The sequence below is a fragment of the Caretta caretta genome, chromosome 2 (genome assembly GCF_965140235.1).
Source record: "Caretta caretta isolate rCarCar2 chromosome 2, rCarCar1.hap1, whole genome shotgun sequence".
In the NCBI taxonomy this organism is placed as follows: domain Eukaryota; kingdom Metazoa; phylum Chordata; order Testudines; family Cheloniidae; genus Caretta; species Caretta caretta.
This window is the reverse complement of record NC_134207.1, coordinates 205,918,688-206,035,344: the sequence shown is the minus strand read 5'-3', so window position 1 is coordinate 206,035,344 and position 116,657 is coordinate 205,918,688. Positions and strand designations below refer to the sequence as shown.

The following is a 116,657-nucleotide window of genomic DNA, read 5'->3' as shown; positions in this document are numbered from 1 at the left end:
AGTATCTTGTCTCCTCATTGGTCATTTTGGTCAGGTGCCAGCGAGGTTACCTTTAGCTTCTTAACCCTTTACAGGTGAGAGGAGCTTTCCCCTGGCCAGGAGGGATTTCAAAGGGATTTACCCTTCCCTTTATATTTATGACAACTGTTGTATCAGGAGTTCCTCACGTACTTTAAGTTAAGCTTGTGTTAAAGTATAAAGTAATCAGGGCTTCTAAGCACTGCCCACTGCTGTGATGAGTACTTTGCTGGTCATGAACAACAAGATCAACTGCTTATTTCTAACAAAGTGATAGTACTATACTTAACTGAAAAATCTGCAAGAAAAGGCACTCTGCTGAATTGTCATATGCTGGATCTAGAAAGACTCTTCTGAATGAAGCATAATTTATTTCTGAAAATTGTCACCATTTCTTCCTGTGTACACTTTATAATACAGTATATGTAAAATTAAAGACTATAGTTTTAAAGGACCAGGACACATTATAAAATCACCTGTCTGTCTTAATCATTGGATAGTCCATAATGTTTTAAGTAAATTGACTTACAAACCTGTGCACATTTGTGGTGGTGGACTTAAACATCTTCTGTCTCTTATTACTGTGGACAGTAAGGGTTTCAAGGTAGGGAGATATTTTTTTCAAAATCCTGTAATGGAAATAGTTCTGTTCAGCCAATTCATTTATAGAAGTTCTCTGATAAAAAATGTTTGCAGACTTCTTCAAAACATTAGGTAATTGAAGCCAAAGGGCCTGGAAAATTAAATGAAAGCAGCATCATTATGCTCCTTGCATTCTTTATTTCTTTATAAATATTTGTACTTTGATTATACTGTACTACTTAGTACCACATGATGAAATGTGGTATTGGATCAAAGCTGCTGGCCACACTATAGGAGAGCTTTGTTAAAAGGCTGATCTTAACATTAATGGTATTCCAGTATGTTTAAGGTTATTACACCATAAATGACCTCAGAAGGATGTTTCAATAAGCTAAAAATCTAGAAGCAAGTCTTCCCATCCATTTCCTCAAACTAAAGTGAAACACCATTGTTGCCTCCTTTTAAAAACAAACAAACAAACAAACAAAAAAACAGTTGTACCCAGCCTTGTAGAGATGGTAACCAAAAAACCCACAAAACCCCACATTAAGAATACTAAGGTTGCAAAATCAAGAACTCAAAAAGTTAAGAAATTCCAGTATTTAGGTTGCCTGTGAAACTTAATTCAGCCTCTTTTTGTGTATCCATTATGATTGTCTAATTACATAGTCATAGAATTTTTCGATAGTATCCTCACCTCATTCAGTGCACTGCATGGACCATGCTCACCAAAGGGGCAGCTGTTGGTGTTCTTTTTATTGTCCTCATTCAGTGTGTGGCCTAACGCCTTATTACTGCTCACTGTCTAAACCCACTACTGAATACTGTTTTCTTGTCTGCATTTCTGTGGGACTCGTCATTGTAATATCGGAGTGCTTCACGAACATTAATTTATTTTAACACCCTAGTGAGATAGGAAGGCATTGTCCCCATATTACAGATGGGGAACTGAGGCAGAGAGAGATTAAGGCCAAAATTATCAAATGTCCAGCAATTTTGGGTGCCCATCTTGAGAAGCCTACCACCTGATATCTAGGAGAATAGCACTCTATTCAATGTACAGCTCTCATTAACTTCACTTGCAGCCGTGAGTGCTCAGGACTAATTTCTTAGCACAAAGCAATCCTATCCAATCTGAAAATATGGAGATTGTGCTTAAATAAAAGTTGTGTTCAGCTTGCATCTCTTTAAAAAGTCAAATACTTATGTCAATTTCCAAACATGAATGTCTTCTTGAGGAAAAAGATTGCTACTCTCTCTCTAGTAAGCATAAAATGCTCTCCTGCTTTGATTTTTTTGTTACCTCACTCCACTCTCTCATCTGGTATAAATCAGTGTAGCCCTATTGCTTCTGATAGTTATGCAGATTTATATCAGTTGAGGAGTTGGTCTAGTGACACACAGAGGTTTCCAATCACTCTCTACTTTTAACATTGTCAAAGTTTCCACAATCTATGGAGATTGATTCTTGTACATTGCAATAGGTATAAGCTCAAAGAATAATCAAATGAAAATGAAGATTATGTTCAACAAAATAAATACAGTTTTGTCAGTAACAGCAGCTTTGCTATAGATCGCTCACATTGGACAAGAATAAGCAAGATAAACAGTGTATGTTGAAAGTGAGAGGGTCAGTTTTCTATATGCTGTTAAACTAGCATCTGTGCACTGACTTCATTGGGTGTCAGTCTGGCTTTCCATGAATCTGAGCACACAGTATAGCAGCATTTAAGCTCTTGTGATTGTTAGAATGATTAAACATGAGTGATATTATCCAATAATTTAACTTTATTTTAAAAAAAGGAATATAGTTTATCTTTGTATCTGCTCCCCTAACTATTCACTTAGTGTGTCCCCCCTTCAGCTTTGCACTTTTCTTCAAAACTGCCCCTTATATTTAGAACAGCTTTGCCCTTCCTGTGTGCCAAGTGCTCTCTTCCTCTTTAAAACATACTTCTTTCGGAAAACCTTAATCTGTACAGCGATCGCTGTATAGTCTACATTAGTGACTGTGATATCTTCAGAAGAGGGTCCTTGTCTTTACCTGCTTGTAAAGAACTATGCATTTTATGGAATTAAATAATAATGCCATAATTAAAATGTGGACACAATATACAGAGAAAAGAGGCACGTTATTGACTGACTAACTCAAATATCAGTCCCTGAGGGACAAGTCAGAGTTATAGCAAAGAAGAAAAATATCTGAAATAGAAGTTATGGAAGATTTTTTATGGTTGTTGTCATATACCATGTGTGCATAATTGTAGGCTGCAGGAATTGAAAAAGATTTAGAAACTTTGGAACTTGTCTATTTCAGTGGAGGAAATCTTCAGGCTGGATGAGGCTATCAAGTCTAAATAGGATAATGGCAGAGTTCTGCCAAAAGTTTAGAAAGAGAAATCCCCATTCTATTCCCTTTTCTTGGAAGCTGAAGTAAGGAACACTGCAGTCTACTAGACTTGGACTTCAATCTCTCGATCACCGAAAATGACAGAGGCCTTCAGTTCTTGCATCATTTTAATTATAGAGTTTTTTAAAAATCACACTTTTCACAAAATTAATTGAGATTATACTCCACCCTTTGGTAGGTAGTATGTTAAAATTAAAAAATACACATCAGCAAACTTGAGAGCTGTATTTAAATTTAAGAGTGAGATTAAGTACCCTGTAATTGAGATGCCTCTGACTACAGAAAAGATACTTGACAGACGAGAATAGGATAAGTTTCTTTTAAATGAAATTCTGAACCTATATATACATTTTGGATTCAAATTCTAGTGCAGCATTGGGAGCTACATGTATCCAGTGGTCACTGCTGTGGTCACTGCAATGGAAGAGCCGCAGTTGTATTCAGGGAACATGATAAACGTGTCTTGTCACCTCTTGTTTATCTTAGTGACAGCACATGTAAAATTATCAGATCTAGCCAAACAACAGACTTAGATGGAGTGAGAAGAATTGTTTTAAATATGCAGAATTTACTCAATTGGAAAATTCCAAACTAGAGCTGAGAATGGTGAGTTAGTTTTGAAATGGTAAAAAATTGGGAGGATAAGATAGTGTGACGCTACCTGTTCTATTTAACTATACTTTTTGTCACAATTGCATTTTAAGTGGCTAAACAAAAGGACATAAAATATTTTAAGGATTTTACTTGAATTAGGGGTTGTAAAAGCCCTCCAGTCTGGAGCCTTTCACGTCTAAGGCCTGCTGGTCAAAGCACTCAAACGGTGGTGGCAACAGCATATGAAGAGAGAGGTGGTTTCTTAGATAGCCAGTTCCCAAACCAAATAAACTTTTATAAAATAATGTCAACAGCTTTCATGATACCTGGACGTAGAAAACAATCCGGTATGTCTCACGTCAAGGTAAGAAATGGCTGATGCCCAAAGGAAGGTGCAAGAAACACTGCTTTAGGCAATGCGATAAGCTTCCCTTCACAGTCTAATAAAGGCCTCATCATACTCTCTAAACCTTGTATTTTAAGTGTGAAGTACAAAGTTTTATATTCCTATCAAAATTTTTTAGCATGAACTGTAACTCTGGATATTCTTGTTCACATAGATATCCAATCCCTCTGAGTCGTGCTAATTATTTCATTTGAATTTAAACTCTGGATCATGCCATCCCTCCTCCTGTAAAGATCTGGTGAGGGTATGACTCCAGGGATGAATAGTACTCAGTCTTTCTGGCTACTAGACATTTGCCATTGGATTTTCACAACTGTTGCGTTTTACCCAAATATTTCCCTGTGGTAAAAATTGCTACTTTCTAGAAATTTAAATTGTTCCTAAGGCAAAGAAAAATCAGAAAGCTTTCTGCATCACCACTAGCAGTTTACTATAAAACTGCTCTTGTTCAGCCTGCTTAGGTATTTCTATTGGCACACAACAGTGCTGGAGTTTTGCCCAGAGTAGCACAATCTTCTTATCCACTGGAGACAGAGTTAGCCACTACCTCAGCAATCAGATACTCTGCCTTCTACTAGACTTGAACATATTTTTCACTATTTTAACTACTGCAACACCTCTGAAGCTTTGTGATGTTCACACTTTATCATTTAATTTCTCTTGCCAGCACTTGTTTCCTCTGAGTTCATGGTTTTCACATGATCCTAGTGTTCTCTTCCAACTCTTTCTTTCAGTTGCTGCCTGCATTGACTACTTGCTTATGTTGTCATGCCAACTCCCAAGCTTAGAATCTCAACTTGAGTGGATGCCTTTTTTCAAGCATACACTTCAGTTACCAAGGTGCGTGAACAGAATACATGAGTGTGGGCAAACAGCTAAACCAGTATGGGTTTGGCACGAATTTCCAAGTATCCATTTCTGTTTCAGGAGTGCTCTTTGTCATTTTTGCCCTACTCCCCGGCATTCACGCCCATGCCACTGAAAATACGTAGATTAGAAGGGGACCAAATGGGAAAAAAAACCATACACCTTAGTGTAATGACAGGTTTCAGAGTAACAGCCGTGTTAGTCTGTCTTCGCAAAAAGAAAAGGCGTACTTGTGGCACCTTAGAGATTAACCAATTTATTTGAGCATGAGCTTTCGTGAGCTACAGCTCACTTCATCGGATGCATACCATGGAAACTGTAGAAGACATTATATACACACAGAGACCATGAAACAATATCTCCTCCCACCCCACTGTCCTGCTGGTAATAGCTTATCTAAAGTGATCATCAAGTTGGGCCATTTCCAGCACAAATCCAGGATTTCTCCTCCCCCCCCCCCCACACACAAATTCACTCTCCTGCTGGTAATAGCCCATCCAAAGTGACCACTCTCTTCACAATGTGTATGATAATCAAGGTGGGCCATTTCCAGCACAAATCCAGGTTCTCTCACTCCCTCACTTTGGATGGGCTATTACCAGCAGGAGAGTGAGTTTGGGGGGGGGGGGGGGGCGGAGGGTGAGAAAACCTGGATTTGTGCTGGAAATGGCCCAACTTGATGATCACTTTAGATAAGCTATTATCAGCAGGACAGTGGGGTGGGAGGAGGTATTGTTTCATCGTCTCTGTGTGTATATAATGTCTTCTGCAGTTTCCACAGTATGCATCCGATGAAGTGAGCTGTAGCTCACGAAAGCTCATGCTCAAATAAATTGGTTAGTCTCTAAGGTGCCACAAGTACTCCTTTTCTTTATACACCTTAGTGGTTAGCCATCTTTTTATTTTCCTCATTTAAGCAAAACTACTAACTTATCAAGTGACCTAGATAGAACTAACAAGAAATCCATAAGTGACTAGTTTATTTAGTCTCTCTGAAAGTCAGATCTTATTGAATTTGATTTACATTTCACGCTGAGTCATTTCAGGATATCTGTGTATCAATTTTCCAAATACCCAAGTAAAAAATTCAAGAAAAGTACAGGAAATTAAAAATGTGGACTTTACCTTTTTTTTATACCCAAGTCACATGTAACAATTGTGCTTTGTTCCTTTTACTGTACTTAACAAAATGGTATGTACTGTAGGTACATACAAAAGCAGTGAAACAGCCAGTGTCCAAGATAAACAATATTTTAGAATAGCTTTAATATAACTGACAGCCACATTCACAGATTAGTTCCGTAATGGATTTAACCAATTTTCTATAAATGGTAATAACTGTTAAGTAGAAGAAACATGGAAATTTCATCTCAGACTCTCTGTAGTTCATTGGCGATTTCTATAGGCCAGCATGCACTGGATTTCAGAGGATCAACCTGTATTAAAGAAATGCAACTGTACTGAACTTTAATATTTCATGCACGGATCTTTTGAGATGTCAATTCACTTTCATCACAGCATATTTCATGCAAGAAGTTTTAAAAGCAACGCATTACAGTTCAAGTTTGAGACAGTGCTTAATAGGGTGACTTATTCTTTTGAGAAAAATACATTAGAGAATAAAGTAAGCTGATTCAGCCTTTTCATAGTGGGCTATTAGGAGCTTCGTTTTTCTCTAGTACATCAGACTAGTAGTCCTAGAATCATAGAAGATTAGGGTTGGAAGAGACCTTAGGAGGTCATCTAATCCAACCCACTGCTCAAAGCAGGACCAACACCAACTAAATCATCCCAGCCAGGGCTTTGTCAAGCCAGGCCTTAAAAACCTCTAAGGATAGAGATTCCACCACCTCCCTAGTTAACCCATTCCAGTGCTTCACCACCCTCTTAGTGAAATCATGTTTCCTAATATCCAACCGAGACCTTCCCAACTGCAACTCCTTGTTCTGTTATCTGTCATCACTGAGAACAGCTAAGCTCCATCCTCTTTGGAACCCCCCTTCAGGAAGTTGAAGGCTGCTATCAATTCCCTCCTCACTCTTCTCTTCTGCAGACTAAACAAGCCCAGTTCCCTCAGCCTCTCCTCGTAAGTCATGTGCCCCAGCCCCCTAATAATTTTTGTTGCCCTCCACTGGACTCTCCCCAATTTGTCCACATCCTTTCTGTAGTGAGGGGCCCAAAACTGGATGCAATACTCCAGATGTGGCCTCACCAGTGCCGAATAGAGGGGAATAATCACTTCCCTCAATCAGCTGGCAATTCTTCTACTAATGCAGCCCAATATGGGCCTTCTTGGCAACAAGGGCACACTGCTGACTGATATCCAGTGTCTCATCCACTGAAATCCCCAGGTCCTTTTCTGCAGAACTGCTGCTTAGCCAGTTGGTCCCCAGCCTGTAGCGGTGTATGGGATTCTTCTGTCCTAAGTGCAGGACTCTGTATTTGTCCTTGTTGAACCTCATCAGATTTCTTTTGGCCCAATCCTCCAATTTGTCTATGTCACTCTGGACCCTATCCCTCCCCTCCCCTCCAGCATATCTACCTCTCCCCCCAGCTTAGTGTCATTTCTGAATTTGCTGAGGGTGCAATCCATCCCATCATCCAGATCATTAATACAGATGTTTAACAAAACTGGCCCCAGGACTGACCCCTGGGGTACTCTGCTGCCATCTAGACACCGAGCCGTTGATCACTACCTGTTGAGCCCAGCCATCTAGCCAGCTTCTAGCCACCTTATATTCCATTCATCCAATCCATACTTTTTTAACTTGCTGGCAAGAATACTGTGGGAGACCATATCAAAAGCTTGATTTTAACAAAGCTTTTGACTAGTAGTCCTGTTTTAAAATAACCTGCTCTAAAATACAAGGCTTGAACTTGAAGTCAGCTTAAGTTGGTTTTCATTTCAGATTCAAAAAGGCTGAAAATGGCTGGAGGAAAGTTTGATCCAATGGATAGCTGTTGTGCATTACAGCTCTAGGACACTCATCCTCACAAGCTTGCCTGTGAACCACTTCCTATTAAGCCAGTGTGCTCTTACCTCAGTAGTGGAGCACCTCACTTTTCAACACAGTGAAACTTCCAGCTAATTGGAGCAAACGCTAGGACTCTGTGTTCAGAGACCTTGAACACCTAAACAAAAAAACTCTTGTACTACCAGGTTGGAGGGGTAGAAAATACACACACACACAGGAGGAGAGAAACAAACTGCAAAATGACCAGCAGAGATTCCCTGCATCCTACATCCAACAAATAGTAGTAAACTGATACAAAAGACAGAGAGAAACATAACCAGCCATATCCTTCATATAAAAGCAAGGATATTTTCATCTTGTCTGCTTCTTATTGTCCTGATATTGCTTTTCATGTAACTTGCACACTATTTGCTGCAGGAAAGGTATTGGACTGGGAGGGGATGTCTTAGAGGGGCCATCATCTTAAAAAAAAGATATTGAGACCATGGCTCCGTGAGCCTGCCTTGTTAATGCTGTTCAATCAAATGAATTTTAGTTAGAAAAGGAAATCTTATTTAATTTGGCCCTGGAGCCTCTGGATCATCTGAGCAGAGATAACTAAGAGCCAGGGAATTTAAACTGGACAAAGAATATCTGCAAATGATGTTTTGTTAAAAGATGTTATCCCAAGAAGCTTCAGTGATGATCTAAACTTCAGTCTAGGCTGCACGTGCTGCATCCTTAGGGCTCATTTAGAAATCCACTGCTTTTGTTTTCACAAGCAGCAAGGTATAGAGCTTGCTTCTTGTTGGTCTGAGGTAAGGACTTCAGCTGTTCAGCAGTACATATCAGAGTGGTTGTATGGAAACCCTTACTGAACTGATTTCAAACGGCTGATTTAGAAGCTTGGTCAGGCCTTGTCTGGCTGCATGTTGTCCCAATTTCTGTATGTTCAGGTGCGTGACTCCAGCATTTGGGGAGACTGGGCGTGAGCACTGGAAACTCCCTAGAAGTATGTGGGTGGGGCGGCATTGGTGCCCGGACCGGCATTGGCACCCTCTTCTCTGTCTCAAGGCCGGCCACCGCTCAGCCTCCTCTCCCTGAGGCCTTGCCCATGCTCCACCTCCACTCTGCCACAGGCCCTGCTCCTACTCAGCCCCATCTCCCACCTGCACCTCTCTGCCACCTCCCCCAACGCCTCCCCCACCCACGCCTTTCCCCCCCTCTTCCCCGAGGCCTCCCGCACCTGCTGCTCATGCCTCTTTGCCCCCTCTCCAAGCCCACCCTCGTGCCTCTTCTCCCTCCCTCCCCCCGGCCTCTAGTAGAATACATTAAAAATCTGATTATTTCACTAGTCGATGGATTAAGTGGCTAACATTTTTCCAAATTCTAAGGATTTTCCTGGGGTGGGGGGAGGGGAAGCTTAGGTGACTTCAGAAAGTTAGATCCATGTTGTTTTCTCACAGCATTTTACCAATGGAAAATTTTCAATAAGACAAACCAGCAACAAGGAACATTTATATCCATTTTATTACACTCATCCTCAATTTCATGATTTTTCCATATGGCAATATACTATAGTACATTCAAAACATTTCTGAAGCATTTGGCAAGGTAGTACATTTACACTGCATTTTAAGTTTTAATTTTGGAATCATTTGTCTTCCATCCTTCTCCAGAGATAAATCTGTCAATCATGTCCAATGATCTTTCAGGTTGGTCATAAGGTAAAATATGTCCTCCACCTCGAACAATTACCTTCAGGGTGCAAAGGAAGAACAGATTAGTAGTAAATCCTGAGCAACAAAAGTCAATTTTGCCAGCAGAAATTAATTAAAACTGGGTTCTCTCATGTACAGAGATCTTAGAGTGCATGCTGAGTCAGAAGGATGACTCTTTCACTCTAGTCAGTAAAATATAAACCAACATATCCAAAGTCATGTGATCTTAGACCAGTTAATAATAGGATCAAATAACTAACTATCAAGCCTAATTGGTAATCTTTGATATTTAGACAGGCCTAACATGGATACCATTTGCATCATACTTTGATTTAGATGCTCTGAGTCTCCACAGGGAAACTAGCAGCAGCATCACCATCATATTGTCTGTGATTTATATTGCCTAGTCAAATATTCATCCTGTTGGCAAATGTTGAAAAGAACAGCACAAGTCTATATTGTATGATCTAATTTTGGAAACTGAATTTATTAGGAAACTTCAGGTCTTAAAATAGGGGCAATATTAGAATAATTCATTTTATCCAAACAGATGATAGATTATTTTCACGTTAGTTTATAGTCCTCTACTTTTTGATCTCATTAGACATCTTTCCCCTCTTGTGTATTCCAATTTTTGCTGAAATTCAGAAGGGAGCGTTAGCTAAATTAACTACTTTACTCTGAATTGAATTATTCTCATATAATTGAAGTGTGAAACTGTTTATATGATTCTGTTTTTCAAAAGCATCTTGTGTTATAGTGCATTCCCAATTTTCCTGTGTTCAAATTTTAAGACATTCCTTTTTCAGTGTATGAAGCTTGTTCCAGTTCATGGAGTATTTCCTCTCTCCCTCAGCCCCTTCCTTATGACATGCTAAAAGTAAACAACTGTTTGACAACATCTTGAAGTCATTCCAAAGAAGATCTTTTACTGGCACCCACAATCTCAGTCTGTAGTAGTCAAACAGAAAGTAGTAATCAGGGTTCCGTCTTGGCCGTTATCTGACAAAACGACTTCTGTGCAGACATACAGCTGGACCGAGGACACCTAAATGAGTTATCTGTATGAGAAAATACAACCGTTGAGTTTAAAACATGTTTGGCAACTGGCAGCTGTTTTCTGGACTACATCTCAACAAAATATATAGCAGCTAAAGGTCACGGTCTCATATACGTTCCATTGTGCCCTTGCTGCCTCCACTGCACCACTAGTATGGCTAGAGTAAAAAGAACTGTCAGTATATCTATTAAGTCCTTCTCTTTCAAGTTCATCATCCTTTAGGTACAGAAATTTGCAGCATGGCTTCATAGAACCAGCACATATGGTTTGAATAAATATGCATATTAAATGTTGATTAACAATTACATTCATATTCCTTTTATCTCCAAAGGACCTCAGTGCACTTTAGAAGCCAGTTTATCATCAACTACACAGGGATCCGCCACTTAAATACAGCAACAGCTTAATAGCACTTTGCAACCCTAAAGATTAGCTCAACAAGAAGTGAAGAATACCACCCCTCCCCATTTGACAAAAATACCTTTGTAGTTTCAGACGTAAGCAGAAGGTAATGATCCAAATACAATTTTGGCCCATACAGGCCCCTCCTTTCAGGATAAGAGTCACGTGCACTTTACAGACCACAAGTGGTCTTAAGACCTGTTTCACATTTCATTGGGAAGACTGCATCTCCAGTAGTTCAGGATCTCCCAACATCCTGCAGAAGCACTGTTCAGTACTAATGAGAGGGCAGAATACTGTTGAATCAATAGGTGGCACTTCTTGCAGCACCTGGCTATGCCTGATATTTATTAAAGAACCAACAGGCCCAGTCCCTGCTTAATTTGAAAGATCTGACTGGAGCAAAAGCACAAGATGGCCTGGCTTGAAGCTTCTGAATTTTAGCGATTTGCCCATAGTGATTTCTGAAGCAGCCACTATGAGTAAAATTTTCAAAAACTGCCTAGTGACTTAGGCTGCTAAGTACCTAAACTACTTTTGAAGACAGGATTAAGGGGCTTTTGAAAGTTTTACATTTACCTCAGACATGTACTACCCATTCATTTTTTTCAATTTTTACAAATTAAACCATAACAGCCCCCATACAATTTCATAATATACATTAACCACAACAGCTAGCAAAGGCACAGCAACAATTATGGAACATTAAGTAAGGTTAGCTCAGTGCAAGACTGCACACAGTTGCAGCATAATTAAATGCATCGCTAAGTACCAAATGGGGACTGAAAGATTCCGCCGCTTTCTACAAAGCGGTGAGGAAAGTTGTCTTTATAATCAGTTACTTTTACTGTTGCACTCTGCAAGAAAAGCAGAACCCACTAGGTTAAAAACAGTATCAAATGTCTCACTTACAGCCTGGAACGATAGCTCATCTTTAACCCACCCTATTGTGCTGCAGTCTCAGAACTCTGACACACTTCGTTCGATACCATATGCGCTGCAATTCTTCAGCGCACAATGGGAATTAAAAGCCTCTATCAATCTAGATTTTCAGCTTTAACTCTTAATAGTTTGGCTTTTTAAAAAACAATATTAATCTGTTTGGTCTATTCAGTTAAGCTAGTACAATTATTTCTTTGTATCTGATTTTTTTAGGCCAGGATTCTACTTTATATAGGAACAGATTTAGTTTTGCATTTATTTATTTTTAAGAGAAGAAGAAGTGGTATAAGTACTGGAAAACTTCCAGTTTCTAGGAATTCTGACATTCACACCAGACAAGAAGAAAGGCAGGAATATAAATTTAAGCATATTATTCTGTCACTGCTCCTCAAGCCTGACCAGGAAAGACCAGCCTTCCACAGGGTCATGAGAGAGAGTTCAGTCTTCATGCTAAACCAGTCCTGGGTCTTACCCAAGTAGGGACTGCCAGCTATGCCAAATTATTTAGGACATACATTACAAGACAATGTTAACTGAACAAAACCACAGCCAGTCAACCACCACATTCGTTTTACTTTGGCTTTTGGGTAGTTTAAATGCCAAGAGCTGCCAATGCTCTATCCCAGATAGCCTTCCGTTCCCTAATCCAATCACTACCATGACCAGAAGCTGCTAGTGTCATGGAGGCCTGCAATGCTGTTCCAGATTTCTGTCTTAAACAAAGAACTGCAAAATCTTAAATCTCAAAACAAGAGCTGGTTCAGTAAAATGAATAAACAGCTGCATCTCCCCTCCCCCCTACTCTGCTTCAAAGAGATAAACACTGTTGGGGAAAGTAAACCAGCAGAGTTCACAGACTTCAGCTCTGACACTCTTTCAAGGAACAAAAGTAACAGTAGGATGCAGGGTCTCTGCTTACATTTACTGTGACCCAAACTTCCTTTTTGACCTCATTGTTATTAGTAAGGAGGACCGTGGCTGTAGGATGTCACTACACTGTCTGGATGCGGATGTTCAGGAATTCCAGTGAGGCTGACTTCTCAAGCATGAAGAAAGTTACTCTTCAAGTCAGGCTGGACTTGCATGCGTACTAGTAATATGGTTAAACAAACTCAATTTGTTCTGTTTATGTTTGTTAGAAGTAGTGATTTTTTTTAAAAAAAATCCTCACTCAATTGTAGTTTTATTCCTCTATTGTATTTGGGTGACTCAATTAACAGATAACCTGAATCATGACATTTTACATCTATACTGTTATCATGGGGTATAACTGCAGCTTGAGTAGACATACCCGAGCTAGCGTGAATCAATCTAGCTTGGATATTGGAGCAGCAAAGCTGAGCAGCACATACTTACTCATGGAGCTAGCCCATGCTGAATTACCCAGGGCTCTGGGTGGGTTTGTATAGTCCATGCTGATGTGTGTCCTGCTTTGGCTTCATTACTCACTGCTAGCTTAAAACTAGCCTCAGATACATCTAGTCGAGCTGCAATCACACTTTGTGATTGTGGATAGAGATTCCTTGAGTGGAGAGTGCAATATAGACGCAAACAGTTGCCACCTCCAGTACATATACACCCATCTTAGCACATAAAGTACAAGCACTGGTCGTCAAATTGTTCAGATTCTCTTTAAATCCAGCTACAACATGTGACCGACAACCTGCCATACTGAATTCCAAAGGCTGACTCCCTGCTGCGTAAACTGGTGTTCCTTGGTCCTTTATATTTACTTTCCATTAAAAGTGACCCCCCCCTTTTTTTTTTTATAAATGGGACAACATAAAACGAGAGACTGATCTTCTTCCTATCTACTCCTGACTCCAATACCTTGGTGAAGTCCCCTCTGATTAAGCTTTCAGATGCTCCATATCAGCACCCCACCAGATCTGACAATCTTAGTTACTCTTCTCTGGCTGGACCTTTTCAGTACCTACAGCAAAACCTTGTTCTAGTAATGGTTGGTGCATTTGATTTGTTGGGGGGTTACAAAGCAGACCTCATGGGAGGGACAAGCAGTTGAAGGCTCAGGGAAGGAGCCAACTAGTATACTTTGCTCAGCTAAGGAATGGGTACCTCATCACAGTTCCTTGGGTTAGTGATATGCTGCCAAGAAGGCTTAATCAAGCCTCCTTAGTACTCATGAGGTTCTGCTGGCGAGTGCAGGTGTCCTCTTTCTCCCCTACCATACCTGTGCAACACAGAGTCAGATTTACCTTATATGTTCAAGGTGGGCAACCAAAATTCAGAGAGTAAGACTGAACGCTTCTGAAATATGGGTCTCCACAGAGCTCTGTTATTCTCACTAGCCTAATTTTTAAAATGGAGAAACACATTGTTTAGTGCACGTGCACATTTAGGGCAGTTTTTAGTAGGCTTATTTGATATATTTATTCTGTTTCCCAGAAAAATATTTTAAAGAATTAAACTCATTGGTTTTCAATAGGGTAGTAAGTGTGCCCTGGGCTTCCAGAAGTCATGGAATCACTGGCTGAGCCTTGTAACTTGTTTGGGGATGGGGAAGAGGGAGAAGCCATTTCCAAAGTCCTCCTTACAGTCACCACTGGAAGTAATTCCAGGGCTCAGGAAGAGTGAAGACGGCAGACTTGTTTTGAAAGAAATTAAAAGGAAATGAGTTACCCTTTGATTTATTTCCCAGATTTTACCAACATCTGTAGTGACAAAATTAGTATCCTGGTTATCACTGTGATACAGAAATAAAAACTCTGTCCTCCAGAGACTCCCGTGTTAAAATGTCTTAATTGTTTTTGCTCCATTTTATTCTTTGCTACTTTCTTTGTTGGCTAGTAGCTAGTTAAATTTAGACAAGTGGTTCTTTGTGGCTTAGTCTAGGATATCAATAAGCATGTACAATTAAGCCAGTGAGGGAAGTACTGCAAAACAGATGTGAACAGCCCTAGACATAATGGGGTGGGTAATCTGCAGGAAGCACCAAGCAAAGAAAGCCAAATCTTTTCTTGCTTTTAGATCTCTGGCAAGGCAGCACAGCTGGCTAATAGTTGGTTTTTCAAGAAGCCCTGTGGCTTTTTGGTAATGCTCTGCAGTGTCATGCAGGAGACCAGCTGAATTCCTTATGTGGATTTATTTTTCCCTGGCTGGGTTGTACTGCAGAAGCAGCATGCTCTGTGTTATCTGTATCTCAGACAGAACCTATATTGCAGGTGTGGCCAAACTGCACCTCTTTTACAGTTAAAAAGTCATGGAGCCCCCCCATGCCTCCCCATTCTCTGCCTACCAGACTGGGGGCAGGGAGGGAGAAGAGCTCAGGGCTACTGCCCTGCAGTGGGGCGGTAGGGCTAGGGGCTTCTCCCCTGCAGGGAAAGGGATCTTGGGGCTTTAGACACAGTGCTCCCTCCCCACAGGGCAGAAGCTCCCAGCCCTACCACAGGGCAGAAGCTATAAGCTTCCCCTACACCCACCAGTCTGGTAGGCAGATAAGGGACAATGTGGGAGGATTTGGGGGGCTCCAGGAAATATTTCAAGAGAATTTAAGCCCTGGTGAACCCGACAGTGTGAGAATGAGACTCTAAAAAGAGAAGGTCGCACATGTGCATTTCATCAGGAAACTGCATCATTTTGTATTCAGCCATTGTGCTGTGCAGACCTCATGAGTTCACGATTTTCCTGCATTCTGCAGAATACAAGCTGTGTTTACTGTTCGCAAGTCACATTTGACTAGTTTTAGATTTAAAGTGGTAATCCTACGTTAATTTCGTTGGATGACAATGACATCTTCAAATTGTAAGGAATGCAAATATAAAGAAGAAAACCAAAGTTTTAAGCCAGAACGGGAGGAAGATTTTGCATTCATTGCTAAAGGTAGCAAACCCTTGTGCCTTATCCACAATGCGCTGCTCACTCACTACAATACGAGCAACTTGAAACATCAATATGAAACGAATTACAATAATTTTGTCTAATTACTCTCCTGAATCAGAATTAAGGAAAAACAAGTTAACTGCACTAAAGTTATGCCTAAACAGTAAAACAGACACTACTTTCAACGTTCAGTAAGGAAGTTGACACAACAACTGAAGCTAGTTATGTTGTGTCATGGAATATCGCTTGTGCTAAATGTTCATACTGTGATGGAGAATTTGTTAAGAAGAAATTTGCAGAAGTGGTTGCAATTTTAGATCCAAGTAACACAAAACTTCAATGACTAATAAAGAAAATTGCTATTTCACTCCACACTATGGAGAGGTGTATTTCCCAGATCAGAGCTGATGTTGCAAGCAAGAATTCTCTAGCATTCAGCCTAGCTGTCAACGAATCCACAGATATACAAGATAAACCACAAATAGCGACGTTTGCTATGTTTCTGTGGATGTAATTGTGAAAGAAGAAATGTTGGACTTAGTGGCACTAAAAGAAACAACCTGCAGTGTTGACGTAAAGAATGTACTTGACAAAGCATCAACAAATGCCAATGTACCACTGGATAAACTTGTCAGTGTTATAACAGCTGGAGCACCTACAATGGTGCGAAAAAAAACTACTGAAAAGTGATCCGAAATTTCCAGAGTTTCTCCCTGTTCATTGCATTACCCATCGTGAACATCTTGCAGGCAGACATTTCAAATACGACAACATTATGAAAACGGTCCTAGAAATTGTCAATTTCATCCGTTCGAATGGGAAAACTCGTAGACAGTTCAAAACTTTTATCGAAGAGCTGGATCTTGAAGACAAACTTAATGATGTCTCTTTCTACTGTGAGGTGGTTATCAACCAGCAATATCTTAAATAGGTTTGTGGGACTGTTGGAACCTATCAATGCTTTCTTTAAAGAAAAGAAAAAAAGTCCTATCCACAATTGGAAGATGAACAATGGATGCAGGATCTGATGGTTTTTCATTGATACTATGCATCATCTGTAAACTCTCAACTTGGCGCTCCAAGGAAAGGATAAAATTATTTCTGACCTTACTCAGACAGTCTTTGGCTTCCAGAACAAGTTAAAGCTTCTGCAAAAAGATATAGTGTCAAGAGACTTCAACCACTTTCCTCATCTCAAGAGTAAGGTAAACACATTCCCTGAAATCGAAGTAGAAGATCACAAACTTGAGGAATAAAGAGAAATTACGAGGACTGCTTGATGACTTTCAGGCCAGGTTCGAAGATTTGCAGAAGTTGAGATCCTGCTTTGCCTTTCTTGTAAACCCATTTGTTAGGATATAGATATTCAGGCCTGTCTGTAAAGGCCTATACTCTAAGAATTTAGGTGTATTCTTATCACTTGGCTAGTGATAGAGGTATAAAAGAAAGAATCAAAATCACTGTCTGCTGGTGTAAGGGCCTTCTCTTACTGTGACAGTCTGAGGCCCTGTTCTTAGGCTAAGGCCTTTGGCTAAGCAGCAGAGGCAGCCATAAGCTGGGAAGGAAACAGTCACATCCTCACATTCCAAACTATTCACACTGAAATAAGGTGCTATTCGGCTGTTAGGAATACAATCCTGTCCTGATAGTTCCTATCACCTCCAGAGAAAGGGAAGTGCCTAGAAAATGTAAAAGGAAACTTAGTTTGATAGCATCCTGTCTGGCAAGAACTCACTTATCAATAGCTGGGATGTGAAATCCTCACTTCTGTATTGTCTTGTCATTATAGTTCCCACTTTGCTGTTGTTTGTCTGTATAATCTCTGTCTGGTTCTGTGATTGTTCCTGTCTGCTGTATAATTAATTTTGCTGGGTGTAAACTAATTAAGGTGGTGGGATATAATTGGTTACATAATCATGTTACAATATGTTAGGATTGATTAGTTAAATTTCAGGAAAATGATTGGTTAAGGTATAGCTAAGCAGAACTCAAGTTTTACTATATAATCTGTAGTCAATGAGGAAGTGACTGGGTGTGGGTGGGGGTGGGCATGTGGGTGTGTGAGATGGGAACAGGGAATGGGGGTAAGAAAATTGGAATCATGTTTTGCTAAAGGGGGAAATGGGAATGGGAGTAAGGAAGTTGGAATCATGTTTGGCTAAGGGTAGGAATGGGAACAGGGACACAGTGTAAGGCTCTGTGGTGTCAGAGCTGGGAAGGAGGATACTAAGGAAGGAAACTGGAATCATGCTTGCTGGAAGTTCACCCCAATAAACATCGAATTGTTTGCACCTTTGGACTTCGGGTATTGTTGCTCTCTGTTCATGTGAGAAGGACCAGGGAAGTAAGTGGGTGAAGGAATAAGCCCTCTAACACCATTCATAGTTGATGTGATCAAGAACAGCTGTCCAATTCCCCAAACTGTGGATACAGAACCATCTACTGTAGAAATGGAACTACTGGAACTCCAGGAGGACCAGGCTCTAAAGATGATGCAGAAATCAGAGTCTACAATCGAATTCTGGAAGCAAGTGCCAGGAACAAAGTATCTTCAACTCAAGTAGACTAGCCTGAGACTCATTTCAATTTTCGGCACAACATACTGCTGTGCATCTCTGCACTCTGTGGAGAAGTTCATAATAATCAAAGCATTGTGCAATCCTTACAAATTGACATCTGACCAAGCTCCTCTGTACTGCCTTGACAACATATCTACTGGATTTCCAAAGACTTATGACTAGGATGTAGGCCCACAAGTCCTCTAAGTCTAGCAGTAATTAACCATCATACATTAAGTCAGAGGTTAATATTTTAAAAAATGCATGGGTAAAGGTTGTCCCTGTCTTGCGGCTCTCGAACTTCTGAAGATTATCGCATGCGGCTCGGAGGGTCAATAAGTTTGGCCACCACTGCTATAGTGCTTACTATGGATTGGCAAAGCTAGGCTTTGAAAAGAGACTTCTTCAGTCCTCAAACAGAAGGCTGGTAAACACATGGAAAATGAAGGCATTAACATCGGGGGAAACAAGAACACCAAGAGTAAAAGGACGGGTGAGTAAAAACAGTACTACAAGGGAAGAGAATTTGCAAGTTTTGATTCCGGACCAATAAGGAAAGGTGAGGGGTGAGAAGAGCATCTCAGCTCAGGTTCTCATGCCTGACATCCAGCTGCCACAAAAAAACCCAACAAGTAAAAATATAAAATATTAGTGAATAATCCTATACTCCAAGATCCTTATTTATTGTCAGCTGGCCACTAACTCAATGAAAGATTAATATTTTAGCTAAGACTGTAAAACATTCCAGGTAGCATATTTTAGTTTGCTTTGATTCAAAATTCAAAGTCTACAGCGCCTTTTATTAACTCTTTGTTCTGTCACTCACCTCAAAATGCCATGGATCTTCCACACACTCAGTTAGCTAAAACAAGAACGTTTTCACAGCTATAGAAAAAAAAAGTATCATGTTCTAATTTAAACGGCCACATCTCAGCCTGTACCTAATAGGAAAAGATGGAGTAATAGATCCAAGCACAGACACTGTGGGTATGTCTGCACTGTGGGGGGGAAAAAAAAAAAAAGGACCTGCAGCAGAAAATCTCAGAGCCTGGGTCAACTGACTCAGGCTTGCAGGGCTCATGCTATTGGCTAAAAATTGCAGTGTAGATGTTCAGGCTCGAGCTGGAAAGACCACCCACATCGCCAGGTTCTCTCTCTCTCTCAAAAAAAGAGTAGATTTATAGAAATAAAGGAACGGAAAGGAAATAAAGGAAAGGAAATAAGGGATGACAGATAATCAAAGTCACCATACCTCAAGGTCAATGGTATCAAAAGCAGCGTCTATTCTATGGCAACATTAATGGACACTCGCTATTGATATAAATACCATTTATATTTGAATCTTGCTGCTATTTTCAGCTGTGAAAAAAATAAAAAAGTTTAGCTGCTCTCTCTCTCACACACACACAAACACAGTCTTCTTAGCTAATTTTAGAACAAGGGAATTCATGGCCGGCCAGTTTGACCCTTCCTCCCAGTAGGGGTCACTGCAGCAGTTCTCCACCCTACAAGTACTAAGTGCATACTATACATGTTATTACATAAGCTATTTGTTGTGGCTACACTTGTATTTTATAGATTAGTCATCAGCTGCATTGCTTGCATTCCAGTACAACCGACATCCCAGGAGCAGAATATTTCCTGATTATTGAGCCTATGATCATGGGAATCTGGAGTTTCTAAGGCTATGTCTACACTAGCACTTTTGTCAGTAAAACATATGTCGCTCACCCACCCTGACAGACATAAGTTACACCGAGAGACACGCTGGTGTGGACAGTGCTGTGTCAGCGGGAGATGCTCTCCCACCAACATAGCTACTGCCACTCATTGGGGGTAGTTTAATTACGCCAAGGGGAGAGCTTTGGAGATACTGGAGACCTTACAGCGGAGCAGTTGCAGCAGTACAACTGTGCTGCTGTAAGGTCTCTAGTGTAGACATGGCCTAAATAAATTGAGGGTTACCAAAAATTGTATTTGTGATTTAAATCCATCCATATTATACAGCAAACAAAAATCCTGTGTAGGCTTAATCTACTCATATGACAGTCTATCAATGAATTATAGTTGGGTAAATAATATATTTTACACAAATACTGGTTGACTTCTAAAATTAATTCATTTCACCCATGATCATACCCACTTTATCATCAAAAATATTTATGAGACAATAGTGCCTAGATGCTCCAATCAAGATTGAGGCCTCATTGTGCTAAGAGCTCTACAAACATAAGATGACGTGGTTCTTGCTTGCAGCCTAAGGTAGTCGTTAGGTTGAGAGGGGGATACTTTGAAATATTTATTAAAAATGTGCACACTTTTTTGCATTAATTCCATGAACATTTCAGTGATCCTGCCAACCAGCAGAGTTATCTGTGAAAGTAGATTTCGATGCTAATTTTAGTATTTGCTTGCATGCTCACCCAACACAGAAACTGCAAAACTGTGAAACTGCAGCTAAGAAACAGCTAAAATAGAATATTCAGAATCAGTGAAAACTGAAATGAAAACTTTGGAAAATAAAAGAGTAAAAGACATTGCAACTTGCTTATACAGATTCCACAGATAGAAAGACTCAATTAATTAGTAAAACATGTTCACTGTGAATTATTCATTCAGCACTAATACTGTTGCACTTCATAGGGTGTTAAGAACAATGCACAATGTTGTGACACTCAATTTTAGGATAGCCCAAGAAGCCTCAACTATTGTCGTCTTTGGTGACAGCACAATAGATAACAAAAAGGCAAGTTTCTACCCAGCAACATCTGTGCAATCTCTCAGAAATCAGTGGGCTTGCAGGTGGATAAGCAGAATTTAACCCAACAGAAGCGTACTGGATTTTGATTGGATTTATTTTTATTGATTAGATGTTTTTCTAAAAATATGCTCTAGTTCAAACAGGAATTAATTCAGGGAAGTCCCATAGTAGAAAGTCAAACTAGATGATCACAACCCTCTATGCTAGTCTTAAAAATCTGTGACTCTACAGATAAAGCTACAAATCATTTGTCACATTTGATTTTTACATTAAGAGGACAAATACTGTTTTGTTTTGGTCATATGGGAGTCACTTCTTCTGTGAAATAGATTTCACAGACTGGAACAGGTCACTAGTGATATTTTAAAATTTAGTTCAAAAAGGGGGAGGATTAAGCTCACTGGTTTCTTATTTTAGGAAAGATATTTCTAGAATGGCTGATTCAATGTATATTGTATTACCTGAACAAAGAATTACATTGCTCAATTAGGGCCAGTCTAATTGCACTGCTTAGTACAGATAACAGAGTTTCTTATTAGTGGATTCATAAAATAAATGTATGCTGTACATTCGAGTTGAAAGAAAAAGTTACCTAAAACTAGAGTCTAATCAGTACCAAACAAACATGTATACATCAATGTACCATGTATGTGCACGGGCACAGATTTAAGAATAATCTATACCAAATATTCAAAGGGAATGCACAACGCAGATATTAAATCCAATCTGTCTGCAGTTTTTTTGCATGAAGAGTTGTCTCTGTGCCTGACATCAGGGACACAGATATACTAGTAACAGATATTATGGTTCACTGCCAATTAAAAAAAAAAATCAATACATCAATTTTGGGTTGAACAAATCAGTTTGTTTCAATTTCAAGCTTAACATTTTTGAACATTTTAAAAATAAAACTGAAGGAAATTTCTAAATGAAAAAAGTCATATGGAACAGTAAATTGAAATATTTCATTTCAAAAAAGTTGAAAGAAAGCATTTTGACTTTTTAGAATTTTGCTTTCTTCCACCGCTCCCAACATGAACAATTAGGCAAAGCAGACATGAATTTGCAACACATTTCAGTGTTGCTGAACCTCCATTTTCTTCCTCAAAAAGAGTTTTGTCCAAAAAAATTTCACCTAGCTCTAATCAGGAACCTAGTTCAGTTGCTCTTCATGGCAGGAGCCAAGTGTTGTCTGCAGTTTAACAATTACCATAACAAAGCCAAGTTTTTCTTCCTGAGAACTAGCTGTTCTTAATTATCCCAAATCTACTTAGTAGTTTCTTTCTTCCATCAAAAACAACCTCCCTTTCTTTGCATGTTTACTGATACTGCTTACCGCAAAACAGCTACAGCAATCTATAAAATCCTCACAAGGACCCCCAGATTCAGTAACATGCTTAAGCAAAAGTTGATCGAGTACAATGGGTCATAAGACTTAAGTACTTTGCTGAATTGAGGCCAAATACTTTTAAGTCATATCAAACAGTCTGTTCCGTTAGTAGAACTCTTGCATTTGTAATTATTCTGATTAAATAATTTTTCCTGCAGGACTTGGATAAAACCGAGGGTACTGGCTCGGATTTTATCCAAGTTCTGACCAACAGACATTTTAATCTCGAGGGGAAAATTATTGGCAAATACACTAAGGACTTGTGAAGTTTTGCCTAGACAATGGAGATACAGGGCAGGAAGTTGGGATGTAAATTGTCCATCTGGATAATGATGTTCCCTCTGAAATGGTTACAAATGGTTACACTAGGACTCTTAATTTTTTTTTTAAATGATTGAACAGAGTCAACTATACATTTTCCAGGTATAGTTGTACAATTCCCACAGACTGAAAAAGGGCCTTAGCATGGGTGTTGCTTCTGTGGTAAGCTATTAAAATTTAGATTTAGATTAAAAGCATTGTTACCATTTTATTTTTACATTTATCTACATCTAGAAACACATCATCAGGAGATAAAATTGCAACTATTCCCAATCTCCGCTGTGTCCTCGATTGGGATTGCCATGAGATTCCTGTAGTCGGTCTTTAAAATGCTATAAAAAAGTAGACCCTGAAGAGGTGTGCAGATTCATCAAATGTGATCAGATCCATATTCTTACATATATATCAGTGGGTTCCAGCACCCAATATGAATGTTAAGGGAAGTTATTTGTTCTGCCCCAAACACCACACCACAATGTGCTGATCTCACGTCTTCATTGACTTAAAGCTTTGGTGTTTGCTGAAACCTACATAAGTTTTCTCTGAGAGAACTACAAGAGGGAAGCTAATTTATGAAGTCTCTTGTTCTTAGATCTTCATCCCCTCCTTTTCCTTGTCCAGGACCATACTAAAAAAAAAAAAATGCACCAGTTTAACTAGATTTAGTTAATCTATTTTAAAATCTAGTTAAACTGGTGTAAACACCTAGACGTATACACATTTAAATAAATTGATAAATTGATTAAGCAACTAGTTTAAATTGGTAAGTCTTAAAATTAGTCTCTTTAAATTAAGGGATTCCATTAGTTTAAATCAGATACATTTTAAAAAATATAGTTAGTTAAACTGGTGTGTTTTCCTCCCTTCTAATTAATAGAAAGGATTTACACTGGAGTCTAACATACTGTAGTTTAAGTTAAGAATCAGAGAGCTTGGCAGAAAATAAGGTTTCATTTTTGGCACAGACACATGCTTCTGTTTTATGCGACTAATACCAAAGAGAAGGTCCATCACGATTATAGTCAATTTTTTCCATTACCACACACTTGATATGTAGAGTCTACAGATCCAAGTTCCACAGAGAATGCTTTTGTTACTGCAGAACAATTCTATTTTATAGTTCAGCAGTAAGAGTAGAGGATCTCTGCCAAAGTTTTAAAATCACCTAAATAAAATGCAAAGACCTGGATACAGAGTTTAAACACCTCTTACTTATCACAAACACATGTGATTCTCATTTCTTTCACTGCATATTATGCAATGTTAGAATATCTTTTAATCCTAGATTTATTTGATATTCCTGGGAAGAGCAAATCATGTGCTGAAGTTTGCCAAAGGCCTTTGATTTTGGCAATAAGCTACCTTTAAGTGCCCCTTTCTCCTTTAATTATGGTCTAAATTAGAAGAGACTTTCAGCACATTGGCCTTTCCGAAAAAATACTTTACATCAGGGAGCCTGGCAAAACACTCAAGACAGGGTCAGACACACACACACACACACAAAAGAGTACAGAAAGGAGAACAGAAGGCATTCTAAGGCCTAATCTACAGAAGTGTATTGTGTCAAATACCATTTGTTCCAGCTAAAACACATCCACACACAAAAGCAATTCCCAGATAGTTTAAAAATGTGTTAGATGCCATTTGGGGTAGACTAAACTTCAGCAGAACTAAATACCATTTCATCCTGAAGTATTTCAGTGCTAGCGTGCATGCACACTGGCTGAACAGTTCATCTAGTCCTCCTACTGCTGTTCCACATCTGTGGCCTTTCAAAATCTCCCACAATGCCACTAGTGTTACTTGTGGAACAGTGCTAGCATGAACATAGGGCAAACCTACAAGTCTCCTTAACACAATTCAGCATGCGTAAGAGTGTGCCACTCTGGAGTGCCCCCTGCTGGCTATAGGTAGCTCTGCAGTGTCTTGCGTTAGCTTCCCCTTCTGCTTAGGGTCCATTAAAAAGCCCACACCATCCAGATATTCAAAACAAACCCCATTTCTGGCAATCAATTTATTAAATCCTGCACAAAGTCTTTCAAAAGCTCCAGTCTTCCCACAATTTCAAAATGGGCACTGTCTTCCTGCTTTCCTAGCGTTTCTTGCCTGGAGTTTGACATTCTCTGCATTCTCCACAGATCTCCTTCCTGCTGGTGTCTTTACCCTTCTGACTCAGGGCCCTGGAGGAGCCTTCTTACTCCCTTCAATGTCTGAGTGCATCTGCCGTCCCACCTGCAACACCTTCTCTCTCCAGGAATGTCTACACTTCAATAAAACATCCACGGTTGGCCCATACCTGCAGACTTGGTCTTGCAAGGTCATAAAATTTCAGGACAGACATCCAGGCTCAGGCTGAAGCCCAGGCATTAAGATCCTCACCCCCTAACAGGGTCCCAGAGCCTGAGCCCGGACATCTACCTAGGTGGGTATTGTAGTTTTAAGAATGCTTGATAAAAAGATCTCGTAGGTGTTTGTCTCTGTCTGAGGGATTGAAACAAATATGGTTGTATCTTAGGGCTTGGCTGTAGACAATGGATCGTGTGGTGTGTCCTGGATGGAAGTTAGAGGTATGTAGGTAAGGATAACGGATCAGTAGGTTTCCAGTGTAGGATGGTGTTTATGTGACCATCACTTATTTGCACTGTAGTATCCAAGAACTGGATCTCTTGTGTGGACTGGTCCAGACTGAGGTTGATGGTGGGGTGGAAACTGTTGAAATCCAGGTGGAATTCTTCAAGGGCCTCCTTCCTGTGGGTCCATATAATGAAGATCTGGATATGAGAGCCGATGGATTCCTTCACCAAGTAGTTGATGAACTGACATGAGGGGATGCCATTTTAGATTTGGTTTTGGTGAGCAGTGAGGACCTCATAGAAGAAATGATTATAGGGGACAACCTTGGTTCGAGTGATCATGAGCTAATTCAGTTCAAACTAAATGGAAGTATAAACAAAAATAGATCTGTGACTAGGGTTTTTGATTTCAAAAAGGCTAACTTTAAAAAATTAAGGAAATTAGTTAGGGAAGTGGATTGGACCGAAAAACTTGTGGATCTAAAGGTGGAGGAGGCCTGGAATTACTTCAAGTCAAAGCTGCAGAAACTATCAGAAGCCTGAATCCCAAGAAAGGGGAAAAAATTCATAGGCAGGAGTTGTAGACCAAGCTGGATGAGCAAGCATCTCAGAGAGGTGATTAAGAAAAAGCAGAAAGCCTACAAGGGAGGGATTAGCAAGGAAAGCTACCTTACTGAGGTCAGAACATGTACGGATTAAGTGAGAAAGGCCAAAAGCCATGTAGAGTTGGACCTTGCAAAGGGAATGAAAAGCAATAGTAAAAGGTTCTATAGCCATATAAATAAGAAAACAAAGAAAGAAGAAGTGGGACTGCTTAACACTGAGGATGGAGTGGAGGTTAAGGATACCTAGGCATGGCCCAATATCTAAACAAATACTTTGCCTCAGTCTTTAATGAGGCTAATGAGGAGCTTAGGTATAATGGTAGGATGACAAATGGGAGGTAGATATTATCACATCTGAGGTAGCCAAACTCGAACAGCTTAATGGGACTAAAACGGGGGGCCCAGATAATCTTCATCCAAGAATATTAAAGGAACTGGCACATGAAATTGCAAGCCTGTTAGCAAGAATTTTTAACCAATCTGTAAACTCAGGGGTTGTACCGTATGACTGGAGAATTGCTAACATAGTTCCTATTTTTAAGAAAGGTAAAAAAAGCGATTCAGGTAACTACAGGCCTGTTAGTTTGACATCTGTAGTATGCAAGGTCTTGGAAAAATATTTGAAGGAGAAAGTAGTTAAGGACATTGAGATCAATGGTAATTGGGACAAAATACAACATGGCTTTACAAAAGGTAGACCGTGTCAAACCAACCTGATCTCCTTCTTTGAGAAGGTAACAGATTGTTTAGACAAAGGGAATGCGGTAGATCTAATTTACCTCGATTTCAGTAAGGCATTTGATACGGTTCCACGTGCAGAATTATTAGCTAAATTGGAAAAGATGGGTCAAATATGAAAATTGAAAGGTGGATAAGGAACTGGTTAAAGGGGAGACTACAGCGGGTCACACTGAAAGGTGACCTGTCAGACTGGAAGGAGGTTACCAGTGGAGTTCCTCAAGGATCAGTTTTGGGACCAATCTTTTTATATTACTGACCTTGGCACAAAAAGCAGGAATGTGCTAATAAAGTTTGCGGATGACACAAAGCTGGGAGGTATTGCCAATACAGAGAAGGACCGGGATATCATACAGGAAGATCTGGATGACCTTGTAAACTGGAGTAATAGTAATAAGATGAAATTTAATAGTGAAAAGTGCAAGGTCATGCATTTAGGGATTAACAACAAGAATTTCTGTTATAAACTGGGGACACATTACTTGGAAGTAACAGAGGAGGAGAAGGTCCTCGGAGTACTGGTTGATCACAGGATGACTGTGAGCTGCCAATGTAAAATGGCTGTGAAAAAAGCTAATGCGGTCTTGGGATCAGGCAAGGTAATTCCAGGAGAGATAAGGAGGTGTTGGTACCATTATACAAGGCACTGGTGAGACCTTATCTGGAATACTGTGTGCAGTTCTGGTCTCCCATGTTTAAGAAGGATGAATTCAAACTGGAACAGGTACAGAGAAGGGCTACTAGGATGATCCGAAGAATGGAAAACCTGTTTTATGAAAGGAGACTCAATGAGCTTGGCTTGTTTAGGCTAACTAAAAGAAGGCTGAGAGGAGATATGATTGCTATTTATGAATATATCAGAGGGATAAATACCATGGAGGGAGAAGAATTATTTAAGCTCAGTACCAATGTGGACACAAGAACAAATGGATATAAACTGGCCATCAGGAAGTTTAGACTTGAAATTAGATGAAGGTTTCTAACCATCAGAGGAGTGAAGTTCTGGAACAGCCTTCCAAGGGAAGCAGTGTGGGCAAACGACATGTCTGGCTTCAAGACAAAGCTTGATTAAGTTTATGGAGGAGATGATATGATGGGATAGCCTAATTTTGACAATTAATTGATCTTCGACTACTAGTGGTAGATATGCCCAATGGCCTGTGATGGGAAATTAGATGGGGGTGGGATCTGAGTTACGACAGAGAATTATTTCCTGGGTGTCTGGCTGGTGAGTCTTGCCAACATGCTCAGGGTTTCGCTGATCACCATATTTGGGGTTGGGAAGGAATTTTCCCCCAGGGCAGATTGGCAGGGGCCCTGGGGTTTTTTCACCTTCCTCTGCAGCGTGGGGCAGGGGTCACTTGCTGGAGGATTCTCTGCACCTTGAAGTCTTTAAACCACGATTTGAGGACTTCAATAGCTCAGACATAAGTTAGGGGTTTGTTACAGGAGTTGGTGGATGAGATTCTGTGGCCTGCGTCGTGCAGGAGGTCAGCCTAGACTATCATAATGGTCCCTTCTGACCTTAAAGTCTATGATTCTAGGATTCTGTGAATGTACATCAAGTAGAGGAGGGGCACTAGGGGATGAGAGCTGAGGAAGCGTTGTTCTAAGTCGGCCATAAAAATGTTGGCATATTGTGGGTATTGACACTGCCTCGTCAGTTATTGGGAGTGGACCATATCCACCCTGACTGAATTGACCTCATCAACACTGGTTCTCCACTTGTAAGGTAACTTCCTTCTCTTCATGTGCCAGTATATTTATGCGTGTATCTGTAATTTTCACTCCGTGCATCTGAAGAAGTGGGTTTTTTAACCTACGAAAGCTTATGCCCAAATAAATGTTAGTCTTTAAGGTGCCATTGGACTCCTCATTGTTTTTATGGAAACACTGATCAGCTGTTCTCTGCTCTATGTGAAATGAAATGTAGATTTCAATACTTCTTACTGGACAGGATCAACAAAAAACATGTAATTGAAAAGGCACTTTTATTGGCAGCTACAATGAAAGTGGGAGGAGAACAAGAGCACAGGTATGCTGAGAAGCCTGCCGGGCTGCTGCACATGCTGTACTTTGTTCCGGGGAAAGACAGTTTTCAGAAGAAAAATATAAAGCAAATTCAAACTGAATCATTAACAAATATGTGGGATGTCTGTTTTCTCCAGGGCCATCATTTTTACGGATGACCCTCTGAATGGGATCCTTGAAGTTGCTGATGAAATTATTCTTGGCTCTAATTATAGCATGAGTATGAGTGTGTGTCCCCAATAGTAGCATGGGGGGGGGCGAGGGCAGGGGAGAGAGAGTGTGAGTGTGTTCTGGTTCTTTTCCTTTTAACTGTTTCTTGTTCAGGCAGAAGAGATTCAAGTCAAATTCATTCTAAATAAGTTTCTTTTCCTAATAAGACCAAGAAGTTACTAAAAATAATTGAGAGAACAATTGAAGTATGAAAGATGAGTGTAAGAGACTCTACAAAAAGCTACTTCAAGTATTATTTAGGAGAATACATTTATTTTCTTACACTCCAACAATCTCAAACCAATGTGTGTCTCTACCTCAAGATACCACTTCAGGGTTTATAGTCTTTCTGGTGAGATTACTAACAACGTATCATTTGTGATGGTACCAGGAAGAACAGAAGCTGCCAACTAGTTCCACAGGCTTGACTTTGCTTATAAATATTCTTTATATATCAGGACATTATTTGAGCATTTTGCCAACTTTAATATTACCCAAAGTGGTCTTGGAGGCTCATATTTCATAGCTATACTTCAGAGCTAGCATGTGCTCATATACTGGCAAATTTCCAATTTTGAAAAGCAAAGAACAACAAAATCCACTACAAAGGAGTGTTGGCAATTGTCACCAACATCCAGGGTCCAAGATGCCTGTGATCTCCAATTACCTGCAAGAGTTAGCCATATTGCTATATAATGGTAAAATATTATATAGTTAGAGCTATAGTTTGGCCAACTCACTTTTTAATGAAGGTCATGGGATGTCATGTTTGAAAAGCAAAACTAACTACAGATATGCTTTAAACATGGTATCTGGTTCCATTTTTAGTGCTGTGATAACAGTTTTGAACATAGGAGATACCATAAAGGACCCAAACCAACCTTTGTAAACATAACTTGGGTCTCCATCTTTAAATACTTTTTCAAAGTGTGGCCTAAGCACATGCCTAAACTTTAAGTATGCAAACAGTCCCAATGAAGTACCTTTCCGAATTGGGGCCTTAAAGAAGTTTTTAACCTGAGAGTAGGGGCAAGCAATCATTGTTTCTTATGGGACTCAAGCTGTCACTGAAGGTCTGTTGGTTTGGTCCTTTGTGTTGCTGTAGTGTCATCGCTGAGCTCTTGCTTTCTATCAACTTCCTAGGCAGCCCCTGGGTCTAGTTGGGGGATGTATGAAATTTTAGCTATCCATAGTATTACTTACTGTGCTTCTAAAAACCAAACTCCAAAAAATTAATGTAACACCATAAAAAATTGCTCTTCATGCAGAAAGTTACTGAAGCATCAATGACAAAAACTTCAAAACAAACATCATGCCAGTTTATTTTTTCCTGGCCTTTCCACTTTTCATTTCAGCCAGATCGCTGCACATGTACAGACTTATCTATCAAAAAATTGACCATACAATGTATCCTTCTTTAGGATTAGGAAACTAAATAGGTAAGTAAGTAGAGTTAATTTATTCATGCCTGAATACTGGTGATATCATAGCAGAATTTTTGGAAGCTGTCTCAATCTATTGCTAACTTTGCACACTAAACAGCTAAACTCCCACGATCTGTCGCACACCATCTACCAGTCTCCTTGTGGGTCCTCCCCTACTACCATGACCTGCCACCAATCTTTCCATGATAATTTGCTCAAGGTTATTTCCATCTCAATGCATGGATGTGACAAAAGTACATATGTTTGTGCCTGTTAATTTCTGAAAACAGAGTCCACTTCTCTCCAATAATATTTTTAACATAAGCTTTATCTCCTGGTTGGAAAAGAAGATGCAGAAGATCCTATGCTAGCACCACATCTCAAAGGCTTTGATTTTCTTCTTGTCAGTAGCATTAATTTCCTAGGAGTCACATCCATAGGAGTCATTATGGAAAAAATTATGCTTTTTAAAATCAGTCAAACCTTCATGCATTTTGAGATGCCACAGTTTTTCCACCCTTTTGTAAGGGAGGCCATGGCTGAGCAAGACATCCCAAGTCTTCTTCCGATTTCTTTGGAGTAGCTTCTTTGGTTGGATATGTATGATCCCAGATAACTAAGTTCACCTACTGCTTCTACAGCTTAACTGTTAATAGTCATGTCTGCTTGCATCCTGTTGTTACTGATTGTGTCAATGTGAAACGCATTTCATTTTTGCCACACATTCAGGAATAGTCCACATTCCTCACTAACAGTTTTTAGAGACTCCAGCATTTGTTGAATTGCATTGATGGTTGCAGTAAAGAGTGTCATACCATCAGCACATCTGAGATTGGTTAAGAAGTGTCCACCCATGGAAATCCCAGCTCCTTCTACTTTATCCAAATCTTCCAGGGCTTGTATCTTAATACATTTTGCATACATGTTGAAAAGACTTGGGGCAGAATGCACACTTGTGTCACACCCAGTGAAAAACCACTCACCATCACTTAATTCTGTTTGCACTGTGGGTCTGTTGACAGTAGAGACTGAACTCTGCATGTTTACTAGTATCCTCCACAGATGGTCATGTCAAACATTTGGAAGTAGTCAATGAAACACAATCAGTAGGTGATTATACTTGTGGTGGTGATAGTTCTGCTTCATTCAATCCCAAATTACGTAGAGCGGCACTTTATTTGCATTCAGTATCAGGAAACTGGTAGAATTGCTGCACTCTGTTATATCCCATTTGTTTGGCAACGGCAAAAATATTCCCTTTGTCCAGTGGTCCGGCCAATGTCTAGTCATCTATATGTCACTGCAAATTTTCCACAAAATCAATATCATAGTCACCAATCACTTTTAGCAATCCTACGGGTACTTTATGTACCCTTGGTGCTTTCCCAGGCTACATTTTCATAATAGCACGCCCTATTTCCTCTTACAGAATTGATGGCTCTGGTTCTGTACTCCTGTATCACAAGTGGCTCTGATGAGGCATGCAGATTGGCACAATCTCTATCTGCATTTAATATCACCTTCAGTAAGAACTCTGCCTTCATGGTCTTTTATTATGCTTGGTTGCAGGGAAAACTTTTTTAGTAAGAAGTCTGACCACTGTGAACATACCTTCTGTATTATTACCCTCTGTAATTTTCAAGTTCCTTGAATTTTGCCCTGACGCATTCACTCGTCTAGTCTGCTTTTGAATCTGTCTGCTCAATACCTTGTATTCTCTCCTACATTCTTTAGTCTCCAAGCCACTCTCTTTCACTCTGTATTGTTTCTTTGACAGCTCAAAACACCTTCTCTGTTAACCATGGTGCAGTCCAACCCTGACTTTTCAAAATGTGTGCTTTGGTACCTTTAAGCATGATAGCTTTCATTTGATTCCAAAGTTCATTCACATTGTTTTCCTCTTTCACTTATGACAATGACTCAATCTTGATCGGAACAGAAGTCATGTAGTTTTTGGTGATTTTGGACAAGTCCAGATGTTGTGGACCTGCTGAACATCTTATCTTTTTAAATTGCAATTTTAGGTTTCAGGGCTTCAGGATAATAGTTGATAACCTAACCTGCAGTCTGTACTTGGACAAGTGTTTATTCATTGCACACAATCTCCAGCATCCCTGTATCATTACATAGTCCATTTGGTTATTGGTCATGCTGTCAGATGACCTCCATGTAAATATACATCTAAGATGTTGGGTAAGATTGTGTTTGTAATGACCAGATGATTAGAACAGCAGAATTCAACTAAACACCTTTTTCTCTCATTTTGTAAATCCAGACCATTGTTTCCCATTACTTCTTTATGAGCGCTTGCAGCTCCAACTTTCAGGTTCAGGTCTCCAAATACAAGGATGAGGTCTTTGCTTGGTGTTTTAATGAGTCTCTCTTCAAACTGTTCATAGAACTCAACTGTGGTGGCGTGAGCTGCTTTCACAGGGGCATAAACCTGTATGATCTACTTATTAATTAGGTTTACTTGAAGGTGAATCGTAATGATTCTATCTCCGATTGGATTATATCCAAACACACACTTTGATCTCTCCTTGGATAAGATACATGCAACCCTATTTTTTCCTCACGGTCTTGGATCCTGAGTAGTACACCACATACCCACCCATTTCCATGAAACAAACCCTACCATTCCATCACAGCTTTCAGATTCCACATACAACAATCTTACATATTTCCAATTCACTGGTCACAAGGACAACCTTCCCTTCACACAGACTCCTCACATTCCATGTTCTTACTGTGATGATTCATTTATGAAGGTTCAGATCATTCTTTTCCTTGGTGCAATTATCAGGCACCGTACTCCTCAAAGGATTTGGTGCAGCACCATTATAACTGCAACCACCACTCTTACTGGCTGGAACTTCCTCCCCCGTATAATTTGTTATGCCTTCAGGTCTGTGTGGTGGGGTGGTCTCACCGTCCAGCGCCACACGTGGATCGTGTTACCTTTGTTCTTCCATGATAGTTCTCATCGGAAAAAAATAGAGAGGGTGGTTTCTTGTTGCCTTCCCACCAGTTTGTGGTTGCCATTGGTTAAACTGTGGTTTAACTCTTCCACCTTTCAATAACATTTCCTCCATCTGGGGTGCCACTATCCTCCTAAAATGCTCATTCATCCAAAGTCATTGGCACTTCCTGAGGCTGTCAATCACAGGTGGTATCATCTACTACCATTATAGTAGCAGGCTACTGTACAACCTGACCTGAAGGAACCTAAATATATAAGATAATATCCTCAGCATAGACAACAACTGCTTATATAGAGTCCGTGTCTCAAGAGCTTCCTTTCCTTACCTGATAGAATTCACCAGCTTGGCGCACATAACCAGCTACCTCTTTGTCAAGGGGATGGATCCTCCATATAAGTCTTTCAGCATTTTTGTATTCTTCCACTTTGCTCCATGGCATAGTACGTAGAAAGCATTCCGTCAGTGGAGCTGCTACTATGATATCAAGCTGCCCATTGTATAATAGAACCTGGAAGACGACAAAGCAGTCAATATTAAATAAACTGTAAAGCTCAGTTAAACAAAATTTAGCTCCACAGTAACCTTTAGATTCAGCACAATTAGGCCCTGGGTGGCCAAATGAACCTCTGGAGTGGAGTAGTCTGAAATTTCAAAGACACAAACATGACTTAAAGCCATCTTTGTCTCCCACAACTGGCCTCTGCGTGTGATTTCTGGGCTGCTCAGAATTTCAGCCATGTTCTCTCTCTCTTTCTCCAGGAGGAGATCAACCACCACCACCAACATTGCAGTACCCATACTATGCCCAAACTGGTGTCAAAAAGACCTGAGAAATCCAGATATTGCAAGATTTGTTTTCACACAACTGTCTCAATAGTCTTCTAAGAGTCAATCAAAACTGAGGGCTCTCGGCTCCTGAAGATAGCATGTTATTTGACTATGAATAGTTATATCTGCGATATGTGCATTTTTATTACTGAAAGCCAATGCAAAAGCTCAATCTATGATTGAAGTTTAGAAAAAGTAGATAGTCCAAGGAAGCCAGGGATTTAGCATTCTCAAAACTGTAGTTGAATCAGGACTTTTATAATGGCTGGTAGGATTTTTATTACTCACTTCTGTGGAAACAACAGAGTGGTAACAGTGATTAAGAAATACCACATCAGACATTTCTGTGATGCACTTTAACACCTCTATTCAGGCAAAAAGGTATAATTTTCACAAGAATAGCAAAGAAGTATGGTATAAATATAGTGGTATATAAATAAAATCAGGATGAGAACTTAAGTTAAAATATATGTTTAGTTTAAGATTTAGTGTTTCCTTAAAAATACTGCTTACATAAAAAGTTTGACATATTAATAAATGCCATTAACCCTTTGACATTGGGCCTGAGCATATGCAGAAAGTGGATCATGATGGGAGCACTACTAACCACAAAGCAACAAACTACACATAGATAGGTGTTCAAACCAGTGGATGTCTTCTGACTCTCTCTGATGGGGCAAAGTTTTTTTGTGGGGGAGGGTGACACATGAGACAATATCCCAGGCAAACCTTATGGAATTAAATTAAACCTTACTTAATTACATTTAATATCTATGTAGTCCATTGTATTGGAATGCAAATGTTTTTGTACCATTGTGGGACTTCTTTAGGAGGAAGAAGGATTAATGCAATCTCCAGGAGACAATGTGAACTTCAAAAGACTGTGTGCTAAACAATGTTTGATCTTTTGGGAAAATACATAAAGTAGAATTCCTAGGAAGTATGGGGTGGAACTGGATTGCAAACCCCCCAAATACAAACAACTTTTGAAGCTTTGCCCTGAGGTGGGGGACCATTTGTCTGCTGATCACTGGTTACCAGAGGACAGTTCAATTACCAAATCTGGATTCTCCGGGGACCAACAGACTAGAAAGGACTTTTGAATAAATACCCTGAGTTTTAAGATGACTCAGGGCCTTCTTCCTGATCCAGCAAATGGACAGGACCTTTGGTCCATGGAGGGCCCCAATCCTTAAGGAAAGGTTGGAAGCTCTTGGCCTTCTGAAGCCCCATAGAACTGTGTGCTGGTTCTAAGCTGAGGCTGTTATGAACTTGTGACCATAGAAGAGACCTTCTTTGTGGGGTCTGAAGGACTAACCACCTTCCAGAGCCAATGTCAGAATTGCACTGACCTCTAGTAAGCTTTTGAGCATTTATGTAGACTTTTTTATTGTTTTTAATATGTTTTCTCTACAACACTTTTACCCTAAGAATAAATAAGCTCGCACAGAGAGAGCTGTGTGGTAACTTATAATTGTTGCAATTATTCTGTTATTACTCTCTGAAGAGAAGGCAAGAGAAGCCTGCTTCGACAGCCTGTCTTTTGTTGGCAATAATATAGTAAAGGCAGGGAACTGTTCAGCCTGGAGATACCCGGGTCAGAAGAGAGAGAGAGATTAGTGTCTCCATCAAAGAAAGGTGATGGCCAAGGGAGCTGGAAGCCTGGGAATAGATGTCCTTGCCCTACCATACAGGGGAATTAAGGTACAGTTGCTCTGAACTGTGACAGAGGGGTTCCAGGTTTTCTACTTTCCCACTTGCAAGAGTAAAGAAAATTTGTTGAATCCTCAAATTAAGTGTGCATATTACTTTAGGAACAAGAGGGGAAAAGTGTATTATCTGCATTTAAAAAAAAAAAAAAGTTTCCTCACTCCAGAGTAAGGTTTCTTTATAAATCCTGTATTTAAGTAGTATTTACATTTTGTATCAATCAGGATCTAACAGCAGTCTGGTAGTGTTCAAACTAACAAAGACCTTTATATGTCGAGAATATGAACGCATTTCCTGTGTGCTATTTATTCCTTGTTACCAAAAATCCTAGAAAGTAAAAGCTTTTTCTATAAAGGCTCATCCAAACTAGTTCAATAAAATAATTGCATTGTTTATATAAAGGAGCTTTGCCTCAAAGACCTTGATTCCTCATGGCCACTGAAAAATCTTCTGCAGCTGTCATATTCAACAGTATGGGAACAATTATATCTGTGTTGTGCTCCCGAGTATAGGCTAGAACGCAGAACAGCATTATCAATCAGGATCTAACAGCAGTCAAGATTATACAGACAAGATTATGCTTTAAACAACTCTGGTAAATCTTCTATAAAATACGCTTTATGGAATTTCTAACACAGAAGTTACATACTGTCTAAACTAGCATTAACTTGTCCCATCACTTGTTACTGACAAATCTACTTCTAGGAGAGAAAGTTTATATAGCTTTATCTACATAAAAAAGCCAGCAAAATGAACTTTTTAGTACAAATACCAAGTCTTTAGATGGACTACAGATCATTACTTAAAATGGCACTTCTCAATGATTCTTCTAGTCGAGTTACTCTATATAAAAAAATAACTTGTGAGAAAGGGAAGATTAATTGCTACTTCTATGTGTAGTTCCTAATATAGTAAGATTGTTTCTCTTGGGGAAAAAAATCATAAGCAATCTCTTTCTAATGTTATGGTGGAAACCAGAATAAAGAGAAATACAAGGGATGCTGAGGCAAAACCACAGAGGAGAAAAACTTTTCTCTATCACAAATGACACTTAATTCATAGGAGGTCAGCTTGCTTTTTAAATGCTTGCTTTTTAACACAATTTCACTCCTCTAATAAGCTGTTAAAATTTCACCTTTTGCTCTTTCCGTATGTTTCTCGGAATTGGTTACCAGTGATTATTAGTCCCAGTATTTTGGGCCTGATTACACAAACAGGTACTAGGCTAGATAGTTAGGTGTTGAGCCACAGAAACTCCGTCAGCTTCCCAAATGAGAAATTCAGAAGACATTTTAATAGTGGTAGAGTTAGGCCATATCCAACACTATGGCTCTGCCCCATCTCAGCCTCACAATTTTCCTGCATCGCTAGCTGTTTAGGGCATACAGCGTCTAGTGAGGATGTCAGCTTGACTCTAACGGACTCTCAAAATTCTCTACAAAGTCAGCTGTGAGATAGACTGGGAAGAAGTCAACACAGTCTTCCACAGTTTACAGAAAAAGTCTGATTGAAGACATGTTCAGATTGCACTCTGACTGATGCCAGGTACTTAATGTTAAATACATCTAGGCGTTTGGCTAGCTGAAGCAAGTGAGATTTATTCCAGACTTTTGCAGTAGAAACTTATTCTGTGGCCACAGAATCAAGGAAGAAATGGCTAATCAGAGGCCTGTGATCCTCTCTAGAGGAAGAGAAAACCATTTGGATCCCCTCACAAAAGTTTTCCCCAAAGTTGTTCCACTGGCGGATGTAGTAGAGAGGAAATGCAGCATTTGTCCTCACCCCAGCAGAAAAGCCAGTGGTTTGGCTCCCAAACTACTGGAGGATCCACTGTCACAATATTCATATTTTTTTCTTAAAGCACCAGCTCCTGGAATCATGAGAATCACAGCATCCATTTAAAAAAGTTCCTCGCCTCACGTTTGCAAAGAAAAGCTTGAAAATGAACTTTAAAGGCTCAGACACACGAGGCAAGTAAAAAGAACAATGAATTTATTTTGTTTTAGAAAGTCTCATGATTTTTAAACCAATCATATTTTGACTGCTTGATGGTGTACACCTTGGGGATCCACAGGAGCATGAGCAGCAGGTATAATAGGAGCCACTGCCACAGGCCAGCCAGGGCTGGGGCGCTCAGGGCCGGCTGGGGCTGCTCGGGCCAGGCCTCAGGTCGGCCGGCCAGCTGGGGCCGGCCCAGGACTGAGGCCATCCCAGGGCTCCTCTGGCAGCGCGGGGTGCGAGGGGGAGGGAAAAGGCGTCTCAGGGTTCCAGGTGGCCTGGGGCTTCTCCAGCTCAGTGGCCTCAGGGCTCCTGCTGCAGGGGCGGGGCTGTGGAGCTAGCCTTCCCGAAGAGGGGGTCCACCCGCCACCCATGCACAGGAGGCTAGGATGATCAATTAAGGCTATATTAACTTTGTACAGGGCTCTCCATAAAGTCTAGGACAGAGATTAGATGAGGGGAGAGGGCCCTTGCCAGTATACATTTGTCACTCACTTTAAAAATGAGGGTGATAGAAAAACTTCACTGAGTGATTTTTACCTTGAATAAAATGACAGACTAAATTTTAGACTGTAAAATTGCAGAAAATGTAATCTGTACCTTCCAACAATATACAGCCTTATCTTCTTTAAACATATGTAATGAAGTTTTAAAACTTCTTAACCACTGGAATAAATAGCAGTTTAGTCATCAAAACTGAAAGGCATGATTCTCATCTCAATTCTAAACATGGCTGGCAACAGAAAAACATTAGATTCCCTTCTAATTTTTAGCCTTGGAGATAGGGTTGCCAAACCCCCAGGATTGTCCTGGTGTCTCCAGGAATTAAAGATTATGTCACGTGATGAAATCTCCAGGAATTTGTCCAACCAAAGTTGGCAACCCTACTTGAGGAGGAGGCAGGTAATTGGCAAAACCATGAATACAAGTCACATCTTCCTGAATACTCCTAATTACAAAGTTATCGAAACAGCTGGAAGTTGTTTCAGGTTTACTGTTGAATGCAGAGAAAGTTGTGCTTTACAAAATCAGTCTTATTTTCTTAGTTTGTTTTTTTTAATACTAGTTCCATTGCCATAGCTTGTCCTACTTACAGGACATCATAACACTTTGCAGACAAACTTGTGCTCCTTTCCCAATGATCTAGTGACCTTACTCTCTAATATTTTGTGGTTTCCTGTTTGGGGAAATGATTCAACAGCAGCCTAAGCTGTTTCAGGCTGTGGAATGATCTCAGTTGGCTGCTATCTATCTCCATTTTGAACATGTTCATATTCACCAACCAAAATGGTGAATAGATGTCAAGGTAGTGAAACATCTGCTGGGAAGTGCTGCATACTTATTCATTCGACTACTGGAGAGTCCTAACTCACAGCTATCGTACCATGTGCTTTGTGCAATTTGGTGTATTATGGTTGTTTGCCTTCATACAACGTTGAATTTTGTTGAATTGTATAAGAAAATGTTCCAAAAAATCCTTCCTTGCCCAGATCAATTTGAATTTTAATCCTATCCTCCAAAGCACTTGCAACCCCTCCCAGCTTGGTATCCTCCGCAAACAATATAAGTGTACTCTCTCTGCCATTATCTAAATCACTGAAGAAGATATTGAACAGAACCGGACCCAAAACAGATCCCTGCGGGACCCCACTCGTTATGCCCTTCCAGCATGACTGAATCGCTGATTACTACTCTCTGGGAACGGTTTTCCAACCAATTATGCACCCACCTTATAGTAGCTCCATCTAGGGAATACTGGATGCAGCGTCACCTGAGAGAAGCCATGGGCTACAAGCTCTGCTTATGCTTCCTCTAGAATAGGGGTGGGAAAACTTTTTGGCCCAAGGACCACATCTGGGTATGGAAATTGTATGGTGGGCTATGAATGCTCACGAAATTGGGGGTTGGGGTGCGGGCTCTGGGGTGGGGCCAGAAATGAGGAGTTCAGGGTGTGGAAGGGGGCTCCAGGCTGGGGAAGGAGGTTGGGGTGGGGGATGAGGGCTTCAGCTGGGGGTGCGGGGTTGAGGGTTCAGCAGGGTGCGAGGGGGATCAGGGCTGGGGCAGGGAGGTGGAGCGTGGGATAGGGTGGAGTGCAGGCTCTGGGTGGTGCTTACCTCAAGCAGCTCCCAGAAGCAGCAGCATGTCCCTCCTCCGGCTCCTACGTGGAGGCACAGCCAGGCGGCTCTGCAAGCTGCCCTGTCCACAGGCGCTTGGGACAGGGGCAGCGTGTGAAGCCCCCTGGCTGCCCCTACACTTAGAAGCCGGAGGACGGACATGCTGCTGCTTCTGGAAGCCACGCAGAGTGGGGCAAGCCCCTGATCCTGCTCCCTGGCTACGAAGAGAGTGAAAGTCCTCTATTGTCTGAATGAACAGGCTGAAGAATCACAGAAACGGAGGGATATTTGTTATTTGTATTATGGTAGTGCCAGTAAAAGTCAACCCCTGCCGCAAAGAACTTACAATCTGAATAGACGAGACAGCCAAAGGCTGGGAGGGAAAACAGAGGATAGGGAAGGGTAGGAAGGAAAACCAACACAGACCTGCTGAGTGATCTTGGGCAAGAGAGAGGAACAGAATGCAAGTGTCTTGGCACCCAGTCCAGGGCTCTATACAACGAACCACAGGGCATCTCATGCTCCTTATGTTAACAAATAAGCTAGTTCTAGAAAAACAGAAAGAGGCAGAACAAACAATTCCCCCAATCCTTTTTCTCTGTTGAGGAAAAGGAATATTTCTACAGTTTTGACTGCATTTTCTCTGCCCTGCTGGTTGGCTTTTTGCGCTGATCCTCTCAACTCCCTTTCTCTTCATAGTCCCTCAATCGCAGCTTCATTCCATACCTACTCCTTAACCCTCTTCTCCCCTGCTCTGTCTCCCAACCTCCACCCCACCCTTTGCTGTCCCCTCTCCCTTCCCTTTTCTTTTCATTTAGCTTAGCCCCTTCTAAGTAAATCCATCAATAAAAATAAAATCATGGCACTAACATGCCATTTACCACCATCACATAGTTCATTCTGCTGGTGTGTTATACCCCTTTCCCCACCCTGCATCTGTCTTGTCCATTTAGATTATCAGTTGTTTGGGGCAGGGACTACTCTGTGTTTGTGCAGTGCCTAGAACAATGGGCCCTGTTCTTGGTTGGCCATTAGGCACTACCGTAATAAACACGATCAATCTGCTTCAAAAATAGTACAATCAAAGCTCATTTTCTGCTTATATTTGGATGCACAAACTGATACAGAGGCAGCGTCCTAACTATGAAAAGTAATACTGAGTAATACCAGTCTCATGAAAGTTATGCAAGAGTGCTTCAGTGTGATTGCTCTCTCTAATGTACATTTAAAAAAAAAACCATCTTTTATTTTAAACACAAGTTGATTTAAGTATTTACTGCTCCATTCACAATGTTTTGTGGAACAATATTTTCAAAGAGAAAGAAAGAGGTTTTCATACAAGACTCTCTTAAATGGAGGGAACTCCCACACAATAAAACAGAACTTCACAGTTAAGATTTTTTAATCAAATAAATTGTCTGTGTTCTCAGATTTTCCAAAAAAACACCCCACAATATTTGTATATACTTTGGAGCAGTAAAATTTGTGCCTATCCTTTTCTAAGTAAGGTTTTAGCTAATTTATTGATAGTTGAAATAAGATCCACAAGCGCACCAAATATGTGGAATGGGACATCGTAGCGGCTTAACTAACTGGAAGAACGAACCTGTCTCTTAAGTGTTGCCCAATGACAGGACAACAAAACAGAATTCCAGAACAGAGTGACAAGTTTAAAGGGAACTGTACAGTCCCAGGAAATGTACAGTCACAGTCTGTTGCACATCAGGGGGTTATTTTCTCTCTAAAAGTAATGAGCAAGGTTGCTGTGAAACACCTTTAACATTTTAAAGTTTATACATAAAGAACGGCAACAAAAGAAGGAAAAAGCTTCAAGTAGTCGCTGTAAAAGTGGTTTAACTGATCTGGCATCGGGCACATCAGCTGAATTTTCCCCTCAGGCTTATAAGCTGCTGTGGGACTGACTCTGCAGTCTAACACAAAAGTCCACCTCTTCTAGGTTGGAACAAAATCCAAACAAAACACACAGTCCTTCTCTTACCTGGGGTTTTCGGAACCCACAGAAGAGGTAACTTAACTATTTCACTCCAGGTGATGTCAGGAATAAATCAATAGGAACACAGCAATTCCGTCTGATAAGATTAATGCAAATAAGCGTGCTCTTATCTACCACTGCAGTTTATTAGACTTTTTAAGCACACACACAGATATAAGCAACAGGTTTAGAACATCCCAGATATTTACCCAATATCTGGAACGGTACTGAGTAATTAACAGTGGTCAGTTGCTCACCCACCGGGGAGAAAAGAAAAAACCTCTCTCAAGGTGGCTTCGGAGGACTGCTCCAAAGTACACCCTATTAACTAATCTTTTATCATTAACTTCTACAAAACACACAGGTCATAATGATCCCCTACTGGATCATCACTTTTCTAACTTTCAGTAAAGGTTTAATATCAGAGACGTCTAGATTCAAGGTTTTCCAACCAACAAGGTTTTTAGTCTCAGTTAAGAACATTAAGTTGTTTACTTGTCTGTCCCCTCCTCCCACTCTGATAGCTGAAACTGCCAGCTAGATGTGACCTTGCTTCAAATTAACCCTTAACTATGTGGTGTTCTAGTTCATTAATTCCTGGTAGCTAAATGCACATAATATGGTTGGAATTGGCTTCATCACATTCTGGGGTACACACACCCCTCAAATCCAGGGTAACACTTCCACCCAGCTTCTTTTGCTAGGTCTCAGACCACTCCTGGAGGTCTGTCTTCCCCATTCTCCCTGAAGAAATTACCTTCCCCGTCCCATGAGGCTCAGTATAGTTCGTTAGCTACCGCACTGATGCGGGGTGCCTGTAGTACCTTTCTCTCCATGACTATCATTAGCCGTGCCTGGATTCAATTGTTCCTTGGCCATGCACAATCTCCCATCGGTTCCTTTGTCTTGATGACGCAGGCCACAAAGCTCGCTCTGTCCCTCCTGGCTGTTTCTCCAGCTCCCTTAATGGAGTTCCAACCCAGGCCTCCTGCTTGGCCTCTTCGCAGTGTTGCCAACTCTCATGATTTCTTCAGGACTCATGGGATTTTGGCCAGCGATGGGGCCAGATGCAAGCAGATTCTGCCTGCTGGGGAAGAGCGGCTAATCAAGAATGCTGAAAGAAGCAGGCAAAGCTCGCTCCCTTCTCCTCAGAAGCAGACATCATTGTCATATGAGGGGAGGGAAACAGGGAGCAGAAACTTTAAACCAGCCCCAGGCAGCTCTACTCCCTTCACTTCTCTCCCCCCAATCCCTGCAACACCTGGCCAGGGAAGGAGCAAGGGGAAGGATGAAGATGGCCTGCAGCTGCAGGAGGAATAGAGGTGAGGCTGGGAGGTCAGAACGGATGAGGGACTGGGCAGAATTAACTGCATTGATAAATGTGTGAGTGTTGACAACACTAACTGAGAGTTCAAAAATCAAAAAAGATCAAAACCACAATAAAATCTTTTTTTTAAAATAGTCTCATGATTTTTCGGGGTCTGACTCATCATTTTTGAACCTTTGGGATTGGCAATAGTGCCTGCAGCTCCTCTCAGCTAAATGCGTCCCAGCTCTCCTAGACCGTCACTCTAGCCTACCACAGAGATATGCCCAGCACCTCCTGCTCCACACTGGCTATACTACTAACTACATACTGCCACAGGCTTGCCTTCTACACTGGGGTCCTGTCACACAGGATCATCACCTACCTCTCTCCCCTCCGATTTCCCACCTGGTGTTACTCCCAGCTTGGTTACATGACCCTTCTAGGGATGTTCAAGTCCCAGAATGTCTGTTCCTAAGGGGAGAGAACCTTGGAATAGGCCTGGCTGGACCCAGACCACAACTAACTTTGGGGGACAGAATGCCCTGTTACAGTGTCCAAAACTAATCAAATAGTAGAAGCAGTATAAACAGTCCCAAGCTAGTTCTTCATTCCCACTACTGACAGGGGCAAGAGCACCTCCTTTCACTCAACCTTTCCTGCCCTGCTATAGCCAACATATTAAGAATGACCAGCTTTGAAAGGAGTATAGTAACAGATGGGGGAAACAACAGATGGGGGAAGGTAGGGCATAGAAGGGAGTAAAGAAGGCGATCTTGAAAGTACGTTCTCTCCCCCTAACAGCACATAAGAAAAAATAAATGTGGATTGTCTCTGGAGAGACACCAGTGTGTTGTGAGTGGACCCAAGTGTGGGATCCCACATGCTTCTAAACCCCACTACAGTCAGATAGTGCCTGGTCATTGTTCCTAGGTCTAGATCTCTCCGACACACTCCCCATACTCAGACTCCATGTTTGACAGGACCCTGAAGTCCAGCCACTTTAGACCTTGGAACCAGCACCTCAGCCCTCTTGAGTCCCCAGTTGCTTGGACTATGGGGGAAACGTGTCTATGTGCCACCAAAGCTCTAGAATCATAGAATATCAGGGTTGGAAGGGACCTCAGGAGGTCATCTAGTCCAACCCCCTGCTCAAAGCAGCACCGATCCCCAATTAAACCATCCCAGCCAGGGCTTTGTCAAGCCTGACCTTAAAAACTTCTGAGGAAGGAGATTCCACCTAGTTCCCATTCTAGTTTTAGGTCAATGCTTCAGTAACAATGTGGCAGGAAAACAAGGAACATAGGCTTAGATAGGAATTTCTTTACCACAGACATTATAATCATTCTTATGCCTCTTGTCTGAATCCTCTCCTATTTATCAGGATCCTTTTGGAATTAAGGATAAGAGGATTGGAAAATATGCCTTATAGAGATGGATTCAAGGAGCTCAATCTATTTACCTTATTAAAGAGAAGATTAAGGGGTGACCGAAGTGACTGCAAGTGAACAAAGATATGGTAATACAAGGCTCTGCAAGCTAGCAGGCAAACGTATAACAAAATCCAATGGCTAGAAGTTGAAGCTAGACAAATTCAGACTTGAAATAAGGCACAAGGGTTTAACAATGAGAGTAATTAGCCACTGGAATACCCTACCAAGGGTTATGGTGGATTCTGCAACACTGGAATTTTTTTTTAAATGTTTTTTAAAAAACAAGATACCCTCTAGATCAAATAGGCATTAGTTCAGGGAAGTCCTATGGCCAGACTAGATGACCATAATGGTCCTTTATGGCTCTATAATCAATTCATTTTAAAGTACACTACAGAGTTACAAATCTTGGTAAAACAAAATCCCGAATGCAGCCATTGTTCCACCTCCACGTCCCATCTGATCTCACCCCTCCTGTTAGTCCTGGATTTGGTCAGTGTCCTTAGGCCAGGCAGCCCTTCCTGCATTCCTTAGCTCTATCTTCTCGTATGTGGTGGTGGTCAGCCCCCTTGCTTAGAGAACAAACCATCTTTTAAAAAGTCTTTCTCCATTTTGCTCATGTGCTTCAGATGAGGGAGTTATGGGTTCCTGCTACACTCCCCTCCCCTTCAGTTTCTGTGTAGAATCATTCAAAGTCAATGGCCCTACCAGTAGAAAATGCATTACTCCAGTAGGGGAACGTCTAACACCTATGGTAGCTCTGCCATAGGTTTTCAGATGGTCTTTCCACTAGGTATTAAGCCTGCTACAAAACAGATGCTCTAATCCATAAAGGAGGTTACAGTACAAAGCAGAGCCCCTGAAAAAAAATATAGGGCTCATCCAAATAATATGGAATTCATAGTTTGACCCAGACATATCCCCAAGCGGTCACAGGAGTTAACTGGTTTTTTTGGTAAAATAATTAATGCAAGAAACAGCCAGCATCTTCAGATTTTCCATTCACAAAGCAAGGCCTAACAGTAATCAGCTGCGGAATGCTCAATAAGTAAACATAGAACCGTGATGCATTTAAAATGGGTCCAAAGAGAACATTTTAGTCTTATTAAAAAAACAAAAAAGGTCTCCGAAAGATTATCATCCTTCTCCCTCATTATGTTAAATGGTCCTTTCTCCACTCCACACCTCCTTTTGTTGAGGATTATAACAAGCAATGAAATAAATAGGTCTGAATGATGATTTTTGACCTCTGGTACCTGATAAATTAATGCAAATTAACAACAAATCTGTGATTAACTGCAAAAAACAGAGCAGAATATTTGTATTCCAGTGCAAAGCTACACATGAATACAATTCCTCACTATCAAACCAAAAGAGGAAGGGAAAAGGACTTCAACAGGGCTACAGTACAAAACAGCCAAATGAAGCTACCTTAGCTTTTCCCTAGGATTTTGGAACACAGCCTGATTCATTCCAGAGGTAATCTAGAAGTCTCATTCATTTTGCTGATGGCTAGATAATGATACTTCATGTGCGTCTCAAATACGAAGTGACTAGATGTTAAAAATAGAACTGTAGATTCTCAATTTTTGTATACTTTACCTGAATCCAAGAGCATTTAATGATCATCCCAAATTATATAGCTCAATCCAAGCTCAAACTGCATCCGATTATTTGACCTCACAGGAATTATTCTAAATTCATACCAAATAAAATCCTTATCAGAGACTTAATTCAACAAGTCTGAATTGCCTTATGCATGCTCTCTAACTACAATTTTTTAAATCTGTCTATTACTTATTTGGTCTGAGCTGTAATTTTATGTTCAGGTTTTTTCCCCAGCACTGATCTAGAATACTTTATCTTAGAACAAAGAGTGGTTTAAAGATAGCTATTTGGTAGGCAGGATATTCTGAACACAAATTTATCTAGTTTAACCAGTAGCAACATTTAGTAAAAAACATGAAATAAAACACACACTACAAATGTTCATTTATTCTTTCAAAAAAATTGCAAGATTACATTGAAAACTAGCAGATGAAGTTCAGCTAAGAAATGTACCAAATGGAAATTCATTTAAAAAGAAGTTTTGGGTCTTGTAGATCAAATTTGAATAAAGGTTATTGAAAAACAAAAAGTTCTGCACCCCCAAAAGACAGCAGTTCTGCAATTTAAGTGCAAATTGCAATTCCAAGTGCCCAGACTAAATTAATTCCTAAGAAAATTTGTATAGCAGATCTGTGTCTGTTTTTTTCAAATCTAATGGTTTTTATATTATGACAAAGCTCTGTCCTTGCCTCTGTGGGTCCCGCATTTCCTGGTGGATTTCGCTAGCCTCAGAGGCTCACTGTGATCCTGCATGTAATCCTTCTCTCTCTAGAGACAAGGGTCACAATCTACTGAGCCATTTTCATCATAAGCCAGCGAGGGAGGTGAGGAGAAGTTATCCTTCCTTGCATAGTTTCTGTTGTCTCCCAGTCTCGGTGATTAATCAGAGGGCACAGGTCGGGGGAGGGAGCCCGGGCCCACCCTCTACTCCAGGCTCCAACACAGGGACCCTAATAGTATCAGCTATGGTAGCTGACCTTTTAGAAACAGTACATGTACAATTCCTTGGGCTACTTCCCCCCACAGCAGCCCTCACTTCCTCAAGCTCCACTTCACCCTTGCCTCAGGATCTCCTTCCTTGTGCCTGATATGGTGTGTACTACTCAGCCTCTCCAACAGCGCAACTTCCTCCCACAGCTCCTGACATGCACACTCACCTCACTGACTGGGAGGCTTTTAACTAGTTTCAACCAGCCCCTGATTGGCCCCAGGTGTCCCAATCAACCTAGCCTTCTCCCTGCCTTCTGGAAAGTTCTTAATTGGCCCCAGGTGTCTTAATTGACCTGTAGCAGCTGCCATTTCATTTATCCTGGTACCAGGGATTTGTTTAGCCTGGAGCTAATATATCTATTTGGCCTTGCCCCGTCACAATATTTAAAAAATACTGTCAGTTTAAAAGGATGTATGAGGATGTAAGAAGGATACTTTTATCTGCTTCATTTTCATTCAGACATGACTAAAAGATTGCAGGCTTCTCTGAGTAGTTACCACAACACCTGAGAAAGCTCTTAGAAGGAAGGTAATTTGGATGGTGAGCGTTCAGCTGTTACCACCTGCACAGGATGTGCCATGTTTGTCTTTCTTCCACAGGACAGAAGCGACAAAGTGCAAACTGGTCTCCATATTGGAAGAGAAGGTTCAAGGTCTGGAGAAACAAGTATCAACCCTGTGTTGCATAAGAGAAACTGAAGATTTCCTACACAGACATCAGGATATGCTTCTATGGGCACAACATTCTGAAGATTCAGAGCAGGCTGCGCAGTGGGGAAGAAATTTGGCAGCATGTGACCTCCAGAAGAAGAAAGGGGAGCATCCATGTACCAGCAATGCAGATACAGGTAAGCAACCATTTTCATGTTCTCTCCACAGGTACTAATGCGGAGAGTGGACTAGATGACACATCTGAGGGAAGGGAGCAGAAGAAGACTCCTCCGATTGGAAGGCATGAGATGCGCTGTCTTAGGGAAGGGAGTTCCACAACCACCGCTCCCAAGAGACGGAGGCGGGTGGTGGTGGTCAGGGACTCCCTCCTCAGGGGGACTGAGTCATCTATTTGCCACCCCAACCGGGGAAAACCGAGAAGTCTGCTGCTTACCAGGAGCTAGGATTCACGATGTGACGGAGAGACTGCTGAGACTCATCAAGCCCTCGGATAGGTACTCCTTCCTACTTCTCCATGTGGGCACCAAGGATACTGCCAAGAATGACCTTGAGTGGATCACTGCAGACTATGTGGCTCTGGGAAGAAGGATAAAGGAGTTTGAGGAGCAAGTGGTGTTCTCATCCATCCATCCTGTGGAAGGAAAAGACCCGGGTAGAGATGGTTGAATCATGGAAGTCAATGAATGGCTATGCAGGTGGTGGCAGAGAGAAGGCTTTGGATTCTTTGACCAGGGGATGGTGTTCCAAAAAGGAGGAGTGGTAGGCGGAGATGGGCTCCGCCTAACGAAGAGAGGGAAGAGTATCTTCACAAGCAGGCTGGCTAACCTAGTGAGGAGGGCTTTAAGCTAGGTTCACTGGGGGAAGGAGACCACAGCCCTGAGGAAAGTGGGGAAGTGGGATACCAGGTGGAAACATGAACAGGCGAGCACAAGAAGGGAGGGCTCCTGCCTCATACTGAGAAAGCGGGACGATCAGCGAGTTATCTTAAGTGCCTATACACAAATGCAAGAAGCCTGGGAAACAAGCAGGGAGAACTGGAAGTCCTGGCACAGTCAAGGAATTTTGATGTGATTGGAACAACACAGAGACTTGGTGGGATAACTCACATGACTGGAGTACTGTCATGGATGGATATAAACTGTTCAGAAAGGACAAGCAGGGCAGAAAAGGTGGGGGAGTTGCATTGTATGTAAGAGAGCAGTACAACTGCTCAGAGCTCCGGTATGAAACTGCAGAAAAACCTGAGAGTCTCCGGATTAAGTTTAGAAGTATGAGCAACAAGGGTGATGTCATGATGGGAGTCTGCTTGAGACCACCAGACCAGGGGGATGAGGTGGACGACGCTTTCTTCTGGCAACTTACAGAAGTTACTAGATCGCAGGACCTGGTTCTCATGGGAGACTTCAATCACCCGGATATCTGCTGGGAGAGCAATACAGCAGTGCACAGACAATCCAAGAAGTTTTTGGAAAATGTAGGGGACAACTTCCTGGTGCAAGTGCTGGAGGAACCAACTAGGGGCAGAGCTCTTCTTGACATGCTGCTCACAAACCGGGAAGAATTAGTAGGAGAAGCAAAAGTGGATGGGAATCTGGGAGGCAGTGACCATGAGATGGTAGAGTTCAGGATCCTGACACAAGGAAGAAAGGAGAGCAGCAGAATACGGACCCTGGACTTCAGAAAAGCAGACTGACTCCCTCAGGGAACTAATGGGCAGGATCCCCTGGGAGAACAACATGAGGGGGAAAAGAGTCCAGGAGACCTGGCTGTATTTTAAAGAATCCTTATTGAGGTTACAGAAATAAACCATCCCGATGTGAAGAAAGAATAGTAAATATGGCAGGCGACCAGCTTGGCTTAACAGTGAAATCCTTGCTGATCTTAAATACAAAAAAGAAGCTTACAAGAAGCAGAAGATTGGACAAATGACCAGGGAGGAGAATAAAAATATTGCTCAGGCATGCAGGAGTGAAATCAGGAAGGCCAAATCACACTTGGAGTTGCAGCTAGCAAGAGATGTTAAGAGTAACAAGAAGGGTTTCTTCAGGTATGTTAGCAACAAGAAGAAAGTCAAGGAAAGTGTGGGTCCCTTACTGAATGAGGGAGGCAACCTAGTGACAGAGGCTGTGGAAAAAGCTAATGTACTCAGTGCTTTTTTTGCCCCTGTCTTCACGAACAAGGTCAGCTCCCAGACTACTGCACTGGGCAGCACAGCATGGGGAAGAGGTGACCAGCCCTCTGTGGAGAAAGAAGTGGTTTGGAACCATTTTGAAAAGCTGGACGAGCACAAGTCCATTGGACTGGATGCGCTGCATCTGAGGGTGCTAAAGGAGTTGGCGAATGTGATTGCAGAGCCATTAGCCATTATCTTTGAAAATTGATGGCTATCAGGGGAGGTCCCGGATGACTGGAAAAAGGCTAATGTAGTGCCCATCTTTAAAAAAGGGAAGGAGGAGGATCAGAGGAACTACAGGCCAGTCATCCTCACCTCAGTCCCTGGAAAAATCATGGAACAGGGCCTCAAGGAATCAATTCTGAAGCACTTAGAGGAGAGGAAAGTGATTAGGAACAGTCAGCATGGATTCATCAAGGGCAAGTCATGCCAGACTAATCTAGTTGCCTTCTATGACGAGATAACTGGCTCTGTGGATGAGGGGAAAGCAGTGGACTTGACTTTAGCAAAGCTTTTGATACAATCCCCCACAGTATTCTTGCCAGCAAGTTAAAGAAGTATGGGCTGGATGAATGGACTATAAGGTGGATAGAAAGCTGGCTCGATTGTCGGGCTCAATGGGTAGTGATCAATGGCTCCATGTCTAGTTGGCAGCAGGTATCAAGTGGAGTGCCCCTGGGGCCAGTTTTGTTCAATATCTTCATTAATGATCTGGAGGATGGTGTGGACTGCACCCTCAGCAAGTCTGCAGATGACACTAAACTGGGGGGAGTGGTAGATACGCTGGAGGGTAGGGATAGGATACAGATGGACCTAGACAAATTGGAGGATTGGGCCAAAAGAAATCTGATGAGGTTCAACAAAGACAAGTGAGAGTCCTGCACTTAGGACGGAAGAATCCCATGCATTGCTACAGACTAGGGACTAAATGGCTAGGCAGCAGTTTGGCAGAAAAGGACCTAGGGGTTACAGTGGACGAGAAGCTGGATATGAGTCAACAGTGTGCCCTTGTTGCCAAAAAGGCTACCGGCATTTGGGGCTGTATAAGTAGGGGCATTGCCAGCAGATTGAGGGAAGTGATCATATAATCATAGAATATCAGGGTTGGAAGGGACCCCTGAAGGTCATCTAGTCCAACCCCCTGCTCGAAGCAGGACCAATTCCCAGTTAAATCATCCCAGCCAGGGCTTTGTCAAGCCTGACCTTAAAAACCTCTAAGGAAGGAGATTCTACCACCTCCCTAGGTAACGCATTCCAGTGTTTCACCACCCTCTTAGTGAAAAAGTTTTTCCTAATATCCAATCTAAACCTCCCCCACTGCAACTTGAGACCATTACTCCTCGTTCTGTCATCTGCTACCATTGAGAACAGTCTAGAGCCATCCTCTTTGGAACCCCCTTTCAGGTAGTTGAAAGCAGCTATCAAATCCCCCCTCATTCTTCTCTTCTGCAGGCTAAACAATCCCAGCTCCCTCAGCCTCTCCTCATAACTCATGTGTTCCAGACCCCTAATCATTTTTGTTGCCCTTCGCTGGACTCTCTCCAATTTATCCACATCCTTCTTGTAGTGTGGGGCCCAAAACTGGACACAGTACTCCAGATGAGGCCTCACCAATGTCGAATAGAGGGGAACGATCATGTCCCTCGATCTGCTCGCTATGCCCCTACTTATACATCCCAAAATGCCATTGGCCTTGTTGGCAACAAGGGCACACTGCTGACTCATATCCAGCTTCTTGTCCACTGTCACCCCTAGGTCCTTTTCCGTAGAACTGCTGCCTAGCCATTCGGTCCCTAGTCTGTAGCGGTGCATTGGATTCTTCCATCCTAAGTGCAGGACCCTGCACTTATCCTTATTGAACCTCATCAGATTTCTTTTGGCCCAATCCTCCAATTTGTCTAGGTCCTTCTGTATCCTATCCCTCCCCTCCAGCGTATCTACCACTCCTCCCAGTTTAGTATCATCCGCAAATTTGCTGAGAGTGCAATCCACACCATCCTCCAGATCATTAATGAAGATATTGAACAAAACCGGCCCCAGGACCGACCCTTGGGGCACTCCACTTGATACCGGCTGCCAACTAGACATGGAGCCATTGATCACTACCTGTTGAGCCCGACAATCTAGCCAGCTTTCTACCCACCTTATAGTGCATTCATCCAGCCCATACTTCCTTAACTTGCTGACAAGAATACTGTGGGAGACCGTGTCAAAAGCTTTGCTAAAGTCAAGAAACAATACATCCACTGCTTTCCCTTCATCCACAGAACCAGTAATCTCATCATAAAAGGCGATTAGATTAGTCAGGCATGACCTTCCCTTGGTGAATCCATGCTGGCTGTTCCTGATCACTTTTCTCTCATGCAAGTGCTTCAGGATTGATTCTTTGAGGACCTGCTCCATGATTTTTCCAGGGACTGAGGTGAGGCTGACTGGCCTGTAGTTCCCAGGATCCTCCTTCTTCCCTTTTTTAAAGATTGGCACTACATTAGCCTTTTTCCAGTCATCCGGGACTTCCCCGGTTCGCCACGAGTTTTCAAAGATAATGGCCAATGGCTCTGCAATCACAGCCGCCAATTCCTTCAGCACTCTCGGATGCAACTCGTCCGGCCCCATGGACTTACACACGTCCAGCTTTTCTAAATAGTCCCTAACCACCTCTATCTCCTCTATCAATCCCCTCTATTTGATATTGATGAGGCCTCATCTGGAATACTGTGTCCAGTTTTGGGCCCCACACTACAAGAAGGACGTGGAAAAATTGGAAAGTGTCCAGTGGAGGGCAACAAAAATTATTCGGGGACTGGAACAGATGACTTATGAGGAGAGGCTGAGGGAACTAGGACTGTTTAGTCTGTGGAAGAGAAGAATGAGGGGGGATTTGATAGCTGCTTTCAACTACCTGAAAGGGGGTTCCAAAGAGGATGGATCTAGACTGTTCTTAGTGGTAGCAGATGACAGAACAAGGAGCAATGGTCTCAAGCTGCAGTGGGGGAGGTTTAGGTTGGATATTAGGGAAAAGTTTTTCACCAGGAGGGTGGTGAAGCACTGGAATGCATTACCTAGGGAGGTGGTGGAATCTCCTTCCTTTGAGGTTTTTAAGGTCGAGCTTGACAAAGCCCTGGCTGGGATGATTTAGTTGGGGATTGGTCCTGCTTTGAGCACGGGGTGGGACTAGATGACCTCCTGAGGTCCTTTCCAATCCTGATATTCTATTCTATGATATCCATTTCCTTAAAGGGAAAGCAGATGCTAAGACTTCAAGCTAGGACAAAAGTAAATGTGGCATAATTCACATCTTAAAAAGGCTTCACTACAATACAATACAATAAAATGCACATTCTGGTTTATATACTGTTGCTGTAGCAAATAAACATGCAAAGAATCATTGAGTTGATCCTTTTTACTTTGCGACCCTTGTACGTAATAAAGTAGTTCTACTGAAAGTCCAAGTTAGATGCTATTCTTTTAAACTGAACACACTGTGTTACAGTGTGGTTTTGAGTTTAGGAGTTGGCAAAAGACCTTTCTGGATTTGGAAGATTACTTTTGGTATTCTAATGAACTATATGGATGTGAGCCTCAAAGTGAATTCCCATTTAGATCAATTACCCATATGGTTTTACCATATACATTTCAAATGTCTTTTCCATTATCACAAGAGAGACATAACTTGACTGTTTCCAGTATATTGATATGATGCCAAAACAATGATAGGTGATTTAGAGATAATGTTCCTGCACCAAAGAATATACAGTCTAAATAGACAATGTATGGATGAGAGAGTGAGAACTTCAACAAGTAGCAAAAAGGATAAAGAGGCAAATGTTTAGCAAACTAAAGTAGTGCATAGTGGCCTCAAAAATTCCAATTTCAAATACACTTCAGATTAATAATTAAATAAGCACCTACCTCATGAACTTTCAGGCTACTGAACTTAATAAGCTGAATGTAGTTTTCCTTTAATCAGAACAAATTTGACATCCAAATTTTATTGTCTGGTGTAGAGTAAGCAAGTAAAATAAGCACAATGGTATGGATTTTAAACTTTTAATGTGCTAATTAGGCAGAGAAACATTAAGACTTGAATACTGGGGAAGAGTGAAGATGCAATTAGCTGTGATTTAATGAGCTGTGTAACGATAAGCGACAGGGCTATGTAACTTTACAGCCACAATTTCCTGACTAGATGAACTCTTAAACACTGCAATACTAAGCCCTACCCCCAAGGCAAGTTAACCTTTCTAATGTAACTGTTCAGAGGTCAACAGCAACATTCCAACACTGGCCTACAAAGTTTTCAGGGACCAACACAATATCTTGGCAACAGGAAATGCCTATGGTTTCATAGTAATCTTAGCTCCAATTAGAGCAAGCACCATTTTCCACTCTAGCCTCAATATTTTTCAGTTCATGATGATCTAGTTTATTAGATGGTTGAGTTCATCTGCTGAAAAGAGAATCTTTTAAGTAGCCACCACAAGTGGAATTCAATATCTAGGGCATCCAACAATCAGAAGTCATAGCAAATAAAGTTTGGATGACAAGAAGGGTGCATCTACAAAGAACACCTATTTAAAAACGCCTCATACAAACTGGAAGCCCGAACCTTGAAAGAAAACAAATCTCAGCACTGGAAAAATGATATTTGTAGCATGGGGGGAGGGGGGGAGAGGAAGAGAAAATCTTTAATCTGTCATGCCACAGCCTTCCATGTCACAATCTCCAAGCCTCACTCCCACACCTAATCTGAAAGTGGGGAAAAAACCACCATCACTGAAATGAGGAGTAGTTAACACTTACGAGGGGCTATGAGATTCTTGGATGGAGGCACTACTGGATTACTACTGCTCACAGAAATAAGCCAAATTAATGTTGCCCACAGAATCTTAATTCTGCCTCCTTGGGTATACGAATTACGATAGTCTGTACTTGTATGGTTACATCGTTACTTGTATGGTTAACTTGTATGGTTACATACAGTTTTCTTCTGCGGACCCCTGGCCTCATTCAGTGCACAGACTGGACAATGCACAGCAGGATCGGAGTCATGCAGACGCTGTTCTTTATTTTTGGCCATATTCTATTTGCAGTTACCACAGGATAAATATGAATTTATGCTGCTATTCAACTAACCACATCTGAGCCCTCAGTAGAGCAGAATGTGTAATGAATGAGATCGTGCAATTAAAGAACATAGTCATGCACATGAGGTAGAATTAAGGCCATATAGGCAGCCTTAGTTTTGGCATTTCCTGGGCTTTAAGTGTTCCTTTTGGAACAGTAGTGTTCAATATAATTTTTCATATGAACACAAAGTAATGGAAGCAGCATGGCCCAGTGGCTGAGGCACCAAACTGGAATTCAGTAAAACTACATTCTATTTATTACCCTACCACTGAGTAGCTGCAGGACCTTGGGCATGTCACAACATCTCTGCTTTAGTTTCCCCAACTGCAAAATGAGGACAATAATGCTTACCCACCTTTGCAAGTGCTTTCAGACCAATAGATGAAACTTATTATGGAGAGGCAGTAGAATTTTCCTGGAGCAGGGACACAGATCTTTTACAGGGAAAGTAGCTTTCTGCAGTGCAATTCATTATGCGAGGGAATGGGGGCATATGTAGATTCTGACATTTAAGATTACTACTACTTTTACTACACTTTGACCTTTTTCATTCATATTTCCCTCCTTGTAGTACAACAGCTTCCCAGAGCTACATATTCACCAAAATAAATTATTTACTTGATTCCTATTTATTTGCACATCTGTACTCAAGTGCACTCATAAGCACTGTATCCTCTGCAAAATGGCTCTATTAAGAGAATGGTGGACAACATCCAAATAGGACAAATGATTTCAACAGCCACCTGATGTCCCAATTGGATAAATCAAGATGGAAAGCAAAGACCAGAGAATGAAGTGCCAGTAACTATAATATGCAAAAAGAAAAGGAGTACTTGTGACACCTTAGAGACATCCAATGAAGTGAGCTGTAGCTCATGAAAGCTTATGCTCAAATAAATTGGTTAGTCTCTAAGGTGCCACAAGTACTCCTTTTCTTTTTGCAAATACAGACTAACACGGCTGTTATTCTGAAACCTGTAACTATAATATCTAATCCATCCCAAATAACTGCTGCAACAGGCAAAAAGACAGTTTGCCAAGAGACCAGAGAGCCAAAAGTAGCCCGCCATAATTCTTTAACACACAAACACCAGGTTCAGATGATTCACAGCCATTGCAACACCATGAGACAAGTAAGCATGATTTGCCTCATGCAACACAGCAACTGTGCCGCACTGTGTCTTTATTATACTATCCCTCTGCCAATATCAACAAGTGGCAACAGTGTAATCTTCAAAATCTTGCTTACCAGGACAATTCACTAAATGAATGTCACTCTAAGAAACTTCCCTCTCATCCAGTGATAGGGTTTTGAAAAATAGAGTGTACAGTGCATCTCTTATTTCAATTAAGAAAACAGCAGCCAACATCTTGAAGACCAAATATGCATGCGTTAGTTCCTGAGGTCTTTCCCTGGTTTCATAAAGAACAAACGAGCCAGTGTTATAGGAGAGTACTGAAAGATGGCCAAGTTGCACATGTGCCGTGTTTTACTTGCTGTCTGAACCTGTTGGTATAATATTTCCTTAAAAGTGACAAGATAAAGCATCTTCTGGCAAAAGCTTGACAGAAGTCTGTAAACATTTCAGTAAAGTTCTTAGGCAGCTGCAAGAGGAGGAAAAGGTTACCCAAATTAAAGCAAGGCAGCTTGATCAAATTCCACTATTTGAAAAGTGTGGGGAATCAGAGCCAAAAACCCAACTGCATAGACAAGCATGTGTGTGCACAAACAAATCAAACGCTTGTCCAGTTTGCAAGTAGTGAAAATATTTTAGATAAGATTTTGCAGCCTTTGTCTTCAGTAAAAAAAAAATAGGAAACAGCAGTCAAAACCCTTTTCAGTCTTCTGGAACATACTAAATATCTGAGAAGAATCTGAAAAGAGGAAACAGCAAGAGATTTATGAGGTTCTGCTTCCCACGAGGACCTATTGTACTTTACTAGTCTGATCTGTAAGCTGTTCTAGCCAAGAGCCTTCCCAATGCATCTGAACTACCCCTCTTGTAATAGCAATCCAACAAAATAAATATGTTGACAGAAATTACCCATCCGGGGTTCCAGCAAGAATATAGTATGAAGAGAAAGTGCCCATTTAGAATCATTAACTTTGCTTTCTCTCCACTTTTTACCAGTAATTCCAGTAGCCCTTCTGAAGCAAGAATTATATCAAAAGGGACTTTTTCCCCCAAAAAACCTTTCATACATTACTGTAATAATGTCGCATTCCTACGTAGTAAAGAAATACGTACATTGCTAATACGCCAGACTTCTACAGAGATCCTCTGACATCTCATTTTCTAAAAGAATATCACACTTCAACAACCTTAACTTTGCCCTGTTTTGATGCCATGCAATAAGCCTACAATTAGTGTTATCTTTTAGTGTTCTTATTCACAGATTAAACTGATTTTTTCTAAAAAGACTGATTTTTTCTCAGTTTCTATTGGCTATTTCCACGCCCCCCCACCTTCCCCAGTGTCACTATAGGGCAGAGTTAAGGTTGTTTGAGTACTTTATGTATTTTCATATCTTAACATGAATTTCTTTTAAGTTGAACCTGAACTCTGAATTTCATGGTTTGTAATACTTGTTTCTTGTATAATTATATCACTATAAAGTTTTACTGAAATTATTGATATATTCACAACCTTAACTCCAATTTAATGTAATTTTTGTGGGAATTCCTTTGTTTTTAGAATTAAATATTTCCTACATGTAGAATCCTAAAGAAAATGCTACAATGTACTATTTAATTATTTAAAGGTACGTAGCATGAACCCTAACCCAACCTTTTTCTCCTTGAACTGTAACTTTGCACCTCAGTCTAGAGAAGCACAAAGCAGCTAGAACATATTGGATAGTTTCCCTAGCTCCTGACCGCCACTTTCCCCTTCCCACTAAAACTGCACTTTTCCCACCAGTTTTGCCTGTCCTGCTCTTCCTGTTGAGTAGTTCTTATGCAACAGATCATTTTGTTTTGCTTAAGAAATGTAAGATCAATTATGTAACCACAAGTGCTGCTTCTGTAAAAGAGTTACAAGAGATAGGCATACAACTAAACAAAAAAGGAAGCAAACAACTCTAGGTTTGGTTTAATGGCAAACCATCTGGAGGTTAGTTGAGACACACAGGTACCCTTCAGGAAATAGAAATTCAGCCCATGTGAGAGGAACAAAACATGGCAGGAAAAATGGAAGATGGGAATTGAGAGAATAAGAAGGAATTTGAAAAGCAAATAGCTAAGGAGCTAATGAATGATAAAAGTACTGTACTGTACAAAAAACTGGTCGAGAGGTAGAAAACAAGGAGTAGGAATGAACAGCCTGTTTTCAGTATGGAAAAAAAAATCATAGTGAAACACCCCAGAGATAGATAAAGAAAACAGTGCTGAATATATGCATTAGTGTTCCAGAAGAGGGCTGAAGAGTGAGGTGGCAAAGTTTTTCCAAAGATACAAAATTATTACTTAGTTGAGACTGGAGAAAATTGAGGAACTTCAGAGAGCACCCACACAACTAGATAACCAGGCAGCATTAACAACAGATGAAATTCAGTTTTGACAAACGGAAAATAAAGCATATTGTGCTAGGTTCTAAATTAGTTGTAACCACTAACACCTGTTGGGTGTCACTGTGGACAACTCAATGAAAATATCTGCTAAATGGACAGCAATTGTCAAACAGGTAAATAAGGTACATATTATATAAAGAATGAGTATTGAAATTATATAATCAATTGTATACCTTGAATACCGTGCTAAGCTCTCAAGAGATATATAGCAAAAAACAGAGCCACAGATGAGCAAAATAAATTAGACATGACAAACTTTCAGAAGAGGAGAGATTTAAAAACTGAAATAAACTCACAAGTTTTGTAAAAGTGCTTCTTACCTCAGACTACTGAGTTGAGTAAAATGACTATTGTAGTTTCAAAACAAGAAATCTGCACCGTCTTCCGAGCTCACATCCCTTGGCATCACAGTTACATTTAAGAATCTAGGCCCAGATCCTGGGATGTCATGAAGAGGTTTTGCTCCCAACATCGCAAATGTGACCCGAGCTTGCCTATGCAATGCTGATCCCTGGCTGCCATATTGCACCCTTGGGGCTGCTGGCAGCCAGTGCAACTTCAGAGCAGCCTTTAAATCCGATATATTAGGCCAGAGGACTGAACTCAGTACAGGACTCGCATAGGACTGAGGAACATAAAGGCCATATTTTCACCCTGACCTCTCCCAAACTGCACTGGGCCATTCCTCTCAGCCATAATGGATGATCTGGGCCCTCAACTTTTCAATAGGCTAAACCGAGCATTAAAAGCTTGATTTTAATGTTTTTTTTCAAATCAGATTATTAGTTATTAATGCCACATTGTCAAAAGAAAAATGATAATAGTTTAACTAAGAACAGAGTGGGTGCTACAAATAATGGTTGTGTGCATTCTTGATACAATTCCAAGTGTCCAGTGGGAAAACACCAGGTAAGTAGCTCTTAATCTATATGTTATTATGCTCTATGAAAGACCAGTTGGCCCTATTCCCATCACTACAAGTACCACATGGCATTCTTTTTTCTTCACATATTCCCCAAAATAAATTATGATGTGTTAACGCCCAACTGTATTTCTAAGTGCATTATTGCTCACTTTATGACAATTCAGCCATGTCAGAGCTCAGATAGTTGGTGAACACCTACCAAGACACAATCTTGTTTACCAAAAATTTACTGCTACAACTTTCATCTATTCATTCCTGATACCAAGCTATTTTTGATTTCTTCCACCGATGGTTCCGACGGGCTACCAGCACTAGATAGACTACATTCTGCCTGAAAAGTGGGTGGCTTACCGCCTGACGTGATAACAACACTTGAGCTTTAGCTTAGACCCCAGGATGGGCCTGTTAGCCTGGGTTGAAAGCACCATACTCCGGTCCGAGGTTTGTGTGCACACACCGGAGCAGGTTAGGGATAAGAGCCTGGGTTAATTCTGTAGTGAAGATATACCCCCAGAGTAGGAAGTTAGAAGACATTACTTTCTTACCCTGTAATTATCCATAATTACAGCTAACCATGGCTTTATTGTCTTCATCACATCTTCAAGCAAATGCTTCTCAACTGCAGACCCATCATGGAAGGTAAGATTTCCCACATGGATAGCTTTCCTCACTTCTGAGAGTGATAAAAACGCTCCAAAATATTCCTGGTCAGCAGGCTCCTGTTACAAGAAAGCTGCATTAAACAAAACACAATTTTCAGCAGTGTGACCACATACATAAAGATCAAAACCCCTGACCCCTGCCAACTCTTGTTTATTCAAGACATTAGCCAGTGAGTCCACTGATACTCTAAAATAAGCTACAATAAAGGGGAAGGTCCCTCCTCCCCCCAGCTCTTCTTGAGCCTAAAGAGAAAATGGAGGGGGATGTCTAAACTGACTTATTACCAGATATTTTAGATGCCATACTGTTCTATTTCTGCTGTATATGGAAAGGAATTCAACTCCCATCAGAGATCATTCTATTACCAAACATGATCGGGCTTGAATTTGTGAAATACATAGCAGCTCTCTAACATTGCAAAGTGCATTCTACAAAAGATGGCTTAAAGACCAAGTGTTTAAGCTGAGTAAGGCCTTGATCAGCTAAAGTATTTAAGTGCTTAACTTTAAGCATGTGAATATTTTCTTTGAAGTCAGTGGGAAAACTCATACTTTGAGCTAAGCATGTGCTTAGGTGTGTGGGTAGACTGGCACTAAAATTACATTTATACATACACCTTTACTACATTCAGGCAATTTCCTAACCCTGACATACAGAATAAGACATTTGCTTATGTTAGACAGTAAATTTCTTTTGTTTTGGGGCTTTTGGTTATTGCAATAGTAAGTTTACCTGGCACTGCAAAAAGTTAAAGTAGTTGCTACATCCTGTAACATTCTGAATGTAGGAAGAATTTGTTTCATCACCATTCAAAAGAGTATCAAATACCTGGAGGGAGAAACCAAGATAAACATATGTATTTAAAACACAAAACATACAATCAAAACTGCTTCTCAATTAAACTTGCTCTTTATGTCATGTTCTTACTGGAGTTTAAATATGAATTTCATTCCATGCATTAATATTAGAAAGCTATTTAAGTTTCCAAAGCTAAAGCCACAATTATAAGAGAACAGAATCTTTTCCAGTCAATTTCAGGAATATACTTTCATGGTTCATGTCATAAATATAAAGGGAAGGGTAAACCCCTTTAAAATCCCTCCTGGCCAGAGGAAAAATCCTCTCACCTGTAAAGGGTTAAGAAGCTAAAGGGAACCTCGCTGGCACCTGACCAAAATGACCAATGAGGAGACAAGATACTTTCAAAAGCTGGGAGGAGGGAGAGAAACAAAGGGTCTATGTCTGTCTGTATGCTGCTTTTGCGGGGGATAGAACAGGAATGGAGTCTTAGAACTTTTTGTAAGTAATCTAGCTAGGTATGTGTTAGATTGTGATTTCTTTAAATGGCTGAGAAAAGAACTGTGCTGAATAGAATGACTATTCCTGTTTATGTGTCTTTTTTGTAACTTAAGGTTTTGCCTAGAGGGATTCTCTGTGTTTTGAATCTAATTACCCTGTAAGGTATTTACCATCCTGATTTTTACAGAGGTGATTCCTTTACTTCTATTAAAAGTCTTCTTGTAAGAAAACCGAATGCTTTTTCATTGTTCTAAGATCCAAGCGTTTGGGTCTGTGGTCACCTATGCAAATTGGTGAGGATTTTTACCAAACCTTCCCCAGGAAGTGGGGTGCAAGGGTTGGGAGGATTTTGGGGGGAAAGACGTGTCCAAACTACGTTTCCCAGTAAGCCCAGTTAAAGTTTGGTGGTGGCAGTGGAAATTCCAAGGCCAAAGGGTAAAATTAATTTGTACCTTGGGGAAGTTTTAACCTAAGCTGGTAAAAGTAAGCTTAGGAGGTTTTCATGCAGGCCCCCACATCTGTACCCTAGAGTTCAGAGTGGGGGAGGAAACTTGACAGTTCATGAACCTAAATTTGCCTCTAAATAATGTAAATATCTTTACAGTCTACACTTTCGTCTATGTGTATTGCAAAGTCCAAAGGTTATCCATTTCATTATGAAAAAGAATTCACTGCTATTTATGCAGTATATGGGCTTGCCTGTCTATATTTATGATTACTTGTATATTTATTTATGGCTTCTAAACTTGAGTTTTACTTTTAGTTTGCTATCTGATGATTTCAGATTGGAATATGGGTTACACCTGAAAACCACTCAAAAATCTCAATCTAGGACAGATGCATTCTGCCTTCTCATTTAGTGTCATGCATTTATCCTTCACAGACTGCACTGGCTTCCAGATGGTTTCTGGGTACAATTCAAGGTGTTTCTTTGAAATATTAAGCTCTTTATGGCTTTATCACTTTAAGCGGCTGGAATCTTCAGACCAATTACCCCTGATTTATGTGCCCACTGTCAGAGCGTTCTCAAAGAGGCCTTCTAATCCAGAATTTGCCCCTTACCTTGGTTCAACAGGTTGAGTCTGTTGCCCATCTAGTCACTCAATGGTGGGTGGGATGGTGGGTTGACTGGAAAGGGTCTTTAGGTTTTGAAGCTTAAGGAGCTTTATTAACAACTCTGTGATATTACCAACAATTAAAAAGATATGACAAGAACTTGGAATAAAATAAGATCTTTTGCCTAGAAACCAGTTTAGTCCCATTAGCTAGAAAAAGGAAATTAGAACGCTGGGAATTTTGCAATCTGGATCCTTACCAGATTATTCTTGGGGCTTGTTCTAAGTCCCATTAAAAATCCATAGAAAGACCTTTAATACTTAGCTTGATCCTTTTTATAAAAGGTTTAGCCTCTTCAACATGCATCCTTATGCAAAGTAAAGCTATTTTTCTGTCTTAGAAGCATATACTGAAGCGTTAAATAGTTCAACATGTAATAAAGGCAACTACATATGCTTCTAAGAGAGATTATTGAAGCTACACCCATGATAGTTCAGAGACCACTCTGCCCAACCCTGAGCCATCACCACTGACTCCCTGAAGTGGAAACATTAATGTACACAAATGTAAAGAAACGAAGTCAAGAGTCACATTTGCAGAACAAGAACTTGTGCCCCACTCCAACAGAAATGAATTTGAACTATTATTTTATAAATCATGTTGGCATCCCTCTGTTGTGTTATAAAAATACACTCATGTCATACTGACAGTCATAAGCTTTGAATTCAAAATTAATTTTAATATTTTTATCAAACAAGAGTTAACCATAAGTGCTGAATTACTGTTTGCATGAAAGATACACTGTAGAAGCAAAATTATTTTTCACTTTGGAGGGTTTTTTTTTTTAAAAAAAACAGGTTTGAAATCTGTACCAACTGAAAGTTATCCTTAAAGAATGCATTTCTTTGAAATCTGCCACTTTGTCATTTAACTTTTGTATTTTTCCCCCTCAGAAATTCAAGCTGGGTGGAAGTGTAATTTATTCTAGTAATATACTGTAAACACATTTATCATTACATCTATTACAAAATGTTCAGTCCTTCACTTTTGCTCCCACAGCCAGTCCTTCATGCTAACTCATTTTTAAAGATCAAAGTTAAAGCTTGTTTCAACAATCAAAGACAGGCTCAAACCCAGTTTACAACATCTCGCATTTCTCCCAAATTACTAGTGTCACAAATAAGGTCACTTAACATGGCAGCCAGCAGCAACAGGCTCAAATATCTATTAACGAGATGTGTTTATGAGAAACTTCTGCCCTGAACAAACAGGTACTGGTACTCTTAAAGCAATTGTAGTAACTGTTGTAGTAACTTGTATTTCTTGTACAGATACAATATGCAAGTGGAATATGCAGAAATGTTTCAAACATATTGAAGTGGATAGGTTAAACCTCTTCTTTCACTTTGGGAGCTGGCATGTTTCTTCATTTTCACTGAGACAAAAATTAATGGGCTAGATACCCAGCTGGTGTAAATCAGTTTCAAGGCCTAATAACTTTTTACTACAAGGTTACAAAAGCTAACTTCAAAGTTTATTTTCCCATGACAAATACACAAGCTTTTGCGACACCCTGTTGTTCAACCTATTCAGTTCATCTGTATTATGGCATGAATACAAAATACACATGAGCCTTTATCCCACAGTGGAAATGGATGGTATGCAGAACTTTACAGGACCAGGTCTTTAGTGTCTAGAGGTGAAATCCTGGCCCTATTGACATCAGCCCTAGAAATCCAGAAGTCAGTTGGGCCAGGGTTTCAGATTAGAACTGTTTGGGTAGCTTACTCGTTGGCTGTATTTTAAAGAATCCTTATTGAGGTTATAGGGACAAACCATCCCGATATGTAGAAAGAATAGTAAATATGGCAGGCGACCAGCTTGGCTTAACAGTGACATCCTTGCTGATCTTAAATACAAAAAAGAAGCTTACAAGAAGTGGAAGATTGGACAAATGACCAGGGAGGAGTATAAAAATATTGCTCAGGCATGCAGGAGTGAAATCAGGAAGGCCAAATCACACTTGGAGTTGCAGCTAGCAAGAGATGTTAAGAGTAACAAGAAGGGTTTCTTCAGGTATGTTAGCAACAAGAAGAAAGTCAAGGAAAGTGTGGGCCCCTTACTGAATGATGGAGGCAACCTAGTGACAGAGGATGTGGAAAAAGCTAATGTACTCAGTGCTTTTTTTGCCTCTGTCTTCATGAACAAGGTCAGCTCCCAGACTACTGCACTGGGCAGCACAGCATAGGGAGGAGGTGACCAGCCCTCTGTGGAGAAAGAAGTGGTTCGGGACTTTTTAGAAAAGCTGGACGTGCACAAGTCCATGGGGCTTGATGCGTTGCATCCGAGCGTGCTAAAGGAGTTGGCGGATGTGATTGCAGCGCCATTGGCCATTATCTTTGAAAACTCATGGCGATCGGGGGAACTCCCGGACGACTGGAAAAAGGCTAATGTAGTGCCCATCTTTAAAAAAGGGAAGGAGGAGGATCCTGGGAACTACAGGCCAGTCAGCCTCACCTCAGTCCCTGGAAAAATCATGGAACAGGGCTTCAAGGAATCAATTCTGAAGCACTTAGAGGAGAGGAAAGTGATTAGGAACAGTCAGCATGGATTCACCAAGGGAAAGTCATGCCGAACTAATCTAATTGCCTTCTATGATGAGATAACTAGTTCTGTGGATGAAGGGAAAGCAGTGGACGTGTTGTTCCTTGACTTTAGCAAAGCTTTTGACACTGGTCTCCCACAGTATTCTTGCCAGCAAGTTAAAGAAGTATGGGCTGGATGAATGGACTGTAAGGTGGATAGAAAGCTGGCTCGATTGTCGGGCTCAACGGGTAGTGATCAATGGCTCCATGTCTAGTTTGCAGCTGGTATCAAGTGGAGTGCCCCAACGGTCGGTCCTGGGGCCGGTTTTGTTCAATATCTTCATTAATGATCTGGAGGATGGTGTGGATTGCACCCTCAGCAAGTTTGCAGATGACACTAAACTGGGGGGAGTGATAGATACGCTGGAGGTAGGGATAGGATACAGATGGACCTAGACAAATTGGAGGATTGGGCCAAAAGAAATCTGATGAGGTTCAACAAAGACAAGTGAGAGTCCTGCACTTAGGACGGAAGAATCCCATGCATTGCTACAGACTAGGGACTAAATGGCTAGGCAGCAGTTCTGCAGAAAAGGACCTAGGGGTTACAGTGGACGAGAAGCTGGATATGAGTCCACAGTGTGCCCTTGTTGCCAAAAAGGCTACCGGCATTTTGGGCTGTATAAGTAGGGGCATTGCCAGCAGATCGAGGGACGTGATCATTCCCCTCTATTCGACATTAGTGAGGCCTCATCTGGAGTACTGTGTCCAGTTTTGGGCCCCACACTATAAGAAGGATGTGGAAAAATTGGAAAGAGTCCAGTGGAGGGCAACAAAAATTATTAGGGGACTGGAACACATGACTTATGAGGAGAGGCTGAGGGAACTGGGGATGTTTAGTCTACGAAGAGAAGAATGAGGGGGGATTTGATAGCTGCTTTCAACTACCTGAAAGGGGGTTCCAAAGAGGATGGCTCTAGACTGTTCTCAGTGGTAGCAGATGACAGAACAAGGAGTAATGGTTTCAAGTTGCAGTGGGGGAGATTTAGGTTGGATATTAGGAAAAACTTTCACTAGGAGGGTGGTGAAACACTGGAATGCATTACCTAGGGAGGTGGTGGAATCTCCTTCCTTTGAAGTTTTTAAGGTCAGGCTTGACAAAGCCGTGGCTGGGATGATTTAATTGGGGATTGGTCCTCCTTTGAGCAGGGGGTGGGACTAGATGACCTCCTGAGGTCCCTTTCAACCCTGATATTCTATGATTCTATGGTTGAAGAGTAAATACCGGCCTCTGAGGTGTTGAAGAAACCTTATCCTCCAGGCTAAGATAAAGGATCTTATAAATATTATGATTCAAGCATTCTATTTGTGTGGGGCTGAGAAACAGGTTCAAACTTTTATATTTGGTACATTTTCTGGCATGATGGACACTGTTAGTAGCGATTGTGCCAGTTTCCCCACACAGTGTTCTTCATTCATGAGCAAAGCTAGCTGATTCTGAATGGTGATACAGCAAATTTCCACTAGTCACAAGGTTGAAATTGGCACCTTGTGACCAAAGATGATTCAAAATTTTAACCTCTAGTAACTACATAGTGCAAGACTTCCACAGCTGGGTACCTAATCTAGGCTCCTAAATCCATATTTAGCCACTAAAATAGAAGGGTGTTTACTTTCAGAAGTGCTTAACAATCCCTCTCACTGAAATCAAGGGAGCTGCAGGTGTTCATCTTTAAGTGTCAAGCCACTTCTATTTACATGCCTAAATTTTGATTATAGTGCTTAACTATTAATCTTAGGTACTTATATGGCACTCAGTACTGTAGTGTCTGAGTATCCCACAAGTAATCCACTGCCAAGCAACTTACCCAACCTCTGGGGAGATCTTTTCCCTAAAAAGTAACAATTTTCTTATTTTCATCCTATTTTGCAAACATTGTGAGAAGTGTTATCTGTGTATTAAAAGTGTCTAACCAGAAAATACCCACATAATAAATATGATGCATATTCTCCCATTATAATGCTTAAATTATACAAAAGAAAAGTTACTTATTTAGAACACACAACAGAGATTATAAACTCAGAACAGTTACTATAATGCACTTCCAATGAGTTACAGATGCTTCCCGGGTTACGCAAGACCCAATTTATGCAAATTCGCACTTATGGAGAAAGTTCCATAAGCAGGCTTTTCGAGTTGCGGAAATTTTTGTGTAACGTACGGGTATATGTTTCCGATTTATGCAAAATTTGAGTTATGCAAGGCTTTCCAGAATGGAACGATTGCGTATAGTTGGGGGGCGTCTGTACTTCGTGTAGAGAAAACGTCTGCGCTCCGTAATCTTAGATGCCACCACATCTTGCAACATGGGCATCCACGAACCACTAAGCAATATTCCTTGCAGACACTGATTAACCGCATCTATGAAATGCGGCCACTATTTTTGAATATATAAGATTTAATAGCACGTTCAAGTATATGCAGCAGCTCTCTAGACAGCATTTCTTCTAAGTTCCATGGGCAAGTTAAACCTTCAGGGCATGTAAGCATTTAGTTAAAGAAACAAAAACAGTTAATGAAAGACAGGACTGTATAAACATATTCTAAAGCCTCTGTTTTAAATGAGGCCAAAACAAATTCTATGGACAGTCCTTTTCTTTCTTTTCATTCCCTACTCCCTCTTCCCCCCGCCATGTTATAATGGGCACCTTCTCCAGCATCAAATTTCTGATCTTCGTTATGCTTCTTTCTGACCCCTTACTCAGTTCAGATGGTTTTAATTGCTAAAGGCCAACATGGGGGCCTCTGATACGTACTTCAAAGGCTTTCATCCACTTCTTCTGCTGGATATAAATTACTCCCAGGTCAGTCTGCTGCTGGACATACTCCCTCTGCTTCTCATCCACCAAGCCAATTTGGTACAGGAATTGTGCATAGCCACCCAGCATCTACCAGACAGGCACACAAGAAAGGAAGCTGATAGGTTAGGAAGGCATATTTTAAACTTTTCCAAGATCGCCTTTTTAAAATTCTAGATCAGTCACTGAACTCAACTGAGTAAAATTTTAATAAAAAAAAATTGATCTAGTAACTTGATGTTTGGAAACATTTGGCAAATATTAAAGGTTTAAAGTCATTAGGAAGTCACTTGGGAAACAACTACCTTTTATCTAGATAGGACTGTAATATGAGAAAAGCACTCCATTTAATTAAGTACAAAAAGAATAGAAAAAAATATGTAAAGTTTACCATTTCAGGGTCACAGAAACCATCACCAATAGCAACTCCTTTGAAGTTGATCTTAACTTTGGCTTTGGAACTATGGGTATAGATGTAGTAGCCAATAGCAGGCACATACTTCCCTGCATAAGACTGGAGAGAATGGAATCGTAGGTGATTCAGTTTGAAATAATATTGCTTTACTGTGTATTACAACTTGAGTATTTCTACATTAGACAAACTAACAATATTTTATTTCACTTTCATAGAGTTACTGCAGGTTTCCATTCTTTATTTTCTACCCCTCACTGATATGCGGCTAATTTATTCCTCATGAACACAGAGTTTAAATAAATTCAGTATCAAAAATGATTTAAGACATTAAGGTTGAAATAGTCAAACCCTAAGGGGTTGGAATCACCCGTTTCCATTATTTATAATGGAAAATGCACATCCAAATCCCATAGAAATCCCATTCTAAAATAGTTTGGCTAATGATCTCATGCCTGGCCCTGGTCAGGTTTATCCTTGAGTTGGACTGGGCTGGTACAGGGTGGTAGGTAACGTGCCTAACATAGACGTTAACTCAGAGGGCCATTTAAGATTGTTAATACTGATGTTTATGTTTTAAGGCCCGATATACACTTACATTTTACAGGCACAGCTATATCAATCAGGAGTGAGATTTTTTTTCTTAAATCAACATAGCTCTGCCTGCAAAAGCTTTATCGTGGAGGTAGTTATACTGGTGTATCACAGTATATATGCCAGTTCAGTGAAATGGCATAAGCTATACTGGTGTAAGCATTTTCATCCCAGTATAATTACAACCACACCACAGGATTTTCCTGGTATAATTTTACCAGCATACTGTAGACAAGGACATAGATTTGCATAATTTACTGAGAGTGATGTCTCATTTGGTGCCACAAGCAGGAGATGTTTGGGAGACCTTCTTTCTCTTTCAAGAATCAAGGCCAAGGATTCCAGCAGAACCACTGGTAATACTCAAGCCCCATCAAGGGAGAGCCAAGCTGCTAGCCTAGTAGAGTTCATAGCATGCACAATCATATTTTGTGCACAATCTACTGTGAGCAGCATCTCATTCTGGAGAGTCAGAACTGGCCTATTTTGTAGGTGGAGCTTGGAAGAATTCCACAATTCTTTTCCTCCCAATTTGACCCCTGGATTCATCTGACACAGAAGCATTGCCAATACTGTCAATCATAATTAGATTAAAATAGACACCAATCAGAGCAACTGCGAGATCGTAAATGTTGAATCCAAGTAGGGACTCAGTGACAATACCTTTAGGAAAGGTATACATGTTTAATACTACTTCCTGGTACTCTAATCACTCTTTCCCCTGCCCTCTCCCAGACCTTCCATCAAAAGCATCTATCCCCTGTTCAGAATACCGTGAGGACTCTAAACAATAATTAGCATCATCAGATGCAAAAAACAAAAACAAAAAAAAAGCCTTTTGCCTTCAGCTTGCTAAGAAGCCTCATTCCTTCCTCTCAGACAAGAATCTGATCACAAATTGGGGCTGAAACTGGAAGCAATGCAAAGGCAGTAGCCTTCCCCTTCAGACAAACATCACCCATCAGCTTCAACCTATTCTGTCTCCCAAAGACTGATCACCAAAGCCCACCACCAAGTCATGTCCCAGGTACATCAGCTATTCTGTCTTCATCCATGACCTGGCAAGGCTCCTCTGTGACAAACAACTGACAAAGCAATGGGATAAGCATGCAAGATCCAAAGGAGGTATTTTCTCTGTTGAAGGAGTTTGGCTGTGGAACATGCATCTAGAGGCAAGGCTAAACTCGAATCTGGCCACCTTTAAGGCTTTTGAATACAGCTTTTCAACTATAATAAGACTGTATGGGTATATTTAATGCCATAATGCTAGGGAAGGAGAAGAACAGAAGAACCCATGAAGTAGACACAAAAATTTAAATTCCATCGTACCTTCAGAGGAAGGAAGAGACAGAATGTGTCTCAGATCTATGAATGTATTAGTCGGAAGTCTACTTATTCATATAAACCTAACACTATAAGTTCCTATTGCACAGTTTCAGGTAGATTGTAAAATATGGACTATTTAGTACCACTATAAATTACAGTGGTAACATATTTGTCTGGTGCCAGACGGGTGTACTATACCCTTTGCAGTCAAATGATCCAGCAAGACTGAAATCTAATTTATGCTAACTCAATGAAATGGACAGCACATGGTGAGTAATGGGGTAGGCAAGTGGACTGACAGAGTATCTTCGTTTTTCCACAGAGAGCAGACTGCATGTTTTACTTTACGAAAAACACTTGTTTAAGTGTCCTCGGTGTCGTAGGCTGTATTTATTCACCTATTCCTATGAAAACTGGAAAACAGACCATCCTGAAGTGCAAAGAATAATAAAACTAGCCTTCTTGAGGCTAGTGTCAGGCACGGTCTCACCCACACTATCCTGTAATTTTTTTTTAAACAAATTTCTGCAGATTTATTATGCCCCTGCCAATTGTTATGAGCAAAGAAATGGCTTCCCCAGCTAAGAAGTCAAACTGGAATCTGCCCCCTTCAGAGACAGTGTAGTTGCAGAGAACAAAACTATAACGAAAACTATGTCCTTTGAGCAGAATTACACATGCATTAGCAGTTACTATTGCTAGAGGATTTACTCTGCCACAGCTCTTTAGATATAGTTAGTTACCATGCTGTCGATGAAGTGACCTGTAGCTCACAAAAGCTTATGCTCAAATAATTTTGTTAGTCTCAAAGGTGCCACAAGTACTCCTTTTCTTTAGACAAAAGAGCAGTCTCTAAATATTACCTACCTACATAATGGAATTCTTTAAAAAACAGACAGCCTAAGGGCCCAAACTTGCACTAGTGAATTACACCAATGCAAATCCTTGCATGGACACACATCTGCTTAAATCTGTGTTCTATCAGTTTAGCTTGCAAGGGCAAGCTTGACTACAAGTATTATATTTAAGCCAATTTAGTCAAAGAGGTTCAACTTTATGCATAGGCCAAGGGTGAAATCTTGTCTCTATTTAACTAAATGGGAGTCTTGCCATTGACTTCAGAAAAGCCAGGATTTCACCTCAGACCTTTATGACCAAACAGACAGTGAGGGAAATGGGTGGGGGGAGCAGGGAGAGAGATGTAATTAGAAATAGAGAAACTTTAGACAGAGAAATGTATAGCTTTATAATCTGAAAAGCCATACTGTCAACAAAGTTTGGGCCCAGACTATTTGGCATGAAATGTCACTCAAATTCTTCAATTAAAAGTTAAATGAAGCAGACATAATAGCTACCATATTGCTTCTTCTAGACGGACCCTAAAATACATAGTGCTTGTTTACTGAAAAGCCAGATGGACTGTGCCCCTCCTGCTGGCTAAATAGTGAATGGTTCCCAGAGCTATAATCTACATAACAGGGGTTCTCAACCTTTTTCTTTTTAAGCCCCCTCCCCAACATGCTATAAAAACCTCCACGGCCCACCTGTGCCACAACTGTTTTTCTGTATATAAAACCCAGGGTCGGTATTAGAGGGTAGCAAGCTGGGCAATTGCCTAGGGCCCCATTGCTCAGACTTCAGCTGCAGACGGTGGGGTTTTGACTTTCTGCCCTGGACCCCAGCAAGTCTAACACTGGCCCTGCGTGATGGCCCCCCTGAAACCTGCTCATGGGCCCCAGGGAGCCCCAGACCCCTGGTTGAGAACCACTGCTATAGACCAAAGAGCCTGCCAACACACTTGTACAGATTTTCCTCAAAAAGAACCTCAGAAAAAAAATACAGTTCAGAGAAGAGTAAGAAACAAACAAGCCAATGTACTGTCTGGTTTAGGCCCACACATTATTTACTACTGTATTACAGCAACATTTACAGGGCCCAAGTGAGATCAAGACCACTACCCATGTACATACAGTCCCTCCCCTATAGAGCATGCAATCCAAACAAACAAGAAAATATTAAGTGTTTTCCTCATAGAGAATCTCTCTAAGCTTATGTTGCCAACAGATTTGTTTGAAATATCCCCTTTTCCATGAGGCACGTACGTGAATGACTGCATGTTCACAAGCACATGGCTTGCAAAAGCCCTAAAAGCACACTCTGCTCTGTGCATGCCTAAACAGACAAGAGAAGGAACAAGCACAGAGCTCCTCACCCATCTGACTGTGGTTCATTTGAAGGTTGACTTGTTATAGCACAAGACCCAGTTTGGTTTTCTGTATTCCTCCCCCCCCCTCCCACGAATGAAAATAGCTTTCCAGGATCCTTTTTAACTTGTATCCCATTATTCCTAAACCTCTTAAGTCCATGCCTTTCTTTTACCTTTTTTTTTAAGCAAGACTAATTGAAGCGTGATATGTTTATTTTCTCTTATGAAGTTACTGTGAAAAGGGCAACACCGGTACTTTTAGTGAAAATAAACTGTAAAGGTTCTGTGGCCCGCAATGCACAGGAGGTCAGACTAGATGATCATGATGGTCCCTGCTGACCTTAAAGACTATGAGAATATGGGCATTTTAGAAGTTATTGGCAATTTTTTACAAGTAGATTATAGTATTATATTTTTAAAATAAAATTGCAAGTTTCCCTTAAATGCCAAAAAATATTACAGCAACCAGCAACTAACTTAACCTAAGGCATGACTGTTCTAAGCAAAATTGATGTCTCCAGAGATCAGCACTTAGCTTTTTTCTATAATGCCAGTGACTATAAAGTAGTCCAGTAACTCATACTGTAGGTACACTCCACAATTCATTTAGTCCCATTTTCAAAAAGGCTATAACTTCAAAATTACATGAGCAAAAACTGAAGTATACATGTAAGTTGCACTTCCGTGAAGTTTTAGGCATCCAGCTACTCAATTTGAATGTGCAAAAATGTAAGCATGAAAAACTGCTCATACAAGAATTTGATAGCTCAGACTGCCTCATTTTGAAAATCTGACCCGGAGCCGACACTCCTTTTTATGTCCCACCACATACTTTGCCACTTTGTTTTTACCTATTTCATATCTAATGCACAGAGCCAATAATCCAGAATAAAAACAGAATTTTGTCCTTTTGAAATTAAAGTGGACTTTGGTACAGAATTTTAAAATCAGATCCTAACAATAGTTAACAAAACTTGGCAAGCACAACCAAATTTAATACAACACAGCAATCTGTCGTAGGCTCATATGTAGAGACAGCTTTCTGATTCTATTTAATTTAAAAGTCAAGTCCTTAAGTGGCTGAATAAAGACTTAAACAGCTTTCAGAAAGGATTCCGAGTTTAAGTAGTTTGAAACACTATTCTCCTTACATGATGCCTCAAGCTTTATGATTAAAGAGAATCAAGGCCAGTCAGAAGGAACAGAGGAACAATACAGTATTAAAGTTCATTGAGTGCTTGTTAATAAAGGTGCCAGAGTAACAGCATTAAAGACAGTCCATGTGTATAATACAGGCAGTGGTGGTACTGAATCTCTCATTCCTCACCTAGGAACCTCAAAGGTGATAGATGATTGCTTGTATTAGATGTACACTCAGCTTTTGGAATATGGATCCAGGTGGTCAACAGGAATGCAAAATACCATAGTTCATTTTGCAATGTCAGACTAATAGTAACTGGACTTCAGCCACTTACTCATTTCACAAAAGCCCGTCAAGAGCCATTAAGTGTGTAACCAGATTTCTTGCTGAAGAAAATAGGCACTGTCAGGGACTAGGGTCAAAACTTTTATCTTTAGCCACTCAAGTTCAGATACCTAGAGTCATATTTGAGCACAATGTAAAACTACAATCAAATCTATCCCACACAGAGCCTCCTTAGTCAGGAAAGGGAGAGGAGCAGAAGACTCAGCCTACAGAACTTCCCCATGCAGACCTAATTTACCTGGGAGGTACTGAAATTGTGATGGGTGTTGGAAAACCCTACAACAAATAGAAAAATAAAGGGGGCATTTCCAGACATATTGAACACCCTCAGCCCCTATGAAGCTCAACAGGAGTTTCACATGCTCAGTCATCATGCCGTGGACTGGTGCCCAAGTGTGGATTTTGGTGCCTAAATTTGGCACCCAAGTTTGAAAGTTCCTGCCCTAGAAAAGAAAAGGGCTCCCAAATGCAAATACCTAGCAGATGATCACAAACCATGACACCACAACATTATCTTGGTATGTCATCATTAGTACTAGTGATTTTATTTAAATATGACATCTACAATACAGAAGAATGAACAATAGAAAAACAATAGGAGTTACAAGCTCAGAAAGGGTCTCCAAATACAGAGGCATATCTGATCTCCCAGCCAGAGTGCCAGTTGATTCACGGATGGTTATCTGCAAGAGAGGGAATCTACACTCCGACTTTTCTGTATTCTGGAAATTCCTTGTACCAGTAGGCCTCTGGGGTTTAATTGTGATCTCCAGAAGCATAAGCAGCTTGGACAGAAGATGGTGAGGCTGCACTTGGAATCTCAATGGTCTGTAAGCCTACATATGGTTCTTGTACAAAATATCTACAGCCAAGCCAAGAGATTTTACCTGCCTTCAGCCATAGACATCATGAAGAACCATACACATGAATTTTTTAGGATACCAGACATTCAAGACATTTGCTCCTCATCCTGATTAGTATCTACACTCACACACTATCCTTCTGTCACATAAGAGCTCTCTGCCTGCCAACCTAACAGTGGAGGGCTACAGGAATTTCAGCATGGGAGAGACCCACATTACTATTCGTCTATTCTCTTCCTACTTTTAAGTGACAACTTAATGTTTCCTAAGGTATTTATTAATTTGACCTCACATGGCCCCTGTGATAGAGGAGTCCAATCCCCATCCAGAGGTTGGCAGGGAAGACCAGTTGCTTGCTCTGAGCATAGTGATTTGCAGAGTAAGGAGGCTAAGCCTGCTTGTATTCCTATCAACATACCACACAAAGACGTACTAAAGAGTTGGGGCTGGATTCTGGTTGCAAGAATTGGGAAGGCTCTGCTGGGAAATAGCTGGAGCTAAACTCACTAAAGTAAGGAAGAAAGGATGATAGAGTTGGTTCTCTTCCATTCTGGAACCTGGATGAGACGAGCCAGGCTTTTGCCTTTCTTATACATTTAGTCTCCATTTTGGCTAAGAGACTCCTGCTTCATTTGTGTTTGAGCCTTGAGGCAGGACATACTTGCAAAACTGAAAAGATGTGTAACAATATACAAAATGTTTAGACCCTTTCCTGCTGCATGCCACAGCCCTAAGCACCCTTGCCCTTTCTCTTAGAGCAAACCACTCCCCTCCCTTAATTTCAGTCACTGTGAATTGTATGCAGGTGCTCTTTTGATATGCAGTAGGCTTTCACTATATTTCACATTTTCAACTCCACTGCACAGTGCTTCTGGGAATCTTTGCCATGGAGAGGCAGTGATTCACAAGAACATTTAAAAATAATGATTCCTGCAGATTAATTAAATGCAGATGGAACTCTTTTTAAGTAGGTTTTACTTTTGAGCCCTGTGTTATCAGACACTTCTCTCTCTTTAGTGACATTAAAGCCATCTGGTGTGCTCGAAAAGTCAGGGTGGAGGAAAAGACTAGGAAGACAGACATTTATTCAATCCTAGTCATACAGCTTAGAGGCATGCACTAATTAAAGTTCTGGTACATGTATCTTCATGGGTCATATATCAAACGGACAAAGGTTTTTGAGAGGAAAAAAAGCCTACAAACTTTTTAGTTTAACAGATAAAAATAGTTATAACCCCAAAGAAAAAAACCTGTTCTGCACACACAGTCTCTCTTAGGAGCTGAACTAGTCATGGACATATTTTAATTTCTTGACCTATTTCTTAAGTTTTAGGCAGTTATAAAAATTATTAATAATAAATAAGGTTTGTTTAACATAGCCCAAGGGCAAATAAACTTTACACAGCGAGTGGTGCACTGGCAACTCATCAGGTGTCATGCCTGATCTGTAGAGTTCATGCCATCAAATAAACACACAATATTGGTCAGGACTTGCGTCTTTGTTAACAGACCGATAGAAATGCCTCTGAGTTCCACAGCAACAAAACCTGCCGATGATCAGTTTTTGCCTGATTTTGAAGTTACAGGACAAAGAAAGCCAGAGGCCATATTTGGTTCTCTGACTGCACTTTGGACAACTCAGCTGGCACATAATGGTGCCAGATTGAAGTGCATAGGGACACAGGATAGGACTTCATTCTACACCTCTCTGATTAAATAAGTTTTTATTATTTACTTCTAGTGGGCACTGCAGAGCTCAGACATCTAGGAGAGAGTGAGCTTATGCTCAAGCTTTCTGGCTCACGCATCTGAATTGTTAGCTACATACCAATTACTGTTTCTGTTGGTTATGCACAAACCAAAGAAAGCAAGCAGGGCTTTTAGCTCCCTTGTGTAGTATGCAGGGCTGAAAGTTATGAAAGCCATATTTTTATTTGTTGACTGAGTAAATCTATTATGAAGTCCTTAAGGGAAATTAAACATGGACCCCTCCCATGTCATTTTCAAAGTTGTTTTTTCTGCATTTTAAAATTGTAGATTAGATTGCCAAAAAGCATCATCTGAAAATAAAGTTCACTAGATGCTTCCATTCAAGACTGAAATTTGTCTCATTGGAGAAATTAAAAGTTCCTGCTGCAAAAATGGGAAACTACTGTTACGAAACTGAAGGTGTGCAAAAGTTTGCCATTAATTTTTCATGGTGTTAAAGCAAAAATAAGTCATAGGAAAGCGCTGCAGTTAGAAAGATCAGATCCTTGCAGGACCTTAATCTTACTAGTATAAATGCAGTGTGTATGGAAACAATAAACCAAAGCTTTTCCATCCAAAAGTTAGCTACAGTATGTTTTGGGAAATTAGCTGATGACTTGTTTCCATATACTTCCAAGAGAAAGATCCCATTAACAGACTGTTTTTCAGAACAGTGTCTGGAAAGGGAGATATAAAATTAAGAAAAGGATATACGTGCCTACTGTTCCCTGGATATACATAAAGGAGAAATATACACATCTTTTTAAAGTTACTATTTGATCATCCTGAAGCAGTAAGGACAGAAAGTGAAAAGTGTATATTTAAGAGTGAAATATGCCAGTATAAAAGGTAAGAAACAGATATTGGTATACCTAAAGAATTACAGTATATTTCAAAAAGCTTATAGTCTGCTAAGAAAGACTACAAGCTTTACATGAGAAAAAGTGATTGCTCCACTTCACTCCTCTCCTGAGAAGAGTCAATGTTTTCTTTTCCCCCGCCCATCATTCTGCTCACTGGCCTCTAAGTACTCTCCTGTCAGAGTAAGGGCAATGAAGATTTATTCTTCATGTTCACAAATAATTATGAAGATAGACAGTTTTCTTGAAAGTAAAATAAAAAAGTTATCTGAACTCACTTCTCCTGTAACATAGAAGTCATTTTTCTGATAGTCTGGAAATAGCTGGAAAAACTGGATGAGTGCACTGAAATATAAATAAAAGTATAAATCAGGATTACATGGAAATTAACCTCACCCCAATTAAGCAACATCATTTTAAAGTAGATTTACTCCAAATACACAGCAGAATCCCATATGGAGTTTTATAGGATATGTTTGTTAGGATTAATACTCTCTCCATTAGAAAACTCATATCACTAGGGTCTATGGGTTTTTTTGTTTTTAAACCTACTCTTCATTTAATGAGCATGTCAAATATATAGTTCTGGACTGAGTAATCTTCTGCTCCAGTGTTCACAGATTTTCTGGAAAATGCAGCAGATTTAGAGATCACAGGTCATTTTTAAATCGACCCTTAGAGAGTAAAAGTTTTTGAAACACCATGATATTTAGAAATTCCTGAATCATTTGAGAGAAGTTTGCATAATGTCCACCCATGCATTAAAGTTTAACTAACTTTAGTTTTCTTACTTCAATCTCAGTGGAACTTCATTTTGACAGTTTCAACTGATGAAGCTAGGTCTACAAACCATGGAAGCTATAAACCGCACTGTCAAAGGAAACAAAGCAGTCCTTTCAAAGAAGGCAGAAAGAGGAAACTGCAACTGCCTTTGACTTATGCCCAAGCTAAGAAGGGTGCGGTCTTCCCTCTGAAGTGGTGCCACAGAATAACCTACAGACACCACTGTGATCATAACTGGGCTCCCAACACTTTGAAGGTACAAGGGTCCATTACTAAGATTATAAGAGTGAGTAAAGTTGCTAACACAGTAGGCAACCACCAACAACAAATAAATAAATAAAAAAATGAGAGGGTTGAAGTTTCATAGGCGGCTAAAAAAATTGACCACTACTGCTCAATTTCCTGTAACTAGACCCAAATTTCTGATGAAGATTTTAGACCTTCCTTCCTTCCCCTCGCCTCTGAATTGCAGGAAAGAGGGTGGGATGCATGAAAAATGTGAAACCTATAAAGGGACAGCTGAAATCAGTTTTCTGCACTACCCTTTGATTAGCTGTTCTTCAGCTTGGAAAGCCTGAAGCTAAAAGAACTAAAAAATAGCTATAAACAATGGACGCTTTGAATCAGCCTCTCTTTATACATGTCATGCAAAAGGAGATGTGTCTCATGCCTGCAGTAAATAGCCACATAGAAGGTCAGCTGGAATTTGTAACAAAGTCCTAGAGAAAAAGCTAACAACAAAAGACAGTTCCAAAATGTATGAAATTACTTCTTGAATTCCATATTAAAGCAAAGATGTCTGCCAGTTAAACAAGTAAAATATTTACTATGGGAGTAACACAAACAAAAAGGTACTTGGCACTTCAGAGGAAAAGAAAAAGCTGCAGCTTCATCAAGCCAGGTGCTACGCACTCTGGCCCAACTCAGCAGAGCACTTCAGCCTGGAACAGCAAAGTGTGTGCTTCTGTGCTCAGCACCCTCTAGGATCAAATTCTAATGCTTAGGAATAGAGAGAGACATGCATCCCTCACCAGATTTTGTGGTAAAGCAACTATTCCTAATACAAGGTATTCGGTGTAGTCTTCCACCCTTCTAAAGATTCTGTTCTGCAAAAGGACCAGTGGAAGGGTAGGATTACATTTTTACTCTATGTAGGACATAAAAACAAACACACAAAAACCTCTCAGCAATAGGTCCTTCTCTACAGGGGCAGGCCACCCATTCTGAATAAATTATTAAGATTCTCCAGCCCTGTTCCAGCACCAAAACCCATGCAAGCAGAACCCCACGATTTCATGGAACCCCACTGAGGTTCCCCTCTACAGCTCTCAGTGCGAGATCACAGTCTAAATCTTGATTTACTTTGCTCTCTTTAGCAATGTGTATTGGCTGAGGAACCTCTGGCAACAGTTTACTGATGAAGGACTGGGAACAACAAGGACAAGAGGCTGCCTAGCAAGAGGAATTTTTTAAGACAGACATTTGGAAACCAGCAATTTGAAGAAGGGGGGTGGGGAGGCCATTTTAAAGAGCACGAGCAGAAATCAAGGAAACATTTAACCAAAAGTGGCTATAAAGAGTATAGGGCGCAAAGGAATGGAGCAAGACATGAAGAACAAATAAAGCTCAAGAAATTCTGTTATGGCCCCTACTTCCTACATCTAGGCGTTACAGGGATCAGGACAAGGTACAGAAGCATACTCAGGCTGGCAATTTTTCCCTCATCTTTTTGAGTCCCCATCCCTCCCCCTCCACTAATTTCTCCTTAAGTGCTTTTTTTAAAATTTTGTTTTGTTAAATATACTGGTTACTGAAACAAATCATTGAGTGAACTTAAAGTTCATTCCTGCCCTAGAGAGGTTACTGAATGCAGCAATATTCCCCATATATGCTCAAATTTGGAATCTCTCTAGAACTAGAATGAACTATAAGTGTATCCACTACATATGATCCTAATGTCATGTAAAAATTCCTTGAAATAAAAAGGAAGAAAACAATTCTTATCTGTAAATGCTCATTAAAATGATTTTAGAAGCTGGCCACAAGATGTCAGCAGTGCTAGCTTTGGGGACATAAAGATGAACAGGCATGAACACAAAGAAAGAAATGGAGTAAGGTGGCACAATTTACCTGTATAAATCTCTTCCTACATCATCTTGGTTTACTGCATATCCCGTATCATCAGTAAAACTAAAGCCAGTCCCAACCTGATAATGAAATGAAAAATCATGGGATTTGAGAACAAAATTGCTTCTAGCTCCTTAACGCTTTTTTTGCCATGTGGCAAACCAAGATTCTGTAAAGTATATGGTTTCTCTCAATTAAAAAACTGTAAATTAGGTTAAAACTAATTAGGGCATTTAAAAGGTAAGAAACTTTATTTTTGCACATTCTATGCTCTTTTCTGAGATAGTAATCTCACCCAATGGTGCAAAATAAACCCAAACTTTCTTCTTGGCAAGTAAGAGAAGAGTGGAATATATCCTTGATCCTTTTATAAAAAGCAAAATTGCTTTTAAGTGCACATTGTTAGTAATTTGTAAATCAGTCTATACTACACCCAGTCACACTGTAGAACGAAGAGAGTCTTCCAGTTGCACACAAAGTGATGCAACTAGCATTTGTCACATGTAGTTCTGTCTCTCTTCTTCTACATGTCTAAAGAATTGATTACCACGAAAACGGTTTAAGAATGGACCCTGAAAGGAGAATTATCAAGGCACCATTTTAAAAGTATACATAGTTAACTTTACAATATAGACAATACACCTAACACACACACTTTCATATTTTGTACTTACTGGATTGTCAATGTAAAGCATGGAAAATTTAGATGTCCAAGGAAACTTCCGTTTAAACACTATTAATAGAAAAGGCATTGCTGTTAGCCATCAACACTTAAGCTATATAATCAAGGAGTTATGCTGTGAAAAGGACTAGCAAATAGCAATACAAAGTTCTCACCATTTATCTCCATCCCAGATAAAGATAAACATGTTCCTATAACTATTTCAATGGCACAGGTTGGAAACAGCCATAATACTTGATACTAATATGGCTGTGAAAAAACTAAACAAGCTATTGTATTTTGCCGGTACATTCCATATTATAGATGGGGCTGGTAGCACCACCTATTATTAAGGTTGCCTGACACTTCCCCATTATAAGTCCATGTTTTCAGTTGCTTATAACTTTGCCAGAATAACCATTCTGGATGAAATTTTCATGCCCTGTGTCTGCCTTGGCTGATGACAGAAAAGATCGATTTTTTTTTTAAAAATCAGTCTAAAGTTTCAGACAAAACTGGTTCAGTTGTTTCCGAGAATGAGGCTAAAGAAAAATACATGGTTTTGTTCATGTTAAAAAATTCTGACAACCTATTGTGAGGCAAAAATATATCACTCTGCCATGCTACAAATCTCCTGTATGGCAAAGCCTAATAATAAAAGCAGGACATTCCAATTTTTAGGGAGTTAAAGTAAACCAATTTTTTTTAAACAGTTTCATATGCTTCTGCCTATCTGGGAGAATCAAGGAAGTACTTCAAGAAGGGATGTTCTTAATCCAGTCAAATCATGTTACAAGTCTGATCTAGTAAGATTCAATCAGATTTCCAAAGCATACAGGTCTTCTGCATTTTCTGTCCCTGATCCAGCAAAATACACACTTAGCTCCATTAGCTTCAACAGGATCATGCACGTACGTTGCTTGATCAGGGTCTATCTGAACCAGCATTTTTGAGATTTAACCATTTTCTACCCTCATCCTTCCAAAGAAAGACAATTGCATAACTCCCATTACTTTTGTATGTTTAGGAGTTAAGCTCAATGCAACTCTTTATGTTGCATGCTAAAATCTAAGCCCTTTCCTTTAAAAAAAAAAGAAAGAAAGAAAGAAAAAAGTTCAGTTCTACTTCCCACACTTTTCACAAAACAATGGTTATTTCCACGCTGAATGAAAAGAGAAGGCTTATTTTGGGAGCAAGATGACCAGAAAGTTATACGTTTTTAAAAATTATATTCTTAAAACTTTCTTAAAGCTTTACTTAGCTTTCTGTGTTGAAATAAAATACATTCCCAAATATGTACAAAACGAACAGTATCAGAAGATAAACCGAATAGTTTTCAAATTACCTCAAAAGGACAAAATTAAAAATTGCTCTGGGTCACACATGCACAGCAATCAGCATACAGAAAAGATAAAATAATTCCATTTAAGTATGTTAAAACTCTTCACTGCAAGGTGTAAAGCAAAGGCTATGTCTACGCAACAGAGCCTATGCTGGCAAAGCCCCCTAGTGTAGACACAGTATACACCAACAGAAGTAGTTTGTTCCACCAGTGTTGGAACACCACCTCCCCAAATGATGATAGTTATATTAACAGAAGCATTCTTCTGTTAGCAGAGCTGCATCTACACTGGGCGGTTTGTTAGCATAGCTGTGTCAGTCAGGGTTGTAGTTTTTTCACACCCTTGACCAGACAGCTATACCAATTTAAGTTTTAGGCGTAGACCAAGCCTAAGTAATAGAAAAAAAAAAGTCTCTCCAGAATTCACAGAACACAAGTAACACTTACATCTGAGATTCTTGTCGACAACATATGGTCCATGTTCAACAAAAAGCCCAAACATTGATGTTCCTCCTGGTCCACCCTGGAGCCAAAGAAGGACTGGGGCATTCTCTGGCTGCACCTGTTTAAAGAAGAGACAAGAGAAATAGACACCATTACATGAGGGGCTGGTCTACATTACCGCTTAAGTCAATGTAACTTAGTGCTCTCCCGTCAGCATAATTCATCTTCACCAGACGCACCACATTGGTGCAGCTGCACCTGTGCAGTGCAGTAGTGTAGACTTGTCCTGTGTGAAAAGAAATACACATTATTCGTTACCCTCAGTGACAAGAATTGGTTTTAGCCTTTCCGAATCATTAAGGGTCTGTCTATGCTGCAGCTGGGAAGATGTGATTCCCCATACATGTAGACAGACTTGCACTAACTCAGCTCATGCTAGCAAATTGAAAATAGAGTAGTGTGGATGTAATAGCACTGGTGGCATCTTGGGCTAGCCACCTGAGCTCAAATCCAAGGTGTTGGGCAAGCACGACTCAGGTGGCTAGTGCAAGCCACCATCAATGCCACAGTGTCCACAATGCTATTTTTAGCAGGCTAGCTACAGCTAAGCTAGCACGAGTCTGTCTACCCGGGCTGGGAATCATACCTCTCAGCTTGCAATATTGATATACCCCGAGTGTCTTACAGATCTCTCGGATGTTTCATTCTTGTATGGATGATTTTTCTATAGGGGATGTTTGCCCCCAAAATAGCTACTGCTAGGGAGAGCCAGACAGCCTCTACCAACAGTCAATGGGCAAGCTTCAGAAATGGTGAACAGGAAGAGGCAGGTTTCAAAGCCTGCCATTCAAGAAGTAAAGAATGATTGGGACTTATCTTGGGAGCAGGTGGAAGAAATGGAGACTTGATAAGTAGCCAGGACATAGTGGGTTGCAGAAAAACATGGAGTTGGGGGGGAGAGAATTAAGAGTAGTTATCATTATTCATGATTTGCACTGCAATCCTACCTAGTGGCTCTATTCATTGATCAGGGCCCCTATGTACAAACACAACAAAAAGTCAGTCCCTGCCTCAAAGGGCTTAATATCCAAGTGCAAGACAACAGATCAAGACAAGGGGAGCACAAGATGACAATAAGAAAAGAATAGTCAATAGTATGGCACAGAGGAGCAGGTGATGAGAACTGAAAAATGCTCATTGTTAGTTTCACTTAACTTTTCCTAGCGGATTTCATTTTATTCACACTAGCAGAATATTTGGGCTCACAGTACTGCAGGGAAACGTTTAAGCTATTTTCACCAGGGTTTTAAATTTTTTTCCCCCTTTAGGCAAAAACTTTCAAAACAGAAGGTATCATAAGGTCATGATGTTTTACAGCAGACCATCGCAATTTAATAGGAATAGGATTTCTGAAAAAGTTTTCTTGATTTCACCAGAACTCCAGCATTAAGAACAAAATTTTCAAAAGTGTCTAAGACCCATTTTCAAAAGTGACAAACCTAGGAGCCTAAGTGGCACTGACTTCAAAGGTGCCTCTTTGGAAAATGGGACCCAGGGCAAAAAATATTCAAAAGTGCCTAAATCTACCATTTCTTTATCAAGAAGGCCAGAAGAACCTAGAAACACACTATGAAGTGCCAAATACACTAATCTCTTTTAATAAAGTGTCTTCTACCAACAGAAGAAACATCATTTAAGGACCGCTACTGATGATATTAATGAGTATATATTCAGTTGGACTTCTGTGGCAGCTGTTCACTGAATTCTTCTGGTGCCCCCTACAGGCCATTTTTTTAATTTGCTGAAAGCAAAAAAAGTTTAAGAAGTTTAACTCTAGATGGTTTAAAAAAAACCTACTTAGTACATTTTTCTTTCACTCTGCAGCACTAAAATGCTTCTTTTGAGTAACAGATATAAAGAACCATTGACTGGTTTCTCCAGTTTTAAGTAGCAACCCTCTGTTAGAGGCTCCTTCTCAAGTCAATTCTGTATAAATAATGCTATCCAAATAGGAGGATCGGGAACATGGCAGGTTATTTAACAAGAGTATTCAATGTAGAAACAGTGGGGTGTCACAACAGCACCCAGGATTAGTGGATTTTAAAGCCATTTTACAAGTTAATATTGTTAGAGCGCATCCTTCTTAGCAGTTGTCTATTGTTATTCAAAGAGCAAAGTTCTCTTTCCCCAAGATATTCAGAAGTTAACTCTTATTAATAAGGCTTAAAAAACCATGATGCAATGGGACTTGTCGCCCTGATGGCCTCAACTTTATCTCCATTTAACTTCACATTTCTGAGATTTTATTATTTGTACTGTTTTCTGAAATCCATCCTGACAGGGGCCTGCTGATGACCTACAAGCCATTTTTCTTGTACTATACAGAACTCTCTTTCTGGTAACTCTTTTCAGAGCTTCTTAAGGCCCCATTTTATAGACATCCAGGCCCAATCCTCAGCAGCTATAAATTGTCTTCATGCCATTTCAGTCAGTGGAGCATTTCAAATTTACATCATCTGAGGATTTGGCCCCTGGTTTGTATAAATGGACAGTGCCTCTAAAATCAGAAAATTAGTCTGGGAAAAGCCAGTTTCCCTGAAGACTTGGGGCAAAATCTTGGTCCCACTAAAGACCATGTCAAAACTCCCATTAACTCCAACTGGGTCAGGATTTCACCCACTGGGTGGGTGTTGATTGTGCAACAATAGATGCTGGAACATTCTTTCACAGGAGGTGCAGCCCATTCTATTCCAGAGTCTCTTTGCACCTCCCCCAACATCCTTTTGAAGCATCATATGTCCAAAAAACAAACAAAGAAACAAACCAGAAAGCAAAATTTGCCAATTTAAGATTAATTGGCTTGCTTTAGACCAAATACCCCTCATGCTACTAGCTGCTGATCCAAGCATAAACTTTTCAGCTTTTTCCAGCCATGTTCTAGGTTACCTCTTTAGGAAAGAGGTTTCTCTTGGAGGTAGTGAGAAGCCTTACAAGACTTGAATGATGGTTTAGTAATTTTGAGACATAACATTCTTTCCACACTTCATATATTACTCTTTCACGGTGGGATATTAGGCATTTTAGAGGTGTTGGCATAACTGGCCCATTTAATTGCTTACTAAATACCCAAGGGGTGAGGAAAACTGGCAGGTGTTTAAGTCTCAGTGAGGTCCAACAACAGAACAGGGACTATTGGTTGGCACAGCAAGAAATGAAATTAAGTAAAGGGTGGAGAAAGATAAGAGAAAGGGAAATGCTAAAGGAAGAATAGTTTGCTGAATATTTTGAATTTGGGGATGGGAAGAGAACAGGTTACACCCTGAAAAGCAAAGTTCGTAAATATGTAAGGCAAAGCATTTAGATACCACTTTTCCTAACTTTAGTGAAGTCAACTATTCTGTGAATTTTTTCTTCAGTTCTTCCACATCCCCTGTAGCAGAATGTTTTCCTTGTTTCAACAGGACAATCCTCCGATACTTCACCCTCTTAACAATGCTTTCTCGGGGCCAGGAAAGATCCTCACATACACTACTTGGCAAACCTGAACCTAAGGAGTATAACTCTATAAGTAAGTTTTATTTACATAAGTTCTTGAGAAAGAGACCAGATGTCTCATCAGCCACCTGAAAAAGTCAAAACAGCTAGATATTATTTTGTGAACACCCAGCTTTGTAGCACAACAAGGGAAGCTACAGCAAAACAGCCAAAATGCACAAGGCCAAACATAGTATGCAAGAGTCAGAGTAGTCAGTTACATCAATGCATGGAGCCCAGTGATTAGACAAATAAATGTAAAGATTTGCATCTGAAGAAGTGTTTTTTTAACCCATGAAAGCTTATGCCCAAATAAATCTGTTCGTCTTTAAGGTGCCACCAGACTCCTTGTTGTTTTTGTAGACAAATAAATAGCTATCTAAAATAGAAGACTAAGTAGTTGTAGACACTAACTTCTTTTCAACAGTGACAAAAGTCTGGATAAGCAAACTTTCTGAAGTCAGTCAAATCCATACAATCACTATTAACTATCACAAGTCCATGCTCTGAGATACGGAACTAATCTTGGTGACATCGCCTTGCCATGTCTCAATGCCACTTCCCCCTTTAGATACGGGCATAATTTAAAAATTAAAACTCCATCATACAAGCTGGTACAACACATCAGTATCCTCTCAGAGCAAAAAAATAATATAAAGCTGGGCTAGTTGATTTTAGGTTGGGGGGGGTTAGTAAATAAACCATATACACCTGTTGGAGATTGCACACATCATCCATCCTCTCAAGGGATTCATTTTGCTAACAGTTTGGAAAATATCAGCTTTCTAAGGTTCAATACTATATTTCAATACAGCTTCCCCTATATTCTCTAGTAATTTCAGAATATTAGATGAATCCCCCTGCAATCTAATAGTTAATACTGAAGGCCAAGATTAGAAAGTTATTTTCCCCATAAAAAAAAAAAGGTCATCCAAGATTTATTTTTAAGAGAACAAAGTTACAATGACAAGCTTTCTATCCTATACATGATGAAATGGGCATAATTAGAGCTTGGAATAATTCTCAGCTAAGGAACAGATTGACAAAAGTCCAATCTATACAGGAGACATAAGAAGGAAGAGGCAGAAGGTCACAAACAAGAAGGCTAGTGAGATCAAGGACAAGGAAGAGAATAGCACAGTGTGGGTAAAGATACAAAAAATTAATTAGCAATAACAAAAGTGATAACCATTTCAACCTCACTTCAATCTGTTGCCTGTTTCTATAAAGTTGCTTTGATTACGAAACCCCCTCTAGACGCAGCTTCCCTACATTACAGCAAGTTTGCACAAGTTTGATAGATACCACACACACACAGATCTGGGATCAATTTTGGACTTCAAGTCAGTCTACAACCATTTCAAGCCAACCTGCAGCCAACTAGAATGCTGTGGGTGGAGGAAAAGAAGGAGGTAAAGTACAAGCAATCATTTCAAGAGGAATTTATTGTGTTGTCTGGCTACCATTAAATAAATGTTCACCCTTATTAAATAGAAGTTCATGTTTGGCTTGTGTTATGCCTAGCTTTCAAGGTAAAGTACTGCTATCCTGTAATGTCAGCTTTCTGTTGTAAATACACTAAGCAATGCCATAAGTATGGGGGGAGAGGGCTGTTTTGTTGTTTAAATGGCACAGGAGTATTTCATCTCTGTAGTACGTTTACCTCAGCAGGGAAGAACCAGAAGAAGAGATTGCTGTTGTGAGTCTTGTTCACTGTGAGATAGCCAGAGTAACTCTTCACATTTACTCCTTGGAAAGGGCCAACCAAACTTAACTGCCTTCCTAGAGAGACCAAAAAGATTCAAACAAGCATTAATAAAGAGAATGGTATTCAGGTTAACATGTCTGTCATTACAAGGAATAAACCCAAGGACATACAGATCCCTTACTGACCAGAAAAGAACAGCCCACTATCCACTCCCCTCCCATAGCAAATACCACCCCTCAAGAAGCCATACCTCCTGGAGCCTACCCTTTCTCCACGGGATCTGGAATGGGAATTCATCTCTCTGAAGACCTCAATTGTGAATGGGAGACAACATCCAAGAGCACTTCTGGTTCTCAAAATTTCCACAGCCTGAATACAGAAATGCCTCCCTTTCCCTCAGCGTTAAGGATATTAGCGGGATTCTAAGATGCAAAGTTCCAAACTGAAACTTTCCAAAGGCTGGGATGATTCAGATTCTGTGTGCCAGGTCTAGAGATAAGCCTCAATTTAGAATTTACATATATCTCAATTCTACATTTACTACAAACACACATGTACAACGATCAGGGGAAGAGGAAGAACACTAATCCCCTTACTAAAAATCAACGAGTAAAACAGATACAAGAAAAGCAATGGAGTTTCTCTCATCAATCAGGCCCTCTCTCGGATGCAACTTTTCTTGTATGAGATGCAACATCTGAACCAGCTTAGTCACCTCCTACATCCATGTCATTTGTCACGTTTGTACCAATCTAAGTGAACAATTTTAGAGGTGTTAAAATGAGATTGCGCATTAACTAGTGAGATTTTACTCATCAAAATTCTTATTCTTCTATCTCCGTACTTCTCAAGGCACTTCCACAGCAGAGGGCTATAGTTAGGCCTCAAGTTTCTAATACCTCATTACTTTTAAAAGACTATTTTACATTATGTTTAGTAGTATTTTATGTAGCATCACAGCTAACTAAGGGTATGTCTACACTACGGAATAAGGTCGAATTTACAGAAGTCGGTTTTTTAGAAATCGGTTTTATATATTCGAGTGTGTGTGTCCCCACAGAAAATGCTCTAAGTGCATTAAGTGCATTAACTCGGCGGAGCGCTTCCACAGTACCGAGGCTAGAGTCGACTTCCGGAGCGTTGCACTGTGGGTAGCTATCCCACAGTTCCCGCAGTCTCCGCTGCCCATTGGAATTCTGGGTTGAGATCCCAATGCCTGATGGGGCTAAAACATTGTCGCGGGTGGTTCTGGGTACATATCGTCAGGCCCCCGTTCCCTCCCTCCCTCCGTGAAAGCAAGGGCAGACAATCATTTCGCGCCTTTTTTCCTGAGTTACCTGTGCAGACGCCATACCACTGCAAGCATGGAGCCCGCTCAGGTAACCGTCACCCTATGTCTCCTGGGTGCTGGCAGACGCGGTACGGCATTGCTACACAATAGCAGCAACCCCTTGCCTTGTGGCAGCAGACGGTACAGTACAACTGGTAGCCGTCATCGTCATGTCCGAGGTGCTCCTGGCCACGTCGGCTGGGAGCGCCTGGGCAGACATGGGCGCAGGGACTAAATTTGGAGTGACTTGACCAGGTCATTCTCTTTAGTCCTGCCTGCAGTCAGTCCTATTGAACCGTCTTATGGTGAGCAGGCAGGCGATACGGACTGCTAGCAGTCGTACTGTACCATCTTCTGCCGAGCAGCCATGAGATGTGGATGGCATGCAGTCCTTCTGCACCGTCTGCTGCCAGCCAAAGATGTAAAAGATAGATGGAGTGGGTCAAAACAAGAAATAGACCAGATTTGTTTTGTACTCATTTGCCTCCTCCCCTGTCTAGGGGACTCATTCCTCTAGGTCACACTGCAGTCACTCACAGAGAAGGTGCAGCGAGGTAAATCTAGCCATGTATCAATCAGAGGCCAGGCTAACCTCCTTCTTCCAATAAGAACAATAACTTAGGTGCACCATTTCTTATTGGAACCCTCCGTGAAGTCCTGCCTGAAATACTCCTTGATGTACATGCACCCCCTTTGTTGATTTTAGCTCCCTGAAGCCAACGCTGTAAGCCGTGTCGTCAGTCGCCCCTCCCTCCGTCAGAGCAATGGCAGACAATCGTTCCACGCCTTTTTTCTGTGCGGACGCCATACCAAGGCAAGCATGGAGGCCGCTCAGCTCACTTTGGCAATTAGGAGCACATTAAACACCACACGCATTATCCAGCAGTATATGCAGCACCAGAACCTGGCAAAGCGATACCGGGCGAGGAGGCAATGTCAGCGCGGTCACGTGAGTGATCAGGACATGGACACAGATTTCTCTGAAAGCATGGGCCCTGACAATGCATGCATCATGGTGCTAATGGGGCAGGTTCATGCTGTGGAACGCCGATTCTGGGCTCGGGAAACAAGCACAGACTGGTGGGACCGCATAGTGTTGCAGGTCTGGGACGATTCCCAGTGGCTGCGAAACTTTCGCATGCGTAAGGGCACTTTCATGGAACTTTGTGACTTGCTTTCCCCTGCCCTGAGGCGCATGAATACCAAGATGAGAGCAGCCCTCACAGTTGAGAAGCGAGTGGCGATAGCCCTGTGGAAGCTTGCAACGCCAGACAGCTACCGGTCAGTTGGGAATCAATTTGGAGTGGGCAAATCTACTGTGGGGGCTGCTGTGATGCAAGTAGCCCACGCAATCAAAGATCTGCTGATATCAAGGGTAGTGACCCTGGGAAATGTGCAGGTCATAGTGGATGGCTTTGCTGCAATGGGATTCCCTAACTGTGGTGGGGCTATAGACGGAACCCATATCCCTATCTTGGCACCGGAGCACCAAGCCGCCGAGTACATAAACCGCAAGGGGTACTTTTCGATAGTGCTGCAAGCTCTGGTGGATCACAAGGGATGTTTCACCAACATCAACGTGGGATGGCTGGGAAAGGTGCATGATGCTCGCATCTTTAGGAACTCTGGTCTGTTTCAAAAGCTGCAGGAAGGGACTTTATTCCCAGACCAGAAAATAACTGTTGGGGATGTTGAAATGCCTATATGTATCCTTGGGGACCCAGCCTACCCCTTAATGCCATGGCTCATGAAGCCGTACACAGGCAGCCTGGACAGTAGTCAGGAGCTGTTCAACTACAGGTTGAGCAAGTGCAGAATGGTGGTAGAATGTGCATTTGGACGTTTAAAGGCGCGCTGGCGCAGTTTACTGACTCGCTTAGACCTCAGCGAAACCAATATTCCCACTGTTATTACTGCTTGCTGTGTGCTCCACAATATCTGTGAGAGTAAGGGGGAGACGTTTATGGCGGGGTGGGAGGTTGAGGCAAATCGCCTGGCTGCTGGTTACGCGCAGCCAGACACCAGGACGGTTAGAAAAGCACAGGAGGGCACGGTACGCATCAGAGAAGCTTTGAAAACCAGTTTCATGACTGGCCAGGCTACGGTGTGAAAGTTCTGTTTGTTTCTCCTTGATGAAACCCCCCGCCCCTTGGTTCACTCTACTTCCCTGTAAGCTAACCACCCGCCCCTCCCCTCTTCAATCACCGCTTGCAGAGGCAATAAAGTCATTGTTGCTTCACATTCATGCATTCTTTATTCATTCATCACACAAATAGGGGGATGACTACCAAGGTAGCCCAGGAGGGGTGGTGGAGGAGGGAAGGAAAATGCCACACAGCACTTTAAGCACAGCACTTTAAAAGTTTACAACTTTAAAATTTATTGAATGACAGCCTTCTTTTTTTGGGGCAATCCTCTGTGGTGAAGTGGCTGGTTGGCCGGAGGCCCCCCCACCGCGTTCTTGGGCGTCTGGGTGTGGAGGCTATGGAACTTGGGGAGGAGGGCGGTTGGTTACAGAGGGGCAGCAGTGGCAGTCTGTGCTCGAGCTGCCTTTGCTGCAGCTCAACCATACACTGGAGCATACTGGTTTGGTCCTGCAGCAGCCTCAGCATTGAATCCTGTCTCCTCTCATCACGCTGCCGCCACATTTGAGCTTCAGCCCTGTCTTCAGCCCGCCACCTCTCCTCCCGGTCATTTTGTGCTTTCCTGCACTCTGACATTATTTGCCTCCACGCATTCGTCTGTGCTCTGTCAGTGTGGGAGGACAGCATGAGCTCGGAGAACATTTCATCGCGAGTGCGTTTTTTTTTCTTTCTAAGCTTCACTAGCCTCTGGGAAGGAGAAGATCCTGTGATCATTGAAACACATGCAGCTGGTGGAGAAAAAAAAAGGGACAGCGGTATTTAAAAAGACACATTTTACAAAACAGTGGCTACACTCTTTCAGGGTAAACCTTGCTGTTAACATTACATACATAGCACATGTGCTTTCATTACAAGGTCGCATTTTGCCTCCTCCCACCCCGTGACTACCCCCTCAACCTTCCCCCCTCCCTGTGGCTAACAGCGGGGAACATTTCTGTTTAGCCACAGGCAAACAGCCCAGCAGGAATGGGCTCCTCTGACTGTCCCCTGAAGAAAAGCACTCTATTTCAACCAGGTGACCATGAATTACATCTCACTCTCCTGAGGATAACACAGAGAGATAAAGAACGGATGTTGTTTGAATGCCAGCAAACATACACTGCAATGCTTTGTTCTACAATGATTCCCGAGTACGTGTTACTGGCCTGGAGTGGTAAAGTGTCCTACCATGAAGGACGCAATAAGGCTGCCCTCCCCAGAAACCTTTTGCAAAGGCTTTAGGACTACATCTAGGAGAACCGCAAATGCCAGGGCAAAGTAATCCTGTCACATGCTTACTTTTAAACCATGTATAGTATTTTAAAAAGGTACACTCACCAGAGGTCCCTTCTCCGCCTGCTGGGTCCAGGAGGCAGCCTTGGGTGGGTTCGGGGGGTACTGGCTCCAGGTCTAGGGTGACAAACAGTTCCTGGCTGTCGGGAAAACCGGTTTCTCCGCTTGCTTGCTGTGAGCTATCTTCTTTGTCCCCAAAACCTGCTTCCGTATTGCCTCCATCTCCATTGAAGGAGTCAAACAACACGGCTAGGGTAGTGGTGGCTGAACCCCCTAAAATGGCATGCAGCTCATCATAGAAGCGGCATGTTTGGGGCTCTGACCCGGAGCGGCCGTTCGCCTCTCTGATTTTCTGGTAGGCTTGCCTCAGCTCCTTCAGTTTCACACGGCACTGCTTCGGGTCCCCGTTATGGCCTCTGTCCTTCATGCCCTGGGAGATTTTCACAAAGGTTTTGGCATTTCGAAAACTGGAACGGAGTTCTGATAGCATGGATTCCTCTCCCCAAACAGCGATCAGATCCCGTACCTCCCGTTCGGTCCATGCTGGAGCTCTTTTGCGATTCTGGGACTCCATCATGGTCACCTGTGCTGATGAGCTCTGCATGGTCACCTGCAGCTTGCCACGCTGGCCAAACAGGAAATGAGATTCAAAAGTTCGCGGTTCTTTTCCTGTCTACCTGGCCAGTGCATCTGAGTTGAGAGTGCTGTCCAGAGCGGTCACAATGGAGCACTCTGGGATAGCTCCCGGAGGCCAATACCATCGAATTGTGTCCACAGTACCCCAAATTCTAGCCGGCTACGTCGATTTAAGCGCTAATCCACTTGTCAGGGGTGGAGTAAGGAAATCGATTTTAAGAGCCCTTTAAGTCGAAATAAAGGGCTTCATTGTGTGGACAGGTGCAGGTTTACATCGATTTAACACTGCTAAATTCGACCTAAAGTCCTAGTGTAGACCAGGGCTAAATCTGCACTTGCCAAGCGAACAGTTCAATGTCTACATGGGGATAAAAGCCACGCAGGTCAGCTGACTTGGGCTCGGGCTACCGGGCTAAAATTTGCTGTGTAGAAATTCAGGTTCAGGCTGTATCCTGAGCTCTGGGACCCTCCATCCTCAGAGATTTCAGGCGCCAACCCAAGCCCAAACATCTATGCACAATTTTTCAGCCCCGGAACCTAAGTCAGCTGACCTGGGCCAGCAACAGGTCTATTTGTCTCTGTGTAGACATACCCTATAGCTTCCAAGCTTCAGTAATCGACAGCTGTTCCCAATCATTAGGTGCAAGTTAGTAAGGTTCTACAGAAAGTTTAGAAAGAGGTAGGTTTTCTAGGCAGGTAGTTTGTAAACTTCTTCTTACCTTCCTCAGTTCTCCCACTTTCAATATAAGGGGTAAGGAAGAGTGGGTGCCCTGGGTCTCCTTTTGATGGTGTGGAACACTTGATCCTTCTAAACATGCTGCGAAAGGCACTCCATTGTTTATGAGCACGACCTAGCTCGAAGGTCACACTCAGGCTCAGCAAAGTCAGCAGAACAGTCGCCTTCCACATTTGGTCATTTAATCCCTCTAGAAAAGAAAGCATACCACAAGTCAGATACAAAAAGGAACTTGCTGCTGCAATCACTGTGTTTTGCTTAATGGTTTCTCATGACTCATGTCATAGTTTTATCGCCATCTTAACACACTATTAGGAATCCTGTAGGCACCCATTATCTAATATCTAACGCAGAACAAAGCACTTTCACTTCAGTTTCCACGGTAAACATCTGATGAAGTGAGCTGTAGCTCACGAAAGCTCATGCTCAAATAAATTGGTTAGTCTCTAAGGTGCCACAAGTACTCCTGTTCTTTTCACTTCTTTAAGTTGTTCTCACTTCCACAGCAATAAAGCAGAAGTGTAGAGTTGCTGCTGTCTTACAAGCACAAAGCAGACAACTTGCACTACTGAAGGGGACCTGGAAAGCTTTCACAAATATTCTTAAGAGGCAAGATCCCACCTCAGTAATATTATTCTTAAACCAGAGAGTGGCCCAAACTACCGAGTACAAGCCTTGCTCTTTAGTATCTTGAACTTTGGAGTGGTTTCCCTCTGAGATATTGGCTCAGGCCCACACCCACATCAGAGTTAAAAATGTGATTTTTGCATTTTAAAAACAACCTACATACAAGTCCTATGTGCAGCATTCAATATTGTTTCTCCCTCAATGATTGTTAGTACAAAACCCACAAAAACAAGGAACAAAACACCAACACAGAAAGCAGACAATAAAAGTCAATCCCAGTTGCCCAGTCTGGGAGAGGGCCTGTGTGAGAAGCAGGGGCTGCTTGAAAGCCTCTCCCTGCGGAAGCCTGGGGTAGAGCGGTTACTTTCCTCATGGCAGAGCCCAGGGAAATAGCTGAAGAGAGGATGGGCCAAGGACTAAATCCCTGTGACCAAAAAGGAAAAAGAGCTGCATGAGCTCTCCGAGGGTCCAATAAAACAGAGTGAGCCCAAACAGGGCTGGGGCAAGAAAATGGTAAGCAAGCCAAAGACATCCTGGCGATAGTGTGAACCCTTTTAGCTGAGCAGTGAACCAGCTGCCTGGAACTCTCTCATTAAGGGATGGGCCCCAGGACTTAGGAGAAAGCAGGGTTTCTCAAGTCTATGTAAAGGGTGGAGGCCATTTTGAATGGTATTTGAAGACCCAGAAGGAAGATCTTATATGTTACTAAGATTTGCAGCACGCTGTTATATACAAAGGGGAAACCAAGGCAGTGGTACATCTAAAAAGATTAAGTAGAGATACCAACTCTCTTACAAGCATGTAGTGTACCTCAGGAGCCCAATTACAACAGGTTACAGCCCCCCCCCCACACACAGAGTATCCCTTGGAATTAAAAAAGAGACATTACATAAGAAACAAAACATAAGGAAGTGCAAACATTACAGCCCTCTGTCTCAGTTTTACTGAAAAGTTAATATACATGTAAAGATATAAATATTTACACAAGCTGTTACATTTAGGGCCCCTTCTACATTGGGGCTGGAGCCATGTTAGAAGCAGCAGTTTAAAATCGCAAGAGATACTGCTTCCTTACACAGGCCCTCTGTAAATATAGACAAGGCTTAAGAGACCAAAGTAAATCAATGATAATTCCAGTTGTGTTCAGAGATCATGCAGCAACAGAACTGCTCTCTAATGCAAAAGAAGTTTACCCTAGCTCTAAATTGATTTTCTTGTATTGCAGATTTACGACAAATGAAACTTTACTGTCACACACATCTCTGCTAAGAACAGAATGACCTCAGAATGCTTCCTCTTACCCTTCTTTCCAGTTTTAGCCCTAGAGAAAATCACTGCAGAAGAAAACTGATGCTTTTGCTTGGATTTTTGTAGCTGCTTCAATTCAAGTTTTTCTTCACTATTTTAAGTCATTCATTTAAAGACCATAATATATTTAAGTACATGTACTTCAATGTTCTTGTGACCTTCCTGCAAGGCAGACACTAATAAAAAGGCCCCACTAATCGTAACATACAGGAAGTCCTCAGAATTTAAGAACATTTAAGCACACTTCAAATTTTCCCCCATGTGAAAAAAGTTCATGGATCCTACTGAAAATCCATTATACAAGGACAAAAAGTCAGTAGTATATCTTACAATTGGTTTCACATTAACTGCACTCCACTCTACAGAAAAGAAGCATTTAAAAATGCCTGTGATCGAGAAAGCTTCCAGCGTGCATCAAGCTCTCAGGATGCCCAAGTCTACTTTTGAAGTGCCAAAGGGTACCATGTCCTCCTACCCAAGCTACTTCCAGTGGTTGCGGTGCTCTTGCTGACCCCCTGTGATAATGCAGCTCTGTTTTTGAAAGAGAATGCCAGATAGACATTTTACATGTGAGGGGATTTAGTCGTCAAGCTAACGCTAACTGGACACTGTCTGGGCACTGATCAAGAGGAGCCTGGAAGGGCTCAACACAGTTATACAACTGCACTTACTCATGCAAATAGTGCCATAAAAGGGCCCCCTGGGGTTTCTCACCCAGGTGGGGAATCTGATTACACCCAGTTATTTACACTGGGTGTCTTCAGCCCAGGCCCCAGCTCCTTGCAACTTGTAAGGGCCCCTGGTCCTTTGCAGGCCTTCATAAATCTCTCTAGCTTACCCTGGGAGTTCTCTGCACTCTCTGTAGGGTTGGAGTGAAGGGCTCCCAACTCTAGGCTCCAGGTGTCTCCCCAGAAAGGCACTTCTGCTCCTTCCCCCCCCAGCTGACTGGCGTTTCTTCCCTTTTAAAGGCCTTCTCCTCCCACACATGACTGACAGGTCTGGAACTAGCCCTGCACCCAGGGCATCACCAGTGTGAGGTCTATACACCCTATCAGTCCATTTAGCAATCCACTGCTAGTCTACTGTAGGGTTGCCACCTGTCCAGGTTTTACCCAGACGGGTCTGTTTTTTGGCTTCTGTGTTTAGGTTGCCTTTTAGGGTTGCCGGGTGTCTGGTTTTGGGGACCTGGCAACCCTAAATGGCACTGGAAGCAAAAAGCCCAGTTACCACAGGGCATGGGGAGATGCCAGGTCATTAACCCATGCCAGCCCCTGCTCAGACAGGGCTACCTCCTACTTGCAAGGTGGCCCGGGGGAGAAGCAAGAGACGTGGACAAGGTCTTGGGGAAGCGGTGGAGCAGGGGCAGGGCTGAGGAAGAGGCAGGACAGGGTGTGGGGCTTCGGGAATCCAGTTACCAGTAATTAGAAAGGAGGTAACCCTAGTCTATTGGGCTACTACAAAAAGCAATATAGGAGGACTTTGCCATCTCCATATGAGACCTTTGCCATTATCTTTTAACTATTTGCATGTGTGTGGTGTGGATTTATATCAACAACCAGCAAGCTGTTTTAGACAGAGGAGTCTAAGTAAGTGCTACCTTGGGACAACAGAATACATGAGACAAGTAGTTTCTAGGATCCAAATCGGCTACTTTAACATCACTGTAGGAAGCTAGTAATGTCAAAAATAAAGATGAGGTAACAGCTCAGATTGATGTTTAAGTAGCTAACCTAATTCCAGCTCTTTATAAACTGATGTTCTTTTCAAATGTGTTTAAGAAAATTAAAGTGTTCAGTAAAAAGATTAGCTTTTCAGTGACAAATCCATCTAGAAGTATGTTGAGTTACTTTGATGGAACAAATTTATTATAGGCCAAATTCTTCAAAGCAGAGCAATTCACTGCAAGTATTTTATCCGACCCTCGAGCTCCCGCTCCACCCGCCCGGTGCTCCCCCGCCCCCGACTCACAATTCCCTCGATGAGCACCATCTGCCGGCACACAGCGCCACACTATGCAGGTGCGACTTCACTGCGCTGTTTCCGGGATCGGAATCCCACCCCTACACAGCAGCCCACCCAATCCCCTCCTGGTCTTCTATGGCCCCACCCTCGAAACCACCCAGGGGCTACACCCGTCCCAGCTAGGGTGCCTCAGCCTGTGGCGGTGCCTGGTACGGCCACCTTGGTGTCACCGCCGGCAGGGCACCTAGGAGTCCCCAGTACCTCCCCCTGTAGAGCCCCCCCCATAAGCCCCTCCTCAGTGATATTCCTTATAGAGCCCCCCACCCCCATACTACACCCCATAGAGTCCCCCTTTCCCATCAGGCATTCATGACCTGCCATACAATTTCCATACCCAGATGCAGCCCTCAGGTTTGCCCACCCCTGTTATAGCTATTGTTTCAGGCTGTTTGAAGACTCAGACATCTTTTCTACACTGGGAAAATGAGGTTTGTCTACCAAACATGACAGCTAATAAGTTACTATACTACTACCACCTGAGTATACTGGATGTTACATAGTGTTTTCAACATGTTAATTAATACAATAGCCAACACATTTTCTAAACATGGAGGACGGGAGTAGAATTCAAAATTATCTTGATGATTTCAGAGGAATTCTCTGTTATCAAGAAGACGAAATTTAATCCAGACAAGTGCAAAGTACTGAACTACTACACTTAGGAAGGAAAAAAAATCAAATACACAAATACAAAATCTGAAATTGCAGACTAGGCAGCTGTACTACAAAAATAAAATAAATAAATAAATCTGGTGGGCTATAGAAACCACTAATTGAATGAGACAACGGTGTGATGCTGTTGCAAAAAAGGCAAATGTCACTCAGATGTATTAACAAGAGTCATATTTTTCCACTCTATTCAGCACTGGTGAGGCTCAGCTGGAGTACTGTGTCCAGTTTTGGGCATCATACTTTAAGAAAGATGTGAACAAATTGGAGAAAGTTCAGAGGACGGTAACAAAAATGATAAGAAGTTTAGAAAACAAGACCTATGAGAAAAGATTGAAAGAACTGGAACATGTAGTCTAGAGAAGAAAAGGCTCAGGGCAAGGCAAGGGGGAAAACAAAACAATTTATTTTTTAAATCAGATTTTTTATTAAAACTGGAATTTTTCATTTAAATTAAGTACACTTCAAAAAACCTATTTAAAATTAAATTTGAAATTGACAGTTTATGTTGAGGTCTAAGTGTCTTTTAATCTATTAACAACATTTTAATCAAGTACAAAAATATTAATCAGTATGTTTGCTGCCAAGTTTTAAAGAAGGGCAAATCACTGAACCGGCGGCAATCACTGGCTTAGCACCTGGAAGTAGAATTCGTTCAGGTGCTAAACCAGCTTTTGACAGCAGTAGCCTCTTCTGCAGGTACAGAAAACATTTTCTTCATTTCAGTTTATTCAACTAACTCAGTTCAGTGACTAGTTCATTCAAAGTTAAGAGACAACTGGAAGTTGAAAAGCAGGAAAGCTTGTTTTCCTCTTCCTATCTATAATAAAAAACTAAGAAAGATGGACAGATTGACCAGAAACAATCAGTTCAATTCACTAAACTACAGATCATACTTTCCTTATTTTAATAAACCAGTTTTAAAAGAAAAACATGTTTTGATAAGAAAAAAAAGTTTATGTATGCAGCATATTTAAGATACTTTTATTAATAAATATTTGAATTCTGTTTGTGCATTTTTGACTGACTTTGAATTTCCATCCAAATAAAGTTTACACAAATTACAAGTTAAACAATCAAAGAAATTCATCATGCACCATTTTCTAACATAATAAATGTAAAAAGAATCTGAATAAATGTATATTAAACTACATAATTGCTTAAATAATTGTGTATAATAGTGTATCCTCCTGGTTTGCAAAAAGAAGCCACAAATTTAGAAGAATGAAGTCATGTCGTCGCAATGGGAAATGGAGTGAATGAAGATGGAGGACAAAGAGACAACAGGGTTTAGGAAAAACAGGAGAAAAAGAGTCAGCATCCTCCATCTGGCAGGATGGAGGTGCTGCTTCCAGAGAAGTCATGTCAGAAATCGGCAAGAAGGTCAGTTTTCCCATGATCAGTGTCCGTTTTTGCACCTTGGGATAAAAAAGTAAATTTTGTACTTTATAATTTAATTGAACGAAAAAGGTTTTCCTTTTGGCTCTAGATATACTTCCCAGCTAAGGACCAAGATTTTGCCACTTTTACAATGCATAGAACTGCTGTTGCATTACTACATGTGCAGTCCCACTGACTGACTGCAAGGAGCTGTTTGCAGAGCAAGATGCTACTCACTATGACCGAGTGGCAGAATCTGACCCTAGGAATTTTAACACTTTTTCCCCAGCAGTGGATCTATGGAATCAACCTCCTCACCTACCACTCCAATCCCACAAACTACATCTAGGATTTTAAGTAGTGCAGAAGAGTCAATTCTGTAGTTATTTTCTGCCTCTTCCCCCCAACCACCTTATTTCTGTATGAATATGCTGCAATGCCAGCCCAATTGTACCTACAGAGGCAGGCAGGTTTATGAGGAAAGGAAAGCTAATCCATTATTCCTCCCTTCGCTCTGATTTGACATTACTCTCAGCTCAATAAGGCTTTTTTGAAAAATCATCCTCATCCCCCAATATTTTCAACCTAAGTGCTCCTTCTTAACTACAGAAGTGGTCTCTGCAAAACAGGGTTGAGATGCTTGCACTGCTGCTATTCATGTTCTTGGAATAAAGAGGACTTCAGTTTCTAAATCTCAGCAATGGTGTCGCTAGGTCAGCATTTTAGGAGGATCAATTAATTGAGTTTCAGAAGTGCCTTTCAGTTCCTTTGCTGTGGATATTCAATGAAGTGCAGGTGCCTTCCTTGAAATGCTATTGCTGCTTTGGAGCCCTTGCTGGAAAATAAACCACAATATAGGAAACTGATGCAGTTGCCCTATATAGGCCTTTTTTCTTCTTGATGACAGAAGTTCTACACCATTAAGTCTGAAGCTAAGAATGACACACATTAAGTGCTGCAAGGGTGCATGGTGCTCTGTCATGAATAGGAGAACTATACCAAACAATTAACAGAGTCCATATTCCACTTCTTAAAAGCACAAGGTGGTTCTACTTATTACTGTATATAGACAGAGAATGGCAAGTTCATTATCAACAGAGTGGAATAGGTGGATCTTTATAAATTCTGTGAGGAAGTAGAGAATGAGGAAGTTCCAGTTGTACAGCATAAATGTCAAAGGACTCTCACAAGTCAGAAGTGGGCAGAGAGAGGGGTCAGGAGAGAAATCTGGGTAAGGTGTAGTGATTTGAATGAGATACAGTAGAGGAATGTAGATATATAGCAGTCGGAATTAAAGAGGAGTGTCTTGAAGGCAAGTGGCATAGAACTGGGGTGACTGATTCACTTTCATTTTTCTGAGCTGGACAATGTCTCAAATTAGAGCTACCACTAAGTCAGTCTAGCACTTTTCATTAACACTAAAATCACGCTTCAGTGAATAACTGAAAGCAACTGCAGAATTCTTGCAAGCAATTGATTTAGAGATCTTGAGATTTTATACTACCTTCCCAGCCACAATCTGGATAAAACAGCCTTTGGTTTATCATGTAAATGGATATTCATTATTTAACCTTCTAGTGAAAAATCTGCTCAGAATGGATACTTCACAATGAAAAAAATGGAGAAACATGTTCCACTGGAATCAATTTATGACCACTGCTTTAATGCTGTTCTGTTCATTTACAGGCAGAGTTCTAAATTATAGAGTTCAGTTTATAAAACTGAACTGGAATACAATATAACCCACAACTTTGGAGTTTTATAGCACTTTAAAGCAATCTCCAAGTTACTTCTCAGAGGCGATAAAGAATTCAAACTCCCATCATGGATGTTCACTGGGGCAAACACACTATTAATCATTTAAGGGAAGAATGGTTTTGTGGCACATGACTAGGAGGCGGCAGCAGTATGGGCTCTAGTCAAAGCTGCATCACACACTTTCTGGATGACCATAAGTAATTCATTTACCCCATAGTTCTCTTTCCTAATCTGTAAAGATAAACTACCTACCTCATGTTAAAGCTGATTGTTTAGTTCACCAATGACACCCATTGCAAATAATCCAGATTTTAACCAAAACCACAAACCAGAGATCTTCAAAGATGGGGAGACCCATGGAATACACACAGTTGGCCAGCTATTGAGTAAAGAAACTTTTCTAACTTATTTAGAGATCAAAACTAATTTGAACTGGCCCACTCTCCCATCGTACCAGTACTTTCAAATCAGGCACTGTCTCTCTCAACTTTCTAGAAACCTCTTTTGCACAGAAAGCTAAAATCAGAAGAAGTGATCGCATCTGGACAATTAGGAAACAAAACTCATTTATATGAATCTTTGCAGACAGCTTTCCTCCCCCCGCCCCCCAAAAAGTGTCTCTATATCATACACTGGGAAAAGGATGCAGATACAAAAATTACACGATAAGAATGGGGATTGATCTGGAAAAGAGGACCAGCAACCTCAGTCTGTAGTACAATAAAAGAAAAATTCTTTAAGATACCGGTTCAATGGTACCTCACACCAGACAGATTAAAAAAAAAGAGAGAGATATTGAATGTGGAAAAATGTTTAAGAAATTGTGGTGAAAGAAGATTTTATGCATATATAGTGGACATGTCCAGCCACAACAGAATATTGGGAAGCAATCCGTAAGCAAAAGCATAAATTGTTGGATATTTATTACCAAACGACCCTTTGATAATCCTCCTGGGGCTTCCTAGTGAAAATGATCATGCAAAAGAAAATGAATTAATCTCTCATCTGCTAGTAGCTGCTTGGCTATTGGTTCAAAAAAAAAAAAAAAAAAGTTGTAGTTACAGAAAGATTAAGACATCAGTTACGTACCAGCAAAACAGAGGACAGATAGATGCTTAGACATTTGGTTACCTTTTATTCAATACTCAGAAAAAGTACGTTCATCTGCCAAAAAAAAACAAACAACAACAACAACAAAAAACCCACCAGCATGCCTGTCCAATTTTTTTTCTTAATATTAACATCTGATAGCCATATCTGGCCTGTTAAGTATGTGTGTATAGAGATTTCACTTAACAAAGGTGTTGTAATAATGCTCATTCTGTAATATCATAAGACACTGTTAAATACAAAGATCTGATGACTGTATTTCTGTGTAATGTCTCTTTAAACAAAAGAGACCTGTTGTAATGAGAGTTTTGTTTCTGATATTTACATGACAAGGATTTGTAAACTTGTTAAAACTTCCTATATAAATAGTTAAAGAAAAGCTGAATGTTTGGAGTGCATTGAGACTGATGGAAGTCCTTACTATTTACCCCAGGATTATGTAATACACTAAAGCAGTTATAGTAAGAAACCAAATATGAACAGTGCATGTTTTCAATAAATACTAAAAGAAAAAAAAAAGTTTAAAGAACTGGAGTGTCATTTAATTTGAAAGCCTTTCACTTTGAGATTGAGTGTACTAAATATACACATGTTGTTTTTTTTACTTCTGGGCAGGCTAGGAAAGTGTTACTACACTACCACTAATACAAGCAGACAGCCAAAATGCCATGTTTCAATGTATGCATGATAACTAGATCATGCTTGATGCTCAATCTAATTCTTAAACAAGTCTCAAACGGTTTCTCTATTGTACATCATTGACCTTTGGAGTCCAGAGTTTAAAAAAACCTGGATTTGGTTATAAATTAAGTAAATGTGATGGACACAAATGTTACTCTAGATTAATTGCAATGGAAAAGGGTGAATATATTATAAAGTCCTCTATTGCAAAACATTCCTAGACATAGTCCTTTGCTCTGTGAAACAGCTTTAGCATGACAGTCCACGTGCATCTCAATTGCAGTGAAGCTAAATTTGCAGAGTAGAATTATTTTAAACCATTACAAGTTAACAAAGGAATCTGTTTCTGTACAATACTTCAGAATGGTACAGCATTCCCATTTTGTTTGGCAAAGACTCATGACCCCTTTAGCAAGTAGTGAAATAAATCGCTCTTAGTAGCAAATATCAAAACACACATGGAGCCAAAAAATGTTGTTGAATAAGTTACTCAGTCACAGCAGCCAAAAATTCATGAATAGATAGAACCACACCACTGAGATTTTTATCTTCAGCTGCATTATTCATAAAAATCATTAAAAAGAATGAGTGATATATTTCAACACTTCCTGGTTAGTCTTGGGTTAAGTGCACAGCATATAAATAGCTCACCCAAAACTGACAATGAAGGATATTAAAAATAAGTTCTTACCTGTTAAAATGATTACTCCAATTCTTGCTTTACAAGCACCAACAAGTAGGAATTTATTCACAGTTCCCACAAAAACCGGGTGGAGCTACTTGTTAATCACAGCCTTCAAAACTTTTCTTCATAGTACAGCAATAATTGCAAGGAAACTGGTTAAGCAATAACCAGATAAGCTGCTGGCACAGTTCCACAGAGAATACTTACGCCCACAGAACAGCAATAACTCCGATGGAATGGGCTTCAGCTGCTGGCAGGCCTGCAATCCAGTAGGTTCATAAGCTTCTCAGATGCTCTCTGTCTCAAGGAGGAAGACCTTCTAGATCAGATGCTTCTCTAAACTCCTGAACAAGAAAAAGTTCATCAACCAAACATTTGTTTTATTTTTTTCTTTAAAATAGCTAGATAGATTCTTCTTCAGATAGTTTTAAATGACCTTTTTACATCAAATTCTGGATTTTTCTCCTTAAGAAACATTTGGCTGCAACATTGGTATAGTAATAAAACATCACGACAGAGGAATGTCATTGCCACATCAGCCAGGAATGTTGGCACAACGCTTCATGTCACCGTATCTTTGTGGAAAGATCAGGTCACTGGCCACTTGTCTCAGCAGATATAGGACTTCATAATGATGCTTTGATCACAATTGGCTACATTCACGTTCATCTCTAAATGTTGTGTATCTGACAATTACTCTTAGTGGAGTACATAATACTGAGGCACAATAGCGAATCTATACATAAGTTTGCAATAAGGTTCCATTATAGGTTTTATATTTAGGTACACACCCCTATAACTTTGACTAGATACAATTGGTTTGGCCTCAATGTTACATTTACTCTGAAGGCTAAATATGCAGGATGTTTTTTGTTTTTTTTTTTAAATGGAAAAACGTTAAGAAATTCATACACTTTTTAAAATTAAGATCATTAATAAAATGTTTATCACAATTTCTTTCTGTCCCTCTGGCACCAAAATGGCTTATTACCCATTCAAGCTTTTCACACAGTTAAATTTCTTTGAACTCATGCAAAGGTCATACATATATGAAGGAGAGAGGTTATGACTAGTGCTGGGGAAAAAATTTCAGCCAAAATTTTTTTTCGCTGAAAAGTGCATTGATTGAAACATTTCACAAATGCATGTCAATTTCGATTATTTCAAAGCAAAAGGGAAAAAAATGTAGGAAATGTCTAACTGGGAGTTCATTTTAACTGAACCATTTTTTTGGGCTAGATTCACAATACCAAGGAGGAGGTGATAATAGTGGTGCCCCCCACACTGTAGTTAGGGAACTCAGTAACCTGGGATGTTGGAGACCCAGATTTGAAATCCGCTCTGGAGTGAGGACTGGAATCTAGGTTTTCTCCCTTCTCATCCCAGGTGAGTGTCCTTATCACTTGGCTATAGAGTGTTCTGGGGGTGGGTCTTTCTCAGTCTCTCCTGTTGAAGTTCATTGTGGGTGAGGAAGGGTGTGTGAAAGAGAATGTCTTTATAGCCTGGTGGTTAGGGGACCCACTGCCAGGACACCCAGGTTCCAGTCCCTGGTCCGATAAATATTTACACAAGTGGAACAACTTCAACAGGAAAGACCAAGAGCCATATGGCCTCACCAGAAAGAGGAGAAACCTGGATCCAAACTCTTGCTCCTGGGCAGGGATTCACACTGGATTCTCCCACATACCAGATGGCACTCCTACCTTGGTTTTGTGCATGCCAGAGGTGCCTAAGCCTTTTGTGAATAGAGCATTGTGCTTTTATCCTAAAAAACAGTTTTAAATAGCCAAAAATCAAAAAGAAACATTTCATTTGTCAAGCAAAATGTTTTGTTTAAGCTGAAACAAATTTTCTTCTAACTTTTCAATTAGCTGAAAATTAAAAAAAAAAACAAAAAAAAACCACACACCCCACATTCAGTTCAGGTCAACCTGAAACAGAAACTTTTTGGAAATGCTATCAAATCAGTCAGTTATTTGCACAGCTCTAGTTATGACTAAGGTATTAGGCATTCCGATGCATCTAACGCTAATGTTAGAGAGAATATAGGAGTGGTTTGCCCTCTGGTGGTCGGTCAGTAGTCCTTATACACTGTTTATAATTACTCCTTCATGGCTGTGAAATAATTTTTTTTTCTTTCCTGTAAATCTCTCTCCTGCCCCACAAACATCATTCCACTTGTTTACTAATTAGCTGCTTCATTTAAGTCACTCAGAGTTTTGGAGGAACGTAGTAAACTTCGGCTCCAGCTACACACAAATTGCATTGATTTCTAACAGGTTTCAGAGTAACAGCCGTGTTAGTCTGTATTCGCAAAAAGAAAAGGAGTACTTGTGGCACCTTAGAGACTAACCAATTTATTTGAGCATAAGCTTTTGTGAGCTACAGCTCACTTCATCGGATCCGATGAAGTGAGCTGTAGCTCATGAAAGCTTATGCTCAAATAAATTGGTTAGTCTCTAAGGTGCCACAAGTACTCCTTTTCTTTTTATTGATTTCTAAATGGTTTTAGGTAAAATCAGAGGGGTCCGTAGAGCCCAAATTGGAGCACTCAAGTTGTCAGCAACCCATTAAAATGGGAAGGTTTCCTCTGGTGGGCACAGACAAGGCTCTCACATTGTAAGCAGGTGGTAGTGATTCATTCCAGACCTGTCAGGTAACCCCAAAAAGTGTCACAGTTGGAGACTCAGAAAAACATCTGATTGTTTGGAATAGTCTTCACATTTTGAGGCTGCCTCCCCACAGTGCTCTCTTCTGTGAGCTTCTGGAATAATCGCTCTCTTCCCTCATCCACATCTCTCCTACTGCAGTCTTCTGTAATAGCTGAAGTCAAAATATCATCACAAGGCTCAGAAAAGCCTGGCAACTTCTCTACTGGACCTCCAGTGTTGGTCAAGGCACCCTAGACTAACAGGGGCTGGAATCCTTAACAAGGTCTTTTAAAACCTATACATGTTCAAGGCATTGGTGCATACTGATCTTTACAATGGCCTTTTGATGTGGGAAGTACAGTTCCTCCCTTGCTCTGAACAGTGTATACAGAGAGTGTATATAGTCTATACTAAAAACCAAACTCCAGGAGGGGCATTGTAAGGAACAGGCATCAGAATATAAACCTCAGCCTAAGTCTTCCTCCCCACTTTAACTGTTTGAAGTGCTTTCTGAACAACTATCCTCTCTGCCCCATAAAGACAAGCTGATCCTTTTTTAGCCTGGTCAGAGCTAACAAGAACCACCTATCAGCATGAGTAGTAACTTATTCTGCATCTTCATGCAGGGTTTAGGCTCAATCTTGGAGTAGCTGACCAGAGGAGCTCTGCATTCCTATGCAGAATTCTAGGAACTCTCAGCTTATTGTGACAAATATATGGTGACGAGTATGTCCCTGAACACAAAGGATGTCTATTTCAGGGTCTGTCCTGATGCCCCAGTCAGCTCTGTAAGTAGCAGCATTTTGTCCCCAACTGAGCTGCTGAAGTTAACAGGAGACTGCCAAGAGCCTGTGTACCTCAGCAACCACCTAACATCAGGCCAGCCATGTCAGGCCACCCTTCCTCTGCTACTCAAAGAGTAATGGTCCAGCTGCAATGGAGAAAAAAAGCCCTCAGAAATCTGTGTGTTTAAGAATCAATAATCCTTACTATCTCACTCTGTAAAAGACAAAGGGACTTGCCCAAGGTCACAAAGGGTAGCTGGGCAGGGTCAGGAACAGATCTCCTTAGCCTGGCTACACGAGTTTAGTCACAAGGTCATCCTTTCACCTATGGCACCATAAGGCTATGTCTACAGTACACACCACCTTCAGCAGCGTGTAGGGTATGCGCAGCCACTCGCCGCAGTGAAAAGCGGGCTGTGCCCACACTGCCAGGGGTCGCTACACGTCAGTGAAAGGCTCTGAAAGGCAGGAGACAGTGGAGTGGGAAAAGCTTAGCACCAACCTTTCCCCACAGAGCGAGCCTTTCTCTGCAACAGGGAAGAGCTCCAATGGCAGGGAGCTGGCAGAAGTCTTTGACAGCTGCTTCCCCGCCACTGGGGCCTTTCCTCACTGCTGGAGTCTTTTCCTTCCACAGGGCAAGGCTCCAGCCGCAGGGGGACAGTGGGACACACCACAGCTGTAGACAGGAAAGGCTGAGTAGAGCACCCTGTAGGGTATGTACTTGAGTACACAGGGTTCAGGGTTTACTGGCCTAAGCAATGCCTCACCCTCTACGCTGCTCCTTTAACCCATGCCGGGCTACTGGAGTACATAGGCTACATTGCTGGCTTCTTTCAGTTGCATGTAGAGTAAGACTCACACGACTGTTCACAAACAAAGTTCCTTCCTCCAGTTCTCCTGGTCACTAGAAATCCCTCTGGTAGGCAAAGCTACCTGCCCCCTGCTGCCTTCTTCTTCCTTCCTTCCCCAGCCTGTCCCCCTCTCCCCCAGACCCTCCCCACTTCTCTCTCTGCAAACTCCCCCTCTTCTGCACACCCCCCCCCCCAGTACTGCAACGCCACCAGCCCTTTGGCGCCCACCCTGCTGCTGCATTCTCCCCAACACGCCTCCGCCGCTCCTGCTGCACCCTCGCCGGCTCAGTAACCCGACCCCCTCCAGCAGCCCCCGGCTGTGGCAGGCTGCGGGCCCCTGCAATGCTCACGGGAGCGGCAAATCCATCCACCATCCAACCCCCCGCAAGAAGGGGGTGAACGCCGCTGCTCCCTTCCCGGCGTGCAGAGCCGGCCGGCAAGAGGCCAGGCAGCGCCCCCCGCTCCTACCCGCCGCAGCACTCACCAGTCCCCTCCCGGCTGTGCGGGGGAGAAACCCCGCTCACACGCACCCCGCGGACAGTCTCCGCCAATCACAGCCCGAGCAACACCCTGAGGGACGGGAGGCAAGAAGGTAGCAGCCAGCACCCGCTTTAAACAGATGACCCAACCTACCCCCTGCTCTTGCAGGTCGCATCCAGCAGGGAGCAGCAGGGCCGCAGGGCCCTATAGCAAACAGGCAGGGTCACAAACGTTGTAAACGAATCTGTGTATTTGCCCCCCATTTTATTTGGGGCTGTAATTCTGCTGAGTGCCTTGGGAGCTGGGAGGGGGGGAAACGTGCAATGCAAGGGGAGCCGTTCTGCACTGCACAACATGTTTGTGTTTTGCTACTCCATAGGAAAATGGAGGCCCATCTGTTTTCATCCTGGTGGTTGAAGAGTTATTATGCCAACTCTCCATGCACTGCTTTGCCAGGAACCGGTCACTTCCCCTTTTTACTTCTTAAAGGAACCGCACTGGAAAGAACTGAACAGCTGATATGTCCGCAAATATGTAGATTTTCAAAGACCAGTTAAAAATCATATCGTGGTTTTTTTTTACCACAACTTTGTGCTCACAATAAGACCAATATTATTGCAAATGAAAAAACAATTAAATTCAAGCTTACTTTAACACTTAATCTGTTTACCTTTCCGTTTCCCCCAACTTGAAATATAAAAACGTCTTCATTAGTTTCACTCTAATTTAGTCACTTTGCTTACAGAGACATACATGTGAGCAGGAGCTCACAGCAGTTGAGAGCTAGCACTTCTGAAATACAAAATAAATATTTTGTGACGTTTCACTTGAACAAATGTAACCCTTCTGGCAAGTGATTAATGGAAGCAAAAAGGGCCACATTCAATAGCTCTAGAGCACCTCTTGGCAAATAATCCATCCACTTATCACTCAGAAACCTGAGAAAACTAAACAATCTCTTCCTGGGTGCTCTTAACAGGCAGAACTTCCCCCACTCTCAAAGGCTCCAAGACTTGTGTCTGAGGCTCACACAAGGAAATCTTTATAAACTTGAGAAAACACAGCAATAGAATATATATGAAAATAAAAAGTAAAATTAACCCCCTCTCTCAGTAACTTTGGCAACTCCCTTCCCTCCTGCCAGTGAGAATGCCCACAGGTAATACTCCCTTGACAACACACTTCACCCATCCAACAAACCCACCTGTGGTTGGGAATCAGTGAGTTGCAGTAAACCAAGTGTCTTTTTAAAGGTCTGTCTCCATCCAAGAAACTGCTTGTCTGGCACCAACACCTAACCCAGTTTAGTGATTCAGCTTTATTAAGGTGATGGGTGGGTGATGCCTCAGAAAAGTTCTGTTGTTGTCCTGTGTGTCGTCTCGCACTATGAACTCCTCTGCAATGGCTCTCACAGCAAAGTCCTCAGTCTGCATTGTCTCTGGCAGCAAGATCCTCAGGGGAGGGGAGCAAAGAGTTCTTATCACCCTGGAGTAGAGCACTTGCTGCTTGGAAATGATCTCTTTGCCACAAAGTAAGGGGTCTTTCCCCCTCTGAGAGCCCACTACCCCAGAAAATGCGAGTCATAGAATATCAGGGTTGGAAGGGACCTCAGGAGGTCATCTAGTCCAACCCCCTGCTCAAAGCAGGACTAATCCCCAATTTTTGCCCCAGATCCCTAAATGGTCCCCTCAATGATTGAACTCAGAACCCTGTGTTTAGCAGGCCACTGCTCAAACCACTGAGCTATCCCTCCCGAAATCCAAGGGTAGTTATGGTGACTCATTCTCCTTTGGAGCTTCTGGCCATAGGGCTTACACAAGAAAATACCAGGCAGAAATAGAAACTTAAAGGAAATCCCACAACTTGTCAAGTCAGTCTGCAGTTTAGGAGTTCTTCTGGCCCTCTCACTGATGGTGAGTTGTCACACAGCAGCATCCATTGGAAATGGATTTATCGTCTCCGACTAGCTAAGAGACTGGAGTCCATCCTTGCTGCTACTGCTGACTTGTCCTTGATAATACAAGGCTGATGCAGCAACAGCATTTCAATGTCCCTGGGCCTGAAAGTATTATCCCTTAAGACAACTACAGAATACAGTAGCTTGCATTTACAATCACATCACCCTTTATTGTGCTTATTCCACTGGCTTCCCATAGCTCAAGTTTAAGGACTTGGTCCTTTATTTTAAGCTGCTCTGATATCATGGCCTGGGCCCAGGATAGGTAAAAGATCACTTTACACTCTGTCCTTGGCAGCTCCCAATAACTGACACAATAGAATTGTCTAGTGCAAAGATGAATCTCACCCCTGCTGCAAATAGAGCCTTTTAAGGGCAGGTATGAGACTGTGGAACTCCTTCAATGGGAACTAAGCACTACCTCAGAACTCACCACTATTTGGTACAGATCTTCTTTTACCATGACTTCACAAAAACAGAACAGAATATCACCTTAAAACACACAAATTTCCTCAGGAGGAGGGGTATGGAGAAGGAACCGTACATGGCAAGTGTCAGGCACTTAGTTTAACTCATTCTTAAAAGATGCTTAGATATTATATGAGCATAAGCTTTCGTGAGCTACACAGCTCACTTCATCGGATGCATCCGATGAAGTGAGCTGTAGCTCACAAAAGCTTATGCTCAAATAAATTTGTTAGTCTCTAAGGTGCCACAAGTACTCCTTTTCTTTTTGCGGATACAGACTAACACGGCTGCTACTCTGAAACCTGACATTAGATATTATAGTGATGGATATACGATAAGAGCCTGAACTGAACAAAAAGTAAAAGATCATTTTGGAAAGAAAATGGAGGAAAGTGTACAGCTAATTTAGGGATCTGGTCAGAACACCTCCTGATCATCCCTGTGTTACCATTTCTTGTTGACTCACTCTGTAAACAACAGCTCCACCGGCTATTACAAAACACATACAATGCTTGTTATTTAGAATGGAGTGGAAGGTTATCCCACCATATTTACTAACTTCCCACCTCAGTACTGCAGCCACATTTGTTTAAATACAAACTATAGTTTTTAGCATCCATTGTATTTTAATACATTATCACAGGGACACAGAAAAAAAACTAGATGGGAAAGGAGAAAGTGTGTGTTTAACAGCCGAGACTGTTATTGTGAGTTGTTTAGCTATTGCTTGAAGGGTAAGTTTGACAATAATTGAAAGCTAAAAGCTACTGACCGCTTGATGTAAGAACCACACTTCTCTAAAATGTTACCCTAACCCAATGAATTTATTGGATTTTGCACTGCAGCTTCTATAAAGTATTGTTACACATCAACAGTGGGGCCTGTTTCACTGTCGGAGGAACACTGCTCTGAGGCATATTGAAAATAGAACACCTAAAAATTGCTACAGTCTAGAGTGTATTGCAATTGTAGGGTAATTGCTTTGGTGAAAAACAAGGTCAATATTTTATGTCTCATTGAAAAGCAGTACTAGTATACTATTCAAAATTAAAAACAGCAACAACTTATATTTAGCTCTGATTCAGAGTTTTGGTTGCTTTAAGCTTCCTGTGACTGGATTGGCTGGTTCTTGAGCATCCTGGACAACAACTGTGTTAAATTTCTTAATACCACATTGGTCCTTTCCTGATAATCCTCCTGGGTCTTGCCTAGTTCTTTCTCAAAGACCAAAATGAGATGGAAAATTTCATTGTCCTCTGTGACCAAATTCACCCCTGTATTCACATGCTACACGCTATTCTCTTTGTACAAAATACGCCTTGTGAGGTATCATTTGAAAAGTAATAACTCACTGTCAGTAATATCAGGGTGAAACATATATAGCAACATTGAATGTAAAGTTAGGAACATAAGCTGAAATTATGACTGAAATGTATTTACCAGACAGGTTTGGGGAAGGGGTAAACCTGTTTCTCCAAGACAAAGGACAAGATGATGCATCCAGCCACATGTCATCAAAGTTGATTGGCAATCACCAGTCAAGTGACCGTCCTTTGGCAATGGAGGGAAGAAGGAACAGATCAATCTGTGTAAGCAGAGTCTGGATGAGCTCTCCCCTGACATCTTTTGGTGAGCTGTGGAAAAGAAGACTTCAGAATCTGATCTCGTTTGCATGGACACACCCACTCTGCCTAGGTGCTCAGCATGATGGGACTGCTTTCCCAAATGATCACTTGTGGCTGGTGTTGGATCCCCAGTCTCCTTGTTATTGGGGCAGGAATAATAAAGCATTGATATCCTTGTTGTGTGAACTGAGGGCAGCAGAACTGTACCTGGCATACCCCAATGGGGGGACTCACCCTCAACTGAATAGCACTTGCTAGGCAGGGGACATGAATTCACAAGCCCAATGAGTTGAGTGAGGGTGGGTTTTGTTTAGGGTTTTAGATGCTATTGTATGGAGAGACTTTGGAAAACCAGTAAAGTGCCTGAAACCACTATGGCTTATTGCTAAAAGCAGTGAAGTCAGCAGGCCTAGCTTAACCGAGGTAGGAGGGGAAGGAGGTTTTTGGGTGCCATAGAGAGGACAGCTTGACCCCATGTCCTTCCTGATAAGAATTTTGTTGAAGTTGCTGATACATACATTTTAGAAGAGCAGGATGTGCCCCAGGAATGTCTGTTGGGGCCTCAAGGCTGCAAACGCTGGAAAAACCCACACCTAGTTAATTGACAATCAGAAGGAACCTCTCACTTGACCAATGAAACTGCTTACTTAACAAGTTTGTTTTAAGGGACATGTCATTCTATTACTAATGTATAAATAAGGGGAAAAAGTTTGAGGTAGGGGGACTCTTCAGGACTGGACTCTCCCTCTAGATGCATCTTGTGTTCCCCACTAGCAGATGGGCTGCCATTGTGCCACTCGAGAGCCACACTCAGCTTTGGTAATTATCAAGGGTTGGGGGTGTTTTACTAACCTGTTGCAGACGTGTATAAGTGCTTGAGACTAAGTAAAGTTTAGCTTTAAGTGAAAGCACTCTTGTGTTGTCCTGTTTGTGCCAGCCATCTATCAGTTGGACGGCCATGTCTCCCCTGATTTATTTCCTGACACCACCTCACACAGAGTAAAAATTACCAAGAGCTTTGGGTTGAAAGAACCCTGGGTAACACTATTTGATCTGGGCCTTTTTCATAGTATAATAAAAGAGCTAATTTAGATTCAGTTGAGAGTCTTGTTACATGGTGTAGAGCTGAAATCACTGATATTTAGGTTTAGATCTTCTTTGGGACAGTGTCTATATTGTAAGAGACTGCCTAGTGTGTACCAGCAGTGAGGGTCTCCCACTAACAGCTGAAATCACTGAGAGCTGTGGTAAAGAGGGGGGGGGGGAGCTGAAGATATCTTGGCAAGTGGGTAGCTGGTGGAGAGGTGTGGCAAGCAGCTAGCAGTGTGGCTGGCAGAGAGGTGTGACCAGCAGGGTGGCTGGTGGACAGCCATGGCAAGCGACTAGCAGAGAAGCTGGTGGAGAGGGCCAGAGCAGACCCCTGTAGAGATGTGGCAATCTGCTGTTGGGGTGACGAGCAAGTGCCTGAGCAGTGTAGAGTGTAAGGTACCTCCTTACACCCCCACCCCCACCTTTCAGACAGAGTGGGAGGTGAACTCTGCGGATGAGCCTCTGAACTCTGGGGCTGCACTGGCGAAGGATAGCAACTGTGAGTGGGGTACAGAGAAGGGACGGACACATTAAAAGGACTTCTGGGTTGCTGGACTTAAGACCCTGAAGGGAAAAGGACACTGCCCAACTTACTTGGGGGTGGGTCTTTTGCTTATGGTTTGTGTTTATGAGCCCTAGTTGCAGTGTTTTCTCAAATGAATGCTGAGTTAATTCCCTACTTTTATTAAAAGTTTTTGCTACGCTGTCTCTGTGCTTGCAAGAGGGGAAGTATTGCCTCCTATAGGCGCCCAGGGGGTGGTGTGTAATTGTCCCAGGTGACTGGATGGGGGCTTCAGCTGGTTTTGTGTTGTATTGTTGAAAATGAACCCCTAGATACTGAACCCAGCCCTTGTTGTTGCTGGCTTCACCTGGCAGAAAGGTCACATCTGCATTTTAGCAAACAACACCATAGAACTTCTTTCACTAAGACACTCCATGTCTCCATCCTCACAGCTGGAAGGGACTGTATCTAGGGGTAACCCTCAGGAAAATGCATTTCAAAGAGTGAGTGGACTATAAAAGTGAGGGGCAAAAACAGCTCACTGTTGTCGTTTTTCTCTTCCAGTTTCTCTCTCTCTCTCTCTCCTAAGAAGACAAAGGAACCATCCTTTTGACTTTGGGAGGGATCCCAACATGAAAATTGGATTAGCAGTGTTTCTGGGAACATGTGGTAAGGATTTTATGTTGAACCAAGTCTAGTTTGTTAAGTTTTAGCTACTAAAAGTGTTTTATCTTTATTTCTCTTGTAACCATATCTCACCTTACTGCCTTATACTTGTACTCTCTTAAAATCTCTCTCTTTGTAGTTAAACTTGTTTTATTCTTTAATCTAAATGAATCCAGTGTTGTGTTTAAACTGAATGTTTAGTAACTCCAATTAAAGTAGCAAACAGGGCCAAAGGACCTCTAATACCTGAACTGTCCAGGAGAGGACTGGACAGTTCAAAACACACTTTTTGGGGGGAAATCTGGGACTGAGAGTGTGTTGGGATCACCCTGCAAGTGGTAACCAAGGCTGAGGGAAGTCAGAGTGTGACTGGAGTGATGCTCGTAGGTTGCAGCTATCCATAGACACTCAGGGTGTGATCTGCATGCTGTTTAGCCCAGGTTGAGAGCTACAGCAGCAAAGCATTGTGAGGCACCCAAGGTTGCAGGGTAGGTGGTGACACAACCCCTTGCTAATCTAAATTGCACCACACAAAGTAATGCCCTCCTTCTGTCTAGTCCACATTCATCCCTTTGTATGTTCAAACATCATCAGAGAGATTGGCCTCTCTATTTCCAATCTACAGCGAAAAGCTTGACTCTCTCAGTACATAGCCAGAGGTTACCCAACGTCACTAAAACTTTATTGGCCCTGGGCTTGGCTTGGTTTGGTCTTGAATAGTATGCTGAGTTTGGCCAAACAGGTACCTTGCTTAGGTCATCCATGAGCAAGGTGGGATTTCTTCTCCTACATTGCCGGGGTAGAAGAAACCTTATTTTCTGCTCTGGTGG

At 41.3% G+C, this 116,657-nt stretch overlaps 1 protein-coding gene across 7 annotated transcripts; it reads right to left on the bottom strand.

Annotated features, from left to right (window-relative positions):
- Positions 1-9,343: 9,343 nt before the first annotated feature.
- Positions 9,344-109,698, bottom strand: CPVL (carboxypeptidase vitellogenic like). 7 transcript variants are annotated; one of them, XM_048838474.2, is made up of 14 exons: positions 109,674-109,698; positions 104,760-105,097; positions 94,497-94,703; positions 88,351-88,469; positions 83,157-83,271; positions 81,381-81,439; positions 80,710-80,786; positions 78,075-78,141; positions 68,692-68,814; positions 68,259-68,390; positions 61,234-61,329; positions 60,384-60,557; positions 33,714-33,896; positions 9,344-9,589 (listed from the first exon to the last, which is right to left on the bottom strand). In XM_048838474.2, the coding sequence occupies exons 3-14, from the start codon at positions 94,684-94,686 to the stop codon at positions 9,467-9,469; spliced, it is 1,458 nt and encodes a 485-aa protein (XP_048694431.2). In that variant the 5' UTR covers positions 94,687-94,703; positions 104,760-105,097; positions 109,674-109,698; the 3' UTR covers positions 9,344-9,466. The 7 variants fall into 7 exon arrangements, with proteins under 7 accessions (XP_048694431.2, XP_048694428.2, XP_048694432.2 ...); XM_048838471.2 differs by lacking the exon at positions 109,674-109,698 and adding an exon at positions 109,525-109,666; XM_048838475.2 differs by lacking the exon at positions 109,674-109,698 and adding an exon at positions 109,525-109,666 and having other exon boundaries at positions 104,961-105,097.
- Between the last annotated feature and the right edge of the window lie 6,959 nt (positions 109,699-116,657).

Coding starts and splice junctions, on each gene's coding strand:
- CPVL (XM_048838474.2), bottom strand. CDS start 94,686: ATGTGGAAGGCGACTGTTCTGCTGACTTTGCTGAGCCTGAGTGTGACC. Junction 88,470..94,496: donor AAGTGGGAGAACTGAGGAAG/GTAAGAAGAAGT, acceptor TGGTCTCTCTAG/GAAGGCAGTTAAGTTTGGTT. Junction 60,558..61,233: donor TTAACTTTTTGCAGTGCCAG/GTAAACTTACTA, acceptor TTCTTGTAACAG/GAGCCTGCTGACCAGGAATA.